The sequence below is a fragment of the Pristiophorus japonicus genome, chromosome 11 (assembly GCF_044704955.1).
Source record: "Pristiophorus japonicus isolate sPriJap1 chromosome 11, sPriJap1.hap1, whole genome shotgun sequence".
Lineage (NCBI taxonomy): Eukaryota > Metazoa > Chordata > Chondrichthyes > Pristiophoridae > Pristiophorus > Pristiophorus japonicus.
Genome location: NC_091987.1, coordinates 74,080,562 through 74,224,740, shown reverse-complemented (window position 1 = coordinate 74,224,740; position 144,179 = coordinate 74,080,562). Strand labels below are relative to the sequence as shown.

The window sequence follows — 144,179 nt, the reverse complement described above, 5'->3', positions numbered from 1 at the left end:
TAATACAAATACAGGATCATTGACTTCAATCTCGCGTGACACATATGCGCTATCATGGTATGCACTTTGTTGAAGCTGCCTGCTCTCTACCTGTTCATGTAGATCAGGGTGAACTAACGAGAGCCTTGTCTTAAATTCTCTTTTCATGAGCAGTTCAGCAGGTGGGATCCCAGTGAGTGAGTGTGGTCTCGTGCATTAGCTAAGCAGGACTCGGGATAGGCAAGTCTGCAGTGAGCCTTCAGTTACCCTCTTCTAGCCTTACTTGATGGTTTGCACTGCTCTCTCTGCCTGACCATTGGACGCTGGTTTAAACGGGGCAGATGTGACATGTTTGATCCCGTTACGGGTCATGAATTCTTCGAACTCAGCACTGGTAAAACATGGCCTGTTGTCGCTCACCAGGACATCGGGTAAGCCGTGTGTGGCAAACATGGCCCGCAGGCTTTCAGTGGTGGCAGCGGACATGCTAGCCGACATTACCTCACATCCAATCCACTTGAAGTACACGTCTACAACTACAAGGAACATTTTACCCAAGAACGGGCCTGCATAGTCGACGTGTACTCTAGACCACGATTTGGAGGGCCAAGACCATAAACTTAGTGGCGCCTCCCTGGGTACATTGCTTAACTGCGAGCATGTATTACATCTATGAACGCAGGACTCTAAGTCCGCATCGATACCGGGCCACCACACGTGGGATCTGGCTATCGCTTTCATCATTACGATGCCTGGGTGGGTACTGTGGACGTCATTGATGAAGGTGTCTCTGCCCTTTTTGGGGACCACTACTCGATTGCCCCACAGAAGGCAGTCTGCCTGTATAGACACTTCATCTTTGCGCCGCTGGAACGGCTTTATCTCTTCCTGCATTTCCACTGGGACACTGGACCAGCTCTCGTGAAGCACACAGCTTTTGATGAGAGATAATAAGGAGTCCTGGCTTGTTCAGGTTTTGATCTGCCGGGCAGTGACGGGTGATTGCTCACTCTCAAATGCTTCCATAACCACGGCTAGATCTGCGGGTTGCACTATTTCCACCCCCGTGGTGGGCAATGGCAGCCTACTGAGAGCATCGGCGCAGTTTTCTGTGCCTGGCCTATGGCGGATGGCGTAGTTGTATGCGGACAACATGAGCGCCCATCTCTGGATGTGGGCCAATGCATTGGTATTTATCCCTTTACTCTCTGAAAACAATGATATAAGTGGCTTTTGGTCAGTTTCCAATTCGAATTTTAGCCCAAACAGGTATTGATGCATTTTCTTTACCCCATAGACACATGCTAACGCTTCTTTTTCAATCATGCTGTCGGGTCTCTCGGCCTTAGACAGACTCCTGGATGCATAAGCAACCGGTTGCAGTTTCCCGAAATCATTAGCTTGTTGCAATGCACACCCAATGCTATATGACGACGCATCACATGCTAGTACCAAACGCTTACATGGATCATACAACAGAAGCAATTTGTTTGAGCATAACAATTTTTTCGCTTTTACAAAGGCATTTTCTTGGCTTTTGCCCCAAACCAATTTTCCCCCTTTTCGTAGTAAGACATGCAGTGGTTCTAGCAGGGTGCTGAGACCCGGTAAGAAGTTACCAAAGTAGTTCAAGAGTCCCAGAAACGACCGCAGCTCCGTCACATTCTGTGGCCTTGGTGCGTTCTTGATTGCCTCCGTCTTTGCGTTGGTGGGCCTGATGCCGTCCGCCGCAGTCCTCCTTCCCAGGAACTTCACTTCAGGCGCCAGGAAAACACATTTCGAGTGTTTTAACCTGTGCCCCACGCGGTTGTGTTGACTGAGAACCTCCTCCAGGTTCTGCAGGTGCTCGACTGTGTTCCGACCTGTGACCAAGATGTCGTCCTGGAAGACCACGGTGTGCGGGACCGACTTCATTAAACTTTCCATGTTTCTATGGAATATCGCCGCCACTGATCGGATTCCAAACGGGCATCTGTTATAAACAAAAAGACCTTTGTGCATGTTGATGCAGGTGAGGGCCTTCGATAATTCCTCCAGTTCCTGCGTCATGTAGGCTGAAGTCAGATCCAGCTTCGTGAACGACTTTCCTCCCGCCAGCATTGCAAAGAGGTCGTCGGCTTTTGGTAGTGTGTATTGGTCCTGCAGGGAGAAACGATTGATAGTTACTTTGTAATCGCCACAGATTCTGACAGTGCCGTCTCCATTGAGGACTGGGACAATAGGACAGGCCCACTCGCTGAACTCGATCGGTGAAATGATGCCCTCTTGTTGCAGCCGGTCTAGCTCGATCTCTACCCTTTCTTTCATCATGTACGGTACTGCTCTCGCCTTGTGATGGATGGGTCGCGCCCCCGGAATTAGGTGGATCTGCAATTTTGCTCCTTGGAATTTCCCGATGCCTGGTTTGAACAGCAAAGGAAATTTGTTTAAGACCTGGGCACACGAAGTGTCGTCAGCGGGCGATAACGCTTGGACGTCGTCACAGTTCCAGCGTATCTTTCCCAGCCAGCTCCTGCCGAGCAGCGTGTGACCATCGCCCGGTACCACCCAGAGTGGTAGCTTGTGCACTGCTCCATCGTAGGAGACCTTTACGGTAGCACTGCCGATTACAGGAATCAGTTCTTTGGTGTAAGTTCTTAGTCTTGTGCGAACTGGAGTTAAGACTGGCCATGAGGCCTTGTTGCACTACAACCTTTTGAAAGTCCTTTTGCCCGTGACCAGCTCCATTGACACCGGGAGTCCATTTAGTTCAACATTCAGCATTATCGGGGGACAATTCATGGTGAATGTGTGCACCCCCATGTAACTCTGCCTCCTCTATATGAGGCTCTGGTTCGTCGTGATCCTCCGTGGATCTGTCCTCCTCTGCAACGTGGTGGTTTTCAGGTTTAACAGGCTTAGCAGCTTGCCTGCACACTCGTTGGAGGTGTCCCATTGTTCCACAGCCCTTGCAAATGTATCCTTTGAATCGGCATGAATGGAAATGATGATCACCCCCGCAGCGCCAACAAGGTGTTAATGGCCTTGCATTCATCACTCTTGATGGTGGACTCTGAGACATCTGCGGACGCGTAGCTGCAGGTCTGTGTGACCTGCCCTGTACATTACGATTCGAAAACAACATCACTTTGTTCACAGTACTTGTAGCAGCACTTGTGTGCTGAGAGAGTTGCTTAGTATTGTCACTGGTGGCAATGAACACCTGGGCTATTGCTGTGGCCTTACTCAAGGTTGGGGTCTCTACAGTCAAAAGCTTGCAAAGTATGGTTTCAAAGCCAGGTACGTAAAAGTCTCTGAGCATGTGCTCCAAATGTCCTTCAAATTCACAATGTCCTGCAAGGTGTCTCAGCTCGGCGACGTAACTCGCCACTTCCTGGCCTTCAGACCTTTTGTAGTTGTAGAACCGGTACCTTGCCATCAGAACACTTTCCTTCGGGTTCAAATGCTCTTGGACCGGTGTGCACAAATCGTCGCACGATTTCTCTGTGGGTTTCGCTGGAGTGAGCAAATTCTTCATGAGGCCATACGTTGGTGCCCCACAGACGGTGAGGAGGATCGCTCTATGTTTGGCAGCGCTCTCTTCCCCATCTAGCTCATTGGCCACGAAGTATTGGTTGAGTCGCTCCACAAAAGTTTCCCAATCATCTCCCTCTGAAAATTTCTCCAGGATGCCCACTGTTCTCTGCATCTTTGGGTTCGCTATCTGTATCCCTTCACCAGTTGTTGTGTATGAAGAAAGAATCAGACTGAACACGGAGCTAAAAGTAAAGTGCGAACTTAGTCTTTTATTGCAGGTCTCCAGAGAGCCTCTCCAACCTGTGAAGCCTTCTTAAATATCTGTGCTCCCAAGGGATTATGGGATCCCTTGGGACTCCGGGGAATGTACAGAGTGAATACAAGTCCACATAGAAACATAGAAACATAGAAAATAGGTGCAGGAGTAGGCCATTCGGCCCTTTGAGCCTGCACCGCCATTCAATGAGTTCATAGCTGAACATGCAACTTCAGTACCCCATTCCTGCTTTCTCGCCATACCCCTTGATCCCCCTAGTAGTAAGGACTACATTTAACTCCTATATATAACACTAACCTGTTGTGTTTCATGGACAAGTACCCCCAGGTCCCGCTGTACTGCAGCACTTTGCAATCTTTCTCCATTTAAATAATAACTTACTCTGTGATTTTCTCTGCCAAAGTGCATGACCTCACACTTTCCAATATTATACTCCATCTGCCAAATTCTTCCCCACTCACTTAGCATGTCTATGTCCTCCTGCAACCTCTTTATGTCCTCCTCACACATTGCCCTTCCTCCCATCTTTGTATCGTCAGCAAACTTGTCTACGTTATACTCATTCCTCTCTTCCAAGTCGTTAATGTAGATTGTAAATAGTCGGGCTCCCAGCACAACATAAGAAGTGGTTAGGGGAGGGGAATGATTGATCATGCTCGGGCTAAAGTAGGGTGTTGCAGCCATGCAGATGATAAGAAAGATGCAAAAGGGTTGTCTTACCTTGGGCTGCCTGGTGTAGTCATTACATTTCTTCCTTAATTGCAGCCATTGGAACAGTGTTGGTAACATTTATTTGCTATTCCACTTCTCTCCATTACTGCTGACTCGTTTTTCTGAGCACGCATTGCCCATCGGAGAGGAAGAGGACCTCCTTCCTACTCTATGAGCACCTCCATAACTGCATCAGATAATCTGGGGCCCTTGGATGAAGTTATGCTTTCTGCTGCTTCAGAAAATTGCTTTCCACTATCCACCATTGAAAAGTACACTTCCCCTTTATGAGTGCCTTTAAATAGTGGCCATATTTCCCACTTTCATAATTGGTTAGGTGCTTATTAGGAGCATGATTAGCACTGGCAACTTGATAATACATTTTAATGAGACCTGAACATGAAAATGGCTTACGCCTCAAACTGACTGCATTAGGTGGGCAGAGTGGACACCTCACCTACCACTACTCATTGTATACATCATAGGCAGTCCCTCGGAATCGACTCATAGCATGAGTTCTTAGGTGGCTGTACAGTCCAATACGAGAACCACAGTCTTTGTCACTGGTGGGGCAGATAGACGTTGAAGGAAAGGGTAGGTGGGACTGGTTTGCCGCACGCTCTTTCCGCAGCCTGCGCTTGATTTCTGCATGCTCTCGGCGATGAGACTCAAGGAGTTCAGTGCCTTCCCGAATGCACTCCCTCCACTTAGGGCGGTCTTTGGCCAGGGACGCCAAGGTGTCAGTGGGGATGTTGCACTTTATCAGGGAGGCTTTGAGGGTGTCCTAGTAACGTTTTCGCTGCCCAACTTTGGCTCGTTTGCCGTGAAGGAGTTCCGAGTAGAGTGCTTGCTTTGGGAGTCTCGTGTCTGACATGTGAACTATGTGGCCTGCCCAGTGGAGCTGATCAAGTGTGGTCAGTGCTTCAATGCTGGGGACATTGGCTTGGTCGAGGATGCTAATGTTGGTGTGTCTGTCCTCCCAGGGGATTTACAGGATCTTGCGGAGACATCGTTGATGGTATTGCTCCAGCGACTTGAGGTGTCTACTGTATATGGACCATGTTTCTGAGCCATATAGGAGGGCGGGTATTACTACAGCCTTGTAGACCATGAGCTTGGTGGCAGTTTTGGGGGCCTGGTCTTCAAACACTCTTTTCCTCAGGCAACCGAAGGCTGCACTGGCGCACTGAAGGCGGTGTTGGATCTCGTCATCAATGCCTGCTCCTTATGAACATCAACCCAAAGTCTTTGTTTTTTTCAAAAAGTATCACATCTGTGCTTTGTTGACAGTTAGAAAACGTAAGTGTTAATTGCTTACACCTATGAAATAGATAGCCACAGACAGACAAGTCGAGAGAGAATGGCACACATACTGTTTTTTCTCATTCAATTTGATTTATTTTACAAAAGTAACTAAGTTTAATTTTGACAGCAAACAGTGCCTCTTTGAGGGAAATAGATAGCAAGGGAGGAGAGGAGGGAAATAGTTTGAAGGTGAGATGACCTCTGGGGAGTGAGTGGGAATGGCAGATAGTGGAGCTTCTCTAAAACATATTAATGAGGCTGATCATATGAATTCATTGGAAGACAATGTCTGGAGAGTTGGATGTACACAAAGCCTTACGCCACAAATTTACACCAAGTATTCACCAAAGTAGCAAACACTGGCCAGTGAGTGTTGGCAAGCTTTTCAGCTGGAGAGGGTATTACAGCCAAGCCCGATCCAGTTCTCACCGAACATCCACAAACATGCACTTTCCAGCAAGAATTATTAGATACAAAGTTGGGTGCAGAATTTTGGCTGATTTTACCCCACCTCATGACTGAGACCAATTGCAATGCCCCATCTGCTGGTCCAAGTAACACAACGCAAAATTATGGGCTCAATTTTCCCCAACGCCGTTTTTTTGTGTATTGCAAGAGTCACGCCCGTTTTCTTTGGCCCCGACTACTCCAAAAAATAACTTGCAAGTTTCCCCGTTCTAACTTTTGAAATTGGCGCCGCGCAGCCTGTCCTTTAGCTTGGGCGGGGAGGGGGATGGGGGCGGGTGGGTAGAGCCTAATGTCGGCGCCGAAAAAACGATGTCCCCTGCCCCTGCGAAAAAAAAATTAAGTTTTTTACGTGACTGCTTTAGGCGCGCATGCCCAGTACAGCTCCCAGTCCGCATTCAGCCAATTTTAAAGAGCCAGTTGTGTGCGAGAACTTTAATTCTCAGTGGAAAAATCAGAGCTGCATATGCAACGCGGATTAAGGACCAAGGATTTCTCACAGGACAAAGTGGAGGCCCTGGTTACTGTAATTGAGGCCAGATGGCATGAACTGGACACCAGCAGAGGTCACATAAAAGTTTCACCAAAAGAAATGAAGAAACGCTGGAACCAACTTTCACAAGATTACTGCGCAATGGTGATCACCCCGAGGTCTGGAGGCCCATGCAAAAAGAAGTGGCAGGACCTTGGTCAAGTAGTTAGTGTAAGTAATATTTTCAGTTATTCACTGGAATTGCAATTGTAAATGTGACCATCTGTATATGTCTCACCCAGCAGAAAGACACCCTCTCTAAAAAGTTATATTTTCATCTTTGCAGAGGAAGGTGGCACACAACGAAAGGGAAAGAACTCGAACAGGAGGAGGCCCGGCAAATCTGCACCCACTGACACCCTTGGAAGACAGGATCGCTACTTTGATGGGTCCTGCCTGGAGAAAAGCAACCACCACTGCACAAGCTGGGCCCACGCTCGAGGGAGAAGGTAAGTTCTACAAATTCCACAGTCTGGCTTTCCTAAATGTTAAGTACTGTGCGGGCTAGCCATGCTTCGGTTCATGGGGATGTCTCCGTCAGCTACTCTTTGGTTGATGCAATGTGCTATCATTCTTCGTGGTTCTTCAAATGAGCCTGCTGCCTGCGCTGTGTGAGCCGACTCATGCCACCCACCCTGCCCCCTCCTCTGCTGCTAACCAGTTGTCTGTTCTGTTATATTTTGCAGAACTTGAGGCCAACCCTGACGAGGCTGAAGCCGATGCAGAAGAAGATTCAGACACAGGCGAGCCTGAAGAGGAGAGCATGGGGGTGAGGGGGAGAGGAAGGATGAAGCCCCCACTCTTGTACTCACTCTGGAGGAGGTGCAGGGGTGCCGCCCATTGAGGTGCCAACCCCTTTTCTGAATGGTACGAATGTTGGGACATTCCATGGTTTCTCACAGTCCAAGGCTGGGGGTTCCAACGGGGTGCAGCAAGACACACCCAGAGCCCCAACGCCCGAGGCTGCGGTTCCCACTGGGATGCAGTGAGGAACACCCAGGGCCCCACTGTCCGAGGCTGCGGGTCCCAGTGGGATTCAGCGAGCCACACCCAGGATGAGGAGGGGAAGGAGAGCTCGACAGTGCTCTCCTGAGGTGCAGGATCTATCAGATATGGTTCAGATAATGGTAATGAATGTGGAGAGCATTGACCTTATGCGATCACTCCTGGTCACCATCAGAGGGGTGGGTGATAAGTATTGGAACTGTCAGGAGAAATAACAACACTCTCACAAGAAATGGGGACACTGTCCGGGCGCATGAGCTGATACACAGGTGGTGCACATGAGAGAGGGAATGTTGCAATAGCTGAGACACTGTTGGTGAACATGAGGGAGGTAATGTTGCAGGTAGTTGAGACACTGTCAGGGCACATTACGAAGGGAATGTCGGAATTAGCTGCTGCAATAACGGAACGTACCCAGACCCTGCGGCCATTCACAGAATCAACTGCCACTCCCACTCCAATCCCCAGACCAGTCTCTGAAAAGGCCCAAGCCGGGACTTCCACATTACCACCTGCCCACACCCCCCATCAAGAAGTGCGCATTACCTGAGATATTCGAAAGAATACACTTGGTACCAACCCGAGAAACGCTGTGCCACCGCCTGCAGGCAGAGGTGGAGTCACCAAGACCTAGCGCAGCGGGCGGTCTTAGAATAAGGTGGAGGAGAGATGGGTACAGCCTTTCTTTGCTGCTGCTGTTGTTACTGTTGTAACTGTTCTCAAATTAAAAGTTTTTTGTAAGTGATGTAATTTTACAAGTTTAAAAGTTTGTAAGTGATCGTAAAGTTTGTAAGTGATCTTAACTGAAAACTTTAAAGTTTGATATAGGTGCAGCACCTAAAATCCGGAACCCTCGGGACCGAGGCTGTTCTGGATTCCGGGTTTTTCCGGATTTTTGATTATTTTCTGACGTCACGACCCCAGGTTCGGGTATTTCTGGATTTCGGAATGTCAGAAAACGGCGGGGGTGGAGGATTCCCACCAAAGAACTGTTCAGGCCGTCCAGCCCCGCCAAGGAGGTTGTCGGGCGGACCACACTGAGGATGTCATCGTCGGGTGGGGCCCTGCCGAGGATGTTGTCGGGCTGGCCGGCCCCGCGGAGGAGGTGTTTGGGCGGGCCGGCGAGGAGGCCCCGAGGTAAGGACGGCGAGGCGAGGCCGGAGGTTGGGTAGCGGCGAGGTCCTGAGGTCGACAGGGTCGTCTGGTCTGGAATCCGGAACATTCCGGATTCTGGAACTCCGGATTCCCGACGCTGCACCTGTACAAGAATATTTTTATTAAAGTTAAGTTAAGTACAAACGAGTGTTTGTTAAACTTTTGATTAAAATATATTTGAAATTATAACTTATTATTTTCATTATTTGTTCCATTATTAACACAACTTTTTGAAATAAACAAGAATTATTTCCATTATTTGTTCCATTAACACAACACAACATTACAGAACAGGTCCAAACAGTAAACATGGTCCATTTGGAATAGTTGCCGCTGAGCCTTCAGGCAGCAAAGCGTTCACTGATGAACTGCTGGCGCAAGGCCCGAGCAATTGTTAATGGGGCTCGATGGCCCGCCCTCCTCCGCCGTCATGCTCCGGGTTCAGGTAGATGCATGGCTTCCTCATCCTCATCCTCCTCCTCTTTCTCCTCCTCCTCCTCATCACCTGCATGTTCCTCCTCATCATTAGCCACTCTCACCTCAGGTGGGTAATCTACTACCAGCTGCTGCTGCCTCATGATGGCTAAGTTATGCAGCACGCAGCACACAACAGTGAACTGACCGACAATCTCAGGGGAGTATTGCAAGTAGCCTTCGGAATGGTCCAGGTATTGGAAACGCTGCTTCAAGATGCCAATAGTCCTCTCTATTATGCTGCACATCGCAATGTGCGACACGTTGTATTCCCACTCAGCTTCCGTCCGGGTTACGCGTAGGGGCATCATGAGCCAGGTGGCGAGGCCGTACCCTTTGTTTCCCAGCAGCCAGCTCTGCCCTTCTGGCAGATATAGCGCTCTCGCATAGGATGAATGCATCATGGGTGCTCCCAAGATATCTCGCAGCAACTGCCATGATGCGATGCATGTCGTCACTGATGAACTGCACATTCACGGAGTGGAAGCCTTTTCTGTTCCTGTACATCTCAGAATCCTCCAAAGGTGCTCGCAAGGCAATGTGGGTACAATCAATGCAGCCCTGTACTCCCCCAGGAATCCTGGAGAAGCCCATAGCCCTGTCATGCATTGCCTGGGTGGTCATGGGGAACTTTATGTAGTCATTCCTCTGGGCATATAGTGCAGCAGTCACCTGTCGAATGCAGATATGTGTTGCATGTTGAGAAATGGCGCATACATCCCCAGTTGTGGCCTGGAATGATCCAGATGCATAAAACGAAAGTGCAGCTGTAACCTTTACTTCAACTGACAAAGCAGCCCTCCTGATGCTTCTAGGGTGCAGATCTGCTTTTGCTAACTCACAGATCTCGGTTACAACGTCTTTGCAGAAACGCAGCCTTCTCACACAGTCTGCATCACTCAGGTGCAGGTATGAACGCCTGTTTCGATATATCCGATGTGCATAAGACCTCCTGCCCATCATCCTCCTTGCTCTGAGGTTCCTCATGCGATGATATCTAATCAATCATTTTCTCCACAGCACCATCATGCAGGAGGCTTGCACGAGGTATGACATTGTCAATATTGCCCCCATAATTAAATTGTAGCTTTGCAAGAAGCTCAAAACAGCAGGACAAAGGACTTAAACCTCTTTCCTCTCTCTCTCTCCCGAAGGTCAACGCCCCGGTATGGACCACACTCAGGTCTGCACATGCGTAATAAGCTTGCTTAGAACGGGAAGCTCAGCATTCAATGAAGACATTTGGGGCAACAAAATCTAATGCAATTCTTTAATGTTTGATTCTTTTCAAAGCACCATGCCACCACCGACCGAATGTCTCCTCACCGGACTCGAGGGTCGGCCGGCAGAATCGCTCCCTCGCCCGGACACCGGACCCCGGGCTTCATTTGAAGCTGCTGTATGTCGATGAGTTCTCATCCCTTCAATTCGGCTTCCCCCCCCCACCCTCCCTCCGGGCTTCTTTTGAAGCCGAGTCCCGATCCCCTGTGTCCAAGCGATGGAGCAATTCTGCCGGCTGACGCGCCGACCCTCGAGCCCGGAGAGGAGACGTTCGATGGTAGCGTGGTACTTTGAAAAAAATCTAAAATTAAAGAATTGGAGTAGACTTAGTATGGTGAATTAGTCATGGGGAACATGGAGATGTCAGAAACTCTGAACAAATATTTTGTATCAGTCTTTACGGTAGAGGACACAAATAATATTCCAATAGTGGATAGTCAAGGGGCTATGGGGGAGAGGAACTTAACACAATCACAATCACTAAGGAGGTGGTACTCAGCAAGATAATGGGATTAAAGGTGGATAAATCCCTTGGACCCAATGGCTTCCATCCTAGGGACTTAAGAGAAGTGGATGCATTGGTTGTAATTTACCAAAATTCCTTGGATTCTGGGGAGGTCCCAGCAGATTGGAAAACTGCAAATGTAACGCACCTATTTAAAAAATGAGGCAGACAAAAAGCAGGAAACTATAGACCAGTTAGCCTAACATCTGTGGTTGGGAAGATGTTGGAGTCCATTATTAAAGAAGCAGTAGCAGGACATTTGGAAAAGCAAAATTCGGTCAGGCAGAGTCAGCATGGATTTATGAAGGGGAAGTCATGTTTGACAAATTTGCTGGAATTCTTTGAGGATGTAATGAACAGGGTGGATAAAGGGGAACCAGTGGATGTGGTGTATTTGGACTTCCAGAAGGCATTTGACAAGGTGCCACATAAAAGGTTACTGCACAAGATAAAAGTTCACGGGGTTGGGGGTAATATATTAGCATGGATAGAGGATTGACTAACGAACAGAAAACAGAGAGTAGGGATAAATGGTTCATTCTTAGGTTTGCAATCAGTAACCAGTGGGGTGCCGCAGGGATCAGTGCTGGGACCCCAACTATTTACAATCTATGTTAATGACTTGGAAGAAGGGACTGAGTGTAACGTAGCCAAGTTTGCCGACAATACAAAGATGGAGGAAAAGCAATGTGTGAGGAGAACACAAAAGATCTGCAAAAGGATAGGTTCAGGCTAAGTGAGTGGGCAAAAATTTGGCAGATGGAGTATAATGTTGGAAAGTGTGAGATCATACACTTTCGCAGAAAAAAAATCAAAGAGCAAGTTATTATTTAAATGGAGAAAGATTGCAAAGTGCTGCAGTATAGTGGGACCTGGGGGTACTTGTGCATGAAACACAAAAGGTTAGTATGCAGGTACAGCAAGTGATCAGGAAGGCCAATGGAATCTTGGCCTTTATTGCAAAGGGGATGGAGTATAAAAGCAGAGAAGTCTTGCTACAGTTGTATAAGGTATTGGTGAGACCACAACTGGAATACTGCGTGCAGTTTTGGTTTCCATATTTACAAAAGGATATACTTGCTTTGGAGGCAGTTCAGAGAAGGTTCACTAGGTTGATTCCGGTGATGAGGGGGTTGACTTATGAGGAAAGTATTGTGTTCCTAACACAGATGAGACTGCACACTGGGAGGTTAAAGTAACAGTGACCACAGTCTTTATTAAGACACTGCAGAGTGAAGAACAGGCCTTAGGGGCCAGCTTATATACAGTGCTCCCAAGGAATGCTGGGATCCCTTGGGACTTCAGGGGATGCACTCCCTGGTGGCGGAACATGAGAGTGCATGCTTTACAGATAAACAACATCACTCCCCCGCCCAAAGTCAAAGTGGAAACAATTTACAAGGTGAGGTGGTCGGGAGCCTTTCTTTCCCTGGTGGACCGCCTCGGTACAAATGTCTGTTCTGGTGTGTTGGCTGTGCCCTCGCTGGGCTGGCGTGTTGTTGGCCCTGCAGGGCTGCTGGGTGAGCCTGGCTTTGCTGGGCTGTTGGGCGTGATGGGTTCGATTTCCTGGTCCGGGGTGGTGTTGTTGATCCTTTGGGTGTGTGTTGTGGGCTCGAAAAAGGTGGTGTCTGCTGTGGGTTGTTCAGGGCAGTATGTGAACCGCAGCCTCGTTTGGTCCAGGTGCTTTCTGCAAATTTGTCCATTGTCTAGTTTGACTACAAACACCCTACTCCCTTCTTTAGCTATCACCGTGCCCGCGATCCACTTTGGACCATGTCCATAGTTTAGCACATACACAGGGTCATTCAGATCAATTTCCCGTGACACAGTGGCACAACCATCGTTTACATTTTGTTGCTGCCGCCTGCTCTCTACCTGATCATGCAGGTTGGGGTGAACAAGCGAGAATCTGCTTTTAAGTGTCCTTTTCATGAGTAGCTCAGCCGGGGGCGCCCCTGTGAGCGAGTGGGGTCTTGTGCGGTAGTTGAGCAGTACTTGGGACAGGCGGGTTTGGAGTGAGCCTTTTGTGACTCGCTTAAGGCTCTGTTTGATTGTTTGTACTGCCCGCTCTGCCTGCCCATTGGAGGCTGGTTTAAACGGGGCCGAAGTGACATGTTTAATCCCATTGCGGGTCATGAATTCTTTAAATTCAGCACTGGTGAAACATGGCCCGTTGTCACTGACCAGTATGTCAGGCAGGCCGTGGGTGGCAAACATGGTTCTCAGGCTTTCAATAGTGGTGATGGCAGTGCTTCCCGATATTATTTCACATTCAATCTGTAATGTATGTAGCACTCAAATCACTGACTCCACACGGTCTCATGTTGTAGTGATTGCTGTGACCTTAGTCTTTTATTGTGCAACTCCAGAGTGACTCTCAGGTGTGGTGGGCAGCCTTTTATACTCTGTCTTGCAGGTACTTTCAGGTCTCCCACAACAGCGCCCTCTGTGGTGCACCATTGTACTTATACATTTAATGTACCTGGACAATACATAACATCTCACTCCCCCCCCGCCCCCCCCACCCCCCCCCAGTTCCAAAAGCCATTGATGGTAACCTCGGCCTTGCTCGTCTTGGTTGGTTTGTGAGTGTGAGTCCATGATCATCCACTTCCCTCTTCCACCCCATGTAGAGATTATGCTTGTGATCCGGTGCAAGCATGTGGTATTAGCAGTCCTTACATGTGTGGTGTCCCTGCACCTTACTACAAATTCACACGAGGCATGTACTACAGACACAGTCACTACGTGACCTTAACCTTTATTCCCAGGACCAAGGAGTGCTGACCCTGGGTGGGACCTCCCCTTTTATACCTGGAAACCCAGGTGAGGAGTGTCTCCCACAAGTTCACTCCCTGTGGTCAGGGTGTGCATTTCTAGGGTATAAGTACCGTGTACAGGAGTTGCATGAAGGTTACAGTTACATGAAGAGTACCATTGCATGATGGTTACATGCATGACATCACCTCCCCCCTTACATCTTTTTGTGTCAAAGGTTAAGTCTTTCAGGTGGTCGACGCTCTCTCGTGGGGCGCCGCAGTTGTGGCTCTGGTGGCTGAGCCTTGGCATGCGTCTCTGTCACCTGAAGTGATTCCGGCCTGTCCGGGCTGGCCGCAGGGACTGTGCATGCTGTGGACTGTCCTTGTTGCTCGTCCACTGGCAGTGGTGTGTGTGACATCTCATGCTCTTCTTCAGGTCCTCCGTGTCTATGCTGAACCTTTTCTTTACTTGGTCCAAGTGTTTGCGGCATATCTGCCCATTGTTTAGTCTGACCACTATGACCCTATTCCCTTCTTTGCCAATTACTGTGCCCTCAAGCCACTTGTGTCCCAAAGCATGGTTAAGATCAAATACCGGGTCATCCATTTCTATACACCTCCCCCTTGAGTTTCGATCATGGAACTCGGTTTGGGACTGGCGCTTGCCCTCAACAATGTCTGCCAGGTCAGGGTGAATGAGGGACAGACGCGTTTTAAGCTTGCGTTTCTTGAGGAGTTCCGCTGGCGGGACTCTCGTGAGCGAGTGCGGGCGGGACCTGTAGGCCAGCAGGAGGCGCGATAGGCGGTACTGAAGGGAGGGTCCTTGGATGCGTAGCATGCCCTGTTTTATGACTTGGACCGCGCGTTCTGCCTGGCCATTGGAAGCCGGCTTGAACGGCGCTGTCCGGACGTGTTTGATACCATTGCCCGACATAAACTCCTGGAACTCATGGCTGGTGAAACACGGGCCATTCTCGTTTACCAGGATGTCCGGCAAGCCATGGGTCGCGAAAACTGTATGCAGACTCTCCGCGGTAATGGATGTCGTGCACGAGTTTAATATGATGCACTCGATCCATTTCGAGTATGCATCGACAACGATCAGGAACATTTTCCCAATGAACGGGCCCGCATAGTCTACTGAATACGTGACCATGGCCTGGTGGGCCAGGGCCACGGGCCGAGTGGGGCCTCCCTGGGGGCATTGCCCAGCTGGGCACACATCGTGCACCTGTGAACACAGTGTTCCAGGTCTGAGTCAATCCCTGGCCACCATACATGTGACCGGGCAATGGCCTTCATTAACATGATGCCGGGGTGCTCGCTGTGGAGTTCCCTGATGAATGCTTCCCTGCCTTTCTGGGGCATGACTACCCGGCTGCCCCATAGCAGGCAGTCGGCTTGGATAGAGAGCTCATCCATCCGTCTCTGAAACGGTCTGACCTCCTCGGGGCACGCCCTGTGTGCAGGCGCCCAAGCCTCAGTCAGAACACATTTCTTTATCATGGATAGGAGGGGGTCTCTGTTGGTCCAGAGTTTGATTTGGCGGGCTGTGATGGGGGAGCCTGCGGTGTCAAAAGCTTCAACGGCCATGACCATCTCAGCGCTCTGCTCTGACGCCCCCTCGGTGGTGGCCAGTGGGAGCCTGCTGAGCGTGTCAGCGCAATTTTCGGTGCCTGGCCGGTGCCGTATGGTGTAGTCATACGCAGTCAGTGTGAGAGCCCATCGCTGTATGCGAGCTGACGCATTGGCATTGACAGCCTTGCTGTCGGACAACAGGGATGTTAGCGACTTGTGGTCCGTTTCTAGCTCAAACCGTCTACCAAAAAGGTACTGGTGCATCTTTTTCACACCGTAAACACAAGCGAGTGCTTCCTTTTCGACCATGCCGTATCCACGCTCTGCCTGGGAGAATGACCTGGAGGCATAAGCCACCAGTTGTAGTCGGCTGTCATCATTACCCTGCTGCAACACACACCCAACCCTGTAGGATGATGCATCACACGTTAAAACCAGTTTTTTACAGGGGTCATACAAAGTCAACAGCTTGTTAGAACACAGCAGGTTCTTCGCCTTATTGAAAGTCCGTTCTTGACCGTCCCCCCAAGGCCATTCACAGCCTTTACGCAGGAGCATGTGTAACAGCTCCAACAACGTGCTTAAGTTCGGCAGAAAGTTCCCGAAATAGTTCAAAAGTCCCAGGAATGATCACAACTCTGATGTATTGCCGGGCCTGGGCGCCCGGCGGATCGCCTCCGTTTTTGATTCAGTGGGCCGGATCCCGTCTGCAGCAACCCTCCTGCCCAAAAACTCGACCTCTGGGGCAAAAAACACACACTTGGCCTTTTTCAGCCGCAAGCCTACCCGGTCCAGTCGGCGTAGCACCTCCTCCAGGTTGTGGAGGTGCTCCTCGGTGTCTCGATCCATTATAAGGATGTTGTCTTGGAATACGATCGTTCCAGGGATGGATTTGAGCAAGCTTTCCATGTTCCTCTGAAAGATAGCTGCCGCCGAACGAATGCCAAACGGACACCTGTTGTAGATAAATAGCCCCTTGTGCGTCGTGATGGTGGTCAGAAGCTTGGATTCTTCAGCCGGTTCCTGAGTCATGTAGACCGAAGTGAGGTCCAGCTTCATGAACAGCTTGCCACCTGCCAGTGTGGCAAAAAGGTCCTCCGCTCTCGGGAGCGGGTATTGGTCTTGCAGCAACACTCGGTGGATGGTTGCTTTGTAGTCGCCACAAATCTTGACCGAGCCGTGTGCTTTAAGGACAGGAACGATGGGATTTGCCCAATCGCTGAATTCAACAGCCGAAATTATGCCCTCTCTGAGCAGCCTGTCCAATTCACTTTCAATTTTCTCACGCATCACATACGGCACCGCTCTGGCTTTGTGGTGCACTGGTCTGGCATCCAGAGTGATGCGTATCACTACTTTAGTGCCCTTGAACGTTCCGACACTGGGTTAAAACAGTGACCCGAATTTTTGTAGGACCTGTGAGCATGAACTTCACTCCACAGATGAAATGGCGTGCACATACCCCCATTTCCAATTCATCTCGGCTAGCCAACTCCTCCCCAAGAGCGCAGGGCCATTCCCCGGGACGATCCAGAGTGACAGCCTGTTCTGTGATCCATTATGTGTTACCCCCAAGTTTGCACTGCCTAGCACTGGGTTGATCTCTTTGGTGTACGTCCGTAGCTGCTTGTCAATGCGTTCCAGTTTGGGCCTGCTAGCTCTGTGTGGCCATAGTCTCTCAAATTGTTGGGCGCTCATAAGTGACTGGCTAGCTCCCGTATCCAGCTCCATGCGCACCAGGATGCCATTCAATAAAACGTTCATCATCATGGGTGGCGTTCTAGTGTATGAGCTGTGGACGTCAGCCACATGAACCCGCTGAACTTCAGCATCCATGGCTTTGCCCCAGGCATCATCCTGCATTGCATACCCCTCGTCTGGTTCCTCTGTCTCGCAGATTAGCCTCGCTACAGCCTTTTTGCACATCCTGGCCAAGTGTCCACTGACGTTACAAATCCAACAGGTATATTGCTGAAACCTGCAGCTTTTCGCAGTATGTCTACCCCCGCACCTCCAGCATTGGCTGAGATTGTTGTTAACAAAAGGATTGTTACCAGGCATTCCTCTCTGATTGCCCATTTGGTTGTTTCTAAACACTCTGATGGTGGGTGTTAATGGTCCCATCGCGGGATGCGTTGTTCCTCGTGATGGCGTGAATTGCCGATCCCCTTTCCATTATCCCTGTTGCGGGCCCACCCTAGAGTTTGTTGCTGCCTGAGCAGTTTCGAAATGCCCTTGTCTGCCTGCGGGGTCCCGAGCCGCGTTCACCATGTTAACTCCCTGGTCTAGCGCCACGTTGGGACCAGGGCTGCGTGCGTAAATTAGCTTGGTCTCCTCTTCCCCTGCCATGAAGGTCTGAGCTATCAACGCCGCCCCTTCTAAAGTCAAGTCCTTGGTCTCTATGAGCTTCCTGAAAATCCCGGCATGATTAATGTCCTCAATGAAAAAATACCTTAACATCTCTCCCTTGCAGGCGTCTGTGAACTTACAGAAACTGGCCAAGTGCCACAGGTCCACAATGAAGTCCGAGATGGTTTGTCCCTCCCAACGCTGGTGTGTGTAGAACCGGTGCCGGGCCATGTATACGCTACTTGCCGGTTTGAGATGCTCACTAATCAGCTGGCTGAGCTCTTTGAAGGACTTGTCCACTGGCTTTTGGGGTGCGAGCAGGTCTTTCATCAGCACATACATCTGTGGTCCGCAGCTGGTCAGTAGATGCGCCCTCCGCTTGTTAGCCGCTGTGCTCCCAGCCAGTCCTTCGTGACAGAGCTCTGCTGGAGTCTCTCCACGAAGTTGTCCCAGTCCTCACCCACACAGTAACGTTCCTCTGTGCTACCGGTGGCCATCCTCGTGGTTCGGTGATTCCCGTTTCTCATCGCCAAATGTGGTGTCCCTGCACCTTACTATAAATTCACACGAGGCATGTACGACAGACACAGTCACTACGTGACCTTAACCTTTATTCCCAGGACCAAGGAGTGCTGACCCTGAGTAGGACCTCCCCTTTTATACCTGGAAACCCAGGTGAGGAGTGTCTCCCACAAGTTCACCCCCTGTGGTCAGGGTGTGCATTTCTAGGGTATAAATACAGTGTACAGGAGTTGCATGAAGGTTACAGTTACATGAAGAGTACCATTGCATGATGGTTACATACATGACAACATGGGTGATGAAGTACACAAGTATAATCTCCAACAGAAAGCAGGTATACATCGACAGTACATTTGTATGTATGATATGTGGTACAGATGTTATGTCAAAAGGTTGCAGGTGCACTATACAGTTATTTAATCCCAGTTCCACTGGGTGAGGTATGGTGGCAGTACACTGCCCCTTTTTGCCTGAGGTGATGGCTGTGCTGAGACAGGGTATCGCAACTAGTGCGTTGCCAGTGTTAACAGTAATCGCCTTAGCAGCTCATCTGCAGCTGCTGAACCATTGCATGAATCACATAAATTCGGAAATCACATTGGCCCCTTAGGCATGTTAGTCATGGACCCATTAACCCTTTTACTTGTACCTCGTGGTATTAACTCTTTTCATAAATCATTCATATCCATCATTTTAAACACAGTAACCATTCAGCATCAAAATATCAACTCTTATCCTAAATCACTACATCATATAAATCACGTTATACATTTAGACTCGCTCTTGCCTTACAAAAGTCTTTTTGTGGGGACCGCCAACGGTGTAAGGCCCTTTTAAGGCTCCCGGGTGCATTTCCCTTTTAAGACACCATCTTCCCACGAGGCTTCCCTTGGGTGCCGCCATTTTAGTTGTTCTGCTTGCTTTTGTTCTTTGCAGCAACGAGGCTCGCCACCATCTTGAGCTCGCTGGTCTGACGTTTTGCTGCAGTTGAGAAGGGATAGAGGGGATAAAGAGGAGAGAAAAAAAAAAGAAAAACGGCCAAGAACGAGTCGCGGACCTGACTGATACTGCAGCCGCTGGAACAGCTCCTCCTGCCGCCACCGCTCAAACCAAGGCTCCCAGCAAGAAGAGGAATGTGATGAATGGCCCCCTGAAGCAGATCAAGGGCACGTGCGCCTCGGACTCCTTCAAAATCACTATGACGTATCCCCAGGGGAAAGAAGGTGAAGAAGCCAGCAACCAAGAAAGCAGCAGCCAAGAAATCTCCAGCGACGAAAGCAGCAGCCAAGAACGATTCGATCAGTCATAGTTCCTGTGGCCTCCATAACTGCCGTAACTGCTGCTGTATCCACCGCTCTGGCTCTTATGCCCACCCGAGTAGCTGTCGTGTTCTCCCAAGTTATGCCGGCTGCCTCCGTAGCCTCCTCTGCCGCCATGGCCTCCTCTGCCGCTGTTGTCCCAGTAACTGCCGCCTTTCCTGCGGCCGCCGTAGCTGCCACCACCACTGTCCGACTTTTTCTCCGCACGGCCCCCCCGATTTGTCGGCCGTCGATGGGTTTGCCGTTCAACGCCTGCTCTTCCAGGGTCTGCTCGTCTGTGTGTGGCTTCTTTCTCCTCCAGTTCGGGCAGCGCTGCTCTTTGGGAACCCTGGGGACAGTGGTCTGTGGAGGAATGAAGTCTTCCCAGCTCTCACGGACCGTCCCCATCCATCTCCTGCCTAGTAGCGTCGGCCCATCGCCTGCAATGACCCACAAAGGTAAACCGTGCGTCTCGCCCCCGTGAGATACCTGCACATCCGCTCTGCCAAGAACAGGTATCAGTTCCTTGGTGTAGGTACGCAGCTTTGCCATGACCGGGACCAGCTTGGGTCGTGCAGCTTGGTTGACCCACAGTTTATCAAAAGTTCTCTGACTCATCAATGACGGACCTGATCCAGTATCTACTTCCATACTCACTGGGACTCCATTAATCTTGACCTCCATAATCACTAGAGCCGAATCGTCGGTACACATATACAGTCCAGGCATCTTCCTCTGCCTGCTCCTCGCTGGATAGTAGATCATCCACCATCTCCTCAGCCACACGGTAAGTCAGGTTTCTTTTGCACATACGCTGAAGGTGGCCTTTCGTGTGGCAGGTATTGCACGTATACTCCGCAAACCTGCACCGGTGAGCCCCATGGCTTCCTCCGCAGCGCCAGCATGGTGCTGCTTGATTAGCCTCCCTCAGCGGACTCTGAGTTCCAGGACGCTGCAGTCCATGCTCTCTGCCCCGGGCAGAACCACATTCTGCAGTTTTGTCCATGGCGGGTGCTATCCTGTGGACAGTGCCTGCCGGGTTTGAGACTATGTGGATCATTTGCTTGGTGCTGAAAGTCGAGGTCATGTATGCCCTGCTGATGGTGATGGCTTGCTGCAGGCTGATTGTAGGTTCAGTGGATAGCAGTTTGTGAAGGAGACCCTCATGGCCAATCCCCATAACAAAAATGTCCCGCAACGCCTCGTCAAGGTGTGTGCCAAAATCACACGCGCAGCGAGTCTCCTGAGGTCCGTAGCATATTTGGTGACATCCTGGCCCTTAAGTCTGCAGTGGTGGTAGAATTTGTGCTGGGCCGTGAGGATGCTCTCCTTCGCTTTCAGTTGGTCACGAATGAGTGCGATCAGTTCCTCATATGACTTGTTCCTGGCACTCTCGGGTGCCAGCAAATCCCTGACGAGACAGTAAACCTCATCGCCACAACTGGAAAGCAATATCACCTTACGCTTCTCTCAGTGCGTCCGTGTTCCCCGTCAGGTCGTTTGCTGTGAAGTAGTACTCGAGCCTTTCCGTGAAGGCCTCCCAATCATTGCTCACCGTAAAATCCTTTAATGGGCCCAGAGTAGCCATGGTTGCGTAAAGTTCATCCGTGTCCTTGTCGCCAATGTAATGTATGTAGCACTCAAATCATTGACTCCACACGGTCTCGTGTTATAGTAACTGCTGTGACCTTAGTCCTTTATTGTGCAACTCCAGAGTGCCTCTCAGGTATGGTGGGCAGCCTCTTATACTCTGTCTTGCAGGTACTTTCAGGTCTCCCACCACAGCGCCCTCTGTGGCACACCATTGTACTTATACATTTAATGTACCTGGACAATACATAACACAATCCATTTTGAAAAAGCATCCACCACCACCAGGAACATTTTACCGAGAAACAGGCCTGCATCGTCGACATGGATCCTCGACCATGGTCTGGAGGGCCAGGACCACAAACTTAGTGGTGCCTCTCTGGACGCGTTGCTCAACTGAGCACACATGCTGCATTGCCGTACGCAGGACTCTAAGTCAGAGTCGATACCGGGCCACCACACATGGGATCTGGCTATCGCTTTCATCATTACTGTACCCGGGTGTGTGCTGTGGAGATCCAAGATGAACGTCTCCCTGCCCTTTTTGGGTAGCACTATGCGGTTACCCCACAACAGGCAGTCTGCCTGAATGGATAGCTTGTCCTTTCGCCGCTGGAATGGCTTGATTAGCTCTTGCATTTCAACCGGGTTGCTGGCCCAGCTCCCATGCAGTACATAGTTTTTTACTAGGGACAGCAGAGGATCTTGGCTGGTCCAAATCCTAATCTGGCGGGCCGTGACAGATGATTTATCATTTTCCAATGCTTCCATGACTATCAACAAGTCTGCGGGCTGCGCCACCATCAATAAGTTTGCAGGCTGCGTCATTTCCATCCCCGTGGTGGGCAATGGTAGCCGACTGAGAGCATCCGCACATTTCTCGGTGCCTGGCCTGTGGCGGATGGTATAGTTATATGCTGATAGCGCGAGTGGCCACCTTTGTATGCGGGCTGAGGCATTAGTATTTATCCCCTTGTTTTCAGCGATCAGGGATATGAGGGGTTTGTGATCGGTTTCCAGCTCAAATTTGAGGCCAAACAGGTACTGATGCATTTTCTTTACCCTGAACACACACGCTAATGCCTCTTTTTGAATCACGCTGTAGGCCCCCTCGACCTGGAGGCATAGACGATAGGTTGCAACTTCCCTGCAACGTTAGCTTGTTGTAATACACACCCGACTCCGTACGACGACGCATCACATGCTAGCACAAGTCTTTTACAGGGGTTATACAATACAAGCAGCTTGTTGGAGCATAAGATGTTTCTGGCTTTCTCAAAAGCAATTACTTGTTTTTTTCCCCATACCAAGTTCTCACCTTTACGCAATAACACATGTAGCGGCTCAAAGAGGGTGCTTAACCCCAGTAGGAAGTTACCAAAATAGTTGAGGAGTACCAGGAACGAACGCAGCTCCGTGACATTCTGTGGCCTGGGCGCGTTCCTGATAGCCTCTGTTTTGGCGTCTGTGGGCCGAATGCCATCCGCCGCAATCTTTCTCCCCAAAAACTCCACTTCTGTTGCCATGAGAACGCATTTCGACCTCTTCAGCCGCAGCCCTACGCGATCCAGTCACTGGAGGACCTCCTCCAGGTTTTGTAGGTGCTCGACGGTGTCCCGACCTGTGACTAATATGTCGTCCTGAAAAACCACCGTGCGTGTTACCGACTTGAGTAGGCTCTCCATGTTTCTCTGGAAGATCGCTGCAGCCGACTGAATTCCAAATGGGCATCTGTTGTAGATGAACAATCCCTTGTGCGTGTTGATGCAGGTGAGGCCCTTCGAAGACTCCTCAGCTCCTGTGTCATATAGGCCGAAGTCAGGTCGAGCTTGGTGAACATCTTGCCTCCTGCCAGCATCGCAAATAGGTCATCTGCCTTTGGTAGCGGCTATTGGTCCTGTAGCGAGAAACGATTAATAGTTACTTTATAATTGCCGCAAATCCTGATCATGCCATCACTTTTGAGTACTGGAACAATCGGGTTGGCCCACTCGCTGAATTCCACTGGGGAGATGATGCCCTCGCGTTGCAGCCTGTCCAGCTCGATTTCCACTCTCTCCCTCATCATGTGAGGTACCGCTCGCGCCTTGTGGTGAATGGGTCGTGCCTCTGGGACCAAGTGGATTCGCACCTTCGCCCCGGAAAAGTTTCCAATGCCTGGCTCAAAAAGGGAAGGTAATTTGTTAAGAACCTGGGTACATGAGGCCTCATCGACATGTGATAGCGCTCGGATGTCATCCCAGTTCCAGAGGATTTTGCCCAGCCAGCTCCTTCCAAGCAGTGTGGAGCCATCGCCCGGGACAATCCAGAGTGGCAGTTCGTGCACCATGCCCTCGTAGGTGACCTTGACCATGGTGCTGCCCAGGACAGTGATACGCTCTTTGGTGTACATTCTCAGTTTCGTGTGGATGGGGCTCAGGGCAGGTCTGAATGCCTTGTTGCACCACAGTCTCTCAAACATCTTTTTACTGATGATGGATTGGCTAGCACCAGTGTCCAGTTCCATGGCTATGGGTAAGCCATTGAATTTTACATTTAGCATTATAGGTGGACATTTCGTCGAAAATGTGTGCACCCCGTGTACTTCAGCATCTGCCTCCTCTCTCTGAGGCTCGAAATTGCTTTGATCCACCATGGACCGATCTTTCTCTGCCACGTGGTGGTTAGCAGGTTTTGCAGAGCTTGCAGCTCGTCTGCAAGCTTGTTGGAGGTGCCCCATTGTTCCACAGCTCTTGCAAACATACCCTTTGAAGTGGCATGAATAGGCTGAATGGAAGCCTCCACAACGCCAACATGGTGTGAATTGCCTTGCATTCATCCTTTGTTGCGGACTCTGAGTCATCTGGTTCAGCTGAGGCCTGCTGGCAGTTGCAGACTTGTGGTTTCTGCCCTGTACATTTCTGCTCGCACACACAGTTCCAGTTAATTTATGAATAGTTGTGTGCTGAGAAATTTGTTTGGTGTTATCATTGGTGGACCTAAACGCCTGTGCTATCGCAATGGCCTTACTGAGGGTCGGTGTCTCTGCAGTCAAAAGTTTTCGTCGGATGGTCTCGTGGCCAATGCCCAGTACAAAAAAGTCTCTGAGCATTTGCTCCAGGTAGCCATCAAACTCACATTGTCCTGCAAGTCGCCTTAGCTTGGCGATGGAGCTTGCCACTTCCTGATCAGATCGCTGGCACATGTAGAACTGATACCTCACCATCAGCACGCTCTCATTCGGGTTAAGATGCTCCTGAACCAGTGTACACAGCTCCTCATATGACGTATCTATGGGTTTCACCGGAGCCAGAAGGTTCTTCATGAGGCTGTAGGTCGGTGCCCCACAGACTTTTTGCAGCGCTTCCTTCTCCGTCCAGCTCGTTGGCTACAAAGTACTGGTCTAGCTGTTCGACATAGGCTTCCCAGTCCTCACCCTCTGAGAACTTCTCCAGGATGCCTACAGTTTGCCGCACCTTTGGGATGGATTCATATACTCGTCGCCAGTTATTGTGTTCCGAACACAGATGAGACTGCACACAGGGAGGTTAAAGTAGCAGTGACCTCAGTCTTTATTAAGACATTCCAGAGTGAGGAACAGGCCTTAGAGGCCGGCTTATATACAGTGCTCCCAAGGGATGCTGGGATCCCTTTGGACTTCAGGGGATGCACTCCATTGTGGTGGAAATGGGAGTGCATGCTTTCAGATACACAACAGAAAGGTTGAGTCGGTTAGGCATCTACTCATTGGAATTCAGAAGAATGAGAGGTGATCTTATTGAAATGTAAAAGATTATGAGGGGGCTTGACAAGGTGGATGCAGAGAGAGGTCCAAGGTCCTAGATCACTCCAACCTCTGTCATTGAGCTGCAGTATGCGGACGATGCCTGCGTCTGTGCACATTCAGAGGCTGAACTCCAGGATATAGTCAATGTATTCACTGAGGCATATGAAAGTATGGGCCTTACGCATAATATCCGTAAGACAAAGGTCCTTCCCCAGCCTGTCATCGCCGCACAGCACTGCCCTCCAATTATCAAGATCCATGGCGTGGCTGTGGACAACGTGGACCATTTCCCATATCTCGGGAACCTTTTATCAACAAAGACAGACATTGATGTGGAGATTCAGCATTGCCTCCAGTGCGCCAGCGCAGCCTTCGGCCACCTGCGGAAAAGAGTGTTTGAAGACCAGGCTCTCAAATCTACCACCAAACTCATGGTCTACAGGGCTGTAGTAATACCCGCCCTCCTGTATGGGTCTGAGGCATGGATGATGTACAGAAGGCACCTCAAGTCGCTGGATATATATCACCAACGATGTCTCCGCAAGATCCTGCAAATCTCCTGGGAGGATAGGTGCACCAACATCAGTGTCCTTGACCAGGCTAACATCCCCAGTATTGAAGCACTGACCACACTCGATCAGCTTCGCTGGGCAGGCCACATAGTTCGCATGCCAGATACGGGACTCCCTAAGCAAATGCTTTATGCGGAGCTCCTTCATGGTAAACGAGCCAAAGGAGGACAGCGCAAATGTTATAAGGACACCCTCAAAGCCTCCGTGGTAAAGTGCGACATCACCAGTGATACCTGGGAGACCCTGGCTGCAGACCGCCCGAGGTGGAGAAAGTCCATCCGGGATGGCGTTGAGCTCTTTGAGTCTCGATGCAAGGAGCATGAAGAGGCCAGGCGCAGGCAGTGGAAGGAGCGCGCGGCTAACCAGCCCTACCGACCCCTGTAACAGAATCTGTGGCTCTCATATTGGACTGTTCAGTAATCAAAGAACTTACTTTGGGAGTGGAAGCAAGTCCTCCTCGATTCCAAGGGACTGCTGATGATGATGATGAATGCAGGGAGGATGTTTCCATTGATAGGGGAGACGAGAACTAGAAGGCTTAATCTTAGAATAAGGAGCTGCCCATTTAAAATTGAGATGAGGAGAAATTTCTTCTCTCAGAGGGTTGTGGATCTGTGGAATTCGCTGCTTCAGAGATCTGTGGAAGCTGTAATATTGAATAAATGTAACACAGAAATCGACAGTTTCTTAAACGATAAAGAGTTTAAGGAGTTATGGGGAGCGGGCAGGGAAGTGGACCTGAGTCCATAATAGGATAAGCCCTGATCGTATTAAATGGCGGCGCAGGCTCAAGGGGCCGTATGGCCTACTCCTGTTCCTATTTCTTATGTTCTTATATTCTTATGAACACAAACAATAAAATGTTCGAATAAAATAAAGCATGTGAAAACACAATAATGGATTCTCAGAATTAAAAATTGGTCAAATACTTTACAAGTTCTATCCAAATTCATTACCAATAATTCCCAAAAATCTAAATCTTCATAAGCTACAGAATTGTGGAAACATAGAAACATAGAAACATAGAAAATAGGTGCAGGAGTAGGCCATTCGGCCCTTCGAGCCTGTACCACCATTCAATGAGTTCATGGCTGAACATGCAATTTCAGTACCCCATTCCTGCTTTCTCGCCATACTCCTTGATTCCCTTAGTAGTAAGGACTGCATCTAACTCCTTTTTGAATATATTTAGTGAATTGGCCTCAACAACTTTCTGTGGTGGAGAATTCCACAGGTTCACCACTCTCTGGGTGAAGAAGTTTCTCCTCATCTCGGTCCTAAATGGCTTACCCCTTATCCTTAGACTGTGACCCCTGGTTCTGGACTTCCTCAACATTGGCAACATTCTTCCTGCATCTAACCTGTCTAACCCCGTCAGAATTTTAAACGTTTCTATGAGGTCCCCTCTCATTCTTCTGAACTCCAGTGAATACAAGCCCAGTTGATCCAGCCTTTCTTGATATGTCAGTGCCGCCATCCCGGGGAATCAGTCTGGTGAACCTTCGCTGCACTCCCTCAATAGCAAGAATGTCCTTCCTCAAGTTGGGAGACCAAAACTCTACACAATACTCCAGGTGTGGCCTCACCAAGGCCCTGTACAACTGGAGTAACACCTCCCTGCCCCTGTACTCAAATCTCCTCGCTATGAAGGCCAACATGCCATTTGCTTTCTTAACCATCTGCTGTACCTGTATGCCAATCTTCAATGACTGATGTACCATGACACCCAGGTCTTGTTGCACCTCCCCTTTTCCTAATCTGTCACCTTTCAGTTATTGTCTGTCTCTCTGTTTTTACCACCAAAGTGGACAACCTCACATTTATCCACATTATACTTCATCTGCCATGCATTTGCCCACTCACCTAACCTATCCAAGTCACTCTGCAGCCTCATAGCATCCTCCTCGCAGCTCACACTGCCACCCAACTTAGTGTCATCCGCAAATTTGGAGATACTACATTTAATCCCCTCGTCTAAATCATTAATGTACAATGTAAACAGCTGGGGCCCCAGCACAGAACCTTGCGGTATCCCACTAGTCACTGGCTGCCATTCTGAAAAGTACCCATTTACTCCTATTCTTTGCTTCCTGTCTGCCAACCAGTTCTCAATCCACGTCAGCACACTATCCCCAATCCTATGTGCTTTAACTTTGCACGTTAATCTCTTGTGTGGGACCTTGTCGAAAGCCTTCTGAAAGTCCAAATACACCACATCAACTGGTTCTCCCTTGTCCACTCTACTGGAAACATCCTCAAAAAATTCCAGAAGATTTGTCAAGCATGATTTCCCTTTCACAAATCCATGCTGACTTGGACCTATCATGTCACCTCTTTCCAAATGCGCTGCTATGACATCCTTAATAATTGATTCCATCATTTTACCCACCACCGATGTCAGGCCGACCGGTCTATAATCCCCGTTTTCTCTCTCCCTCCTTTTTTAAAAAGTGGGGTTACATTGGCTACCCTCCACTCCATAGGAACTGATCCAGAGTCTATGGAATGTTGGAAAATGACTGTCAATGCATCCACTATTTCCAAAGCCACCTCCTTAAGTACTCTGGGATGCAGACCATCAGGCCCTGGGGATTTATCGACCTGCAATCCCATCAATTTCCCCAACACAATTTCCCGACTAATAAGGATTTCCCTCAGTTCCTCCTTCTTACTGGACCCTCTGACCCCTTTTATATCTGGAAGGTTGTTTGTGTCTTCCTTAGTGAATACCGAACCAAAGTACTTGTTCAATTGGTCTCCCATTTCTTTGTTCCCCGTTATGACTTCCCCTGATTCTGACTGCAGGGGATCTACGTTTGTCTTTATTAGCCTTTTTCTCTTTGCATATCTATAGAAGCTTTTGCAGTCCGTTTTAATGTTCCCTGCATCTTCCTCTCATACTCTATTTTCCCTGCCCTAATCAAACACTTTGTCCACCTCTGCTGAGTTCTAAATTTCTCCCAGTCCCCAGGTTCGCTGCTATTTCTGGCCAATTTGTATGCCACTTCCTTGGCTTTAATACTATCCCTGATTTCCCTTGATAGCCACGGTTGAGCCACCTTCCCTTTTTTATTTTTACGCCAGACAGGAATGTACAATTGTTGTAGTTCAGCCATGCGGTCTCTAAATGTCTGCCATTGCCCATCCACTGTCAACCCCTTAAGTATCCTAGCCAATTCATGCCTCATACCTTCAAAGTTACCCTTCTTTAAGTTCTGGACCATGATCTCTGAATTAACTGTTTCATTCTCCATCCTAATGTAGAATTCCAGCATATTATGGTCACTCTTCCCCGAGGGGCCTCACACAACGAGATTGCGAATTAATCCTCTCTCATTACACAACACCCAGTCTAAGATGGCCTCCCCCTAGTTGGTTCCTCGACATATTGGTCTAGAAAACCATCCCTTATGCACTCCAGGAAATCCTCCTCCACCATATTGTTTCCAGTTTGGTTAACCCAATCTATATGCATATTAAAGTCACCCATGATAACTGCTGCACCTTTATTGCATGCACCCCTAATTTCCCAGTTGGATGCCCTCCCCAACATCGCTACTACTGTTTGGAGGTCTGTACACAACTTCCACTAGCGTTTTCTGCCCTTTGGTATTCCATAGTTCCACCCATACCGATTCCACATCATCCAAGCTAATGTCTTTCCTTACAATTGCATTAATTTCCTCTTTAACCAGCAACACCACCCCGCCTCCTTTTCCTTTCTGTCTATCCTTCCTAAATGTTGAATACCCTTGGATGTTGAGTTCCCAGCCTTGGTCACCCTGGAGCCATGTCTCCGTGATGCCAACCACATCGTATCCATTAACTGCTATCTGCACAGTTAATTCGTCCACCTTATTCCGAATACTCCTCGCATTGAGGCACAGAGCCTTCAGGCTTGTCTATTTAACACACTTTGACCCTTTAGAATATTGCTGTAAAGTGGCCCTTTTTGTTTTTTGCCTTGGGTTTCTCTGCCCTCCACTTTTACTCTTCTCCTTTCTGTCTTTTGTTTCTGTCTCCATTTTGTTTCCCTCTGTCTCCCTGCATTGGTTCCCATCCCCCTGCCATATTAGTTTAACTCCTCCCCAACAGCACTAGCAAACACTCCCCCTAGGACATTGGTTCCGGTCCTGCCCGGGTGCAGACCATCCGATTTGTACTGGTCCCACCTCCCCCAGAACCGGTTCCAATGTCCCAGGAATTTGAATCCCTCCCTGCTGCACCACTGCTCAAGCCACATATTCATCTGAGCTATCCTGCGATTCCTACTCTGACTAGCACTTGGCACTGGTAGCAATCCTGAGATTACTACTTTTGAGGCCCTACTTTTAAATTTAACGCCTATCTCCCTAAATTCGTTTCGTAGGACCTCATCCCATTTTTTACTTATGTCGTTGGCACCTATATGCACCACGACAACTGTCTGTTCACCCTCCCTTTTCAGAATGTCCTGCACCCGCTCCGAGACATCCTTGACCCTTGCACCAGGGAGGCAACATACCATCCTGGAGTCTCAGTTGCGGCCGCAGAAACGCCTATCTATTCCCCTTACAATTGAATCCCCTATCACTATTGTTCTCCCACTCTTTTTCCTGCCCTCATGTGCAGCAGAGCCCACCACGGTGCCCTGAACCCGGCTGCTGCTCCTCTCCCCTGATGAGTCATCCCCCTGAACAGTACCCAAAGTGGTATATCTGTTTTGCAGGGGGATGACCGCAGGGGACCCCCTGCACTACCTTCCTTGCACTGCTCTTCCTGTTGGTCTTCCATTCTCTGTCTGGCTGTACCCTTTACCTGCAGTAAGACCAACTCACTAAATGTGCTATTCACATCATTCTCAGCATCGTGCATGCTCCAGAGTGAATCCACCTTCAGCTCCAGTTCCACAATGCAGTTCATCAGGAGCTGCAGGCAGATACACTTCCCGCACATGTAGTTGTCAGGGACACTGGAGGCGTCCCTGATTTCCCACATGGTACAGGAGGAGCATAACACGTGTCTGAGCTCTCCTGCTATGGCTTAACCCCTAGATTAACTTAATTTGGCAACAACAATGCTAAAGGTTACCTATTGAAATAGAAAAGAAAAATAAAAGCTACTTACCAATCACCAGCCAATCACTTACCCCTTTGGCTGTGACGTCACCGTTCGATTTCTTTCTACTTTTTTTTTGCATTCTGTCCCCGCTGCAGCTGCACCAGCACGCCTCTCCAACGCACTCCCCGAACTGCCGGTCTCACTGGCCTTTATAGGCCTCTCGATTCTCTGCCACCGGAACTCCCGCCTCTCTGAACTCCAAACTCCGAACACAAGAGCCATCTTATTTTTGGGTAATACTTGTACTTTTAAGGAAGGTCTTCTGCTTCTTTTTATGTTCTTTATTTCAACATTTCAGAAAATGTGAAGTATTCACCCATCATGATTCACATGCATGCTATTGTGATTTTGTATTTAAACAGCTTGTGGACCTAGCACGGCACAGTGCATTAGTGTCTTTTATGCTTGTGTATTATGTGGTTATGGCTACTTGTTGAATGTGTTATCACACTGCACTCATGTTGCATCCGCAACATTGTAATTATGTTGTGTACGCATAAATAACTGACAAACTAAGCCAAAAGAAAATTAACTTAACTTAACAGTGCTTTTATACAACCCAAAATGGAGTTTCAAACCAGCATGAACCAGCATGAGTACAGCAACTGTGAATAGCTCCCGCAGGGTTCTAATGTCCGTCCAGTGAGCTGCAACAAATAAATAAAGTATGAACACCACATCATTCCCCCCTTTTTAAAATCACAGTCTATGTACAGACAAAGTCATTGAGATAGCCAGGTCATGTTCTGATACGCTGAGACCGGTGTGGAGCTTGCAGTGTTTGATCGAGGTTTTTTAGCTGGGAAACAGAATGGTGCCTCTGTCCCATCCTGCTGCTCTGTTGGCCTGTGAATTGGGATCAGTCTACGAGCATTCCATCGAGTTCCATCATTGAGCTCGTAGGTGTGAGGGCTGAACTTTCACCCGATCTGTTTTGGAGGCGGAAGTGATGATGTGAGCTTATGATTACGCTTTTGGCGCTTAACTCTGATGCAATCTCCATTCTTCAGTTGGGGCTTTTGAGCATGTCGTTTTGTGTCACTGTACGACTTCGCTTTTCGTTGGCGTTCCGAAATCTGGGATGCAAGTGTGGTTATCTTCCCACTAGATTTGGCTGGGTGTTGGAGAATGTCCAGTAGCCAGCAAAGATTCCGCACAATAAGGAGCTCAGTGGGTGTCTCCCCCGTTAGCGAGTGCTTTGTCGAACAGTATGTGTGGAGAATGGTTTGAACCGCTTCATCGAATGTTTGTCCTGCTGTGAGGTTGGCTTTCAAACCCTCTTTGATGACGAGGTTAAAATGCTCAACACCTCCATTGCTTTGAGGATTGTACCGAGTAGTAAGGCAATGTTCGCCAGCATGCTGAGTGAGGATATCCGTGAACTGGTCGGACACAAACTGTGGTCCATTGTCAGTGATTATGACCTCTGGGAGGCTCCACTTCATGAACATACGCTGCAGAATAGTGACGATCGTTGATGAGGTCACTGAACTTATAGTGATTTCGGGCCATTTGGAATGCAGTTCATGTACAAAAACAAGGAAACGCTGGTTCTATGGAGCTGCATCAACTGGATTGAAGATATCCAGCTGAAGTTGTTGCCATGGTCTTTATGGCCATGGAATGGGCTTCATTGGCGCTGGTCAGATGTTTGTGGCCTTTTCACTCAGATTGTATGCTTTGCATTGCGAGACAAACTCCTCAATGCGAGTGTCAATCCCAGGCCACCATACTGAATCGCGACATCTCTGCTTCATGCAGACAATGCCAGGGTGTCCATCGTGTGCCAATGGGAGAATGCGCTGTTGAAGTGATTTGGGAATTACTGCTCTATCACCATGAGCTAGGCAGCCATCGTTACAAATGGAAAATTCATCGCTCAGTCTGCTCTTCCGGAATTTGCTTCGGCCACTCAGTCTGGAGGAAGTGGCACATGTGCTGGAGCATAGCATCACTCTGTGATTCGATTTTGAGTTTGTCACAGGAGACAAGGTTTCTGATGGACTGAGTGATGATCGACGTGACATATGTGTCGTCATCTGTGAACAATTCAGCACCAGAGTCCGAAACAGTTGTTGAGCGGCTGAGCATGTCAGCTACGTGGTTGCAACTGCCAACGATATACTGTATATCAAAGTTATACTGATGAAGACGATCTGACCATCGACTAATTTATAGTCGTCTGTGCCCAGATCCAGTTGTAGCAAGTAGCATAGTTAGTGCTTAGTGATCCGTATGGAGGGTAAATTTCCTGCCATAGAGGTAGATGTGCCAGCATTCACATGCGTAGATGCAAGCGAATGCTTCGCGTTTCCGTGTAGAGTATTCACATTCTGCAGACAAGAGCATGCAAGAGGCAAAGGTGACTGGGCATTCCAGGCCGTCAATCCATTGTGAGAGCACAGCACCCATGGTGGTGCCTGATGCATCCGTGGTGACGTACGTAGTGACATTTGGTTCAAAGTGCATGAGGATAGGAGGGAATGTGATTTTCTTCTTAAGCGTTGTGAATGCCTGAGCCTGGGAATCTGTCCATTCCCAAGGGACATCCTTGTGCAGCAACTTACGAAGTGGTTCGACAATGTGTGCGTAGTGTGGGACGAACTTCAGATAGAAGCTGCAAGTGCCGAGGAATTATGAAAATTCTTTGACGTTGGTAGCCTCCTGCATTCGTTGGATCGCATCAATGTTGTCAAGCATCGGCTTGATACCTTGTGCTGTGACAGCAGCAGAGAGTGGGATTCGTGAGTTTGGTAAGTGGGTGAGTTTTAAGGGTTATTCTCTTTAAACCATTTAGAGGCTGGAGTAAATTGTTAGTGGCAATTGCCAGTAGCTTCTAAGTAAGTAGCAGTTTAATTTAAAGGGGAAAAGTTAAACAGTTGGGAATCTTTCAGGTTTAGGCAGAGAAAAACAAGGTAACTCTCCAGTAGGAGGCAATTAGCAGCTAGTTAAAACGAGTTCTGTAAACAACTGACCAATAGTGAGTCATCTGACCTAGATACAGTTTAAAAACAGGCAGCTCGTGCAGAGCACAGAGTGTAGCAGCAGAGAGTACGATTCGTGAGTTTGGTAAGTGGGTGAGTTTGGGCAAGTGGGGGTGGCAGGTGTTGTTTTGTCTTGTTTTTCCTACCAGTGCTGATACTAGAGCAGCTGATAAGGAGTGCGAGAGTAGGAGACAGAGGCCCAGAGACCGGCCCAGAGACCAGCCCAACCAGCTGCAGACAAAGATAGAGGGGTGCGAAATCGAGAGGTGATGTCACAGCCAAGCTGGTAAGTGGTTGGCTGTTCGACTGGTAAGTATAATTCTCTTTTAGACTGACTTTTAGATTGGTTTAATTGGCAGTAAACTACTAAGCAGCTGTTTGGTGTTTAAGTAAGTTTTAGTAAGTAAATTAATTTAAGGGTTAAGTCATGGCAGGAGAGCTTGGACCCATGTCATGCTCCTCCTGTGCTATGTGGGAAATCAGGGACACTACGATGTGTGCGGGAAGTGTGTCTAGCTGCAGCTCCTGACAGACCGCATGACGGCACTGGAGTTGCAGATGGACTCACTCTGGAGCATGCACGATGCTGAGAATGTTGTGGATAGCACATTTAGTGAGTTGGTCACACCGCAGGGATAGTGAATGGGTGACCAAGAGACAAGGCAAGAGCAGGAAGGTAGTGCAGGAATCCCCTGCGGTCATCTCCCTCCAAAACAGATATACCATTTTGGATACTGTTGGGGGAGATGACTTACCAGTGGAAGGCACCAGCAGCCAGGTTCATGGCACCATGGGTGGCTCTGCTGCACAGAAGGGCTGGAAAAAGAGTGGGAGAGCTATAGTGATAGGGGACTCTATTGTAAGGGGAATAGATAGGAGTTTCTGCAGCCACAACCGAGACTCCAGGATGGTATGTTGCCTCCCTGGTGCAAGAGTCAAGAATGTCTCAGAGCAGCTGCAGAGCATTCTGGAGAGGGAGGGTGAGCAGCCAGTTGTCGTGGTACATGTAGTTATCAACGATATAGATAAGAAGCGGGAAGAGGTCCTACAAGTTGAATTTAGGGAGCTAGGAGTTAAATTAAAAAGTAGGACCTCAAAGGTAGTAATCTCTGGATTGCTACCAGTGCCACGTGCTAATCAGAGTAGAGGGAGCAGGATAGTTAGAAAAAATACGTGGTTTGAGCAGTGGTGCAAGAGGGAGGGATTCAAATTCCTGGGACATTGGAACCAGTTCTGGGGGAAGTGAGTCCTGTACAAAAGGGACGGTCTGCACTTGGGCAGGACTGGAACTGATGTCCTGGGGGTAACATTTGCTAATGCAGTTCGGGAGTGTTTAAACTAATATGGCAGGGAGATGGGAACCTATGCAGCGAGACAGGGCAAAGTAATATGGAGTCGGAAACAGATGGTAGAAAGGTAAAAAGCAATAGTGGAAGGCCAAGTAAACAAAGGCAAGAAACAAAATGGGGCACACGACATCATAATTCTAAAAGGACAAAGGGTGTTAAAAAAACAAGCCTGAAGGCTTTGTGTCTTAATGCAAGGAGTATCCGTAATAAGGTGGATGAATTAACTGTGCAAATAGATGTTAACAGATATGATGTGATTGGGATTACAGAGACGTGACTCCAGGATGATCAGGGCTGGAAACTCAACATCCAAGGGTATTCAACATTCAGGAAGAATAGAATAAAAGGAAAAGGAGGTGGGGTAGCATTGCTGGTTAAAGAGGAGATTAATGCAATAGTTAGGAAGGACGTTAGCTTGGATGATGTGGAATCTATATGGGTCGAGCTGCAGAACACCAAAGGGCAAAAAACATTAGTGGGAGTTGTGTACAGACCTCCAAACAGTAGTAGTGATGTTGGGGAGGGCATCAAACAGGAAATTAGGGGTGCATGCAATAAAGGTGCAGCAGTTATCATGGGTGACTTTAATATGCATATAGATTGGGCTAACCAAACTGGAAGCAATACGGTGGAGGAGGATTTCCTGGAGTACATAAGGGATGGTTTTCTAGACCAATATGTCGAGGAACCAACTAGAGGGGAGGCCATCTTAGACTGGGTGTTGCGTAATGAGAGAGGATTAATTAGCAATCTCATTGTGTGAGGCCCCTTGGGGAAGAGTGACCATAATATGGTGGAATTCTGCATTAGGATGGAGAATGAAGCAGTTCATTCAGAGACCGTGGTCCAGAACTTAAAGAAGGGTAACTTTGAAGGTATGAGGCGTGAATTGGCTAGGATAGATTGGCGAATGATACTTAAGGGATTTACTGTGGATGGGCAATGGCAGACATTTAGAGACCGCATGGATGAACTACAACAATTGTACATCCCTGTCTGGCGTAAAAATAAAAAAGGGAAGATGGCTCAACCGTGGCGATCAAGGGAAATCAGGGATAGTATTAAAGCTAAGGAAGTGGCATACAAATTGGCCAGAAATAGCAGCGAACCCGGGGACTGGGAGAAATTTAGAACTCAGCAGAGGAGGACAAAGGGTTTGATTCGGGCAGGGAAAATAGAATACGAGAGGAAGCTTGCAGGGAACATTAAGATGCAAAAGCTTCGAAAGATATGCAAAGAGAAAAAAGTTAGTAAACACAAACGTAGGTCCCCTGCAGTCAGAATCAGGGGAAGTCATAACGGGGAACAAAGAAATGGCAGACCAATTGAACAAGTACTTTGGTTCGGTATTCACTAAGGAGGACACAAACAACCTTCCGGATATAAAAGGGGTCAGAGGGTGTAGTAAGAAGGAGGAACTGAGGGAAATCCTTATTAGTCGGGAAATTGTGGGGGAAATTGATGGGATTGAAGGCCGATAAATCCCCATGGCCTGATGGTCTGCATCCCAGAGTACTTAAGGAGGTGGCTTTGGAAATAGCGGATGCATTGACAGCCATTTTCCAACATTCCATAGACTCTGGATCAGTTCCTATGGAGTGGAGGGTAGCCAATGTAACCCCACTTTTTAAAAAAGGAGGGAGAGAGAAAACAGGGAATTATAGACCGGTCAGCCTGACATTGGTAGTGGGTAAAATGATGGAATCAATTATTAAGGATGTCATAGCAGCACATTTGGAAAGAGGTGACATGATAGGTCCAAGTCAGCATGGATTTGTGAAAGGGAAATCATGCTTGACAAATCTTCTGGAATTTTTTGAGGATGTTTCCAGTAGAGTGGACAAGGGAGAACCAGTTGATGTGGTGTATTTGGACTTTCAGAAGGCTTTCGACAAGGTCCCACACAAGAGATTAATGTGCAAAGTTAAAGCACATGGGATTGGGGGTAGTATCCTGACGTGGATTGAGAACTGGTTGGCAGACAGGAAGCAAAGAGTAGGAGTAAATGAGTACTTTTCAGAATGGCAGCCAATGACTAGTGGGGTGCCGCAAGGTTCTGTGCTGGGGCCCCAGCTGTTTACATTGTACATTAATGATTTAGACGAGGAGATTAAATGTAGTATCTCCAAATTTGCGGATGACACTAAGTTGGGTGGCAGTGTGAGCTGCGAGGAGGATACTATGAGGCTGCAGAGTGACTTGGATAGGTTAGGTGAGTGGGCAAATGCATGGCAGATGAAGTATAATGAGGATAAATGTGAGGTTATCCAATTTGGTTGTAAAAACATAGAGACAGACTATTATCTGAATGGTGACAGATTAGGAAAAGGGGAGGTGCAACGAGACCTGGGTGTCATGGTACATCAGTCATTGAAGGTTGGCATGAAGGTACAGCAGGCGGTTAAGAAAGCAAATGGCATGTTGGCCTTCATAGCGAGGGGATTTGAGTACAGGGGCAGGGAGGTGTTACTACAGTTGTACAAGGCCTTGGTGAGGCCACACCTGGAGTATTGTGTACAGTTTTGGTCTCCTAACTTGAGGAAGGACATTCTTGCTATTGAGGGAGTGCAGCGAAGGTTCACCAGACTGATTCCCGGGATGGCGGGACTGTCATATCAAGAAAGATTGGATCAACTGGGCTTGTATTCACTGGAGTTCAGAAGAAAGAGAGGGGATCTCATAGAAACGTTTAAAATTCTGACGGGTTTAGATAGGTTAGATGCAGGAAGAATGTTGCCAATGTTGGGGAAGTCCAGAACCAGGGGTCACAGTCTAAGGATAAGGGGTAAGCCATTTAGGACCGAGATGAGGAGAAACTTCTTCACCCAGAGAGTGGTGAATCTGTGGAATTCTCTACCACAGAAAGTTGTTGAGGCCAATTCACTAAATATATTCAAAAAGGAGTTAGATGTAGTCCTTACTACTAGGAGGAATCAAGGGGTATGGCGAGAAAGCAGGAATGGGATACTGAAGTTGCATGTTCAGCCATGAACTCATTGAATGGCGGTGCAGGCATGAAGGGCCGAATGGCCTACTCCTGCACCTATTTTCTATGTTTCTATAGCCCAGAAAGTTTATTTCTCCAGCAGCAAATGTATACTTATCAGCATTAAGTGCAATGTTATGTGTAACAAGTCTAGCCATAACTGCGTGAAGTCGCTGGTCATGTTCTTCCATTGTCCATCCATGGACGACGATATCGTCAAGCAGAGTGAGGGCTCCCTCTTTGCCTGCTAACATAGTAGTGACAATCTTCTGAAATGCACTTGGTGCAGAAGATAGTCCGTAGGGCATGTGTCAATACTGATACAGACCATTATGCAGTTTGCTGTCCTCCACTAGGGGTATTTGCAGATAACTGCGGCGCATATCGAGTTTCATAAAGACTATTGAGCCGTGGAATTCTGAAGACAGTTCATTGATGGTAGGAAGAGAGTACTTGTTGGGGATGATGGTCTTGTTGACCTCTTTCAGGTCGATGCATAGGCAGATCTTCCTATTTTTATGCTAAACAATGAATAAGTTCGAGATCCAGGATGAGGAGTCGATACACTCAATGATTCCCTGAGATTCGAGTCACATTAATTCTGCGGATCCTTGGGCGCGAACCGCGAATGGGAGACGGTGAAGTCGCTGCGTAACCGGTTTGACGGAAGGGTCAACGCGGGGATGATGGCAGAATTTTGTTGTCACTCCAAACCCTGTGAAGATTGAGGGACACTGCTTGTCAAAGTCCACCATATACACAGGTGTGCCAGTTGGTTTGTAAACTTTGAACCCAAGATTGTCAAAAAGGTCAACACCCTTGAGGCTTCATCCCTTCATGACATGAAAGGAAAAGTTCTCCAATGTTGTATCCTTGTAGTATATCAGGACAGATATGACCCCAAGTACCTCAATTTTGTAGTCAGAGTACGCATGTAGAATGGAAGTTGCCGGTTGCAGTTGACACTGTGTGAAGTGGGTTTTGTACACAGCCTCGCTCAATATTGTCACTTTGGCTCCAAGGTCAATGAGGAGGAAGCAGGGAGTGCCGTCAATGTTTATATCAGTCCTTGAATTTGCCCGAACCAATGTGTGAAATGTCACTAATGGTGTAAATCATACTGGGGTTATCACTATCGGGGTTGTCCACGTGTCGAATATGCTGCGATGAGCGTCAGACATTAGCAAAATGATTCATTTTACCACATGCAGAGTATTTCTTCCCACATGCAGGGCAGATAGGAGTCTGTACTGAGTGTGATTTGTCCCCACAGTTAAAGCAGTGGAAGTTAGGCCTGCGATTTGTATTGGGTGGCTTATTACTAGCCCTGAGTCTCTGCTGTGATTTCCACCTTGCACATGGGCTGTAGCTGCAGTCTGCTGCACAGGGGGAGCAGGGGAGCAGGGGAGCTGATCGTTTTGAATCGGAAAGTGCTGATTCGATTTGGATGGCCAAATTAGTTGCTTTGTCTGATGTCAATTTGTCATCCTCCATTAGCAAGCATTCCCAAATGCGGGGATTGTTGTTTTCTTAATAATTTGATCCCTGATCATTTCCTCTTTGAGTGCTCCAAAGTTACACGTAGCAGCCAGTTCAGTTAATGAAATGATGTACTGTTTGATTAGTTCACCGTTCCCTTGCCCCCTTTGACGGAATTGTTATCTCTCCATCACGATACTTTTCTTTGGCCCAAAATAGTTCTCTACCGTTTTGTCGTAGGACTCCGTGTCTTCGATTTGGCCAAAGATGCATTGGCCTTCGTTGCCGAGGCAGTGGATAAGTATTGCACGGCGGTGAGCTGGTGTTATGTTGTTGTAGTCTAACTCACTCGCAGTGATGTATGTAGAAAAACTCTTTATCCAACTCGCCCACGGAATTGGAGGATCCCCAGGTGTGCAGAGGAAAGGCGGGGGTGCGGGGGGGGGGCGGATAGGGAGGTTAATTTGAATCATCCTCGTCGCCAAATTATGTTGTGTGTGTAGTATGTAGACAAACTGAGCCAGGAGAAAAGTAACTTAACTTAACTGTGCTTTTACACAACCCAAAATGGAATCTCAAACCGGCATTAACCAGCATGAGTACAGCAAATGTGAATAGCTCCCGCAGGATCCTAATGCCCGTCAAGTGAGCTGTAACAAATAAATAGAGTATGAACACAACATAGAACTATATTGCAGCCAGAAAGGCCATCATTTACAGAAATTTTACAGCAAAGGTGCACTGAATATACAAATTAATTTACCACCTGATCAGGTTTAAAACTTGTGGTACAACAATGATTGCTGCTGGCAGCTGTGGATCTTCTATCTAATTTACTAAATTTTATTACTGAATTTTATTTCATGCGTGCCATGGCAAAATTATGTTTGCTTTGAATTTGGTGGTACAATACACATATCCTACAATATATTCTGCTGCTCCTTCAAATTTGACATGCTCCATTAAGTTTGCAGTACATTGCTGCAGATGGGGTAGAGACCATATTAATGCCCCTGGGGTTCTGTCACAGAAAATCTCGTGTTTTTTTAGATGGTGCACTTGTTGTGGCTACAGTGAGGCCTTTGAGCAGAGAATAAGTAACAAATAGAGATTTTTATCAAGCTTATGCATCAGGGGCTCCAAATGGCCTGAGTGCCTCTTAAAAAAAAAAAAGCACCGGTATTATTTCTGCTCTATCTCATCTTCATCCTGGGGGAAAATAGCCTTTGTATGCCAGGTGAAACCATTTCCAGTCTAAGCCTGTGATGAAATTCTACCCCAAAATACATTTTCTCATGATATTAATATTTATTCGAATAAAATGATCAGAGTTTCACTGCCAAGTAAAATAGCAATTGTATGGCATCACTGCACTAAAACCTCAGCTCAATATTGTTATTTTCTTGTATCTCAATGAAATACAGCTTATATCACTGATCTACATCCTGGAATATCATTCCAGATTAAGTTTCCAGTATGCCTGTCGCTCTGATTTATCCATGAACCCTATCAACTTTTCTTCGAGTTTGTACTTATGGGTATAACTTTTGTCTTTTGGGTAGAAAACTACTTAATCTGTTCCCCTAGATTAACACAGCCATTCTAAATGGTGGCTAGTAGTGATTTTCTTACCAGTAAATTGATGTAAAACAAATTCATTCGTGGGAATGGCAGAAAATCAGTTAATCAAGAAGCAGCTGTATTAATGCTGCTTTCACAGTTCACAATCACCTGATTTTGTCACTTGTCTGCATATGGATTGATATCCATAGCAATGGAACATGGTGTGGATAAGTTGCCTCAAGCAGTCATGGCTGACTTCAACTCGCTTGGCAAATGCATAGAGGCAACCATAAACAATGGATTCAGAGAACTATCTTACAGCTGTTCACTGTTCTTTGCACAGAAAAATCAGAGGATCTTAAAAGGACACTCCGTCCAGTAGTGGCATGTATGCAGACATACAGCAGTTACGTGCCATTACATAGGCTTGCACAGATGCTGTATCCAAAAGCACTTTAGATTTTGTACTAACAATGATGATTCCCAGTCAGAGTACGCAGGGAGGTCCTCTTCCCTTCCGATGGGTGGAAGAGACCTCCCCAGGAGACCAAGACAGTTTAGTTGCAGATTGCAGAAGAGGTCACAAGCAGGGATGTAGTCAGGAGGACCTGGGTGCATTAGATCTCATTAGATCAGGAAACGTTGGTACAAAAGCACCTATGAACCCATAGAGGTTCAAAAAAAGGGTCCACTGGGAATGATGTAGGTACATCAGAGGAAGTTGCAGATAGAGGCAACAGGTTTTATGAATTCTATGCTGGACAGCTACCTGAGAAGATACCCACTACTTCTACTCCCTCATGTTGGGGAACACTTGGGAATAAAAATCAGGAGAAGCAACACAAAGAACTGTATGGCCGGAATTATGCCTACCTGGGCGGGTCTGGTGCGGGCGGTGTCCATGCTGCTGGCTCCATCCCACTGTTGAAAATGAACTTACCTTAATAGGGCCTATTAAGCCTGCCCAGCGTGTTATCCGGCCCAATTAAATGGAGTGGGTCTGGTGATGTCAGCCAGGATCCTGAAAGGGGCCATGGCCACATTAGATATGACGTTTAATCTAACATTGTGCTGTCAGTGCATTACAGCATTGAGGTGCTGCAAACACTGACAATCACTGCCCAGAGGCAGAGGTCTGCACCCAGGTCCTTCGATGACTCCCTCCATATGCTTATGGCGGGAGTCAGAGCATGCAGGGAGGTTCTCTTCCCTTCCGATGGGCTGAAGCGACCTCCCCAGAAGACCAATACGGCCTGGTTGCAGGCTCGAGGGGCCAAATGGCGTACTCCTGCTTCTATTTCTTATGTTCTTATGTAGGTCACAAGAGGGATGTCGTCAGGTGCATTAGATCTCATTAGATCAGGAAATGTTAGTACAAAGCCACAATCAATTGCATCCCGCTGTGCCTCTCAACCCATCCCCATCACTCTGCCTTCCCCACTCAACTCCTGCACATCCTTACTCACACCAACTTACCTTGCACCTTCACCCATCCCTCCCTATCTGCATTATCACATCCCCATCTCACTAACCATCCCTCATCCTAGTGCAACCATACAACTAACAACACACAAGGGTAGCCACTTGGGTGTTTTATCCGATATTTATGTGAAGTTTCTGTTAATGCAGTGTCAAACATAAAAATCTTTATTTTCAATACTTTCCAGCCTGGACAGATTTGTGTGCATCTTTGGAAATGAGTTGCAGTGAATGGTGACACATAACAGTACCCCCCAGCAATGGTGATGAGTGTGAAAGGAATGGCTGGGTCATTGTAGGGATGCTTTATGGTGCTGGTGTGGGGTGGTGTCAACCTGGCGCTTCATGCGGCAGCCAGGGTGTACAGCAGAAAGTTAACTAAATCTGGCCATGGTGAGGCCATCCCTGGCCTTCCGGGCAGCAATGTGGTCAGGTGCTGATGTCCTCTGTCATGGGCAGCATCAGGTGATTGTGGAGAAGGTTGATGTTGTTGTTGGTGCTGCTGGTGTGCCTGCACTGCTGGCGTTGTGGCTGATCGTGGTACAATTCTGAGGACCAAGGTGAGACAGTATAAACGGCACCCATGTTGATGGAATAGATGTCAAGTGAAGAAAAGATAACAGAAGCATTCTGTCAATGGTGAGAGAGTTATTGCAATGAGGTGACACAGGATTGAGACTTTGCTGGAAACACTTGCAGCCTGCAGAATCTGTGCTGGAAATGGACTGAGCAACAGCTTCTGCCTGAGGAAAGTGATCATCTGTCAGGTGGAAGCTTTTACTGTACATTTGATTCTGCCAAGTAATCAGCTAGAGCAATTGGCACGGAACTCCCGCCTCAGGTTGACAGACATGGTTCCCGAGCTGCGTGAATTCCGTGGCCATGCATGGAAAATTTAGAAAGTAAATTTAAAAAAGCCTCTTAACTCCTACTTACCGAGATCCCATTATTATGAATGAGAAAATACTTTACCTGGATTGGCTGCCCAGTGCCACGTGACTCCAGCTTCAGCTCTACGTCTGTCCTGACGTGTACGATGCGCAGGGAGAGGAGGCCTCAGGACCGGGATCTCTGGTGGGCACAGCAGCAAAAGTTAAGTATGCATCTTTTCTCTAGAATTAAGTCGAACGCCCGCCGGAAGAAGGAACTGGGATTTCAGGGCCATTTAGTCCCTTATTTGTCGGTAGTGAAATTTTTATTTTTCAACTTTTTGGGAGGAATCTCCTTCCTGCTTCTCCTCGTGGACTCTTAGGGGTCGAAATTCGGTATCGCCCCGTTTGGTGGTTGTAACCGAGGCGAGGCGGGACTTCCTGTGTGGATGTCCCACTCCGGCTATGAAATTGGGTGTACTGCCTCCGAGAGGAAGTGGAGCATAATGTCGGGTGCTCCACTTCCTTTTGGGGGCGGGACCAGGGCAGTAAGCAGGTGAATTTTCCGGCGCTAAGCGGCCTCTCTGCTGGTGTGAGCACTGGGCTCTCCCCTTCTGTTAAAGGGGGGACACACTGTGAGCTCTGCAGTGGGGAGAGGAGGCTCCACTACGCCACTTGGGATGCGGGGTACTGAGGCTGCAGCTCGGCACAGAAGCGAAGTGCTGGGCTGCACCATCGCGGCATGGACCCCGCGAAATAGACCACGAAAGGCCGGACTGGTAAGTCGGCTGGAAATAAAATGGTGCGGCAATAGTGCTGATTATGTCCTGCAACAGCTTTTCCACATATCTGTGCTGGGAGGAGTCACCATGATATATTGTATTCTTCAGGATTTGCAAAGGATGTTGTGTATGTTCCCAGGCCTGCAGTTTGAACTGGTTTCCAATGGAATTACTCGGAGACTAGAACAAAGTAGCAGTATTAATGGACGGGGATGGAGGTGGGATGGTGGTTTTGCATGGATGTTGCTCTTTCCATATCGCAGCAACAAATTAAGGTAAGATAAATGCACCTAGTACATGGGATGGAGTCCAGCGCACTGAGATTTGGCATATACATTGAAGCAGTTCTGTGCAATATAAGGTAGGCCATAAACTTTTTGGATATACTAGGGAGGATGGAATCACATTTTATACAGCAGAAATGGTGGCAGAATAAGATATAATTTGCATTAGATAGAAGGAAATTTCACTAGAGAGAATGTTCAGTGAATGCGATGGATATTTCTTTTGCAAAAAAAGACATCTGAGCTAAGATTCTGAAGAAGCTTAGTGGGCAAAAACATCTGTTTTTTGACTGCTATGCTAAATGGTTGTCAATTTCCAGTTTTTTCACATATATTATAAATTTCAAACATGTTAAAGGTGTTAGAATGCAGCTGATATGATTTGCATAATCTGTGCCTTGGCTTAGTGCTGCAAATTCTCTGGGAATCTATTTATAAAGCAAAAAAGACCAAAAATTCTCTGAAAAATTGAATTAAAACGTTTTTTTCCTTTTCTGATTTTAATTCATTATGGGTAACATAAAAGGGAATCCACAAATCTTTTATAAAGATATAAATAGTAAAAGGGTCGTCAGAGGAAAGATGGGGCCGATTCGGGACTGTAAAGGAAATCTTCTAGTGGAAGCAGAGGGCATGGCTGAGATAGTAAATGAGTACTTTGCACCTGTCTTCACTAAAGATTAGATTAGGATGCTGCCAATGTCACTATAAAGGAAGAGGTAATAGAGAAATTGAATAAGATAAGAATAGATAAATTGTAGGTACTTAAAAGGTTGGCAGTGCTTTAAGTAGAAAAGCCACTCAAAAAGTCTGGATGAGATGCATCCTAGGTTGCTGAGGGAAGTAAGGGTGGAGATAGCAGAGGCTCTGACCACAATCTTCCATGATATGGGAGGGATGTCAGAGGACTGGAGGATTGCAAATATTACACGCCTGTTCAAAAAAGGGGAGAGGGGTAAACACAGCGACTACAGGCCAGACAGCCTAACGTCGGTGGCAGAGGAATTTTTTGAAACAATAATCCAAGACAAAATAAATTGCCACTTGGAAAAATATGGGTTAATAAATAGAAAGAGAGATAGATAGAAAGAATTGGATTTATATAGCGCCTTTCATGGGCTCAGGAAGTCCCAAAGCACATTCGCATTACAACAATGACTACACTCCAACAAGCATTTCATTGGCTGTAAAGTGCTTTGGGACGTCCAGTAGTCGTTAAAGGCACTAAATAAATGTAAGTCTTCTTAATACAGGCAATGAAGTACTTTTGAAGAGCAATCACTGTTGTAATGTTGGAAATGACAGCCAGCATAGATTTGTTAAAGGCAAATCATGTTTGATTAATGTGATTGAGTTCGTTGATGAAGAAACGGAGAGGGTTAATGAAGGTAGTATGGTTGATGTTGAGTATATGGACTTTCAAAAGACGTTTGATAAAGTACTGCATTATAGACTTATTAGCAAAATTGAAGCCCACGGGATTAAAGGGATAGTGGCAGCATGGATAGGAAATTGGCTAAGGGACAGAAAGCAGAGAGTAGTGGTGAATGGTTGTTTGTCAGACTGTAGGAAGAGTACAGTGGTATCCCCCAGGGGTCGCTATAAGGACCATTGCTCTTTTTGATACATTAATGACCTGGACTTGGGTATACAGGGTATAATTTCAAAGTTTGCAGATGACACGAAACTTGGAAATGTAGTAAACAGTGAGGTGGATAGTAACAGACTTCAGGAGATCATAGACAGACTGGTGAAATGGGCTCACATACAGCAGATGAAATTTAACACAGTTAAGTATTAAGTGATGCATCTTGGTATGAAGAATGAGTAGAGGCAATATAAGCTAAATGGTACAATTTTAAAGAGGGCGCAGGGCCAGAGAGATCTTGAGATGTATGTACATAAATATTTGAATGTAGCAGGACAAGTTGAGAAGGTTGTTAAAAAAAACACATAGGATCCTTGGCATTATTAACAGGTATAAAGTACAAAAGCAAGGAAGTTATGCTAAACCATTTTAAATCACAAGCTAGGTCCCAGCTGGAGCATTGTATGCAATTCTGGGCATCACATTTTAGGATTGATGTCAAGACCTTAGAGAAGGTGCAGAGGAGATTTACTAGAAAGGTACCAGGGATGCGGGACTTCGGTTACATGGAGAGACTAGAGAAACTGGAATTTTTCTCCTTTAGAGTACCATTCACATGCTCAGTCCCAAGCACTTCACAACTAATTAAGTACTTTTGAACTATCATCACTGTTGTAATGTGGGAGGTGTTTTTTTTAAGGTTAAGATTAAAGCACATACAAACAGAATAGAGTGCACTTTATTTGCATTTGGCTGCCTTTGATTTTATCAGCCAGTACCACCTGAGTTCTGATCACACCAAAACTCAGCAGTAACTGCGTTAAAAAAATCTCGGTTCTGCATAATATTAGTGTCAGCACTCAGCTGAAAAGTGATAAAAACCCAGAAAAAGAAAACAAACGAGCTCAAGTGACAAGTAATCACAGGAATTGGATTTGTGACCTTATAGTTGGAAGCTTTTGTTAAGTGCTCAGATGCTCTAACTGATGTAATAGTTCCTTAATGATTTTTGGAGGATCTGTTAAGATGACAAACTGAGCTGAATTTAATCTCCCTCGTGTTTAGATGACATCTTCTTACTGACACATGGATTGGACAGTATTCCATTATCATCCAGCAGAAGAGGAGCTTGACTTGAAATATGGCTGTTTACATCAGCAAAAATGGGATCCATTTGCTTTAAAGCTGTTTTGAATCATTTCATTTCTGGAGATACCAAAATATCATAAAACCAGTTCTCTTGTTAAAAAAATGTCATGTGAAACCTTTAACAAGATAATACATTTTTAACAAACTTCACATGCTGTAAATACATTGTTGATGACATTTTGCAATGTAACAATTACATTTGAAACCTGTCAGTTAATTCTTTTGAGAAAACCTACACCCTGTGTCAGGGGAAAGTATAAAAATATTTTTCTTCAGACTGCAAATGTCATTACTGCAGACAATTTTGATATCAGCATAACCTTCTAGAACTATTTAACTCAATGTAATGCTGGAGAAAGTAAACCACCTGTCATTGTTACAACTATCTCCAGCTGCATAGTATAGCTATGCCACCCAATGTATATTTGTAAAAAGACTGGGCTGGTTTTGCTCCCATTGGCAGATTAGCAGTGGAACAGCAATACCAACCCCCCAATGTGAATCCAGCATGAACTTGCTACAGTTTCCTCCCAGGGCCCTCATTTGTTTCAGCGTGGCTTAGCAGCTGGAGCATCATTCCTGATGGGTTAACCATTGCTGCGAGGGGCAAGCACAGTTCTGGTGCTGTCTTTAAAAGGTTGAGGCCAGTTAAAAGGGCCTCATCACTTTTCTTCAGGAATAGCTGAAGCAGCAGCAGGGGACAGCAGCAGCTGGAATGGCTCCCAGATTCTTGGACAGATCCCTGGAGAATGAATGTATTGGCAGAAGTCAGGTACAGAAGAGCAAGATTGCTAGGCAGTGAGTGCAGAGTGCCACAGAATAGGGTGGAGCAGATTGTCTGGAAAGAAGTGACACAGTAGACCAGTGCTACCTTCATCACCCCAAGAATTGTCGTGCAATGCCAGATGAGGATCAGTGACCTCACAAAGATAGCCAAGGTAAGTCTTCCCATTCTTGCCAATATATATCCTTTATCACTCAGACAGCCTGAAATCACCTGCTCACTCATCATACTCTTTCTCTTTCAGCAACTGGGTGTCAGGGGAACTCACTTCTGCAAAGGGCCATCTCTGGAATGACTCATGCACCTTCTTTATCCAAATCATAGGCAGTCCCTCGGAATCAAGGAAGACTTGCTTCCACTCTTGAAGTGAGTTCTTTGGTGGTTGAACAGTCCAATACGAGAGTCACAGACTCTGTCACAGGTGGGACAGATAGTTGTTGAGGGAAGGGGTGGGTGGGACTGGTTTGCCGCACGCTCTTTCCGCTGTTCTAATCACTCTTCTAACTCACATAGTCTGCCACAAGGGATGCAGCAAGTCTTCAAGGGCTTTTGATTTAAAGGGACCAAGCACTTCCACGTCTCATCATTATGGGATGCATGCACTAATGTGGAGGAAAGGTTCTATGTCAGTCACAAGCATTTAACATTGTATTCTCATCCTCCACAGGAAAAGGTGGCCTGCAACCCGCGCTAATGAAATATAACCGTTGGTGGAGCAGCAGTGTTGAAAGCCTTGAACACAGATGAAGAGGATGTGCTGCAAATTGTGGGCAAGTAGACAGAAGGACCCATGGGAGAGGCTGAGGTGGAAGATGAGGTGCTAATAGAGGTTAGTTAAAGCTGGGAAATACACATGACTTTATGTGCCTTCTTATAACAATTGTAATGGCCTTGTACTCAGCAATTATTTCTTCAAAGTGTCTGTCACTGTATATGCAGCTAACAATCTCTTTTGTGTTTTGCATCACAGGCGGTGCCTTGCAGGAAAAGGTCAGACATGATGATGACTACCCAGGCATATCCACTGGGAAATTAGTTGCTGGAACCACAGCCTCCACATTTCATCACCAATTGTGCCATGAACTGTTACTTGTACAAGCACCAACACAGCTACACCCACTTGAAGGGAAGTAGTTATTAAGTTAAAAAGGGCTGTCACTGGGTCAAACACTGAGCACTATTGAGAACGAGGACTAGAGCAGTAGGAAGGTAGATTTTCATTACTCCGTGGTGGGTGGACAAATGACTACATTTGGATAAGGAGCCTGTGGACCCAAATTTTAGGAGCCCAGTCTTCAAACATCCTGTGATTATGAAGCATCAGTTTCATGTGCAGGCATTGGAGCTGGTTTCCATGCATATAGAAACATAGAAACATAGAAAGTAGGAGAAGTAATAGCCATTCGGCCCTTCGAGCCTGCACCACCATTCAATATGATCATGGCTGATCCTCTATCTCAACACCATATTCCCGCTTCTTCCCCATACCCCTTGATGCCTTTTGTGTCTAGGGATCTATCTCTCTCTTTAAATATATTCAGTGACTTGGCTTCCACAGCCTTCTGTGGTGGAGAAATCCACAGATTCACCAACCTCTGAGTGAAGAAATTTCTCATCTCAGTGCTAAATTTCCTACCCGTATTCTGAGACTGTGACCCCTTGTTCTAGACTTCCCAGCCAGAATTTTATACGTTTCAATGAGATCCCCTCTCATTCTTCTAAACTCTAGTGAATACAGGCCTATTCGACCCAATCTCTCGTCATACGACAGTCCTGCCATCCCAGGAATCAGTTTGGTGAACCTTCGCTGCACTCCGTCTATTGCATGTATATCCTTTTTTAGGTAAGGAGACCAAAACTGCACACAATACTCCAGGTGCGGTCTCACCAAGGCCCTATTTATCTGTAGTAAGACATCCTTGCTCCTGTACTCAAATCCTCTTGCAATGACAGCCAACATACCATTTGCCTTCCTAACTGCTTGCTGCACCTGCATGTTTGCTTTCAATGATTGGTGTACAAGGACTCCCAGGTCCCTTTGTACATCGACATTTCCGAAGCTAGCACTATTTAAATAATACTTTGTCTTTATGTTTTTTCTACCAAAGTGGATAACTTCACATTTGTCCATGTTACACTGCATTGCCATGTGTTTGCCCACTCACTCAACCTATCTAAATTGCCTTGCAGCGTCTTTGCATCCTCCTCACAACTCACAATCAGTATGGTTGAGATGATGGACAAATGGGAGGAGTCCATGACCCACATCAGCGACACATTGTGGGAAATTTCCCACGACCTGCAGATTGCCTGAAAATTGTACAGCGTATATAATGGGCGGGTGATTCACAGTGCCAAGTTTACTACCCACGGTGAAAGTTAAAATCTCTCACCTTGTATTACTGATTATTGCCTGTCGGATTTAAGGTTGTAAAATACATGATTGTAGCAGGTCCATGAAGTGAATATATGAATCAGGTGAATTAAATTTAATAAGAAAGAGCTGAAATTGCGATTGACACAACGTTGTGCTAACCAGAAGTTACAGGAACTCCAAGAATTGTTAACACGCTGAAAAAAGCAATAGTTAACAAGTTAGGTCACTGGTAGATTGTAATGAAGAAATCAATGTACAAGTTGAGCTACTCCTGAAGAAAGATTGATTATATCAGCTTCTAAAATAAATGACATGTTAGAAATAGCCTGAGGTGTGCAGGAATGGAGAAATGCAACAGTGTCAGAAATTATATTTTGAGCCATAGATGTTAACCCAGATCGAGGGTATGTTGGCAGAATGCACAATGTGTAACACATACAGAATATCAATATGCAAGCTAACCATTAGAATCTCAGGAAGTACAAAGGAGATCATGGCAGGAGAGCTCGGACACGTGTTATGCTCCACCTGTACTATGTGGGAACTCAGGGACGCTTCCGGTGTCCCTGACGACTACGTGTGTGGGAAGTGCATCCGCCTGCAGCTCCTGAAGGACCGCATTGCGGCACTGGAGCTGCGGGTGGATTCATTCTGGAGCATGCACGATGCTGAGAATGACGTGAATAGCACATTTAGCAAGTTGGTCTCACCGCAGGTAAACGGTACACAGCCAGATAGTAAATGGGTGACCAACAGGAAGAGCAGTGCAAGGAAGATAGTGCAGGAGTCCCCTGTGGTCATCCCCCTGCAAAACAGATATACCGCTTTGGGTACTGTTGGAGGGGATGACTCTTCAGGGGAAGACAGCAGCAGCCAAGTTCATGACACCGTGGGTGGCTCTGCTGCACAGGAGGGCAGGATAAAGAGTGGGAGAGCGATAATGATAAGGGATTCAATTGTAAGGGGAATAGATAGGCATTTCTGCAGCCGCAACCGAGACTCCAGGATGGTATGTTGCCTCCCTGGTGCAGGGGTCAAGGTTGTCTCGGAGCGGGTGCAGGACATTCTGAAAAGGGAGGGTGAATAGCCAGTTGTCGTGGTGCATATAGGTACCAACGATATAGGTAAAAAAATGGGATGAGGTCCTACAAGAAGAATTTAAGGAGCTTGGAGCCAAATTAAAAAGTAGGACCTCAAAAGTAGTAATCTCAAGATTGCTACCAGTGCCACATGCTAGTCAGAGTAGGAATCATAGGATAGCTCAGATGAATGCATGGCTTAAGGAGTGGTGCAGAAGGGAGGGATTCAAATTCCTGGGACATTGGAACCGGTTCTGGGGTAGGTGGGACCAGTACAAACCGGACGGTCTGCACCTGGGCAGGACCGGAACCAATGTCCTAGGGGGAGTGTTTGCTAGTGCTGTTGGGGAGGAGTTAAACTAATATGGCAGGGGGATGGGAACCTATGCAGGGAGGCAGAGGGAAATAAAAGGGAGACAGAGGCAAAAGATAGGAGAATAGTAAAAGTGGAGGGCAGAGAAACCCAAGGCAAAAAATAAAAAGGGCCACATTACAGCAAAATTCTAAAGGGTCAAAGTGTGTTCAAAAGACAAGCCTGAAGGCTCTGTGCCTCAATGTGAGGAGTATTCGGAATAAGGTGGACAAATTAACTGCACAGATAGCAGTTAATGGATATGATGTAATTGGCATCACAGAGACATGGCTCCAGGATGACCAAGACTGGGAACTCAACATCCAGGGGTATTCAACATTTAGGAAGGATCAACAGAAAGGAAAAGGAGGCGGGGTGGCGTTACTGGTTAAAGAGGAAATTAATGCAATAGTAAGGAAGGACGTTGGCTTGGATGATGTGGAATTGGTATGGGTGGAGCTACCGATGGTGGGAGTTGTGTACAGACCACCAAACAGTAGTAGTGAGGTTGGGGACAGCATCAAACAAGAAATAAGGGATGTATGCAATAAAGGTACAGCAGTTATCATGGGCGACTTTAATTTACATATAGATTGGGCTAACCAAACTGGTAGCAATGCGGTGGAGGAGGATTTCCTGGAGTGTATTAGGGATGGTTTTCTTGACCAAAATATTGAGCAACCAACTAGAGAGCTGGCCATCCTAGACTGGGTGATGTGTAATGAGAAGGGACTAATTAGCAATCTTGTTGTGCAAGGCCCCTTGGGGAAAAGTGACCATAATATGGTAGAATTCTTTATTAAGATGGAGAGTGACACAGTTAATTCAGAAACTAGGGTCCTGAACTTGAGGAAAGCTAACTTCGACGGCATGAGGCGTGAATTGGCTAGAATAGACTGGCAAATGATACTTAAAGGGTTAACGGTGGATAGGCAATGGCAAACATTTATAGATCACATGGATGAACTTCAACACTTGTACATCCCTGTCTGGAGTAATAATAAAACAGTGAAGGTGGCTCAACCGTGGCTAACAAGGGAAATTAAGGATAGTGTTAGATCCAAAGAAGAGGCCTATAAATTGGCCAAAAAAAGCAGCAAACCTGAGGGCTGGGAGAAATTTAGAATTCAGCAGAGGAGGACAAATGGTTTGATTGGGAGGGGGAAAATAGAGTACGAGCGGAAGCTTGCCGGGAGCATAAAAACTGACTGCAAAATCTTCTATAGATATGTGAAGAGAAAAAGATTAGTGAAGACAAACATAGGTCCCTTGCAGTCAGACTCAGGTGAATTTATAATGGGAAACAAAGAAATGGCAGACCAATTGAACAAATACTTTGGTTCTGTCTTCACGAAGGAAGACACAAATAACCAGAGAAGTTAAAGATAGTATTTGATCAAAGGAAGTGGCTTATAATGTTGCCAAAAAGAGCAGTAAGCCTGAGGATAGGGAGGATTTTAGAATTCAGTAAAGGAGAATCAAGAAATTGATAGAGAGGAGAAATAGAATATGAGAGTAAACTAGCGCGAGACATGAAAACAGACTGTAAAAGCTTCTATAGATATGTAAAAAGAAAAAGATTAGCAAAAGTAAATGTGGGTCTGCTACAGGCTGAGACAGGAGAAATTATAATGGGGAATGAGAAAATGGCAGAGAAATTAAACAAATACTTTGTGTCTGTCTTCACGGAAGAAGACACGAAAAACCTCTTGGAAATACTAGAGTACCAAGGGTCTAGTGGGAATGAGGAACTGAAAGAAATTAGTATTCGTAAAAAAATATTACTGGAGAAATTAATGGGACTAAAAGCTGATAAATTCCCTCGACCTGATGACCTACATCCCAGGGTTTTGAAAGAGGTGGCTATAGAGATCGTGGATGCATTGGTTGGCATCTTCCAAAATTCCAGAGATTCTTGAACGGTTCCCACAGATTGGAAGGTAGCTAATGTAACCCCGCTATTTAAGAAAGGAGGGAGAGTGAAAATGGGGAACTACAGACCAGTTAGCCTGACATCAATAGTTGGGAAAATGCTATTATTATCTAATACTAATAGAATCTATTATTAAGGACGTGGTAACAGGGCACTTAGAAAAGAATAATAGGATTGGGCAGAGTCAAAATGGATATATGAAAGGGCAATCACGTTTGACAAATCGTTTAGAGTTTTTTGACAATGCGAGCCTGGAGCAGCTGGAGGGAGTTTCAAAAAAAGCTGCTCCATGACAACGGAGGCAGCTCAAGCCTGGAGCAGCTGGAGTGAGTTTCAAAAAAAGCTGCTCCCTGACAATGGAGGCAGCTCAAGCCTGGAGCCTCAACTGACCTCTCAAGGGGACAAAATGAGAAATAAAAAGTAATGACATTAGGACATCACATGGGTGGAGGACAGTGATTGGTTCTTCCATATTAATTGAATCAATGGACAGGGAATTAATTTTAAAGAAAGCTTAAAAAAAAAACTATTTAATTTGCTTCAATTGCTGATTTTCTAATTTTAAACTTAATTTATAATTCTTGTATATATTTAATTTTGTTAAATTCGAATTCATCTTTATTATACTGATTTTACTATTGTTTACTATTATATTATTTACAATGTAATTTGAATTTCATTTTTTAAGTTTTTTCGCCTGTGTCTGTGCGCATTTTGGCTGCCGCTTCAGATCCATGCCTTTTACCTCATTTACACTTCCATCTCCTGCTTTTTCTCTCTTTCCTTCCCTTGTCAATATCTAACCTGCTGTAAGACTGTTGTGAAGCGCCTTGGGATGTTTTACTATGTTAAAGATGCTATATAAATAAAAGTTATTATGTTCTGTAGAGTTTAGAAGAATGAGAGGTGATCTCATTGAAACATTCAAAATTCTTACAGGGCTTGACAGGGTGGATGTTTCCTCTTGCTGAGAAGTCTAGAACCTGGGGTCACAGTCTCAGAATAAGGGATCGGCCATATAGGACTGAGATGAGGAGAAACTTGTTCACTCTGAGGGTTGTGAATCTTTGGAATTCTCTACCCCAGAGGGCTGTGGAGGCTCAGTCTTTGAGTATATTCAAGACAGAGATCGATAGGTTTTTAGATATTAAGGGAATCAAGAGATATGGGGATAGTGCAGGAAAGTGTTGAGATAGATCAGCCATGATCTTATTGAATGGCAGAGCAGACTCGAGGGGCCGAATGACCTACTCCTGCTCCTAATTCTTATGTTCTTATGTTATGTTCTTATGAACGCCCGATTTCCCAAATTGCTTTTAGGCATTTAACTCACCACCTGGAGTAAACACTGACAGGGAGAGCTGGTGTGCAGCACCAGGAAGCCGGCTGCAGGGACGTTATTTAAAGGGATCATCAGTAATTGCTCGCACCTATCAGGTTAGTTCAGTTTCAGTGGTTTTTTGTTAGTTTCAGCTACTGCAACGGTTTCATTGAGTAATTTGAAGGTTCTTTTGTATCGGTAGCTACATTTATTTTTCAAAGATTCATGGGAACTGTAATGGCATGCCACCTCGCTCGCCAGGGTTTACAGTAGGTTTTAGGCAGCGAGAAAGACAGGAACATGTGCGCAGAGGGACGAGGATGGTGAGGAAGAAGATGAGGAGGAAGAAGACAAGGAACAGGAGGGAGGAGGAACCGGACAATTAGGCTTCCGGATGGGCTGTCCGTGATGTGCTGTGCCACTTCCCTCCACATAGTACAGCAGACTTATGGCGAGGGCCTCCTGCCAGTTGGTGGGTACAGGACTGCCCACCTTCTCTCCAGTGCTAAAACCAATGCCTCCAAAGCTTCATGGGAAAACCTGCGAGCTCTCTCCCTGAGGTGGTGATTTGTCATGAGGATTTGTAAATAAGTGCTCCTTCTCCTTGTCCTTCTTCTTATGGTTGTTGAGGCAGCTACAAAGCCAACAATGCTGAGAATGAGGTGCTGCAGCATCAATGAACCTCCCCTTTAAGTAGTGAAAAAAGCCTATGGCAATCAAGAGTTGCAATTAGATTGCACCCGATATTGGTCTAGCCTTTAATTGTAACGCCAATGAGATTGGATTTTTAGCCTTGATTTAAAACTCTAATCATTTTATTGAACAGTGAGGACGAATTTTGCATGTAGTCTAGAGTATTTTCGCCTGGCACTGATACACCAGCTTTTGTCCTAATACTGCCCATGCCTTGGCTATAACGAATTTCTAGCCCACGTTTACTATTTTGCAATTTTAATCTACTTCACACATATTGGACGTCACTCTGCAGTCTATCACTCAGCAACAGTAAATCTGATCCAAATTAGAGAAAGTCTAAGTTAAAAACCAACAAAAAATAGCTATGAAAAAGTGAATAATTGACACTACGTCATTCGGTAAGATTCATATCTATCTTCTGTCATAGAAACATAGAAACATAGAAAATAGCAGCAGGAGTAGGCCATTCGGCCCTTTGAGCCTGCACCACCATTCAATAACATCATGGCTGATCATTCACCTCAGTACCCCTTTCCTGCTTTCTCTCCATACCCATCGATCCCTTTAGCCGTAAGGGCCATATCTAACTCCCTCTTGAATATATCCAATGAACTGGCATCAACAACTCTCTGCGGCAGGGAATTCGAAAGGTTAACAACACTTTGAGTGAAGAAGTTTCTCCTCATCTCAGTCCTAAATGGCCTACCCCTTATCCTAAGATTGTGTCCCCTGGTTCTGGACTTCCCCAACATCGGGAACATTCTTCCCGCATCTAACCTGACCCGTCAGAATCTTATATGTTTCTATGAGATCCCCTCTCATCCTTCTAAACTCCAGTGTATAAAAGCCCAGTTGATCCAGTCTCTCATCATACGTCAGTCCAGCCATCCCGGGAATCAGTCTGGCGAACCTTCGCTACACTCCCTCAATAGCAAGAACGTCCTTCCTCAGATTAGGAGACCAAAACTGAACACAATATTCCAGGTGAGGCCTCACCAAGGCCCTGTACAATTGCATTAAGACCTCCCTGCTCCTATACTCAAATCCCCTAGCTATGAAGGCCAACATGCCATTTGCCTTCTTCACTGCCTACTGTACCTGCATGTCAACTTTCAATGACTGATGAACCATGACACCCAAGTCTCGTTGCACCTCCCCTTTTCCTAATCTGCCACCATTCAGATAATATTCTGCCTTCGTGTTATTGCCTCCAAAGTGGATAACCTCACATTTATCCACATTATACTGCATCTGCCATGCATTTGCCCACTCAACTAACCTGTCCAAATCACCCTGCAGCCTCTGAGCATCATCCTCACAGCTCACACCGCCACCCAGTTTAGTGTCATCTGCAAACTTGGAGATATTACATTCAATTTCTTCATCCAAATCATTAATGTATATTGTAAAGAGCTGGGGCCCCAGCATTGAGCCCTGCGGCACTCCACTAGTCACTGCCTCCCATTCCAAAAAGGACCCGTTTATCCTGACTCTCTGCTTCCTGTCTGCCGACCAATTCTCTATCCACGCCAGTACATTACCCCCAATACCATGTGCTTTAATTTTGCACACTAATCTCTTGTGTAGGACCTTGTCAAAAGCCTTTTGAAAGTCCAAATACACCACACCCACTGGTTCTCCCTTGTCCACTCTACTAGTCACATCCTCAAAAAATTCTAGAAGATTTGTCAAGCATGATTTCCCTTTCATAAATCCATGCTGACTTAGACCGATCCTGTCACTGCTTTCCAAATGCGCTGCTATTTCATCCTTAATAATTGATTCCAACATTTTCCCCACTACTGATGTCAGGCTAACCGGTCTATAATTACCCATTTTCTCTCTCCCTCCTTTTTTTAAAAGTGGTGTTACATTAGCTACCCTCCAGTCCATAGGAACTGATCCCGAGTTGATAGACTGTTGGAAAATGATCACCAATGCATCCACTATTTCTAGGGCTACTTCCTTAAGTATTCTAGGATGCAGACAATCAGGCCCCGTGGATTTATCGACCTTCAATCCCATCAATTTCCCAACACAATTTCCCGCCTAATAAGGATATCCTTCAGTTCCTCCTTCTCTCTAGATCCTCGGTCCCCTAGTAAAAAGGAATGGAATGGAATGGAATGGATCACTTTTCCTGTGGGGTTCTTGTGCCTTAAAGGAATGTATGTTTGTTGTAAATTATGTATTAATTCTTTAAATGCTATCCATTACCATCATACCTTTTAATGTAGGTTCCCAATCTACCTTAGCCAACTCTCCCATCATACCTACATTTTTTTTCCTTTGTTTAGATTTAAAACCTTAGTTTTGGATTTAACTAAATCCATTTCAAAATTAATGTAAAATTCTATCATATTATGGTCACTCTTCCCTAAGGGCCCCTTTACTACAAGGTTATTAATTAACCCTTTCTCATTGCACAATACTACATCTAAAATAATCCGTTCTCTAGTTGCTTCCTCAACATACTGATCTAGAAAACCATCTTGTATACAATCCATGAATTTGTCCTCCACAATATTATTGCAAATTTGGTTTGCCCAATGTATATGTAGATTAAAGGCTCCCATGATTATTGTTACCTTTTTACATGCACCTCTAATTTCCTGATTTGTAATGTTTACTGCCCCTTGCTATTTCTTAGCTCCACCCAAACTGATTCTACTTCTTAATTTTCCGAGCTAAGACCCTTTCTCGTTACTGTCTTTATCCGATCCTTTATTATCAGGGCTACCCCTCCTCCTTTTCCACTTTGCCTATCTCTTCTAAAAGTTAAGTATCCTGGAATATTTAGTTCCAACTGCGGTCACTTTGCAACCATGTCCCGTAATGGCTATTAGATCAAATCTATTAATTTCTATCTGCGCTATTAATTCATCTATTTTGTTGCGAATGCGTCACACATTCAGATATAGTGCCTTTAGCTTTGCCTTTTATCTATTTTTCCCTTATGTCACCTTAGTCAGTAATGCCCTGTTACCAGTTACAGGAGAGGGGATCTCATAGAAACATATAAGATTCTGACAGGATGGGACAGGTTAGATGTGGGAAGAATGTTCCCGATGTTGGGGAAGTCCAGAAAGTGGGTCCCTTTCTGACCCACTCTGCTTATTTTTACCCAAAACTCTGCTCTGCTCTAGAGCCTTGACATTTCTCATGCTGCTTTTAAATTTACTCTTTTCCGAATCCTCCCAACCCCCCTTCATTAGTTTAAAGTCCTATCTACTGCCCTAGTTATTTGATTCGCCAGGACACTGTTTCCAGCCCGGTTCAAGTGGAACCCGTCCCAATGGAACAGCTCCCACTTTCCCCAGTACTGGTGCCAGTGCCTCACAAAGCAAAACCCCTGCCTCCCACACCACTCATTGAACCACGCATTTAACCTTCTAATCTGCTTATCCCTATGCCAATTGGCGTGTGGCTCAGGTAACAATTAAGGTTCTGCTTTTTAATTTGGACCCCAACTCCTCAAACTCTCTCAGCAGAACCTCATTCCTAGTTCTACCTATGCATTGCTTCCTATGTGGACCACGACAACTGGATCCTCCCACTCTAAGTTCTTCTGCAGCTGCGAGGAGATGTCTTTAACCCTGGCACTGGGCACGCAATACAACCTTCGAAGCTCCCGGTCGCAGCTGCAGAGAACAGTATCTATCCCTCTGACTATACTGTCCCCTACCACAACTACATTCTCTTTCACTCCCCACACTTGAATGGCCTCCTACATCCATTCTGCAGGCATTTCCCTCATCCACACAGGCAGCAAAAACCTTATACTTGTAAGATAAGGGCAAAAACTGAGGCTCCTCTAGCACTGCACCTGGGGTCCCCTTACCTACCTGAGTTGCAGTCACACCCTCCTGTCCCTTACCACTAACTAGACCTGCACCTCTACCTAACCTAAGGGGTGTGACTGCCTTCTGGATCAAAGTGTCCAGGTAACTCTCCCCCTCCCCGATGCCCAGCAATGTCTACACCTCCGACTCCAGCTCAACAACTCTGAGCTGAAGTTCCTCAAGATGCAGGCACTTACTGCAAACGTGGTTGTCCGAGATCACAATGCTCTCCACAAACTTTCACATGCTGCAGTTGTGGAACACCACCTGCACTGCCATCCCTATATGATCTTGTTCTATTTGATTAAATGTAATTACATTTGTATTTAAGTAACTTAGTTTACAGTTTAGTTCCTTGAGTTCTTAGTTGATCTGGATTAAGTAATGGGTAATGAAATTAAATATCTGCTGTAACACACAGCACTACAAATAGTGTGGGCAAAAAGCTGTAACTCCTTACCCAATACTTACCAGAAATTCCCACTCTTTCCAAATTCCAAAATAAACCACTCCCTTTAAGACCGCTCTGTGCAGACCACTCTGTGCTCTGAAGAACTGTTGATTTTTAGGTGCCGAAATTCATTGCCGCCTAAAATGGGTCGCACCTGCCGCATTTGTTGTGTTTTCGCCACCGCGGTGGATGAAGTGGTCTCTTGTGCGAAATTCAGCTCTTTGGCATTTTTTTTCGAGCGGAGAGGAAGTCGGTCACAATGGGGGCGGAAGTGGGGTGGAGAACGAAAAAAAAATCATGAGAGGGGCGTAAGTGGAGGCGGGACAGAGTCTCCGCCGCTGTCAGTCATCAGCGTAGTGCTGATGATGTCATATCGCTTGTGCATCACCACGTCTCTTCCCTTCACATAAAGGGGAGAACCGCTACAAGCTCTGCGATTATTTTAGTTGGTCCACTGGGCCACCAGGGAGAGTTTTGCCAGGCCAGAGGCCTGGCGCCCAAGAGGGGGTGCCAGGCTACCTGTTGGTGGCCCACCCGAACCCACGGGCACGATTGTTGGGCCGACCTGGCAGTCGGTCGCCAAAAAAAATTAAATGGCGGCCACAGCAGTGCGTCCTCCCCTTTAATTGCTGCCGCACAGCCATGTCGCAAACTCTGCAAACAGTGCACCGACAAAAAAAATTGTCGGGGCACTGATCGGCGGCCCGAAGATTTTCTCATCTTAATTTTGCTTGCGGTGCGGGAGATCGGCGGTGCACGCTTTGATGACGCATTTAGAAAGGATCGGCAGCAGCGGGGCAGAAGTGGGGACCACTGGAAAAAGCACCAGGGAGAATTTTGCGAGTGGTGGCCATTCAACAGAAAATCGGTGACCACTTGACTCTGCCACATGACCGCTGCCTTCCAATGGTAAGAGGCCTTATCGGGAGGCTGAATTTCGTCCCCTTAAGAGCTACACACAATTTACAAGTGTTGGCTCAGCTCCCCTATTCCTTGTGATGAACACCTATTCAAGACTAACACTTACAACTGACTGACAGTTAACTGCCACAGGCAGGCAACTTCTGTTAACTACAATTTTAAAGTTCTAGGTTTAAATCAAATGTTAAACTAAATTTCACTTTTTACAGCTTCTACTTAGCCAATACATACCAGAAATTCCCACTTTTTCCCAATTACCAAATAAACCACGCTGCTTACGTCTACTCCCTCTCTGTGCAGACCACCGACATCATGATCTCGCCGGCGTTGAGGTCCCTGGCAGCACTACGGGGGTCCCGATATGGTGTGCGGCACTGGATTGGCCTCCCCCTGTCGGTACTGGTCTCAACCATCTACTGCCGCTAACGGGCGGTGCTAAAGGGACCTATTTTTCCCCCATTGATCAGTAAGTGAGGAGTTGGTTTACAAAAAAACCCACTCCTGTACTGATAAAAATTCCATGGCACCATTTGAGGAAGAGCAGGGTGTTCGCCTGGCTTTGTGGTCAACATTCCTCCCTCAACCTACACTACCAAAAGCAGTTGTTTATTTCATGGTTGTTTGTGGGATCTTACTGTGCACATAATGGCTGCCACATTTGCCAACATAACTACAGTCACTGTCTACGCTTCATTGTATGTGACGTGATAGAGGGGGTTCTGAGAGATGTGATAAGACATCTATAAATGCGAGTTTCTCTTCTTTTTTTAATAGCCAACTACAACACCATATCTGAAGACTTCAAATTGACAGGCGTGCAGAATAGAACGGTCATAATAAGTATTACAATTTGCTGAGCATAATATAGCTGATGAAATCATGATAGCGATGAACTTAAAATGTTTGCTGAGGAATATCAATTTGAACATATTACTTCAAGCCTAAATTTTCCGAAGCCAAATGAAATGCTTGAAAAGGCAGTGCAGATAGCTAAAAGATAACTCAGTCAAAAGTGATGGAAGGAATCTACATCTAAGATTATGGGGCCGATTTTCAGCAAGACCTCCACCCGCCCAAGTGCCACCCAAAGTGCAGCCGATGGCCCCGAGGTACTGGACGGTACTTTGGGCGGGATATTCATGAAGAAGGTCCCTTGAAGGTTGGCGGGTGGCAAATGGAAGACGTACACTGCCAATCTGGGCGGCTGGTCACATTCTTGGCGGCAGAGGCGCTTGCTGCCCAAGTGCCGCCGAGGATGGAGTCGGGTCCACGGAGGGTCGAAGACCTGAAAAAAAAACCAACAGCAAAAAATTTTAAAAAGTATCCAAAGACCTTCAGGGGACCCCGTACTGGTAAGTTGCTGTTGAAAAAAAGTATTGAAATGTTCACTGACCTTTTTTTCAGGTTGTTCATACTCATCGTCATGGACAGACCAGCCTCCAGTCAGTGGTCCACCCCTGTTCTGCCGCCGAGTCCCGCCGACTCTGGTCCACAGGAATCTGGGAGCTTGGCGGGCGGGAGCTCGGTTGCGCCACTCGTCAGCGGACGGTTCCCGGCGGCTCTCCCCTCCCGCCTGCTCCAGGTCACCCCGAAAGTGGCACTGGGCAGATCTGCAGGAGGAATGTTGGCGACAGTGGGCGGCAGTCGCCAGCAACGGGCGGTGAGATGCTGAAAGTCGGCCCCTATGAAACTATCACAACACAACCACGAATCTCATTCGATCATTAACTCAAATGAGCAGGTGTACAAAAATATTACTGTTAAAACCAGGATTGGTTTGCAATGTTAGTCAGACAGCAGGGATTGATTGACAGGTAGTCAAATCACTTGCCTGTAATGAAGGAAGGAGATTCTGTAAGAATCACAATGAAGTAAGAAATTGGGGAAACCAACTACACCAAAAGGACAAGTAGCTCCGAGGTCCTACTTAGTGAAATTGTTTAAGAAAACATAAAAGATGAAATCTCATTATGAGAATAGAGAAATAATTTGACAACTAGAGACTGAAGTATATATATACATATAAAAACACAACTCAGAAAAATAAAAGAGTAGGTATGATTTTATAAGGATGAAGAAAAAAATAACAAATCCAAAGACAACACATTTATTTGCCAACAGGCACAAGAAACCAGATATAATTGTAGATCTGCAAAAAAAATTTGTTACTACTTAGTGCTTAAATTATGATAAAGTCAAATAGACTGAGATATCAAGTATTACATTTTTGTTACGAATGAACAGATAGACAGTGAAGTTCTGTTTTGTAAAGCCAAATTATTGTTACAAAGTCAAGTTCAGGACTAATGTCAGGAAGCACTTCTTTATACAGTGAGCTTATCTGGAATAAACATAAGAACATCAGAACATAAGAATTAGGAACAGGAGTAGGCCATCTAGCCCCTCGAGCCTGCTCCGCCATTCAACAAGATCATGGCTGATCTGGCCGTGGACTCAGCTCCACTTACCCGCCCGCTCCCCGTAACCCTTAATTCCCTGATTGGTTAAAAATCTATCTATCTGTGATTTGAATACATTCAATGAGCTAGCCTCAACTGCTTCCTTGGGCAGAGAATTCCACAGATTCACAACTCTCTGGGAGAAGAAATTTCTTCTCAACTCGGTTTTAAATTGGCTCCCCCGTATTTTGAGGCTGTGCCCCCTAGTTCTAGTCTCCCTGACCAGTGGAAACAACCTCTCTGCCTCTATCTTGTCTATCCCTTTCATTATTTTAAATGTTTCTATAAGATCACCCCTCATCCTTCTGAACTCCAACGAGTAAAGACCCAGTCTACTCAATCTATCATCATAAGGTAACCCCCTCATCTCCGGAATCAGCCGAGTGAATCGTCTCTGTACCCCCTCCAAAGCTAGTATATCCTTCCTTAAGTAAGGTGACCAAAACTGCACGCAGTACTCCAGGTGCGGCCTCACCAATACCCTATACAGTTGCAGTAGGACCTCCCTGCTTTTGTACTCCATCCCTCTCGCAATGAAGGCCAACATTCCATTCGCCTTCCTGATTACCTGCTGCACCTGCAAACTAACTTTTTGGGATTCATGCACAAGGACCCCCAGGTCCCTCTGCACCGCAGCATGTTGTAATTTCTCCCCATTCAAATAATATTCCCTTTTACTGTTTTTTTTTTCCCAAGGTGGATGACCTCACACTTTCCGACATTGTATTCCATCTGCCAAACCTTAGCCCATTCGCTTAACCTATCCAAATCTCTTTGCAGCCTCTCTGTGTCCTCTACACAACCCGTGTTCCCACTAACCTTTGTGTCATCTGCAAATTTTGTTACACTACACTCTGTCCCCTCTTCCAGGTCATCTATGTATATTGTACAGTTGTGGTCCCAGCACCGATCCCCGGGGCACACCAATTTCCAACCCAAAAAGGACCCATTTATCCCGACTCTCTGCTTTCTGTTAGCCAGCCAATTCTCTATCCATGCTAATACATTTCCTCTGACTCCGCGTACCTCTATCTTCTGCAGTAACCTTTTGTGTGGCACCTTATCGAATGCCTTTTGGAAATCTAAATACACCACATCCATCGGTACACCTCTATCCACCATGCTCGTTATATCCTCAAAGAATTCCAGTAAATTAGTTAAACATGATTTTCCCTTCATGAATCCATGTTGCGTCTGCTTGATTGCACTATTCCTTTCCAGATGTCCCACTATTTCTTCCTTAATGATAGCTTGAAGCATTTCCCCACTACAGATGTTAAACTAACTGGCCTATAGTTACCTGCCTTTTGTCTGCCCCCTTTTTTTAAACAGAGGCATTACATTAGCTGCTTTCCAATCCGCTGGCACCTCCCCAGAGTCCAGAGAATTTTGGTAGATTATGACGAATGCATCTGCTATAACTTCTGCCATCTCTTTTAATACCCTGGGATGCATTTCATCAGGACCAGGGGACTTGTCTACCTTGAGTCCCATTAGCCTGTCCAGCACTACTCCCCTAGTGATAGTGATTGTCTCAAGGTCCTCCCTTCCCACATTCCTGTGACCAGCAATTTTTGGCATGGTTTTTGTGTCTTCCACTGTGAAGACCGAAGCAAAATAATTGTTTAAGATCTCAACCATTTCCACATTTCCCATTATTAAATCCCCCTTCTCATCTTCTACGGGACCAACATTTACTTTAGTCACTATTTTCCATTTCATATATCTGTAAAAGCTTTTACTATCTGTTTTTATGTTTTGCGCAAGTTTACTTTCGTAATCTAGCTTTCCTTTCTTTATTGCTTTCTTAGTCATTCTTTGCTGTCATTTAAAATTTTCCCAATCTTTTAGTTTCCCACTAACCTTGGCCACCTTATACGCATTGGTTTTTAATTTGATACTCTCCTTTATTTCCTTGGTTATCTACGGCTGGTTATCCCTTCTCTTACCGCCCTTCTTTTTCACTGGAATATATTTTTGTTGAGCACTATGAAAGAGCTCCTTAAAAGTTCTCCACTGTTCCTCAATTGTGCCACCGTTTAGTCTGTGTTTCCAGTCTACTTTAGCCCTCATCCCACTGTAGTCCCCTTTGTTTAAGCATAGTACACTCGTTTGAGACACTACTTCCTCCCCCTCAAGCTGTATTACAAACTCAACCATACTGTGATCACTCATTCCGAGAGGATCTTTTACGAGGAGATCGTTTATTATTCCTGTCTCATTACACAGGACCAGATCTAAGATTGCTTGCTCCCTTGTAGGTTCTGTAACATACTGTTCTAAGAAACAATCCCGTATGCATTCTGTGAATTCCTCCTCAAGGCTATCCCGTGCGATTTTATTTGACCAATCGATATGTAGGTTAAAATCCCCCATGATTACTGCCGTTTCTTTTTCACATGCCTCCATTATTCCCTTGATTATTGCCCGCCCCACCATGAAGTTATTATTTGGGGGCCTATAAATTACGCCCACCAGTGATTTTTTTCCCCTTACTATCTCTAATCTCCACCCACAATGATTCAACATTTTGTTCATTCGGGCCAATATCGTCTCTCACAACTGCCCTGATATCTTCCTTTATTAACAGAGCTACCCCACCTCCTTTCCCTTCTTGTCTATCTTTCCGAATTGTCAGATACCCCTGTATGTTTAATTCCCAGTCTTGGCCACCCTGCAACCACGTTTCTGTAATGGCCACCAAATCATACCCATTTGTAATGATTTGTGCCGTCAACTCATTTACTTTATTTCGAATGCTGTGTGCGTTTAGGGCGAGTGTTTTAATCCTAGTTTTTAAACCATGATTTTTAGTTTTGACCCCTCTTGCAGCCCCTTTATATTCATAAATATTGTCCCTTCCGATCACCTTGTGATTTACACTTACCCCAGTGCTACTCTGCTCTGTTGCCTCCTGCCTTTTGCATTCTTTCTTGGGATCCTGTTCATCTGAGCTATCACCCATTTTAACTAGCTCAGAGCCCTCTCCTGTGTTCCGAATACTCCTTGCATTGAGGCACCAAGCTTTCATGCTTGCCTTTTTATTACACTTTGACGCTTTAGAATTTTGCTGTACAGTGGCCCTTTTTGTGCCACTGTACAGCAAAATTCTAAAAGGACAAAGGGTGTTAAAAGAACAAGCCTGAAGGCTTTATGTCTTAATGCAAGGAGTATCCGCAATAAAGTGGATGAATTAACTGTGCAAATAGATGTTAACAAATATGATGTGATTGGGATTACGGAGACGTGGCTCCAGGATGATCAGGGCTGGGAACTCAACATCCAGGGGTATTCAACATTCAGGAAAGATAGAATAAAAGGAAAAGGAGGTGGGGTAGCATTGCTGGTTAAGGAGCAAATTAAGGCAATAGTTCGGAAGGACATTAGCTTGGATGATGTGGAATCTATATGGGTAGAGCTGCAGAATACCAAAGGACAAAAAACGTTAGTGGGAGTTGTGTACAGACCTCCAAACAGTAGTAGTGATGTTGGGGAGGGCATCAAACATGAAATTAGGGGTGCGTGCAATAAAGGTGCAACAGTTATAATGGGTGACTTTAATATGCACATAGATTGGGTTAACCAAACTGGAAGCAATACGGTAGAGGAGGATTTCCTGGAGTGCATAAGGGATGGTTTTTTAGACCAATATGTCGAGGAACCAACTAGGGGGGAGGCCATCTTAGACTGGGTGTTGTGCAATGAGAGAGGATTAATTAGCAATCTCGTTGTGCGAGGCCCCTTGGGGAAGAGTGACCATAATATGGTGGAATTCTGCATTAGGATGGAGAATGAAACAGTTAATTCAGAGACCATGGTCCAGAACTTAAAGAAGGGTAAATTTGAAGGTATGAGGCGTGAATTGGCTGGATAGATTGGCGAATGATACTGAAGGGGTTGACTGTGGATGGGCAATGGCAGACATTTAGAGACCGCATGGATGAACTACAACAATTGTACATTCCTGTCTGGCGTAAAAATAAAAAAGGGAAGGTGGCTCAACCGTGGCTATCAAGGGAAATCAGGGATAGCATTAAAGCCAAGGAAGTGGCATACAAATTGGCCAGAAATAGCAGAGAACCTGGGGACTGGGAGAAATTTAGAACTCAGCAGAGGAGGACAAAGGGTTTGATTAGGGCAGGGAAAATGGAGTACGAGAAGAAGCTTGCAGGGAACATTAAGACGGATTGCAAAAGTTTCTATAGATATGTAAAGAGAAAAAGGTTAGTAAAGACAAACGTAGGTCCCCTGCAGTCAGAATCAGGGGAAGTCATAACGGGGAACAAAGAAATGGCGGACCAATTGAACAAGTACTTTGGTTCGGTATTCACTGAGGAGGACACAAACAACCTTCCGGATATAAAAGGGGTCGGAGGGTCTAGTAAGGAGGAGGAACTGAGGGAAATCCTTATTAGTCGGGAAATTGTGTTGGGGAAATTGATGGGATTGAAGGCCGATAAATCCCCAGGGCCTGATGGACTGCATCCCAGAGTACTTAAGGAGGTGGCCTTGGAAATAGTGGATGCATTGACAGTCATTTTCCAACATTCCATTGACTCTGGATCAGTTCCTATGGAGTGGAGGGTAGCCAATGTAACCCCACTTTTTAAAAAAGGAGGGAGAGAGAAAACAGGGAATTACAGACCGGTCAGCCTGACATCGGTAGTGGGTAAAATGATGGAATCAATTATTAAGGATGTCATCGCAGTGTATTTGGAAAGAGGTAATATGATAGGTCCAAGTCAGCATGGATTTGTGAAAGGGAAATCATGCTTGACAAATCTTCTGGAATTTTTTGAGGATGTTTCCAGTACAGTGGACAAGGGAGAACCAGTTGATGTGGTATATTTGGACTTTCAGAAGGCTTTCGACAAGGTCCCACACAAGAGATTAATGTGCAAAGTTAAAGCACATGGGATTGGGGGTAGTGTGCTGACATGGATTGAGAACTGGTTGTCAGACAGGAAGCAAAGAGTAGGAGTAAATGGGGACTTTTCAGAATGGCAGGCAGTGACTAGTGGGGTACCGCAAGGTTCTGTGCTGGGGCCCCAGCTGTTTACACTGTACATTAATGATTTAGACGAGGGGATTAAATGTAGTATCTCCAAATTTGCGGATGACACTAAGTTGGGTGGCAGCGTGAGCTGCAAGGAGGATTCTATGAGGCTGCAGAGCGACTTGGATAGGTTAGGTAAGTGGGCAAATGCATGGCAGATGAAGTATAATGTGGATAAATGTGAGGTTATCCACTTTGGTGGTAAAAACAGAGAGACAGACTATTATCTGAATGGTGACAGATTAGGAAAAGGGCAGGTGCAAAGAGACCTGGGTGTCATGGTACATCAGTCATTGAAGGTTGGCATGCAGGTACAGCAGGCGGTTAAGAAAGCAAATGGCATGTTGGCCTTCATAGCGAGGGGATTTGAGTACAAGGGCAGGGAGGTGTTGCTACAATTGTACAGGGCCTTGGTGAGGCCACACCTGGAGTATTGTGTACAATTTTGGTCTCCTAACCTGAGGAAGCACATTCTTGCTATTGAGGGAGTGCAGCGAAGGTTCACCAGACTGATTCCCGGGATGGCGGGACTGACCTATCAAGAAAGACTGGATCAACTGGGCTTGTATTCACTGGAGTTCAGAAGAATGAGAGGGGACCTCATAGAAATGTTTAAAATTCTGACGGGGTTAGACAGGTTAGATGCAGGAAGAATGTTCCCAATGTTGGGGAAGTCCAGAACCAGGGGACACAGTCTAAGGATAAGGGGGAAGCCATTTAGGACCGAGATGAGGAGGAATTTCTTCACCCAGAGAGTGGTGAACCTGTGGAATTCTCTACCACAGAAAGTTGTTGAGGCCAATTCACTAAATATATTCAAAAAGGAGTTAGATGAAGTCCTTACTACTAGGGGAATCAAGGGGTATGGTGAGAAAGCAGGAATGGGGTACTGAAGTTGCATGTTCAGCCATGAACTCATTGAATGGCGGTGCAGGCTAGAAGGGCTGAATGGCCTACTCCTGCACCTATTTTCTATGTTTCTATGTTTTTGCCTTGGGTTTCTCTGCCCTCCACTTTTACGCATCTTTTTGTTTCCCTCTATCTCCCTGCATTGGTTCCCATCTCCCTGCCATATTAGTTTAACTCCTCCCCAACAGCACTAGCAAACACTCCCCCTCGGACATTAGTTCCGGTCCTGCCTAGGTGCAGACCGTCCGATTTGTACTGGTCCCACCTCCACCAGAACCGGTTCCAATGCTCCAGGAATTTGAATCCCTCCCTGCTGCACCACTGCTCAAGCCACGTATTCATCTGAGCTATCCTGTGATTCCTACTCTGACTAGCATGTGGCACTGGTAGCAATCCTGAGATTACTACTTTTGAGGTCCTACGTTTTAATTTAGCTCCTAGCTCCTTAAATTCGTCTCGTAGGACCTCATCCCTTTTTTTTACCTATATCGTTGGTACCAATGTGCACCACGACAACTGGCTGTTCACCCTCCCTTTTCAGAATGTCCTGCACCCGCTCCGAGACATCCTTGACCCTTGCACCAGGGAGGCAACATACCATCCTGGAGTCTCAGTTGCGGCCGCAGAAACGCCTGTCTATTCCCCTTACAATTGAATCCCCTATCCCCTATCACTATTGCTCTCCCACTCTTTCTCCTGCCCTCCTGTGCAGGGTGTTTTCTGGGTAAGTTGTCGAAGCACCTTCTAAGGAGCAGTTAGATGCAGTGGTGGGAAATGTAAGTTTCGGTGAGCTCATCGGCTTGATGGCTTCCTTTGTATGTGAATTTTTTTTTGATCTTTGTAACATTTGAAAGAAAAGGAAATGGAATGTGATGTAGTCTTGCAGAGTAGTGTGCTAGTGAGATCCAGCTGGGTTAGGTTTTATTCCAAGTAGCATGCTGTACAGTGAGCATTGTAATAAAGCTGGATTGAAAAAGAAACAGATGGAGTCTCGCTGCTCGTCAATATTACGCGGCTATGACGTAACTTATTATACCCACTGTGCACAGCTGCACTTGTGGCAAAACTTGGCTACTTCCCAGGAATACAAAGGAGTTTATTTACCAGTGGCTGTGCTGCAAAGAATAATAATCAGGTTACGAAACTGCAGCACTGTCTATCTGAAGAGATAAACTCATGATTCGTCAGCTAATATTTTACAGCTCTAATATTGGATCACTTTTTATTGTCTCGGATTTTGGGGTGGGTATGACAGTGTACTCTCAGAGTACGCTGTCATACTGCCTTTGAAATCCAGTTTAAGTTTGAAATTTTCTTGCATGCGCTAAATCCCTAATTTGCGGTCAGTCAACATATGCGTTGACAGGCCATCCGCGCTGTCTCCGAAAACCTTCGGGCTATTTGCAACATGGAATTATGGACAGAAATATTATGGTTGGTGGAAGCAGGCACAGGTCCTGTTTCCACAGCATATGGGGATTCCAGAAATGAAAAAAATACTTTGTTTAATTAAATGACATCCAGGAATATGAAAGCTTTAATGAGAAGCAATCCTAATGTATGTTAAAGCTGCAGGTTTATTTAAAGTAATGTTTAAATGTCATAACTTTCTGCACAGTGCACAGTATTTGTTTAGAAGTGGGAATTATGAGCAATGAATTGGATTCCCACGGTAAAAGCTAGATCTGTTTCTATTTTAAAGGTAATGAAGTAATGTAGTAATTGAAATGAATGAAAGACAATCTGTTTTCTGATTGGAGGACCAAGCCCACGTGATCCCAGGTACGCTTCCGCACAGGCTGAGTCCCTGGGATCCGTGGGCTGTTACACTGCCTTCCTATTCACAGGGTCAAAGCATGAGTTTATGCAGGAGGGCCGCCACCAGATAGGTGCTTATTCTTTTTGCAGCTCGGCGGTGTACTCGGGAGATATGCCGCCGATCGCAATTTTTGGCCCATTGTTTCTCAAAAAAGTCCTCGTAGGGATAAACCTGTGAGAAACACATATATTTAAAGCAAAAATATGACTGTTTTTCTTACTTTTATCATTTTCATGCAATAATACATTGCTTATTCACTAATGATAAAATCATTCATGCAGATTCCTTCCATCACTTTTGACTTTCAGTTATCTTTTAGCTGTGTGCACTGCCTTTTCAGGCATTTCATTTGGCTTTGGGAACTTTAGGCTTGAAGTAACATATTCAGCCATTCTTGTTTTATACAGGTCAGATTTACACATTGGAGGAGACTTTCGAATCAGGTGTTGAGCGTGCATAATATAAATGGATTAGTGTTTGTTTAGAGACTGATCACCAGTGGTGTGCCACAGGGATTGGTGTTGAGACCGTTGCTCTTTATTATTTTTAATCATAATCGAGATGTAGGTGTTTGGGGCACGATCTATTCCAACGCACTCCTGGCTGGACTCGAATTTTCTACCCTGAATAAACTTAAGGTCATTCAAAACTTGCACCAAGTCCAGCTCACCCATCACCCCTGTGCTCGCTGATCTACATTGACACCCGGTTAAGCAACGCCTTGATTTTAAAATTTTCATCTTTGTTTTCAAATCCATCCATGGCCTTCCCCCTCCAGCCCAAAAACTCTCCGATATCTGTGTTCCTACAATTCTGCCCTCTTGATCATCCCCGATTTTAATTGCTCCATTGGCGGCGGCGCCTTCAGCTGCCAAGGCCCTAAGCTCTGGCTAGTCCCTCCCTGAACCTCTTGACCTCTCTTTCCTACTTTAAGATGCTCCATAAAATCTACCTGTTTGACCAAGCTTTTGGTCATCTACTCTAATATGTCCTTATGTGGCTCAATGGCAAATTTTGATAACGTACCTGTGAAGCACCCTGGGACATTTTACTACATTAAAGATGTAAGATAAATGCAAGTTGTTGTTGTCGATCTGCAAATTTGCAGGAGTTACTAAGATCTGTGAGAGTGTTAGGACTGTGGACAATGCTCGACTGTTTCAGGCAGATCTGGATGTGTTAAGATTAGGTTCATGACTGGCAAATGGTGTTTAATTTGGAAAAGTACATGTGGGCAAGGCGAATGCTCAACGTGCAAACAGCCTTCAGGGTAAACCATTAATGAAGGTAACGAAAGAAAGATATCTTGACATTCTTGTGTATAGATCTCTAAAGGTTCATGAGCAATGCCGTGAAATAATAGTTAGAGCGGATAGAGTGTTGGGGAGCAATCATAGGACAATTGACTATAAGATGAGACGTAGTATTTTGTTCTTGGTCAGGCCTCAGTTGGAATACTGTATGCAGTTTTGGTCTCATCACAAGGTGGGTGACTTTGATGCTTTGGAAAGGGTGCAGGAGAGCTGCTAGACTAATTCCCAGTTTAAAGCATCTTAGTTAACAAAATAAGCTAAAAGAGCTAGGACTGTACATTTTAGAGAAATGTAGACCTAGGGGTGATCTGATCGAGGTTTATAAGATGATGAAGGGAATAGATTTTGTAAGAGTTGAAAGTTTGTTCTAATTGAATAGGTTAGGTAGGACCAGGCGTCACAATTTGAAGTTGTATAAGACCAGACCTTGGTTGGATGTCAGGAGGTGGTTCTTTTCCCAGAGAATAGACTACCTCTGGAATGTCGGCTCATGTGGCGGATGCTGATTCGCTGAATTCCTTCAAACGTGAGCTGAACTTGTTTTTGGCTGGGGTAGAGATCACCTCTTACAAAAGGTACACAAGGAATGATCATGGCCAAAGTGATCCCCTGGACTAGTTTCAATCGCCTAAGGAGGTCGGAGGTGAATTTTACCGATTTTTTTTCCCGCAAATTTGCCGGGATTTTTATGTTTTTTCGTCCCTCCTGGGAGATCACATGGATTTTAGTGGGGTAGAGTGTGTATATTGTGATACAAAAGGGCCGGAATTTTAATCGGGAGATGGGTTGGGAATGGGAGGTCTAGAAGCGGTCGTGAACCCCGGGAGAACGGATTACCCGCAGGCCCTTCCGAATTTAACAACAGAACCTGATTTCCATTTGAAAACTCTGTTTCCCACCCGCAGCCAACAAAAGATGGAGAGGCTAGCCGGTTGGGGGCAGGTAGGCCTGCGGTACTAGGCCGCAGAGAGGAAGGAGCGAGGGGGGCGGGAGGGTAGAGAACATAGGGGGCCAAAGGAGGATCGGGAGAGGGGCGGGGCAAGAGAGCAAATTGGGACCGGAGGAGGTTTGGGGGTGGGGGGAGGGGGAGAACATCGGGGGCCAGCATCGAGGCATCGTGGGGGTGGTTGGGGGAGGCCGGAAAGGCGATCTGAGGCTTCGTGGGGGGGGATTGGAGGCCTTGTGGGTGGGATCGGAGGCCTCATGGGGGCTCTCCAATCGCGGGGACTGGGTTAGGCAGGGTAGCTGGATACAGGAGGTAAGTGTAAAGGCCTTCCATTAGCTGTCGTGTTTTCTGAGGACTGCGAAACTCGACCAGCCACAGTTAAATTTGTAATGGTGGTTAAATCTGAGGCATGCCAGCCTCATTGTAATATTTAAATGAACGACCCCCTCCTGGGAGCGGGCTGGCTGCCCACCCCCCCGGTGTTGAAACTGGAAGTGGGCAGGTTGGAGGTGGGTTTGGGTTGGGATTCCCTCTTTTAACCTCCCACCCGACCCCAACCCAACAGTTTTTTGGGGGTTAAAATTGCCCCCCACCCCACAAGGTATCACAGTTGTGTGGGACAGGCTCGAGGGTCATTTCTTGTCCGTCATTGTTCGAATATCTGTTGGGGGTGGGGAGTAAGTACTGGCCGGGCGAGAACTGGCCAACAGAGGGCCAGGAGATTTTTGTGCTGCTGCAGTCCCCAGGGAACATGAAAACAAAATTGGGAGAGGCCTCCAGTGGTCCCTTTAATCCTGGTAAGGTCTCACAGTGTCTGGAGAAAGTAAGACTGGCATGTGCCGTGCATATGACATCTATTACACAGAATTTCAGCACAGAGACAGACCATTCGACCCATTTATGCCGGTGCTTGTGCTGCACATAAGCCACATCCCACCCTTATTCATCTAACCCTATCAGCATAAACTTTCTTTCTCCCTCATGCACATATCTAGCTTCCCCTTAAATGCATCGATCCTATTCATCTCAACAACTCCATGTGATAGCAAGTTCCATATTCTAACCACTCTCAAGGTAAAGAAGTTTCTCCTGAATTTCTTACTGGATTTATTATTATCTTGTATTTATGACTCCTAGTTTTACATAAGAACATAAGAAATAGGAACAGGAGTAGGCCATATGGCCCCTCGAGCCATTAAATAAGATCATGGCTCATCTGATCATGGACTCAGCTCCACTTCCCCGCCCGTTCCCCATAACCCCTTATTGTTTAAGAAACTGTCTATTTCTGTCTTAAATTTATTCCATGTCCCAGCTTCCACAGCTCGCTGAGGCAGCAAATTCTACAGAATTACAACCCTCTGAGAGAAGAAATTTCTCCTCATCTCTGTTTTAAATGGGCGGCCTCTTATTCTAAGATCATGCCCTCTAGTTCTAGTCTCCCCCATCAGTGGAAACATTCTCTCTGCATCCACCTTGTCAAGCCCCCTCATAATCTTATATGTTTTGATAAGATCACCTCTCATTCTTTTGAATTCCAATGAGTAGAGGCCCAACCTACTCAACCTTTCCTCATAAGTCAACCCCTTCATCCCCAGAATCAACCTAGTGAACCTTCTCTGAACTGCCTACAAAGCAAGTATATCCTTTCGTAAATATGGAAACCAAAACTGCATGCAGTATTCCAGGTGTGGTCTCACCAATACCTTATATAGCTGTAGCAAGACTTCCCTGCTTTTATACTCCATCCCCTTTGCAATAAAGGTCAAGATACCATTGGCCTTCCTGATCACTTGCTGTATCTGCATACTATCTGTTGTGTCTTGAATAAAAATTCAGACCAGATACTGCAAGCTCAAAGTAAGGTGTGACCGTAGTCCTTTATTACAGATCTCAGAGTGCCTCTCCAGCCTGTGAGGCCTCCTTATATACAGGTGCTCCCAAGGGATTGTGGGATCCCTTGGGACTCCAGGGGATAAGCCCTCTGGTGGTTAGACATGGTATTTACAGGGTTACATACATAACACTCCCCCCACCCCCCCCCCCCCCCAAAGTCAACAGTATAACTATTTACAAGGTGAGTCGATCAGGGGCCTTTCTTTCCCTGGTTGATCGTCTCGGTGCAAATGTTGGTTTTGGTGAGTCGTTTGTTGGGCCCTCGTTGAGCTCCTGCACAGCTGGCCTTGCTGGGCTGTTGCGGGTGATGGGTTCTGCTTCGTGGTCAACCGCTGGTTCGGTTGCCACTTGTATATGTGTTGGAGGGTTGAAAAAGATGGAGTCTGTTGTGGGTTGTTCTGGATAGTCCGTAAATCTGAGTTTGGTTTGGTTTGGTTTGGTTTCCTGCAGGTGAGTCCATTTGAGAGTTTGACCACAAACACCCTACTCCCCTCTTTAGCCAAAACAGTGCCAGGAAGCCATTTGGGACCTTGTCCATAGTTCAACACAAATGCAGGATCATTTATCTCAATTTCGCGTGATACATTTGCACGATCATGATATGTATTCTGTTGAAGCCGCTTGCTCTCTACCTGTTCACGTAGGTCAGGGTGGACTAATAAGAGCCTTGTCTTAAGTGCCCCTTTCATGAGCAGTTCAGCGGGAGGGACCCCAGTGAGCGAGTGGGGTCTTGTGTGGTAACTGAGCAGGACTCGGGATAAGTGAGTCTTCAGTTACCCTTTTCAAGCTCTGTTTGATTGTTTGAACTGCTCGTTCTGCCTGACCGTTGAACGCTGGTTTAAACGGGGCAGATGTGACATGTTTGATCCCATTGTGGGTCATGAACTCCTTGAACTTGGCACTGATAAAACACGGCCCATTGTCACTTACAAGGACATCAGGCAGGCCGTGCGTGGCAAACATGCCCGTAGGCATTCAATGGTGGCAGCAGACATGCTTGCCGACATTATCACACGTTCAATCCATTTGGAGTACGCATCTACAACCACTAAGAACATTTTTCCCAAGAATAGGCCTGCATAGTCGACATGGACCCTGGACCAGGGTTTGGAAGGCCAGGACCATAAACTTAGTGGTGCCTCCCTGGGTGCATTGCTTAACTGTGAACATGTATTACATTTGTGCACGCAGGACTCTAAGTCTGCATCGATACTGGGCCACCACACTTGGGATCTGGCTATCGCTTTCATCATTACGATGCCTGGGTGGGTGCTGTGGAGATCGCTAATGAAAGTGTCCCTGCCCTTTTTTGACACCACTACCCGATTACCCCATAGGAAGCAGTCTGCCTGTATAGACATTTCATCTTTGCGCTGCTGGTACGGCTTTATTTCTTCCTGCATCTCTAACGGGACACTAGACCAACTCCCGTGGAGCACACAGTTTTTTACGAAGGACTGTAAGGGGTCCTGGCTCGTCCAGGTTCTAATCTGTCGGGCGGTAACAGGTGATTGTTCAATCTCGAATGCTTCCATTACGATAACTAAATCTGCAGGCTGTGCCATCTCCAGCCCTGTGGTGGGCAATGGCAGCCTGCTGAGAACATCGGCACAGTTTTCTGTGCCTGGCCTGTGGCAGATGGCGTAGTTGTATGCGGACAACGTGAGTGCCCATCTCTGGATACGGGCCGACGCATTCGTATTTATCCCCTTGCTTTCTGAAAAGAGGGATATAAGCGGCTTATGGTCGGTTTCCAATTCAAATTTGAGCCCGAACAGATATTGATGCATTTTCTTTAACCCGTAAACACACGTTAACGCTTCTTTTTCGATCATACTATAGGCTCTCTCGGCCTTAGACAGATTTCTGGATGCATCAGCAACCGGTTGCAATTTTCCAAATTTATTAGCTTGTTGCAATACACACCCGACGCCATATGACGACGCATCACATGCTAGTACCAAACGTTTACATGGATCGTACAACACAAGTAATTTGTTTGAATATAATAGCTTCCTAACTTTCTCAAAGGCATTTTCTTGGCTTTTACCCCATACCCATTCATCTCCTTTACTCAGTAAAGAGTGCAAGGGTTCTAACAATGTGCTAAGATCCGATATGAAGTGACCAAAATAGTTCAGGAGTCCTAGAAACGACCGCAGCTCCGTCACATTCTGTGGTCTCGGTGCGTTCTTGATTACCTCCGTCTTCGAATCGGTGGGCCTGATGCCATCCGCCGCGATTCTTCTCCCCAGGAACTCCACTTCAGGCACCAGGATTACGCACTTCGAACATTTTAGCCTGAGCCCCACATGATTAAGCCGACTAAGAACCTCCTCCAGGTTTTGCAGGTTGTCGACGGTGTCCCGAACTGTAACCAAGATGTCGTCCTGGAAGACCACAGTGCGCGGAACCGACTTCATCAAGCTTTCCTTGTTCCTCTGGAATATCGCCGCCGATTGGATCTCAAATGGACATCTGTTGTAAATAAAGAGACCTTTGTGCGTGTTTATGCAGGTGAGGCCTTTTGATGATTCCTCCAGCTCCTGCGTCATGTAGGCCGAGGTCAAGTCCAGCTTCATGAACGTTTTCCCTCCCACCAGCGTCGCAAATAAGTTGTTTGCCTTTGGTAGCGGGTATTGATCCTGCAGTGAGAAACGATTGATAGTTACTTTGTAATCACCACAGATTCTGACGGTGCCGTCTCCCTTGATGACTGGAACAATTGGACTGGCCCACTCATTGAATTCGATCGGCGAAATGATGCCCTCTCGTTGCAGCCTGTCCAGCTCAATCTCCTCCCTCTCTCTCATCATGTAAGGTACCGCTCTCGCTTTGTGATGGATGGGTCGCGCCCCCGGAATCAAATGGATCAGCACATTTGCTTCTTGGAATTTCCTGATGCCTGGTTCGAACAGCGAGGGGAACTTGTTTAGGACCTGCGCACATGAGGTGTCGTTGATGGACGAAAGTGCTTGGACGTTGTCCCAGTTCCAGCATAACTTTCCCAGTCAGCTCCTGCCGAACAGCATGAGGCCATCGCCCGGTACCACCCAGAGTGGTAACTCATGCACCGCTCCATCATAAGAGACCTTTACGGTAGCACCGCCGATTACGGGAATCAATTCCTTTGTATACGTTCTCAGTTTAGTACGAATGGGAGTCAGGACTGGCCTTGTGGCCTGGCTGCACCACTTGTACAAAGTCTTTTTGCTCATTATGGACTGGCTTGCGTCTGTGTCCAGCTCCATGGACACCGGGAGTCCATTTAATTCAACCTTCAGCATTATCGGGGGACACTTTGTGGCAAATGTGTGCACCCTATATACTTCTGCCTCCTCGATCTGAGGCTCTGGTTCGTCGTGATCCACCGTGGATCTGTCTTCCTCTGCAACATGGTGGTTTGCAGGATTAGCAGGGTTTGCAGCTCACCTGCACATACGTTGGAGGTGTCCCATTGTTCCACAGCCCTTGCAAATGTATGCTTTGAAGCAGCATGAATGGAAACAATGATCACCCCTGAAGCACCAACAATGTGTTCATGGCCTTGTATTCACCCCCGTTGATGGTGGACTCTGAGTCATTTGTGGACGTGCAGCTGCAGGTGTGTAAGACCTGCCCTGTACATTTCGATTCGAAAACAACATTACTTTGTTCAAAGTACTTGCAGCAACAGTCGTGTGCTGAGAAATGTGTTAGGTATTGTCACTGGTGGCGATAAACACCTGGGCTATCACTATGGTTTTACTCAAGGTTGGGATCTCTACAATCAAAAGTTTGCAAAGTATTACTTCATGGCCAATGCCTAGTACAAAGAAGTCCCTGAGCATGTGCTCCAAGTGTCCTTCAAATTCACAATGTACTGCAAGGCGCCTTAGCTCAGCGACGTAGCTCGCCACTTCCTGGCCTTCAGACATCTTGTATGTGTAGAACAGATACCTCGCCATCAGAATGCTTTCCTTCGGGTTTAGATGCTCCCAGACCAGTGTGCACAACTCATCGTATGACTTGTCTGTGGGTTTCGCTGGAGCGAGCAGATTTTTCATGAGGCCATACGTTGGTGCCCCGCAAACGGTGAGGAGGATCGCCCTTTGTTTGGTAGCATTCGCTTCTCCTTCCAGCTCGTTGGCCACGAAGTATTGGTCGAGTCGCTCCACGAAGGTTTCCAATCATCTCTCTCCGAAAATTTTTCCAGGATGCCCACGGTTCTCTGCATTGTTGCGGTGGGGTTCGTCATTTGTATCTCATTGCCAGTTGTTATGTCTTGAATAACGTCAGTCTAGATACTGTGAGCTCAAAGTAAGGTGTGACCGTGGTCCTTTATTACAGATCTCAGAGTGCCTCTCCAGCCTGTGAGGCCTCCTTATATACAGGTGTTCCCAAGGGATTGTGGGATCACTTGGGACTCCAGGGGATAAGCCCTTTGGTGGTTAGATATAGTATTTACAGGTTTACATACATAACACTATCCTTTTGTGTTTCATGCACAAGTACCCCCAGGTCCAGCTGTACCGTGGCACTTTGCAATCTTTCTCCATTTAAATAATAACTTGCTCTTTGATTTTTTTCTGTCAAAGTGCATGACCTCACACTTTCTGACATTATACTCCATCTGCCAAATTTTTGCCCACTCACTTAGCCTGTCTATGTCCTTTTGCAGATTTTTTGTGTCCTCCTCACACCTTGCTTTTCCTCCCATTTTTGTATCGTCAGCATACTTGGCTACGTTACACTCAGTCCCTTTTTCCAAGTCGTTCATATAGATTGTAAATAGTTGGGGTCCCAGCACTGATCCCTGTGGCACCCCACTCGTTACTGATTGCCAACCAGAGAATGACTCCCCCACAAGTGGAAATAAACATACTCCACCCATTCCTTCTTGAAAGTTGCAATCAGGTCTTGCAACAGTCACAGAACCCCAATTTGCCTAGTTAAATTGCTTCCCATGTTTTGTGTGATAATAGTGGGTCAATAACCAGAGGTCATAGATTTATAATAATTGGCAAAAGATCTGGAGGGGAAATGTTTGCCACAAGGATCAGTGCTGGGACCCCAACCTTTTACAATCTATATTAACGACTTGGAAGAAGGGACTGAGTCTAACGTAGCCAAGTTTGCTGCACGACAAGCCAAATGGCCTCCTTATATGCCGTAAGCTTCTATGATTCTATGAATACAAATGCCCATTTAAAAGTTTGTCTGAAAGTTGGTTCAGGTGGATGGATCTTTCCTAGAATCTCAACTGCCATGTACCTGTTTTGCAGCCATAAATGGCCGTCCCCTGTGTTTTTCCCACATTCTGGTTACGAGATTCTTAATATACCTATTTTTGATTGTTTTATAATTTGAATTAAAGATTCTGTTTATTTCAGACTTGGTCTCGCTGGAATTGGTGAGCAAGAATGTCATCTGTCACAAAACATAAACATACAGAATCTGCTAATAAACTGTCATATAAGCAAATTATATAGCCAAATGAGTTCAATTTTTCCATCAATTCACTTTCCTCTTTTCCTGAAGACAGCGATTTATACTGGGGTATGATTCTATCAGTATTTACCAGTATTACACTCAAATAACCATTCTTGATGTGTGAACCCACACAGTAGCCACGATCTCGTCAACCATGGCTAGACCGGGAGGCTGGGGTTGATGGCGGGTGGTGAAGCTGCTCCTCACTTCAGCCCACTCTGTGAAGAATCGTCTGTTGGTGGGGCTTGTGAAGGCTGCCCTGTGAGGTTCCCGGCCAATTTGATGATGCATCATCAGCCGGTTTCCTTAAAGGGACCATGGCCACATTGATTGGACAGTTGTGCTGTCAGTGTTCTGCAGCATTGAGGTGCTGCAAACACTGACATACACTGTACAAAGGCGCACGACTGCACCCAGGCTCCCATGACTCCCTCCAGATGCATATGGAGGGAGACACAGCACACGGGGAGGTTCTCTTCCCTTCCAATGGGTGGAAGAGATCTCCCCAGGAAACCAAGGCAGCCTGGTTACACATTGCACAGGAGGCACAAGCAGGGATGTCGTCAGGAGGACCAGGCTGCAGTGGCGCAAACCTTTCACTGATCTCAGTTGATCACAAAATATTACTGCAAAGCCACACTCAACCTCATCCTGTCGTGACACTCATCACATCCCCGTCACTCCTCCCTACCCTACTCCTGCACATCCTTACTCACACCAACTTACCTTGCACCTCCACCCATCCGTCTCTATCTACATTATCACATCCTCATCTCACTAGCCACACCTCACACTCCCTCATCCTTGTCCAATCATACCAACTAACAACACACAAGGGTAGGCACTTGGGTCTTTTAGCTAATGTTTATGTAGCGTTTCTGCTAATGTGTTCTCAAACATTGAAATCTTTACTTTGAAGATTTTGAACAGGGTTGCCTTATGATGCTGGTGTGGAATGGTACCAACCTGGTGCATCATATGGCAGCCAGGGTGTACAGCATCAAATGAAGTAAATGTCGTCATGGTGAGGCCATTTCTGGTGTCCCGGGCAGCAATGTGGTCATGTGCTGGTGCCCTGTGTCCTGTGCAACATCAGGTGATTGTGGAGAAGTTTGGTGGTGATGCTGGTGTGTTTCGTGATGTTGGTGTTGGGGCTGATCGTGGTAGGATTCTGAGGACCAACGTGAGATTTGCTCAAGGGCACCAATGCTGCTGGAATAGATGGCAGCTGAAGTTGAGATGACAGAAGCGATCTGTCAATGGGGAGAGAGGTTGCTCCAAGGAGATGACAGTGCATAGAGTGTTCACTGCAAACACTTCCAAACTGCAAACAGCTCAAAAGTGTCTTCCAAATCCTGAAAGCTTCAGCCTCTGAGATTGGAAAGTGAACAGTGGTGAAATGGTAGCTTTTATATCATTTCTGCAGTTGTCAACTCGTCAAAGTAAAGGAGAGTCATTGAGAACTCGACACACTTACCTGGCGTGAAGGCCAAGTGACAGGAAGCTGCTGAAAAACTTGGAACAATGGTAAGTAGCTGGTAAAATTCTTTTAAAATACCTCTAAACTACTTCTCAATAATGATTGGCTGTCATGTTGCTTGGTGACAGGTCTGTGAACTACATACTTTGGAAACTGACAAGGAGGTGGGTTCAGAGTGGGATCCCGCCCCGCTGTCCATCATGGTCATTTTGACAGCGGGCCCATCTCCAAACCCACACTCGCAGGGTTGGTAAGATTCCGGCCAGTGTGTACAGCCTTAATGTGGAGGGTGTCCCAGCTGAGCTCAATCTTGCCCTCACATCATGTCCACATACACATTCTGAAGTTTCGAAGATCATGAGAGGCCTTGTGCCGTATCCAGTAAGCTAAGTACAGCAACAAGGTTTTCTATTAGATCCTTAAGCAATGATATATTACCAATATTGTGTGTGTAGAGTTGCACTCCAGTTTGTAGGGATTGAGAGCTCGCTAACGGGAGCAGACTTTGGTACAGAGAATGAGAGAGATGTCTAGTTAGAGCCTAAAAGCATAACAGCAATTCACCAGCTTGCAAATAACATGCATTTCTACATCAGTCCCATTCTTCATTGGTTCTTTCTCTCCATTCTTGCAAAATCTGATCCTTTGTATCTCATTGTGTATCATAATTACTCCATAGACCATCTCCTTAGCGACACCAAAACGTCTATTTCTTTCCTTTTCAAACTCATTTTCGATTGTAAGAGTTCAAGCAATGGCTATTGGCAAGTTCTTCTTTCTTAAAATGTCTGATCGGTTGATAAGTAACTTAAAGTATTGTTAATATATTGGCAAGAAAACTTTACTGATTTGGAAACATTTTTATTGAACACCTGCAGACCTGAGAACATAGCATTTGGCACTCTGGAAGAATTGCTCAAATCTGACAGGTGATAAGAACTGGAAATGATTCGACAGATTAAGATGTGTATTTTTAGTATTAAACTTGGAACTTATTAAGAGTTTCTCATTAAGAATTATCTATTAAATTATTCATGACTTTAAAAAGTTGTTTGAATATTAAATTGGAGACTGATTAATGATTTGCCAAATATAATATGTATTGAGAACTATTAAATTATTGAATATGCTAAAATAGTGTGCCTATAATATTAAAGAATCAATTAAAGTTATCTGTAATATTTAAACTCCTTTGAGCTAGTTTCCCCAATGAATTTATCAGTACTAATTATTTAAACAAACATCAGAAAAAAGATCAATGAAAATGAGCAGAAATGGATGTTAAAGTTAATTATTTGGAAGTATTCGGGGCTCAATTTTTCCCAAACCCATTTTCTGGCGTATTGCCAGAGTTACGCCCTTTTTTCTAGGCCAGAAATGCACCAGAAATATTTTGCCAAAGTTTCCCCGATGTATAATTCGAATTTGGCGGCGCGCAGCGTGTCATGTTTGTAACCTTCACATAACTGTAACCAATATGTAACAACACGGTACACTGTATACAACTGTGAAATACACACCTTGACCACAGGGGGTGAACTTGTGGGAGACACTCTTCACCTGGTCAGCCAGGTACTTAAAGGGAGGTTCCACGCAGGCTCAGCACTCCTTGTCCTGGGAATAAAGGTGCAGGTCATGTAGTGACCTTGTCTGCAGTATATGCCTCGTGTGATTTTATAGTACAGTGCAGAGACACCACATTTGGCGACAGGAAACGGGAATCAATGACTCACGAGAATGGCCACCAGTAGCACAGATGAAAGATACTGTGTTGGTGAGGACTGGGGCAATTTCGTTGAGAGGCTCCAGCAGAGCTTTGTCACGAAGGACTGGCTGGGAGAGGCAGCAGCCGACAAGCGAAGGGCGCACCTACTGACCAGCTGTGGACCTAAGACGTACGCGCTGATGAAAGACCTGCTCGCACCTGAGAAGCCGGTGGACAAAACCTTTGAGGAGCTCAGTAAACTGATCGGTGAGCACCTCAAACCAGCAAGCAGTATACACATAGCCCGACACCGATTCTATTCACACAGACGTCGGGAGGGACAAAGCATACCGGACTTCGTTGTAGACCTTTGGCGTTTGGCCAGCCTCTGTAAGTTCACAGATGCCTGCAGTGGGGAGATGTTAAGGGATTTCTTCATTGAGGGCATTGGTCATGCTGGGATTTTCAGGAAGCTTATTGAGACCAAGGACTTGACTTTGGAGAGGGCAGCTTTGATAGCTCAGACCTTCATGGCAGGGGAAGAGGAGACCAAGATAATTTACATGAGCAGCCCTGGTTTCAACGTGGCGATGAACCAGGGAATTAATGTTGTAAAAGCGATACAGAACCCCGCAGGCAGGCAAGGGCAATTCGACACCGCCCAGGCAGGCAAGGGCAATTCGACACCGCCCAGGCAGCAACAGATTCCAGGGTGGGACAGCAACAGAGACAATGGCAGGAGGATCGGCAATTCACACCATCACGACGCACAAGGGGCTATTTGTATACAACAGGTGTCTGTTTGGCATTCGTTCAGCGGCCGCTATCTTCCAGAGGAACACGGAAAGCTTGCTTAAATCCATTCCTGGCACAATCGTATTCCAAGATGATATCCTAATCACGGGTCGAGACACCGAGGAACACCTCCACAACCTGGAGGAGATGCTACGCCGACTGGACCGAGTAGGCTTATGACTAAAGACACTCAAGTGTGTGTTTTTGGCCCCAGAGGTCGAGTTTTTGGGCAGGAGGGTTGCCGCAGATGGGATCCGGACTACCGAATCCAAAATGGAGGCGATCCGTCGTGCGCCCTGGCCCGGCAACACATCAGAGTTGCGGTTATTCCTGGGACTCTTACACTACTTCGGGAACTTTCTGCTGAACTTAAGTACATTGTTGGAGCCACTACACGTGCTCTTGCGTTAGGGTTGCGAATGGTTTTTGGTGGACTGTCAAGAACGGGCTTTCAATCGGGCACGGAACCTGCTTTGTTCTAATAAGCTGTTGACCTTGTACGACCCCTGTAAGAAACTGGTTTTAACATGTGATGCATCATCCTATGGGGTTGGGTGTGTGTTGCAGCAGAGTAATGATGAGGGCCAACTTCAACCTGTGGCTTATGCCTCCAGGTCGCTCTCCCAGGCAGAACGGGGATATGGGATGGTTGAAAAGGAAGCACTCGCATATGTCGATGGGGTAAAAAAGATGCACCAGTACCTTTTTGGCAGAAGGTTTGAGTTAGAAACGGACCTCAAGCAGTTAACAGCCCTGCTGTCCGACAGCAAGGCTGTCAATGCCAATGCATCAGCTCGCATACAGCGATGGGCTCTCATGCTGGCTGCGTATGATTACACCATACGGCACTGGCCAGGCACCGAAAATTGCGTTGATGTGCTCAGCAGGCTCCCACTGACGACCACCGAGGGGGCGTCGGAGCAAAGCGCGGAGATGGTCGTGGCCGTTGAGGCTTTCGACACCGCAGGCTCCCCCATCACAGCCCGCCAGATCAAAATCTGGACCAACAGAGATTCCTGGTATCAGTGGTAAAGAAATGTGTCCTAACTGGGGATTGGGCGCCCGCACACAGAGCGTGCCCTGAGGAGGTCAGACCGTTTCACAGACGGATGGACGAGCTCTCCATCCAAGCCGACTGCCTACTATGGGGCAGCCGGGTAGTCATGCCCAGAAAGGAAGGGAAGCTTTCATCAGGGAACTCCACAGCGAGCACCCAGGCATCGTGCTAATGAAGGCCATTGCCCGGTCACATGTATGGTGGCCAGGAATTGATTCTGACCTGGAACACTGTGTTCACAGGTGCACGACCTGTGCTCAGCTGGGAAATGCCCCTGGGGTGGCCCCCCTCAGCCGTTGGCCCTGGCCCACCAAGCCATGGTCACGCATTCACGTAGACTACGCGGGCCCGTTTATGAGAAAAATGTTCCTGATTGTTGGTCAATGCATACTCGAAATGGATCGAGTGCATCATATTGAATTCGTGCATGACATCCACCACTGTGGAGAGTCTGCGCACGATATTTGTGACCTATGGCTTGCCAGACATCCTGGTTAGCGACAATGGCCTGTGCTTTCCTAGCTATGAATTTCAGGAGTTTGTCGGGTAATGGTATCAAACAAGTCAGGACAGCGCCGTTCAAGTCGGCTTCCAATGGCCAGGCGGAACGTGCGGTTCAAATCATAAAACAGGGCAAGCTCCGGGTTCAAGGACCCTCTCTTCAGTAGCGCCTATCGCGCCTCCTGATGGCCTATAGGTCCCGCCGGCATTTGCTCACGGGAGTCTCGCCCGCAGAACTACTCATGAAATGCACGCTTAAAACGCGGCTGTCCCTCATTCATCCTGCTCTGTCGGACATTGTTGAGGGCAAGCGACAGTCCCAAATCGAGTGCCATGATCGCAACTCAGTGGGGAGATAGAAACGTAGAAAGTAGGTGCAGGAGTAGGCCATTCAGCCCCTCGAGCCTGCACCGCCATTCAATGAGTTCATGGCTGAACATGCAACTTCAGTACCCCATTCCTGCTTTCTCGTCATACCCCTTGATCCCCCTAGTAGTAAGGACCTCATCTAACTCCTTTTTGAATATATTTAGTGAATTGGCCTCAACAACTTTCTGTGGTAGAGAATTCCACAGGTTCACCACTCTCTGGGTGAAGAAGTTTCTCCTCATCTCGGTCCTAAATGGCTTACCCCTTATCCTTAGACTGTGACCACTGGTTCTGGACTTCCCCAACATTGGGAACATTCTTCCTGCATCTAACCTGTCTAAACTTGTCAGAATTTTAAACGTTTCTATGAGATCCCCTCTCATTCTTCTGAACTCCAGTGAATACAAGCCCAGTTGATCCAGTCTTTCTTGATATGTCAGCCCCGCCATCCCGGAAATCAGTCTGGTGAATCTTCGCTGCACTCCCTCAATAGCAAGAGTGTCCTTCCTCAAGTTAGGAGACCAAAACTCTACACAATACTCCAGGTGTGGCCTCACCAAGGCTCTGTACAACTGCAGTAACACCTCCCTGCCCCTGTACTTAAATCCCCTCACTATGAAGGCCAACATGCCATTTGCCTTCTTAACCGCCTGCTGTACCTGCATGCCAACCTTCAATGACTGATGTACCATGACACCAAGGTCTCGTTGCACCTCCCCTTTTCCGAATCTGTCACCATTCAGATAATAGTCTGTCTCTCTGTTTTTACAACCAAAGTGGATAACCTCACATTTATCCACATTATACTTCATCTGCCATGCATTTGCCCACTCACCTAACCTATCCAAGTCACTCTGCAGCCTCATAGCATCCTCCTCGCATCTCACACTGCCACCCAACTTAGTGTTATCCGCAAATTTGGAAATACTACATTTAATCCCCTCGTCTAAATCATTAATGTACAGTGTAAACAGCTGGGGCCCCAGCACAGAACCTTGCGGTACCCCACGAGTCACTGCCTGCCATTCCGAAAAGTACCCATTTACTCCAACTCTTTGCTTCCTGTCTGTCAACCAGTTCTCAATTCACGTCAGCACACTACCCCCAATCCCATGTGCTTTAACTTTGCACATTAATCTCTTGTGTGGGACCTTGTCGAAAGCCTTCTGAAAGTCCAAATACACCACATCAACTGGCTCTCCCTTGTCCACTCTACTGGAAACATCCTCAAAAAATTCCAGAAGATTTGTCAAGCATGATTTCCCTTTCACAAATCCATGCTGACTTGGACCTATCATATCATCTCTTTCCAAATGCGCTGCTATGACATCCTTAATAATTGATTCCATCATTTTACCCACTACCGATGTCAGGCTGACCGGTCTATAATTCCCTGTTTTCTCTCTCCCTCCTTTTTTAAAAAGTGGGGTTACATTGGCTACTCTCCACTCCATAGGAACTGATCATGAGTCTATGGAATGTTGGAAGATGACTGTCAATGCATCCGCTATTTCCAAGACCACCTCTTTAAGTACTCTGGGATGCAGACTATCAGGCCCTGGGTATTTATTGGCCTTCAATCCCATCAATTTCCCCAACACAATTTCTCGACTGATAAGGATTTCCCTCAGTTCCTCCTTCTTAGTAGACCCTCTGACCCCTTTTATATCCGGAAGGTTGTTTGTGTCCTCCTTAGTGAATACCGAACCAAAGTACTTGTTCAATTGGACTGCCATTTCTTTGTTCCCAGTTATGACTTCCCCTGATTCTGACTGCAGGGGACCTACGTTTGTCTTTACTAACCTTTTTCTATTTACATATCTATAGAAGCTTTTGCAGTCTGTCTTAATGTTCCCTGCAAGCTTCCGCTCGTACTCTATTTTCCCTGCCCTAATCAAACCCTTTGTCCTCCTCTGCTGAGTTCTAAATTTCTCCCAGTCCCCTGGTTCGCTGCCATTTCTGGCCAATTTGTATGCCACTTCCTTGGCTTTAATATTATCCCTGATTTCCCTTGATAGCCACGGTTGAGCCACCTTCCCTTTTTTATTTTTATGCCAGACAGGGATGTACAATTGTTGTAGTTCATCCATGCGGTCTCTAAATGTCTGCCATTGCCCATCCACTGTCAACCCCTTAAGTATCATTCGCCAATCTATCCTAGCCAATTCATGCCTCATACCTTCAAAGTTACCCTTCTTTAAGTTTGGGACCATGGTCTCTGAATTAACTGTTTCCTTCTCCATCCTAATATAGAATTCCACCATATTATGGTCACTCTTCCCCAAGCGGCCTCGCACAATGAGGTTACTAATTAATCCTCTCTCATTACACAACACCCAGTCTAAGATGGCCTCCCCCCTAATTGGTTCCTTGACATATTGGTCTAGAAAACCATCCCTTATGCACTCCAGGAAATCCTCCTCCACCGTATTGTTTCCAGTTTGGTTAGCCCAATCTATATGCATATTAAAGTCACCCATGATAACTGCTGCACCTTTATTGCATGCACCTTTAATTTCCTGTTTGATGCCCTCCCCAACATCACTACTACTGTTTGAAGGTCTGTACACAATTCCCACTAGTGTTTTCTGCCCTTTGGTATTCCGCAGCTCCACCCATACCGATTCCACATCATCCAAGCTAATGTCCTTCCATACAATTGCATTAATTTCCTCTTTAACCAGCAACGCCACCCTGCCTCCTTTTCCTTTCTGTCTATCCTTCCTAAATGTTGAATACCCTTGGATGTTGAGTTCCCAGCCTTGGTCACCCTGGAGCCATGTCTCCGTGATGCCAACCACATCGTATCCGTTAACTGTTATCTGCACAGTTAATTTGTCCACCTCATTCCGAATACTCCTCGTATTGAGGCACAGAGCCTTCAGGCTTGCCTTTTTAATACACTTTGACCCTTTAGAATTTTGCTGTAAAGTGGCCCTTTTTGTTTTTTGCCTTGGGTTTCTCTGCCCTCCACTTTTACTCATCTTTCTGTCTTTTGCTTCTGTCTCCATTTTGTTTCCCCCTGTCTCCCTGCATTGGTTTCCATCCCCCTGCCATATTAGTTTAACTCCTCCCCAACAGCACTAGCAAACACTCCCCCTAGGACATTGGTTCCGGTCCTGCCCAGGTGCAGACCATCCGGTTTGTACTGGTCCCACCTCCCCCAGAACCGGTTCCAATGCCCCAGGAATTTGAATCCCTCCCTGCTGCACTACTGCTCAAGCCACGTGTTCATCTGAGCTATCCTGCGATTCCTACTCTGACTAGCACGTGGCACTGGTAGCGACCCCGAGATTACTACTTTTGAGGTCCTACTTTTTAATTTAGCTCCAAGCTCCTTAAATTCGTCTCGTAGGACCTCATCCCGTTTTTTTACTTATATCGTTGGTACCAATGTACACCACGACAACTGGCTGTTCACCCTCCCTTTTCAGAATGTCCTGCACCCGCTCCGAGACATCCTTGACCCTTGCACCAGGGAGGCAACATACCATCCTGGAGTCTCGGTTGTGGCCGCAGAAACACCTATCTATTCCCCTTACAATTGAATCCCCTATCACTATCGCTCTCCCACTCTTTTTCCTGCCCTCCTGTGCAGCAGAGCCAGCCACGGTACCTTGAACATGTCTGCTGCTGCCCTTCCCTGGTGAGTCATCCCCCCCAACAGTACTCAAAGCGGTGTATCTGTTTTGCAGGGGGATGACCGCAGGGGACCCCTGCACTATCTTCTTTGCACTGCTCTTCCTGTTGGTCTTCCATTCCCTATCTGGCTGTGGACCCTTCACCTGCGGTAAGACCAACTCGCTACACGTGCTAATCACGTCATTCTCAGCATCTTGGATGCTCCAGAGTGAATCCACCCTCAGCTCCAATTCCGCAACGCGGTCCATCAGGAGCTGGAGGTGGATACACTTCCCGCACATGTAGTCGTCAGGGACATCGGAAGTGTCCCTGAGTTCCCACATGGTGCAGTAGGAGCATATCACTTGTCCGAGCTCTCTTGCCATGACTTAACCTTAATTTGGCGACAACAATGTTAACAGGTTACTTACTGATATATAAAAGAAAAAGAAAAGCTACTCACCAATCACTTACCCCTTTGGCTGTGACGTCACCTTTTGATTTCTTTCTACTTCTTTTTTGCTTTTTCTCCCGGCTGGAGCTGCACAAGCCACGCCTCTCCAACTCACGCTGCTCCCGCCTCTCACCGACTGCCACCGCCTCAGGAACACCCGCTGGGCCTTTATAGGCCTCTCCAACTCACGCTGCTCCCGCCTCTCACCGACTGCCACCGCCTCAGGAACACCCGCTGGGCCTTTATAGGCCTCTCCAACTCACGCTGCTCCCGCCTCTCACCGACTGCCACCGCCTCAGGAACACCCGCTGGGCCTTTATAGGTCTCACCAACACTGCTCCCGCCTCTCGCCGACTGCCACCGCCTCAGGAACACCCGCTGGGCCTTTATTGGTCTCACCAACTCACGCTGCTCCCGCCTCTCGCCGACTGCCACCGCCTCAGGAACACCCGCTGGGCCTTTATAGGCCTCACTCACGCTGCTCCCGCCTCTCACCGACTGCCACCGCCTCAGGAACACCCGCTGGGCCTTTATAGGTCTCTCCAACTCATGCTGCTGCCGCCTCTCGCCGACTGCCACCGCCTCAGGAACACCCGCTGGGCCTTTATAGGCCTCTCCAACTCACGCTGCTCCCGCCTCTCACCGACTGCCGATGCATAGAAATCAATGACCCTGTATTCGTTTTCAATCACGCATTGGGACCCAAGTAGCTTGAGGGCACTGTAATAGGCAAAGAGGGGAATAGGGTCATAGTGGTCAGACTAAACAATGGGCAGATATACTGCAAACATCTGGACCAGGTAAAGAAAAGGTTCAGCATGGACACTGAGGAACCTGAAGACCATGGGATGTCAACCACACCACTACCAGTGAATGAGCAACAAGGACATTCAACAGCATGCACGTCCCTGCGGCCAGCCCGGACAGGCCAGAACCAACTCAGGCGACAGAGACGCATGCCATGGCTCAACCACCAGAGCCACAACTGCAGCACTCCACGAGAAAGCGTCGACCGCCTGAAAGACTCATTCTTTGACCCAAAGACATTAGCGGGGAGGTGATGTCATGTTTATAACCTTCACATAACTGTAACCAATATGTAACAACACTGTACACTGTATACACCTGTGAAATAGACACCTTGACCACAGGGGGTGAACCTGTGGGAGACAGTCCTCACCTGGTCAGCCAGGTACTTAAAAGGGAGGTTCTACGCAGGCTCAGCACTCCTTGGTCCTGGGAATAAAGATGCAGGTCATGTACTGACCTTGCCTGCAGCATATGTCTCGTGTGACTTTATAGTACAGTGCAGAGACACCACACAGCGTGTCCAGTCACCTCGTGGGGTATAGCCTGCTGTCTGCGCCAAAAAATGAAGACGTACCTTCTGCGCATGTGCGGGAAAAAAAGTTCTGTTTTTGCTGTCGTTCCAACGGACGCGCATGCTCAGTGCAGCTCGAATTTGGCAATCGGCCATTTTTAAAAAGCCAATTGTTTGTGTGAGAAGGGGTGCTGTGTGAGAGCATTGGGAAAATCGCAACTGCAGCAATACAAGATGCAACGCGGTGCAAGGACCAAGAATTTCTTACAGGAAGAAGTGGAGGCACTAGTTACTGTGATTGAGAATAGATGGTAGAATATGGTAGAATTCTTTATTAAGATGGAGAGTGACACAGTTAATTCAGAGACTAGGGTCCTGAACTTAAGGAAAAGTAACTTCGATGGTATGAGACGTGAATTGGCTACTTAGAGTTGACGGTGGATAGTCAATGGCAAACATTTAAAGATCACATGGATGATCTTCAACAGTTGTACATCATTGTCTGCAGTAAAAATAAAACAGGGAAGGTGGCTCAACCATGGCTAACAAGGGAAATTAAGGATAGTGTTAAATCCAAGGAAGAGGCATATAAATTGGCCAGAAAAAGCAGCAAACCTGAGGACTGGGAGAATTTTGTAATATAGCAGAGAAGGACAAAGGGTTTAATTCGGAGGTGGAAAATAAAGTATGAGAGGATGCTTGCTGGGAACATAAAAAACTGACTGCAAAAGCATCTATAGATATGTGAAGAGAAAAAGATTAGTGAAAACAAACGTAGGTTCCTTGCAGTCAGATTCAGGTGAATTTATAATGGGGAACAAAGAAATGGCGGACCAGTTAAAGAAATACTTTGGTTTTGTCTTCACGTAGGAAGACACAAATAACCTTCCGGAAATACTAGGGGACCGAGGATCCACTGAGAAGGAGGAACTGAAGGAAATCCTTATTAGGCGGGAAATTGTGTTAGGGAAATTGATGGGATTGAAGGCCGATAAATCACCAGGGCCTGACAGTCTGCATCCCAGAGTACTTAAGGAAGTAGCCCTAGAAATTGGTGGTAAAAACAGAGAGACAGACTATTATCTGAATGGTGACAGATTAGGAAAAGGGGAGGTGCAAAGAGACCTGGGTGTCATGGTACATCAGTCATTGAAGGTTGGCATGCAGGTGCAGCAGGCGGTTAAGAAAGCAAATGGCATGTTGGCCTTCATAGCAAGGGGATTTGAGTACAGGGGCAGGGAGGTGTTGCTACAGTTGTACAGGGCATTGGTGAGGCCACACCTGGAGTATTGTGTACAGTTTTGGTCTCCTAACCTGAGGAAGGACATTCTTGCTATTGAGGGAGTGCAGCGAAGGTTCACCAGACTGATTCCCGGGATGGCGGGACTGACCTATCAAGAAAGACTGGATCAACTGGGCTTGTATTCACTGGAGTTCAGAAGAATGAGAGGGGACCTCATAGAAACATATAAAATTCTGACGGGGTTAGACAGGTTAGATGCAGGAAGAATGTTCCCAATGTTGGGGAAGTCCAGAACCAGGGGTCACAGTCTAAGGATAAGGGGTAAGCCATTAAGGACCGAGATGCGGAGGAACTTCTTCACCCAGAGAGTGGTGAACCTGTGGAATTCTCTACCACAGAAAGTTGTTGAGGCCAATTCACTAAATATATTCAAAAAGGAGTTAGATGAGGTCCTTACTGCTAGGGGGATCAAGGGGTATGGCGAGAAAGCAGGAATGGGGTACTGAAGTTGAATGTTCAGCCATGAACTCATTGAATGGCGGTGCAGGCTAGAAGGGCCGAATGGCCTACTCCTGCACCTATTTTCTATGTTTCTATGTTTCTATGGATGCATTGGTGATCATTTTCCAACAGTCTATCGACTCTGGATCAGTTCCTATGGACTGGAGGGTAGCTAATGTAACACCACTTTTTAAGAAAGGAGGGAGAGAGAAAACGAGTAATTATAGACCGGTTAGCCTGACATCGATAGTGGGGAAAATATTGGAATCAATTATTAAAGATGTAATGGCAGCACATTTGGAAAGCAGTGACGGAATCGGTCCAAGTTAGCATGGATTTATGAAAAGGAAATCCTGCTTGACAAATCTTCTAGAATTTTTTGAGATGTAACTGGTAGAGTGGACAAGGGAGAACCAGTGGATGTGGTGTATTTGGACTTTCAAAAGGCTTTTGACAAGGTCCCACACAAGAGATTGGTGTGAAAAATTAAAGCACATGGTATTGGGGGTAGTGTACTGATGTGGATAGATAGCTGGTTGGCAGACAGGAAGCAGAGAGTCGGGATAAACGGGTCCTTTTCAGAATGGCAGGCAGTGACTAGTGTGGTGCCGCAGGGCTCAGTGCTGGGACTCAGTGATTTGAATGAGGGAATTGAGTGTAATATCTCCAAGTTTGCAGATGACACTAAGCTGGATGGCAGTGTGAGCTGTGAGGAGGACGCTAAAAGGCTGCAGGGTGACTTGGACAGGTTAGGTGAGTGGGGAAACTTGTGGCAGATGCAGTATAATGTGGATAAATGTGAGGTTATCCACTTTTGTGGCAAAAACACGAAGGCAGAATATTTTCTGAATGGCGGCAGATTAGGAAAAGGGGAGGTGCAACGAGACCTGGGTGTCCTGGTACATCAGTAATTGAAAGTTGGCATGCAGGTACAGCAGGCGGTGAAGAAGGTAAATGGTATGTTGGCCTTCATAGCTTGGGGATTTGAGTATAGGAGCAGGGAGGTCTTCCTGCAGTTGTACAGGGCCTTAGTGAGGCCTCACCTGGAGTACTGTGTTCAGTTTTGGTCTCCTAATCTGAGGAAGGACGTTCTTGCTATTGAGGGAGTGCAGCGAAGGTTCACCAGACTGATTCCCGGGATGGCAGGACTGACATATGAGGAGAGACTGGATCGACTGGGCCTGTATTCACTGGAGTTTAGAAGGATGAGAGGGTATCTCATAAACATATAAAATTCTGACGGGACTGGACAGGTTAGATGCAGGAAGAATGTTCCCGATGTTGGGGAAGTCCAGAACCAGGGGACATAATCTAAGGATAAAGGGTAAGCCATTTAGGACTGAGATGAGGAGAAACTTCTTCACACACGGAGTTGTTAACCTGTGGAATTCCCTACAGCAGAGAGTTGTTGATGCCAGTTCATTGGATATATTCAAGAGGGAGTTAGATATGGCGCTTATGGCTAAAGGGACCAAGGGGTATGGAGAGAAAGCGGGAAAGGGGTACTGAGGTGAATGATCAGCCATGATCTTATTGAATGGTGGTGCAGGCTTGAAGGGCCGAATGGCCTACTCCTGCACCTATTTTCTATGTTTCTATGGCAGGAGCTGGATACCAGCAGATGTCACATAAAGGTTCCACCCAAAGAAATGAAGAAATGCTGGAACCAAGTTGCAGAAGATTACTGCGCAGTGGTGACCACCATGAGATCTGGAGGCCAGTGTAAAAAGAAATGGCAGGACCTTGGTCAAGTAGTTAGTGTAAGTAATATTTTCATTTATTTAATGGAATTGCAATTGCAATTGTAAATGTGACCAGCTGTATATGTCCCACCCAGCAGAAAGACACCCTCTCTAAAAAGTTGCATTTCAACTTTGCAGAGGAAGGTGGCACATAATAAAAGGGAAAGAACTCGAACAGGAGGAGCCCGGCAAATCTGCATCCACTGACACCCTTGGAAGAGAGGGTCGCTGTTTTGATGGGTTCTGCCTGGAAAAAAGCAATCGGTACTGTACAAGCTGGGCCCACACTTGAGGGAGAGGGTAAGTCCTGCAAATTCATCGTGGCCCTTCAAATTAGCCTGCTGCCTGGCCTGCGATGTGTGAGCCTACTCATGCCACCCACCCTGCCCCCTCCTCTGCTGCTAACCATTTTACTTTTCTGTTATATTTTGCAGAATTTGAGGCCAACCCTGACGGTGCAGAAGAAGATTCAGATGCGGATGAGCCTGAAGAGAAGAGCATCTTCCAATCCATCCATGGTGGAGAGGGTGACGGGGAGGGGATGGAGCTGGATGAAGCTCCCACTGTTGCACTGACTTTGGAGGAGGTGCTTCTATTGGAGGCGACTGCTCCTTCCGTGACTAGTGGTTTGAGTGTTGGTGGGACATTCCATAGTTTCACACCTTCCGAGGTTGCGGGTCCCAGTGGTGTGGTGCAGCGAGGGACACCCAGGGCCTCACCTTCCGAGGGTGCCGGTCCCAGTGGTGTGGTGCAGCGAGGCACACCCAGGGCCTCACCTTCCGCGGTTGCGGGGCCCAGTGTTGGGGTACGAGCCAAACCCATGGGGAGGAGGGGCAGGAGAGCTCGACCACGTTCTCCTGAGGTGCAGGATCTAACAGATGTGGTTCAGATGATGTCATTGAGTGCGGAGAGCGTTGACCTTAGCCAATCATTCCTGGACGCCATCAGTGGGGTGAGTAATGAGGTAACGGTACTGTCCGGAGAAGTAGCAGCAATGAAACGAGAAATGGGAACGATATCCGGGACCATCAGTGAGGGAATAGTGGCCATGAGGGAGGGAATGTCAGAGTAGTGCAACTATGTTACTGACCATGAGGGAGGGAATGTCAGAGATGGTGCAAACCAGGTCACTGACCATGAGGGAGGGAATGTCGCAGGGAGTTGGGACAATTTTGCTCAACATAAGGGAGGGAATGTTGCAGGTCGTTGAGACACTGTCAGGGTGCATGAGGGACGGCATGTTGGAGTTAGTTGCTGCAATAAGGGAACACGCCCAGACCCCGCGTCCATTGACAGAATCAACTGTCACTCCCATTCCAATCCCCACACTAGTCTCTGAAGGGCCCTCCAACTTGCTGCCTGACGCTGATGCCCCGCACCCTCAAGAGGTGAGCAGTACTCAAGATGTTAGAAAGAATAAGCTTGGTGCCAAGCCCAGAAACACTGCGCCACCACCTGTGGGCAGGGGTGGAGAGTCCAAGACCAAGCGCAGCGGGCGGTCTTAGAATAAGGGGGAGGAGAGATGGGTGCAGCCTTTCTTTGCTGTTGTTATTATTATTGTTACTGTTGTAACTGTTCTCAAATTAAAAGTTTTTTGTAAGTTATGTAAATTTACAAGTTTATAAGTGATCTTAAAGTTTTTAAGTGATCTTAAAGAGTGGTATTAAAGTAAAGTTTGATATAAGATTAATTTTATTAAAGTTAAGTTCATTGTAAACTTTTGAATAAAATATATTTTACATTAAAACTGAATCATGTTCCATTAACGCAACACAACATTACGGAACAGCTCCAAACAGTAAACATGTCCATGTGGAATAGTTGTCGCTGAGCCGTTAGGCATCAGGAAAGCGTTCGTGGATGAGCTGCTGGCGCAAGGCTCGAGCAATCGTTAAAGGGGTACGATGGCCCGCCCTCCTCCACCGTCGTGCTCCGGCCTCAGGCACTTGCATGGTTTCCTCATCCTCATTGTCCTCTTCCTCCTCCTCCTCCTTCGCCTCCTGCTCATCACCTGCATCTTCCACCTCATTATCATCAGCCACTCTCACCGCAGGTGGGTCTTCCACTACCAGGTGTTGCTGCCTCATGATGGCTAAGTTATGCAGCATGCAGCACACAACAGTGAACAGACCGACAATCTCAGGGGAACACAGCAAGTAGCCTCCGCAATGGTCCAGGCATCAGAAACGCTGTTTCAAGATGCCAAAGGTCCTCTCAATGATGCTACACATCGCAATGTGCGACAAGTTGTATTGACGGTCAGCTTCCGTCCGTGTTACGCAAAGGGGCGTCATGAGCCAGGTGGCGAGGCCATACCCTTTGTCTCCCAGTAGTCAGCTGTGCCCTTCTGGCTGCTGCTGAAACATGGCAGATATAACACTGTCGCGAAGGATGAATGCACCATGGGTGCTGCCAGGATATCTTGCATCAACTGACATGATATGATGCATGTCGTCACACACGAGTTGCACATTAATGGAGTGGAAGCTTTTTCTGTTCCTGTACATCTCAGAATCCTTCAAAGCTGCTCGCAAGGCGTTGTGGGTACAACCAATGCAGCCCTGTATCTTTGGGAAGCCAGCAATCCTTGAGAACCCAGCAATCCTTGAGAACCCCACAGCCCTGTCATGGATTGCTTGGGCGGTCATTGGGAACTTGATGAAGTCATTCCTACACACTTACAGTGCAGCTGTGACCTGGCAAATGGAGACATGTGTTGCATGTTGAGAGATGGTGCACACATCCCCAGTTGTAGCTTGAAACGATCCGGAGGCATAGAATGAAAGTACAGCTGACAAAGCAGCCCTCTTGATGCTTCTAGGTTGCAGGTCTGCTTTGACCAACTCACACATCTCACTTACAACTTATTTGTGGAAACGCAGCCTTATGACACATTCTGCATCATTCAGGTGGAGGTATGAACACCTGTGTCAATATACCCGAGGTGGGTAGGGCCTCCTGCCCAGCACCCTCCAGGTCTGTATGAATGGACCACACCCAAAGGTCTTGTGACTTCTCTTCCCCCACCTCACCTTGAGTCTTGTGACTTCTCTCTCTCAGTCCCCCTGCCCGGGCTCCAAGCCTCCCGATCGGCACCTTGCTCTCTCTCTCTCTCTCTCTCCTCCCCCTCCCTCCCACATGGCTTGTTTTATAGCTGAACCCCGAGTCGCCGTGTCCGGGCGTGAGGCCGATTCTGCCGGCCAAACATACGACCCTCCAGCCCTGCTTCAAGACGTTTGCTGGTGGCGTGTGAGTGAGTAAAAAAATGAGAAAACTTCTGAAATCCAACAAATTTACACTTCTACGTTGACAGGTTAAAAAAAAGTTGAACTTTATTATTGATTTTGACAGTGTTCTTGACTCCCTCTAAAATCTTCGATTTAAAAACAATGGCGTCTTTCAGCGCAGATTTGTGAATGTGCGCTGGTTTTCTTAACTCACCAGAAGGTTTTTCGGGAGTGGCCAGATACGCTAATAAAAATGCTAACAACAAGAATTCCTCTTTATAATAATCAAATGATATGTGATTATTGTTTGATTGTTGTGGTTCATCATTCGAATCATTTCCAAGATGCAGGCAGTTTTTTTATTGTTGTCTTATCATGAATGAAAAATGTGTTTAAAAAAACAAATTACAGTTTCTGCTTTCAATTTTCGAGTGCTGCTGAAGCATGTACTCAGAGTGTTGGCAATTTCTATGCCTGGCAGATAGTGGATGTAGGTTCTGAAATTGTTGCTGGGTGGGAGGGTCCAAAGTGGGAAGATTCCCTGCAGGGAACATGAATTTGGGGTGATCCAGGGCCGTTATCCCAAGTTTGGCTTGGGAGCTGAAGGGCGAGTCATCCACCCTTGCTCCTACCTCAGCAGGAAACTTTAGGGAAATTCCAGTCAGTATGCCCTTTCAATGCCCAGTGGAAGCCACACCTGCTGAGAGCAAGCATAGGTTGCACCGTACATATATACGCACATATGAAACGACAGACAGGAAAAGACCAGCTGGCCCTCTAAGTTTATCCCAAACAATCATAATGCAACCAATCATCAGGACTCCCAGTGTATCCTCCCATTTGTAGTCATGTAATCCAAGAGAGGCAAAACAAAAGATGTTATATTAGGCTAATTCAGGGAATGTGATCTGGGAACTGCTTCTCCGACCCGCAAAGACAATCAAAACAAGTTCCAGATTACAATGACCATGAAGTACATACCCTATGCTGCACCTACCTTTTGTATGCAGTGACTTTAGTCACAGCAGGGAACTCCTCCAATTCCTTTTAAGACTGTTGCAGCAAACCACATTCACCAGATTATTTACAGAATTTGATTTTGTAAAACGTTTAGTTTCACAGTTTGCATATTAGGTGGTTCCATTTTTTTTCTGTCATTGGTAGCTTTGATTGTTTAATTGTTTTACTATCAGGAGTTCAACTTATGAGGAAACATTGAGGATTTTAAAAAAAACAAGTGGGCTAGATTTTCAATCTTCTGCCGCTCCTGTGAGTGCTCCGGCGGGGAGTGGGGGTGGGGGGGAGAGGCGGCATTGGTGGCGGTAAGCACTTCCAGGCGGGTGGCCAGTTTCCAGCGCCCCACTGGGACATTTGGTGCCGGTTTTGAGGGGGTGTGGAGCATCACCGCCCGGAAGTGGCGAACCGGTGTGCAACGCCCCGGGTTGCGACACTGGCTCGATTTTGGATAGCGCCCGACCCATAGCACTCCATAGAGCGCCCTGGTAGGAACACCTGTGGAATCTGACGTTGCACTCTGAAGTGGTTGCAGTGAGGTAAGTCGAGTCGACCTGAGATAAGTGTGATTGACATTTTTCTGCATTTTATGTTGTGCTGGTGTGCTTTATTTATTGGGAATGTTTTTGGTGGTTTTTTTCAGAATTTCCCCCCCCCCCCGAGGCCTCTCATAGGTCGCTCTGAGGCCGGCTGTTTAGCTCGGGATTTTTAGCCGGCCTAGTGCCCTAAAAGAGATGTGCAATGTTTCCCTTAGCGCTCTGTTGCAAACTCAGGGCCCAGCTGATGAATTTTGCGGCGGCAGACACAAACCATTTGCCAGCGCAAAATTTACCGCTCCACCTGGATTAATACCGCAAAAGAGGTGCAACCGAATTTCCACCCCCAGACTGCCTGGGGGGAAAACTCAGGGTCTTTGTGCCTCCCATTAGTGCCCGGGGGGGGGGCGCAATAGCTTTTTGCACGGGCGTGGCACTGCTAATGATTCACGCGAAATTCAGTGGGAGTTTAGCGGCGGCAGTAACTGGTAGCGCCTCGTCCCACTGCACCGGCAGTGACAGCGTCATCACTGAGTGTAGCGACCCATTTTTGCCCCGGAGCGAAAATTCAGCTTCAGGGGCGTGTATCGGGCTGAAGGCCGCGAAATATAGAGGGGAGGTGGCGATTTGAAAAAAAGATTGGCCGACTTATCGGTCGCAGCCTGCTGGATGTTGAATCATGGGGTCTGTGCCGCGATCTTTCAGCCCGGCACTCCGATTGTGTTCCGGGCTGATGCCACAGCAGCCTGCTCCCCGGTGGTCCAGTAATGGACCCGTTTCTCCCCCGCAGATTCAGCAGCTTGGCCCGCCCCTTTGATGAAGAGGAGAGCCCTGTCTATGTGGTAGCGCTACGTGTCCCACCGCCTAGTGTTGCACCCCTCAGTAATCCCTGCCGCCCCACTAGCACCCCACAGACCAAGTGCAGCACGATATTTTGCGCTCCACTAGCTCTCGGGGGCGGTAACCCAAATTTAGTTTGCAGGGCTGGACATCCGCGCCTGGCACAAGAAATCCCGCCTCACAGCAGTTACCGCCCCCAAACGGGGCACTACACTATTCCCCCACCCCCCATCCCCACACCACCGAAGTGATTGAATTGAAGTTTTCAAGATTATGGAGGAACTAATTTTGTGTTCTGGAGTGAGTCTTAACCCATAAGCTTTTGACTCAGAGGCAAGATGTTACCTCTAAGACAAGCTGGCACATCAAGTGCTAGGACTAAGAAATAAAATCAAATGGAACTTTTTGACCCAAAGAGTAATACAAGTTACTATAATAAAGGTAATTGAAGCAGACAGTTCAAAGAGACCGAATGGGATATATTTTAACTTTCACCACTGAGCAGAAAATGGGCAGTAGCCTATTGGCCATCCATTATACTCCTGCCTGATTTTCTTTTCCATTGAAGTCACTTTACTACTCGGCAGTGAAAGTTTAAATCTCTCCCACTTAGATGTATTTCTGGAATGAGAAGGGATTGAGAGATAAGGTGAGAAGGTGAGTAGGTTGTCCATGAAAAGGGTCAGGTTTGTTAGAAACATAGGGTTAGATTTTACACTTTTGTGCAGATCGCCCAAAAATGGGAGTTATTTCCGGCGTGGGCGGTAAAATGGGTTTTCAGATCGCCGGCTTCTCGCCCATTTTCAAACCACCTAGGCTCCATTTTTGAAATTGGCCGTTACCACGAGCGATATGAAATGGGCATTAGCGTTAAATCTCTCTGACCTTCTGCCATAAAGTGTCGCCATCCTTAGCAACAGCATGGCAATGCTCGATTCCCGCGATTCAGGAGGTCAAGGATGTTGTGTATGCAATAACTCAATAGACTGAATACTGTAAACTCCGAACAGGTACAAACATGGCTCTACTTTATTAGGGCCCAAAATGATTACATTACAAGATGGCTGGCTTTTTATACCTGGGCCGCATACATGTGCGCCCAGCCCAATGACCTCTGACAGTGGTGCCACCTGGTGGCTAGTAAAACCAAGCATACATACATGACAAAGGGTCATCATGACATGCACAGAAGAGGAGACAGATAGAGGAGGAGCTGAGAGGGACTGAAAGCATGTGTGGCTGTGGTGTGTGCTTCTTTGGTTGTTGTGGGAGGCACGAGGGAGATTCACCAGCAGCAAAAAGCCTACTAAGCACCAAGAACATAGTTGGCACCGAGTTTTTGTCCAACAAATAAGATATAACATGGAAGGGATGGAGGAGGCCCTGGAGCTGATAGCCAGGAACACTGGTGGCAGAGGGCGCCCAGTGGTCCCAGAGCGCGATACTGCACCCCAAGGTGCCGCACCCCCATTGCCAATGACACATGAGAGCCAGCAGCAACATCTTGCTTCTGGCTCGGAGCACTTTCCCACCTCGGGACCGTCCTCTCCCGTATCCGTCCAAGTAGCAGTTCGGCCATCACCCCCCCGCAATGAAGCATCGCCTGAGGAGCTCCTCGGCCAGGCAGCTTGGAGCCAGGAGGGGAAGGGGAAACATAGAAAATAGGTGCAGGAGTAGGCCATTCGGCCCTTCGAGCCTGCACCACCATTCAATGTGATCATGGCTGAAGGGGTAGAGGTGGGGAGGAGAAGCGGGGGGGGGGGGGGGGGGGGAGGGTTGGTTTGTACAGAAATACTGTTGATTTCAGACAAATGTTCGGTTTAAATGTTTTTTATTTAACACTACCTTGTTGCTCATTGGCTCAGATAGCTGCACCGTTACACACTGGTGATTCCTTAAACATCAAAGGGTATAATTACACTTAACTTCAATCAACTTAAACTTTAACTGTCACCAAGGTGATGCCCACCATTGATGTCTGACCTGCACACCCAGCAGTGTGTCAGCCTTGTAAATACCACCAATGTTCTTTCAAGCAAAGCGCTCATTGATGAGGCTCTTGCAGTTATCATGCCACCATGGGCCCTTTCATGCGGTCTACAACGGGGGTGGGGGCATGGCTTCAGCGTCAACCTGATTGTCTGGGCCGATGTCAGCGTCCGCCTCCTTGTCCTCCTCTTCCTTGCTGTGGTGAGGTGGACTGTCATACTCTTCAGGCATTTCTTGTCCCCTCCTGATCGACAAGTTGTGCAGCATGGAGCACACCACTACGAATTGAGCTACCTGCTCAGGGTGGTATTGGAGCTCGCCTCCTGAGTGGTCCAGACATCTAAAGTGCTGCTTAAGCACTCCAATGGTTTTCTCCACGATACTGTGAGTCACTCTGTAGCTCTCATTGTATCGCCTCTCGGCCTCGATGTGGGTGTCACGCAGCGGGGTCATCAGCCAGGTGGTGAGGCCATATCCTTTGTCCCCAAGCATCCAGCATTGACCTTGTGGCTCATTGTTAAACAAGTCAGATACAGTGCTCTCACGCAGGATGTGTGCATCATGGATACTGGCCAGAAATTTAGCATTCACTGCCAGTATAATTTGCTGGTGGTGGACAACCAGCTGGACATTCAGGGAGTGGAATCCCTTGCGGTTCCTGAAAACCTCCACATCCTGAAAAGGTGCCCACATCGCAATGTGTGTACAGTCTATTGCTCCCTGCACCTTGGGGAAGTTTACAATTCTGGAGAATCTTAGAGCCCTCTCAGTCTGTGCCTCCCTGGTCATAGAGAAGCTGATCAAGTCCCTCCTGCGTGTGTACAGGGCTTCAGTGACCTGTCTAATGCAGCAATGTGTGCCATGCTGAGACAGACTGCAAATGTCGCCAGCTGAGGCCTGAAAAGAACCCGACGCGAAGAGCGACAATGCCGCGGTGACTTTGACCTTGATGGACAGTGCAGTACTGATGGTGCTGGCAGGCTGCAGATCTCCCCTTATCAGCTGGCATACCTCAGTGATAACCCCTTTGTGGAAGCGCAGTTTCCGAAGGCAGGTGGTGTCGGGCAAGTCGAGGTAAGACCGCTTGTCCTTTTACTTGCGGGGGGTGTAACATCAGGTCCTCCTCATCAGTCTGGCATGTCTTACATTGGGCACATAATGCTGTGGAGCGTACCTTCGGCCATCTCGAGTCTGCAGCATGTAATTGGTCATCAGGAGTGGGTGAGAAAAGACAGGCCCCATTGCAATAGCTCTCTGTTTTCCACTGATTGATCACAAACAATGAATGTCCCGACGAAGACACCTATTCAATTCCAATCATTCACAGTATGATAAAGATGTTTGTACAGATGTTCACATCACCTCCAAAGACCTCCAGAGTACATCCAAACTCCCCCGAGGTTGAAGTAGAGCAGCCATTTAAAGGATGCGACATGTGATGTAGAACATGGTGCCCATAACACTGTGATTAGTTCCATTTTTTCCGGGCGTTTTTTTGGGCAAGCAATATTGTGGGCGATATGTGGTGAAGTGACGCTGGGCGATCTCCTGGCCGTTAGTTTCAGCAAATGTGATCTTTACGACAAAAAAAAGTGGCCGGTCGGTATTATTGAATCTCAGCGTTAATTCCGTGCGGAAACTAACGGTGGGCAATATTTTGGGCGTTGATTTCGCCCATTCTGATGATTCCACTCAAAAAAAAGTGGGTGGGTGGTATTATTTTTTTCCGGCGTTACGCACATGGGGAAAGTAACGCTGGGCGATAAGTTTCCGAAAAATGCCCGTCAGTTTCCATTTTGTGGCTAAATGGGCGATATATGGACGTTATGCATAATTTCAGCGTTAAAATGGACATTAAGTGGGCATTAAGCAGGCAAAAAAAGTGCAAAATCTAGCCCATAGAAACATAGAAAAAAGGAGCAGTAGTAGGCCATTCAGCCTTTTGAATCTGCACCGCCATTCAATATGATAATGGCTGATCCTCTATCTCAAAACCATATTCCCGCTTTCTCCCCATATCCCTTGATGCCTTTTGTTTCTAGAAATCTATCTATCTCCCTCTTAAATATATTCAGTGACTTGGCCTCCACAGCCTTCTGTGATAGAGAATTCCACAGGTTCACCATCCTCTGAGTGAAAAAATTTCTCCTTATCTCGGTCCTAAATTTCCTACCCCGTATCCTGAGACTGTGACCCCTTGTTCTAGACTTCCCAGCCAGGGGAGACACCATCCCCGCATCCAGTCTATCCAACCCTGTCAGAATTTTATCCGGTTCAATGAGATCCCCTCTCATTCTTCTAAACTCTAGTGAATACAGGCCTAGTCGACCCAATCTCTCCTCATACGACAGTTCTGCCATCCCAGGAATCAGTCTGGTGAACCTTTGCTGCATTCCCTCTATGGCAAGTATATCCTTTCTTAGGTAAGGAGACCAAAACTGCACACAATACTCCAGGTGCAGTCTCACCAAGGCCCTGTATAACTGTGTTGAGACATCCTTGCTCCTGTACTCAAATCCTTTTGCAATGAAGGCCAACATACCATTTGTCTTTCTAACTGCTTGCTGCACCTGCATGTTTGCTTTCAATGAATGGTGTACAAGAATACCCAGGTCCCTCTGTACATCGACACTTCCCAAGCTATCACCATTTAAATTATATTTTGTCCTTATATTTTTCCTACCAAAGTGGATAACTTCACATTTATCCACTTTATATTGCATCTGCCATGTGTTTTCACACTCACGCAACCTATCTACATCGCTTTGCAGCGTCTTTGCATCCTCCTCACAACTCACAATCCTACCTAGTTTTGTGTCGTCAGCAAACTTGGAAATATTACATTTGGTTCCCTCATCTAAATCATTTATATATATTGTGAAGCCTAATGGCTTTTTCCTGTTCCTAAAAATCTTGCCTTGGTTAGGATGTTTTAGGATTTATGAATAGGATTAATAAGGCATCTGCACATAATTCAATTTGTGGTATATTGCTTTTGTCGGCTATGTTTGTCTGCAACAGGTTTTTCTTTTAGGGTAGAGTAAGGTTGAGAAAGTTTTGTATTTGTTTTATCAGATTTCTATGGTGCCTAAGTCTGGCTAGGTTTTTGTTTGGCATTCTGTTGTATATCCTTCTAATAAAATTACTTGTGTCTGTCATGTACATCAAGTCTATTGTCTGTATCAAGACCATTAAGCTGTCAGGTTCGTTGACTATGTCGATTCAGTCAGCTAATTTATTTTCTTCCTCACTTGTTAAGTATTTAAGCCTTAATCTTTCTGGCCTTTCTAATTTTTTACTTATGTTATTCACTAATCACAGTACACCAAACTGTTTTTCTCTCATTTCAATTTTCTCCCCAATTTGATTTTACCAATAAAACTTCTACACAATTATATCCTACTAAAACATATTCAAGCAGAAAACAATTCTACAAGATACATTTGTCATAAACTCCATCAGTAAATCCTTAAAAATAAAATTGATCACATAAAATAAAACACAGCCTTACGCCACATCTGGGACTCCAGTTCATCCTCCCTTCCTCGCTCACCCCCATCCACACTGCCCCCAGTAAACAACCAGGAAAAACTTGGATTCAGTTTGCTCATTGGCATACCTGAGACTACAATTTCCAAAGCCACTGTGACTTTCTTTAATAGAGGAATTCTGATGAGCCATCTCATGGTAAATACCCCCAAATATGTGCAGGAGTTTCAGGACAACAATTCCCAGGAGCAGTCCTAACAAAAGTGGGTAGGACAAGCGGATGGGGCGAGTGGGTGGGCGACTGGCTAGGGCAAGCGAGTGGGGCAAGCAGGTGGGGTGAGTGGGTGGAGCATGTGGGTGGGGTGAGTGGGTGGGGCGAGTGGATGACAGTGGATGGGGTGAGTGGGTGGGGCGAGCGGGTGGGGCGAGCGGGCGAGGCGAGTGGGTGGGGCGTGTGGGTGGGATGAGCAGATGGGGCGAGTGGGTGGGGCATGTGGGTGGGGTGAGTGGGTGGGGCGAGCGGATGACAGTGGATGGGGTGAGTGGGTGGGGCGAGCGGGCGAGGCGAGTGGGTGGGGCGAGCGGGCGAGGTGAGCGGGTGGGGCGAGCGGATGACAGTGGATGGGGTGAGTGGGTGGGGCGAGCCGGCCACCTGCCCGACATGTTCAGTCTGAGGCCCGGATCATTTTGACAGTGCCTTCAACTGAATCTCATTGGTGGGCTGACCAAGTGATTACAGCGGTGAGAGACAGCCCCCCCCGCCCTCCCTCCTCCAATTAGGGGATGGGATTTCCGCAGGCCCGCCATTTATTTGAAGCATGTATTCACCTGCTAAAGCAAGGTGTCATTCAACTCAGCTGAAATAATTTTGGTGGCACTGAGAGTTGCAGAATATCTCAGGCAAGAGCACGTCGGTTCCCTGACAGTGATGGAGCTGCTTATAGAGCAGAGGGGGGCATGGAAGGAGATAAGAGGAAGATACCCAAACAAACACTACAGCAGGTCTGGAGAGAGATGGCAGACATTGTGAACGCCTGCATAATCACGCCAGGGCGTGGATTCAGTTCCGAAAGTGCTTCAACAACCTGAGCAGAATAGCAAAGGTGAACATGATGTCTTTGTAACTCTATTTCCCTGCGTGACACCTGGCCGCAACATTTTCGACCCCCAGCACTCCAGATATTTCCCTCCCTGCGCCGCATGTTTCTCCACCAATCATAAGGGGACACTACAAACTTTCCTTCTCATTTAAATGACACCGTCACCTGTTGCTTGCTGCTCTCCCAACAGGCACTAACAGCATTCTGCTTTTACCTGGTAGCAATTGTTACACATTGCACTTCGCTGCTGACTGCTTTGTCATTGCACATCGCAGCCACTGTCCTATTTGAGCATCTCCCCATCCTGCTCACAACTTACTGCTTCTCCCTGTTAGCAAGATCACTCTATGAAGATGGTCCACGCATATGCACAACCCTTTTCAGTCGCCACTCACTAATTCTCTCCTCTTTCTTGCCAGCTCGGGTTACAGACAGTCATTATGGAGCCATGTGTGCAGGAGGGAGGGCCTTGTCCCCTAGCAGCCATCCTCTGATGCTCTGAGCTGGTTACCTGCGTGCAGTCAATGATAGCCTGCACTCGTGGGAAGTCTGCTATTGCAGCAAAGCCCACAGCCCTTTCTTGCTGACTGCTGCTATCCATGGGAAATGTCATTGGGCTGATCAATGGAAGCATTCGTGACCCGCTTGATGCAGATATGGACTGCATTTTGACATATGTGAGTAATGTCACCTGTTACAGCCTGGAATGAGCCAAAGCAAAAAAATTTTAAACGTAATGGTCACTTTCACTGACGCACGCAATGCATGACCACCTGTGAGAGTGTGTTGCAGGTCTTGTTGTAAGATGCTGCACAAGTCTGTTACAGCCTCTCCGGAGAAGCATAGCCAGTTCACACACTGCTCCTTAGAAAATTGCAGCTAAATGACTAAGCCTATAGACCCTGTGGGTTGGGCGAACAGCCCCTCTCATGTGATCTTCTGAGTGCTCAACTGCAGCTCCTTATGGTTCCCCAGCCTGCTGCTGCTGCTATTTTCCTGTTGCTTTCTTCCTCCAACTCTAGGATGACACCTGTAATGTATGCGCCTGTGAGTATGCTCACAGAGTTGTTAGAGCTGTTGCGTCTAGAGGAGTCCGTGTTCTACGTTTTTATTGAATGTGCACAAGGTTGCAGTCCCACTTCCAATATTTGAAGGGGCTGCTCCTCAAATTCTGGTTGCACTTCAGTCCCATGCTCCTGATCTTTGGTCACCTTGTGCGGAGAGGAGCGGGTAGGTCTGAGGGCCTCCTTGTAGGACTGCTCTTGGGCACGGCCAAGGGTGCCATCAGCCGGTCCAGGTCGAGGGGGTCGTTCAGCCTGACTGCCTGCCTCTCTTCCGCGCCTACATCCGGGCCAGGGTGTCCTTAGAGATGGAGCACGCGGTGTCCACTGGTACGCTCGCGGCCTTCCGTGAGAGGTGGGCGCCGGAGGGACTGGAGTGCATCATCACCCCCGGCAACCAAATTTTAATTTGATTTTACATGTTTTAAAGTTTAATTTGTTTTAATTGCCGGGTTTTTAGTGTCCCTCTCCTCTTTTATAGGGGGCACTTGTAAAATATATAATTTTAATGCCCCCCAAAAAATTTTTAAAAACACAAAAAACCCCCCCAAAAAATATAAAAAAAGAGGGCAGTTAAAAGTGTCTGGAGTGTCCCCCAGATCGGGGGGGGCATTTGATCTGATGTTTATTTTGTTCCCCCAAAAGAGTTGTTAGAGCTGTTGCGTCTAGAGGAGTCCGTGTTCTACGTTTTTATTGAATGTGCACGGTTGCAGCCCCACTTCCAATATTTGAAGGGGCTGCTCCTCAAATTCTGGTTGCACTTCAGTCCCATGCTCCTGATCTTTGGGCACCCTGTGCGGAGGGGAGCGGGCAGGTCAGAAGCCCTCCTCGTAGGACTGCTCCTGGGCGCGGCCAAGGGGACCATCAGCTGGTCCAGGCAGCAGGCGGTCGAGGGGGTCGTTCAGCCCGACTGCCTGCTGCTCTTCCGCAGTCACATCCGAGCCAGGGTGTCCCTGGAGATGGAGCACACGGTGTCCACCGGTATGCTCGCGGCCTTCCACGAGAGGTGGGCATTGGAGGGACTGGAGTGCATCATCACCCCCGGCAACCAAATTTTATTTTGATTTTAATGTCTAAAGTTTAATTTGTTTAAGTTGTCGGTTTTAGTGCCCCTCCCTCCCTTTTAGCCAGGAGGCACTTGTATAATTTGTGGTTTTGTGCCCCCCAAAAAACCAAAATAAAACAAGGGGGAACTTGAAAAGATTTTGGACTGTGCCCCCCCCATTTAATCAGGAGGCACTTGATTAAAGTATACAACTAAAATAGTTGTAGAGTTGTTGCATTGTGAGTGGTTTAGCCAGTCACGTGATGTTCACAAGACTCCATAAAACCCCAGCCAGTTGGGTTCAGGGGATCCACGATGAGGCAGGTGGTTGTGAGCTTGGTGGATGAACTGGTAATGTGTAGTGTGATTGTTAAACCATTGCTAATAAACCAACTAGTTCTTAATAGCAATGTGTTGCTATGAATTCTAAGCAAAGAACCCATGAAGCAAATGCATTACAACAACTATCTTGTGCTTCTTGAGGATTTAGAAGCAGTATAAATGTGCAGTGAAGCAATATCCAACAAAGACTTCTGTGGAAATCCTGCCAATGTAATTACAAACCATTATGTCTGAATAAACATTTAAATTGTTTTGTGGTAATAACTAGCTGCTTTATTTTCCAGACCCTCTGGAATATTCCGTCAAAGAATAACAACAACCATACATTGCTTACTCCCTCAGAGGGCCATCTAGTGTTAAGTACCATACATGTCACTTTCCCCCCTCAGAAATACAAGATGGAAACAATTGTTTCCAAGAATGATCCTGGTTAACAGCTTAAAAAAACATTAAGCAAAGAAATTCAGCAGCCGCATCTTATAATAATATTTTAAAAACCCATAGCACTCTTAACTATATATCCAAACGATTTTGAAGTTTTCTTGACCTTTGTGAATATCTCAGAGAGTAGGATTTACAACGGGTAAACTGGGGCAAAAAATAGGAGCAGTAGATGGTAAGTTCTTGGGCTCAGTTTCATCACTGTCAGGGTTCACAACGTTCTTCAGAAAACCTTTCTGGAGAGTCTGCACGGATTCAGGAGAACAAACAATGTCCTGGGTAGGAGTTGGTTTGTTACCCATGGGAATAGGCAAAACATCAGAAGCTTTCTGAGGAGCTGTAACAGCTGTTTTCATAGTATCAATTGTCAACTCATGAACCTGCTTTATTAACTGTTGAAACATCTGTGATTTGAATTTGTTCAGGATGCTTCTCACTGTTTCTGTGTATTTTGGATTTCAATGTCATCGGGAACTCTTTCTTGATTGCATTGTGACTGTCTTCCAAAATATGCATAGGATGGTGTGATGAAAGGCTTGCCCAGTCACTGTGATCAATTTTATCAATTATGCCGTCACTCTCCATGACATCTAAATCTACTGATATCTTTTCCTTTAGAACATAAGGGGTGAAATTCCCCTTATGTGCACCTCCCATTAGTGCCTCCGGGGGGCGATAGTGGGCATGAAAGGGTTTTCGCCCGGGGGTTTGGGGGGGGGGGGGGGGGGCTGTCACTACCGGTTCCTGCTAAATTGCGCATGCATCCTTCGTCTCCGCTGATCACATAATCGCCATGTGCGGTGACCCTTTAACTCCCAGCGGCGGCCCGTTTCTTTCCCGCAGTGGAAATTGGGCAGCGCCCTGTGAGGCTGCCAAGGGCAATGTCGGCACTACCCTCGCGGAATGCGAGCTATGCTGCACTTTGCTCGCGGGTGGTGAAATTTAAAGGGGAGGGCCATTTTGCACTGCCCTCCAATGTAATTGTCCAGCCTTGGTGTCGATTTTCGCGGGGTTCATGCCGCGATCGTGCAGCCCGGCACTCCGTTTCGGTGCCGGGCTGTGACCACAGCACCCCGCATCCCTGGTGGCCTAGTGTAGGCCTCTGAAAACCCTGCAGAGCTCACAGCTTTCCCTCCCCTTTAACGGAAGCGGAGGGCCCTTGGGGCGAAGAGGCCGTGTAGTGCTCCAACTTTCACCCGGGTAGCGCCCCCGAGCCGGCCCTGACAGGAAGTGGAGCACCTGACATTGCGCACCACTTCCTCTTGGGGGCGGTAAGCCTATTTTCGATTCTGGGGCGGGACTTCCAGCCTCGCAAATGTTACTGCCCCCAAACAGGATGATACGCAATTTCGGCCCCCAGGACATTTTTTTTTTTATATTCGTTCCGTGGTGTGGGTGTTGCTTGCAAGGTCAGCATTTATTACCCATCCCTAATTGCCCTTGAGAAGATGGTGGTGAGCTGCCTTCTTGAACCACTGCAGTCCGTGAGGTGAAGGTACTCCCATAGTGCTGCTAGGGAGGGAATTCCTTGATTTTGACCCAGCGACGATGAAGGAACGGCAGTGGAAAGTGTGTGACTTGGAGGGGAATGTGGAGGTGATGGTGTTCCCATGTGCCTGCTGCCCTTGTCCTTCGAGGTGGTCATGATCGTGGGTTTGGGAGGTGCTGCCGAAGAAGCCTTGGCGAGTTGCTACACTGTATCTTGTAGATGGTATACACTGGAGCCACGGTGCGCTGGTGGTGGAGGGAATGCATGTTGAAGGTGATGGATGGGATGCCAATCAAGCGGGCTGCTTTGTCCTGAATGGTGTCGAGCTTCTTGAGTGTTGTTGGAGTTGCACTCATCTAGGCAAATGGAGAGTATTCCATCACACTCCTGACTTGTGCCTTGTAGATGGTGGAAAGGCTTTGGGGAGTCAGGAGGTGAGACACTCGCCGCTAAATACCCAGGCTCTGGCCTGCTCTTGTTGCCACGGGAGTTATGTGGCTGGTCCAGTTAAGTTTCTGGTCAATGGTGACTCCCAGGATGTTGATGGTGAGGGATTTGGCGATGGTAATGTTTTTGAATATCAAGGGGAGATTGTTAGACTCTCACTTGTTGGAAATGGTCATTGCCTGGCACTTATTATTTGCCACTTATTCGCCTAAGCCTGAATGTTGTTCATGTCTTGCTGCATGCGGGCATGGACTGCCTCATTTTCTGAGAAGTGCGAATGGAACTGAACACTGTGCAATCATCAGCGAACATGCACAAAATCTCGCATTCAATTTCCTCTCGGGGGCGGGACCAGTGCGCTATTTTCCAGCGCTTTGCGTAGCGGCGCATAGCGCTGGTGGGAACACAGAACCCTCCCCTTCCATTAAAGGGGCTGGCACACTGGGGACTCTGTATTAGGGAGAAGGGGCCACCATTAGACTACGAGGGAATGGGGTGCTGTGGCAGCTGCCTGACACAGAAGCAGAGTGCTGGGCTACAACATCGCAGCACGGACCCCGCGATATGAAGATTTGAAGGCCGTGAGCGATAAATCGGCCATTGTTACAATTTTCAGCACTGCACCTCAAAGAATCACCTCCCCTTTAATTTTCCACCTGCGAGTGGCCTAAAGCATTGAGATGCTGCAAACACTGACAAGCACTGCACAAAGGCGCACGGCTGCACCCAGGCATTCCCATGATTCCCTCCAGATGCTTATGGAGGGAATCACAGCACGCAGGGAGGTTCTCTTCCCTTCCTATGGGTGGAAGAGACTTCCCCAGGACACCAAAACAGCCTGGTTACACATTGTACAGGAGGGCACAAGCAGGGATGTCATCAGGAGGACCAGGCTGCAGTGGCACAAACCTTTCAATGATCTCAGTGAATCTTGAAATGTTACTGCAAAGCTACACTTGACCTCATCCTGCTGTGCCACTCATCAAATCCCCATCACTCTGCCTTCCCTACTCGATCCCTGCATATCCTTACTCACACCAACTTACCTTGCACCTCCACCCATCCCTCTATCTACATTATCACATCCCCATCTCACTAGCCACCCCTCACACTCACCCTCATCCTTGTCCAATCATACCAACTAACAACACACAAGGCTAGGCACTTACCGGTAGGTGTTTTCACCAATGCTGACGTAAAGTTTCTGCTAACGTTGTTGTCAAACATTAAAATCTATATTTTCAACACTTTGCCTTCTTGGAGAGATCTGTGTGCACCTTTGGAAGTGGTTTAGTGAGTTGTAGTGAATGGTGAGACATAACAGTAACCCCCCCTCCAATGGTAATGACATAAAGGTAGCCCCCCCCCCCCCCAATGGTGATGAATGTGAAAGGAATGGCTTGGGCATTGCAGGAATACTTTATGGTCTTGGTGTGGGGTGGTGCCAACCTGGCGCATCATGTGGCAGCCAAGTTATACAGCGTCAGGTGAAATAAATCTGGCCATGGTGAGGCGATCCCTGGCATTCCGGGCAGCAATGTGGTCAGGTGCTGATGCCCTGCGTCCTGTGCAGCATCAGGTGATTGCAGAGAAAGCTGGTGTTGTTGGTGATGCTGGTGTGCCTAGTGATGTTGGTGTTGAGGCTGATGGTAGTGGGATTCTGAGGACCAAGGTGAGATTTTTTTCAAGGGCAGTGATGCTGATGGAATAAATGGCAGGTGAAGTTGAGATGACAGAAGCGATCTGTCAATGGTGAGAGAGGTTGGTTCGGGGAGGTGACATTGGATAGAGTGTTCACGGCAAACCTGCATAAAGCTGAAAGTGTATTCCAAATCTTGAAGGCATCAGCTTCTTTGATTGGAAATTGAACAGCTGTGAAATGGTAGCTTTTATATCACTTCTGTAGCTGTCAACTAGTGAAACCAATACTGAGTTGTTGAGAACCAGACACACGTAGCTGGCGTGATACCTGAGAGTCATGAACCTTGCAAATAACTTGGGAAAATCATTTGGACCTGGTAAAATGCTGCTGTCTTAACTAGCACAATTGCCTGATACATCACTTAGTGCCAGGTCTGCAAACCGCAGCCAGACCTGGCACTTTGGATATTCACATGGAGGCGGGTTCAGAGCGGACTTCGGCCCCTTGTCAATCACCGCCATTTTGACAGCGGGCCTACCGCCAAACTAGCACTCGCAGGGCTGGGAAGATTCTGGCCGATATCTCTGTCAATTTTTATCCTGTTCCTGTTTTACATTATCGTACAAAATAAAAAACCTTCTCCGTGGAGGCTGTCAGTTCTTCGGCTATATTCTCTTTGTTTCCTTTGTCCATTTGTTTCAAGGTGAATTGCTTTGCATTGAGACAATCTTTAATTTTATTTTGAGGGTTGGCTGTGTTGTGATGGACCTTTCATATCTGTATTTTAAATATCTTTCATTGGAGGAATGTGGCTTCATACATAGTGACATCTTTCCTTTTCGTTTTATTTTACTGATGAGCTTACTGTCTGAGTTAGGTTTGGTTTATCTCTTGTACTGATATTTTTGCATTGGCCGCGATTTCCCCTACCTGGACGGGTTGGTAGTGGACCCCGAGCCCATTGCTGCCTTCATCCTGCTGTAAAAAAATATTTTTTTTATCATAATAGGGCTTGTTGAGCCCATCCTGCGTGTTACCCGGCTGAATGAAAAGGTGGGGGTCTGGTGACGTCAGTGCTGACACGTTTGGTGCCGGTATATTTAAAGGGGCCATGACCCCATTTGATCTCACCTCTGATTTGGACAGTTTGGAGTACTGATAGTGCTTGTTTGTGCGCAAGGTGACTTCTCAGCGGCAGAGGGCTGCTCTTCACTTCTGCGATGATTCCCTCCATGTGCTTGTGGAGGGAGTCAGAGCACGCAGAGAGGCTCTCTTCCCTGCCAGTGGGCAGAGAGACCGTCCCAGGAGACAGGGGCAGCCTGGCTGCAGATAGCGCAAGAGGTGAGGAGCAGGTCAGAGGTGATGTGGACCAGGGTGCAGTGCCGCAAGTGCTTCAATGAGCTTCTAAGATCAGGAAAAGTGAGTACAAAGCCACACTTATCTTCATGCCGCTGTGCCTTTCATCACATCCTCATCACTCTGCCTTCTCAACCCTACTCCTGCAAATCCATACTCACACCAACATCCCTTGCACCTTCACCCCTCCCTCTCTCTATCTACATTATCACACCCCATCTTACTAAGCAACCCTCACACTGACCCTCATCCTAATTCAATCATATCAACTAACAACACAAGGAGGCTATTTGGCATTTCCAGCCCATTCCATCATAGACTCCCTCTAAAGATCTAGCCCATCCATTCCTTATACTCATTCCATCAGTCTCACTCAACCTTCTCATCTTTCCCTACTTGCAGGAAAAGATAGCCCACAACATGAGGGAGAGGGAGAGAACGGGAGACGGCCCTCAATCGATGGCAATACTGACCAGTGCAGAGGAAGGTAAATGAGCATCTATGGAGGATACAAACTAGAGGCTCATAGACATACTTTCTAGGAGGGATATCAGTGCAGATGTGGATCCTCATTGCCTCACTGATGTGCAGCAAGGTGCTCTCCAGCTCCTTGCCAGCAGAGATGTGCGGGTGGTCCATGAGAGGGATGATGGTGGGCGTGGACATAGAAACATAGAAACATAGAAAATAGGTGCAGGAGTAGGCCATTCGGCCCTTCGAGCCTGCAATAAGATATGGCTGATCATTCCCTCAGTACCCCTTTCCTGCTTTCTCTCCATACCCCTTAATCCCCTTAGCTTTAAGGGCCATATCTAACTCCCTCTTGAATATATCCAATGAACTGGCATCAACAACTCTCTGCGGCAGGGAATTCAACAGGTTAACAACTCTCTGAGTGAAGAAGTTTCTCTTCATCTCAGTCCAAAATGGCCTACCCCTTATCCTAAGACTGTGTCCCCTGGTTCTGGACTTCCCCAACATCGGGAACATTCTACCCGAATCTAACCTGTCCCATCCCGTCCCGTTAGAAACTTATATGTTTCTATGAGATCCCCTCTCATCCTTCTAAACTCCAATGTATAAAGGCCCAGTTGATCCAGTCTCTCCTCATATGGGGGTCCTGCCATCCCGGGAATCAGTCTGGTGAACCTTCGCTGCACTCCTTCAATAGCAAGAACGTCCTTCCTCAGATTAGGAGAAGAAAACTGAACACAATATTCCAGGTGAGGTCTCACCAAGGCCCTGTACAACTGCAGTAAGACCTCCCTGCTCCTATACTCAAATCCCCTAGCTATGAAGGCCAACATGCCATTTGCCGCCTTCACCGCCTGCTGGACCTGCATGCCAACTTTCAATGACTGATGAACCATGACACCCAGGTCTCGTTGCACTTCCCCTTTTCCTAATCTGCCGCCATTCAGATAATAGTCTGCCTTTGCATTTTTGCCCCCAAAATGGATAACCTCACATTTATCCACTACTGCATCTGCCATGCATTTGCCCACTCACCTAACCTGTCCAAGTCACCCTGCAGCCCCCTCACAGCTCACACTGCCACCCAGTTTAGTATCATCTGCAAACTTGGAGATATTACACTCAATTCCTTCATCCAAATCATTGATGTATATTGTAAGGAGCTGGGGTCCCAGCACTGAACCCTGCGGCACTCCACTAGTCACTGCCTGCCATTCTGAAAAGGACCCGTTTATCCCAACTCTCTGCTAACCAGTTCTCTATCCACATCAGTATATTACCCCCAATACCATGTGCTTTGATTTTGCACACCAATCTCTTGTTGGGACCTTGTCAAAAGCCTTTTGAAAGTCCAAATACACCACATCCACTGGTTCTCCCTTGTCCACTCTACTAGTTACATCCTCAAAAAATTCCAGAAGATTTGTCAAGCATGATTTCCCCTTCATAAATCCATGCTGACTTGGACCGATCCTGTCACTGCTTTCCAAATGCACTGCTACTTAATCCTTAATAATTGATTCCAACATTTTCCCCATTACTGATGTCAGGCTAACCGGTCTATAATTACCCGCTTTCTCTCTCCCTCCCTTTTTAAAAAGTGGTGTTACATTAGCTACCCTCCAGTCCATAGCAACTGATCCAGAGGCGATAGACTGTTGGAAAATGATCACCAATGCATCCACTATTTCTAGGGCCACTTCCTTAAGTACTCTGGGATGCAGACTGTCAGGCCCCGGGGATTTATCGGCCTTCAATCCCATCAATTTCCCTAACACAATTTCCCGCCGAATAAGGATATCCTTCAGTTCCTCCTTCTCACTAGACGCTCGGTCCCCTCGTACTTCCGAAAGGTTATTTGTGTCTTCCTTCGTGAAGACAAAACCATAGTATTTGTTCAATTGGTCTGCCATTTCTTTGTTCCTCATTATAAATTCACCTGAATCCGACTGCAAAGGCCCTACATTTGTCTTCACCAATTGTTTTCTCTTCACATATTTATAGAAGCTTTTGCAGTCAGTTTTTATGTTCCCGGCAAGCTTCTTCTCGTACTCTATTTTCCCCCTCTTATTTAAACCCTTTGTCCTCCTCTGCTGAATTCTAAATTTCTCCCAGTTCTCAGGTTTGTTGCTTTTTCTGGCCAATTTATATGCCTCTTCGTTGGATTTAACACTATCCTTAATTTCCCTTGTTAGCCACGGTTGAGCCACCTTCCCCATTTTATTTTTACTCCAGACAGGGATGTACAAGTGCTGAAGTTCATCCATGTAATCTTTAAATGTTTGCCATTGCTTATCCACCGTCAACCCTTTAAGTATCATTTGCCAGTCTATTCTAGCCAATTCATGCCTCAAACCATCGAAGTTACCCTTCCTTAAGTTCAGGACCCTAGTTTCTGAATTAACTGTGTCACTCTCCATCTTAACAAAGAATTCTATCATATTATGATCACTCTTCCCCAAGGGGCCTCGCACAACTAGATTGCTAATTAGTCCTTTCTCATTACACATCACCCAGTCTAGGATGGCCAGCTCCCTAGTTGGTTCCTCGACATATTGGTCTAGAAAACCATCCCTAATACACTCCAGGAAATCCTCCTCCATCGCATTGCTACAGTTTGGTTAGCCTAATCAATATGTAAATTAAAGTCACCCATGATAACAGCTGTACCTTTATTGCATGCATTCCTAATTTCTTGTTTGATGCTGTCCCCAACCTTACTACTAATGTTTGGTGGTCTGTACACAACTCCCACTAGCGTTTTCTGCCCCTTGGTATTCCGTAGCTCCGCCCATACCGATTCCACATCATCCAAGCTAATGTCCTTCCTTACTATTGCATTCATTTTCTCTTTAACCAGCAATGCCACCCCGCCTTCTTTTCCTTTCTGTCCATCCTTCCTAAATGTTGAATACCCCTGGATGTTGAGTTCCCAGCCTTGGTCACCCTGGAGCCATGTCTCCGTGATGCCAATTACATCATACCCGTTAACTGCTATCTGCGCAGTTAATTCGTCAACCTTATTCCGAATACTCCTCACATTGAGGCACAGAGCCTTCAGGCTTGTCTTTCTAACACACTTTGCCTTTTTAGAATGTTGGTGTAATGTGGCCCTTTTTGCTTTTTGCTTTGGGTTTCTCTGCCCTCCAATTTTACTTTTCTTCCTTCTATCTATTGCATCTGCCCCCTTTCTACTTCCCTCTGTCTCCCTGCATAGGTTCCCATCCCCCTGCCATATTAGTTTAACTCCTCCCCAACAGCACAAGTGGGGACTTCTCTCCAAGTGCTCACACTTCTCCCCCCGCCCCACCCCCCAACCAACCCATCGGCCAGAGCCCCAGAAGCCTCCCATCAGCCATGGCCGAGTCTGCCCCTGCACAGTTGCAGGAGGAGCAGACTTTGGCTGGGCCATCAGAGGCTCCAAAACCCAGAGGACGACTGCCAAAGGGGTCGGAGCAGGCACAGCAGGGAGGTAAGGAGGCTGCCTCTACCTCTGCTGAAGCTACAGGGGTAGCACAATGTAGAAGCACACAAAAGCGAAAGAAGCCACACAAGAAGAGTCACAAGGGTAGTCACTAGGGTGTTTTCTTAAATGCATTTTTCAATTTTACATTCAATTCATTTCTTGTGTTAAATTATTTACTTTGAAAACTTTGCAGTCCGTGATAAATATGCATGCACAATTTGAAGTGGCAGAGTGAACAGTCAGAGCTGATTTAAGCTCCAGCAATTTTGGTAACAGTGAAAAGAATGGATTGGTCATTGTAGGGATGCTTTATGGTGTTGCTGTGGTGTGATGGCAATGCATGTATCAGCCACATGGCTGTGCTGTGTAAAGTTAACTAAATCTGGACATGATGAGGCCATTCCTGGCCTCACGGGCAGCACTGTGGTCATGTAATGGTGGCATTTCAACCATCGGCTTCTCCAGGTCTTCATCCTCGTCTTCCACCTCATGCTGCTCCTCCTCCTCCTCCTCTAAAGAGACTGTGCGCTCCAAGCCTTTTTCCTTATGCAGCGCTAATCCTTGCTGCTGCACTCTGTTGTGCAGTGTGCAGCAGACCACGATTCTGGAGACATTGGCTGGTGTGTACTGAAGGGATTCTCCAGATTTGTCCAGGCGTCTGAAGTGTATTTTGAGCAACACTATTGTCTGCGCTATGACTTCTGGTAGAGATGTGGCTTTCATTATAATGTTCCTCAGCCTCATTTGTTGGCCTCTTCAAAGGTACCAAGAGCCATGTATTCAATCGTTGGTCTCATCTCCGAGCAGCCAGGCGGTAAGTCTGTTTGGAGGTGTGTTGAGCTAAGAAACGGTGGACTGAAATAGTCATGGCAGCTGCCAGAGAACTTGGCGCACACATGCATGATGATCTTCCTATGGTTGCAGATGAGCTGCACATTGAGGGATTGGAAGTCCTTGTGGTTGACAAAGACTGCTGGGTTCTGATGGGGTGCCCTGATGGCCACATGTGTGGAGTCGATGTCGCCCTGCACCCTTGGGAACCCAGCCAGACCTGCAAAGTCAAGCGCCGCTCAGTAACATTGGCTTTATCAATGGAAAAGTTGATATAATTGGAGGACTTATCAAAGAGGGCAGCGGTGACCTGTGTGATGCATCTGTGGGCAGCCGACTGTGAGATGCCACAAATGTCTGCTGCAGATCCCTGGAAGGAGCCTGAGACGAAGAAGTTGAGGGTGGTGGTGACTTTGACAGCTACTGGTAAGGGGTGTCCACCGTTCCTCTGGGCAGCAGGTCTTGCTCCAGCAAGCTATAAATGTCTGCAAAGACCTGGCGCAATAACCTGAGCCTCACTTGTCAGTTCTGCTCAGTCATGTTGAGGAAGCACATCCTCTGCCTGTATACCCTATAATGGGGTATCGCCTCCGGCGCAGTCCAGCCTGCGTTGATGCCCTCTGCCCTGTGCCGCATCAGGTGGTTGAGGAGAAGGTTGATGTTCTTGTTGTTGGTGCTGCTGGTGTGCCTGCTTCTGCTGGTGTTATGGCTGAACGTCGTCACATTCTGTGGACCAAGGTGAGACAGTATAAACCATACCCATTCTGATGTAATAGATGGCAGGTGAACTTGAGATCTGCCAATGGTGAGAGAGTTTGTTCCAATGAGGTGACAGTGGATAGAGTTTTCTCCAAACACTTGCAACCTGCATAAAGCTCCAAATACAGTAAGCAACAGCTTCTGTGCTTGCAAAGTGAACAACTGGGAGATGGGAGCTTTTACAGCACATTTGCAGCTGTCAAGTAATGAGATGATTCAATGGCCATTCAACTCCCGCCCTGCTTACCTGATGTGATCCCCGAGCTGCGTGGACCCTGTGGGCGACCTTGCTGTGATGGCGAGCACAAAATAGTTCTTAATGGTTTGTTAACAAGATCATAATGACCTGAATTGCCTCCCCTGCCGCTGTGTGTCGGGTCTGCTCTGTGTTGACAGACCCAACATTTGGAAAAGGTGAGTGGCAGTGGGTTGACAGTGGGCCCCAAACGCCTGTCAAAAAAAACATTTTCTCACCCGACCCACCATCGAACATGCCCGCTGACCCCCCCCGGAAAATTCCTCTCAATGTTTCTGTTACCTTTCAGTACTATTTATAGAAATTATTTTAAGATGGGGGATTACGTTTTTCTTCCCGTTCATTTGCTCTGAATTTATGAGACTTTCACTGTACTTCTCTCTTTGTAAGTTATATTTTGGGTTTTGTTATTGTGAGTTTTGAAGTTTGTGTATTTCAGTCGTGTTTTGTAAGTGAATGGATTATTTTTTGAGAGTTTCCTTTGTGTGCAGGGATGCCTTGAGCTTTTAAAGTGAGGCAAGATTTCATAAGTACTGAACATTGGCATCCCTTCAGTGGCCTTACAATAGTGTCTTAACGAGCTTTTTACAGGAAACCATACAGATTATAAAGTCATTACATGCTTTGCATCATAGCAGAGCCAAATATCATTGCTTTTCTCATTTGAATGCTAGCTGCACAGACATAACACAGAGGTAGGTATCTTGGGTTGGCTTTGGTTTATGTCAAAGATATCCTGTAGTGCTAACCCGAGCTTAGCATTACAACTTCCAGACTGGACTAACGAAAGACTTTGAATTACTGTGCTCAGAAGCTCATGGAGATATGTTGCACAAAGGAAGAGCCTGCAGTAAAAATAACTAGGCCTAGAAATTCGGATGTGTAGAGCCCATTGTTTGGGTGCTATGGGTGCCAAATTGGGACCTAAATGGTGCCGAGCAGCACACGCACACGTCTGGTGCAGGCTGCACCGGATGCCGTCTTGGTGAGGGCGGTACGGCAGCCATTAGGAGCGTGTACTAGAAGTACGGTAAATTGGCAGGTCGTGACGTCAATCAATGTGCAACGCTGGTTTGACACCAGCGCTGCCATTTTCACCATCATTGCTGGTCTTAATTAACCTTGCACAGCTGAACATGTGTTCAGCAGCAGGAAGGACCCCCCCCCCCAGCAGCGTTATTTAAGGGGATTGTCAACAACTTTCAGGTAACTTGCTTTTTGATTTCGACTGGCTCTGTGTCAGTTTGTGGAACTGTTTGGAGCTTCGTAGAGTTATTTAAAGTTGGTGAGGTGACAGGGAGTGGTGATGCAAGTGGAGAAGGCCTTGGTTCTGACTTCAAGGGTTCTGCTCAGACCACTTGCTCCCAGTCTAGTTGTCATCATCCTTGGCTTGCAGCATGACAGGGAGATGGAGCAGAGGCAGCAAAGAAGTGGTCAAGCTGCTCGCAGAGGGAGTAGAAGAGGGGGAGCAAGGCTCTGAGCAGGTGGCCTTACCCACCAAGGGTCTTCCAAGAGCAATTCTCTTACCTCAACCTGAGCCAGGAGCAGTGTATGAGCCGTCTGCACTTTACAAAGGAGGTGCTCACAGAACTCTGCCACCTCTTGCAACCAGACCTGCAGCCTCACACCAGGGCAACGACAGCACTGCCAGTGGCTGTGAAGGTGATCATGGCCCTGAATTTCTTTGCATCGAGATCCTTCCAGGCGGAAGCGGGCGACATCTGGAACCCCTCGCAGTTAGCTATCCACTGCTGCATAAGAGAGGGACAGATGCTCTTCATGTCAGGAGAGGGGACTTCATTGTCTTCTGTCTGACCAGAGAGAAGTAGACAAAGTGTACACGTGGCTTTGTCGGGATAGCGGACTTCCCCTTGATGCAGGGCGCCATCAACTGCATGCATGTTGCTTTGTGGGACCGTATATAAATGCTGAGATGTACCACAACCACAAAAGCTCAACACGCTGCATGTACAGTTGGTGTGTGACCATGCTCAGCACATCATGGTGTTGAATGCCTAGTGTCCTGGCAGCAGTCATGATGCTGTTATTCTGCGCCAGTCCGTTGCTCCCTCAGACTCGAAGCCATCAAGATAAACCAGAGCGTGGCTACTGGGAAACAAGGACTATCTTTTGACCACCTGGCTCATGACTACACTCCTCAACCCAACCACACGTGGGCAGCATGCGTACGACGAGAGCCATGCTGCCACACAAAACATCATAAGGCAGACCATTAAACAACACTTCCATTGCCTGGACCAACCCCTTCCCAGAATCTAAGCCTAGATAATGGAAACCCTTCTAACTAAACCCCTCTCTCGGTTTGGTCAGAACCCACATTTGGATGCCTCCTCACACACACACGTGTTAGCCTGCGTCTTGGACACTTGCAGTTCCTCAGCAGCGGTCTTGGAGATTTCCAGAGGTGTATGCTGGATATAATTACCAGTCCTTGTCATTGATTCATGCGGTCCCAAGTCTAAAGACAAAACCGTGCCTAACAGAGGCATGCGATGAGGCTTAGAGAGTTACGTTCAGGCGGTGAAGTGAGGCACTTACTTCGGGCGTTCCTGGAGAGTTGACGGACGCGTAGCCACAAGGGGAACCCCATTCCAGATGGTAGAGAAAAAGTAAGCCACTGAATCCCCCAAAGTTCAGCATCTTTATATCCCATATAATACACAAAATTGGCTGGGTGATTCCTGGTTATCATGGTCGCAGAGAAGCTAGTTGGTTTTCCTAGTGACGTCTCGAAGTGCTAACTGTTTATTGAGTTCTTGACCGCTCCTTCATTGAAAGAGTCCAGAGGTGTTACATTTGGCCTGCAAACCTCATTGTCCATCCAGACATACCAGCTCCATGATGATGATGATACCTGCCCCATGGACAAAAGGTGTTTTTCCACAAATCACACAAAGTACGAAATAAAAAGGTCTTTGCCTTTCATGACATCAGCGTTGAGACTGGTCCCTTGGCAACCCAAAAGACAGAAAGCTCCTGCTATATTGCACAGAAACTAAAAATCAGTCCTTTTTTAAAGTCCAAGGGCTGCAACTTCCACTTTTTTTGCCTGCTTAACACCCATTTTACCGCTGAAATGACGTCTAACGCCAAGAATCGCCCATTTTGGCACAAAATGGAAACTGACGGGCTTTTTTAGGAGACTTATCACCGAGCATTATTTTCCCAATGGGCTTAATGCCGAGAAAAAATATTACCTCCCGCCCACTCTTTTTGGGTGGAAGCAGCAGAATGGGCGAAATCAACACCCATAATATCGCCCAGCGCTACATTCCGCACGGAATTAATGCCGAGATTCAATATTAACGCCCGCCCTCTTTTTTTTGTCGTGAAGAGCATATTTACCCAAACTAACGGCCATGGAGATCGTCCATCGTTAATTTCACCACCTCGCACACATATCGCCCAGAATATCGCCCGCTCAAAAAAACGGCCACAAAAAGTGGAACTAACAGGGATGAACGCTAGCGGTGTGGCAGGCATTTGTTAAATCCCACTCTTGCATGAAGAGCTGATATCGGAAAGATTTGCTTAAAAGAGCGCTGATGTGAGTGACAACGCTGACACACTGCTGTGTTTGTGCAGCTCAGACATCAATGGTGCCCATCACCTTGGTGCCAGTTAAAGTTTACGTTGATTGATGTTAAGTTGTATTTAACCCTTTCATGGTAAGAAATCACCAGAGTGTAACGGTCCAACTACCAGTTATCTGAGACAATGTGCAACAAGGTTGTTATATATGTAAACTTGTATTTACTTTGTAGAGCCATCAGAGGGCTCATCCCTTGGAGTCCCAAGGAATCCCATAATTCCTTGGGAGCACAGGTATTTAAGGAGGCCTCACAGGTTGGCGAGGCACTCTGGAGACCTGCAATAAAAAACTAAGGTCACACTTTACTTTAAGCTCACAGTGTTCAGTCTGACTCTTTCTCCATACATAACAACTGGCGACGAGATACAGATAGTGAACCCAAAGATGCAGAGAACAGTGGGCATCCTGGAGAAATTCTGGGAGGGAGATGATTGAGAAACTTTCGTGGAGCAACTCGACCAATACTTCATGGCCAATGAGCTAGATGGGGAAGAGAACGCTGCCAAACGAAGGGCAATCCTCTTCACCATCTGTGGGGCACCAACGTATGGCCTCATGAAGAATCTGCTCACTCCAGCGAAACCCACGGAGAAATCATACGATGATTTGTGCACATTGGTCCGAGAGCATTTGAACACGAAGGAAAGCGTTCTGATGGCGAGGTACCGGTTCTACACCTACAAAAGGTCTGAAGGCCAGGAAGTGGTGAGTTATGTCATCGAGCTAAGACTCCTTGCAGGACATTGCGAATTTGAAGGACATTTGGAGCACATGCTCAGAGACTTTTTCGTACTTGGCATTGGCCACGAAACCATACTTTGCAAATTTTTGACTGTAGAGACCCCAACCTTGAGTGAGGCCATAGCGATAGCTCAGGTGTTCATTGCCACCAGTGACAATACTAAGCAAATCTCTCAGCACACAAGTGCTGCTACAAGTACCGTGAACAAAGTGATGTTGTTTTTGAATCGCAACGTACAGGGCAGGTCACACTTGCCTGCAGCTGCATGTTCGCAGATGTCTCAGAGTCCACCATCAAGGGTGATGAATGCAAGGCCATTAACACCTTGTTGGCGCTGCGGGGGTGATCATCGTTTCCATTCATGCCGATTCAAAGGGTACCTTTGCAAGGGCTGTGGAACAATGGGACACCTCCAACAAGTGTGCAGGCGAGCTGCAAATCCTGTTAAACCTGCAAACCATGTTGCAGAGGAGGACAGATCCACGGAGGATCACGATGAACCAGAGCCTCAGACCGAGGAGGCAGAGATACATGGGGTGCACACATTCACCATGAATTGTCCCCTGATAATGCTGAATGTTGAACTAAGTGGATTCCTGGTGTCAATGGAGCTGGACACGGGAGCGAGCCAGTCCATCATGGGCTAAAAGACTTTAGAAAGATTGTGGTGCAACAAGGCCTCAAGGCCAGTCTTAACTCCAATTCATCTGAAATGAAGAACTTACCGTAAAGGTCTTATACGATGGAGCGGTGCACAAGCTACCACTCTGGGTGGTAGAGGGTGATGGTCCCACGCTGCTCGGCAGGAGCTGGCTGGGAAAGATACGCTGGAACTGGGATGACGTCCGAGCACTATCACCAGCTGACGACACTTCGTGTGCCCAGGTCTTAAACAAGTTCCCTTCGCTGTTCGAACCAGGCATTGGGAAATTCCAAGGAGCAAAAATAAAGATCCACCTAATTCCGGGGGCACGACCCATCCATCACAAGGCGAGAGCAGGACTATACATAATGAGAGAAAGGGTAGAGATCGAGCTAGATCGGCTGCAACGAGAGGGCATCATTTTACCGACCGAGTGGGCCAGCCCAATCGTTCCTGTCCTCAAGGGAGAGGGCACTGTCAGAATCTATGGCGATTACAAAGTAACTATCAATCGTTTCTCCCTGCAGGACTAATATCCACTACCAAAGGCCGATGACCTCTTTGCAACGGTGGCAGGAGGAAAGATGTTCACAAAGCTGGATTTGACTTTGGTCTACATGACGCAGAAACTGGAGGAATCATCAAAGGGTCTCACCTGCATCAACACGCACAAAGGTCTTTTTATTTATAACAGATGCCCGTTTGGAATTTGATCAGTGGCTGCGATATTCCAGAGAAACCGAAAGCTTACTGAAGTTGATCCCGCACACCAAGGTCTTCCAGGATGACACCTTGGTCACAGGTCGGAACCCAGTCGAGCATCTGCAGAACCTGGAGGAGGTTCTTAGTCAACTCAACTGCGTGTGGCTCAGGTTAAAACTCTCGAAGTGTGTTTTCCTGGCACCTGAAGTGGAATTCTTGGGAAGGAGGATTGCGGTGGACGGCATCAGGCCCACCAACGCGAAGACGGAGGCAATCGAGAACGCACTGAGGCCACAAAACGTGACGGAGCTGCGGTCGTTTCTGGGACTCCTTAACTACTTTGGTAACTTCTTACCAGGTCTCAGCACACTGTTAAAACCAATGCATGTCTTACTACGAAAAGGGGACGAATGGGTTTGGGGCAAAAGCCAAGAAAATGCCTTCGTAAAAGTGAGAAAATTGTTATGCTCAAACAAATTGCTTGTGTTGTATGATCCATGTAAGCATTTGGTACTAGCATGTGATGCATTGTCATATGGCGTTGGGTGCAACAAGCTAATGATTTCAGGAAACTGCAGCCGGTTGCTCATGCATCTAGGAGTCTGTCTAAGGCTGAGAGAGCCTACAGCATGATTGAGAAAGAAGCGTTAGCATCTGTCTATGGGGTAAAGAAAATGCATCAATACCTGTTGGGGCTAAAATTTGAATTGGAAACTGACCATAAGCCACACATATCCCTGTTTTCCGAGAGTAAAGGGATAAATACCAACGCATCGGCCCGCATCCAGAGATGGGCGCTCATGTTGTCCGCATACAACTATGCCATACGCCACAGGCAGTATCGATGCTCTCAGTAGGCTGCCATTGCCCACCACGGGGGTGGAAATGGCGCAGCCCGCAGATTTAGCCATGGTTATGGAAGCATTTGAGAATTAGCAATCACCCATCACTGCCCTGGGTGATCAAAACCTGGACAAGCCAGGATCCCTTATTGTCCCTAGTCAAAAACTGTGTGCTTCACGGGAGCTGCTCTAGTGTCCGAGTGGAAATGCAGGAAGAGATAAAGCCATTCCAGCGACACAAAGATGAAATGTCGATACAGGTAGACTGCCTTCTGTGGGGCAATCGAGTAGTGATTCCCATGAAGGGCAGAGAACCTTCATCAATGACCTCCACAGTACCCACCCAGGCATCGCAATGACGAAAGCGATAGCCAGATCCCGCGTGTGATGGCCCGGTATCGATGCGGACTGAGAGTTCTGTGTTCACAGATGTAATACATACTCGCAGTTAAGCAATGTACCCAGGGAGGCACCGCTAAGTTTATGGTCTTGGCCCCCCAAACCGTAGTCTAGGGTACACGTCGACTATGCAGGCCTGTTCTTGGGTAAAATGTTCCTCGTGGTTGTAGACACGTACTCCAAGTGGATTGAATGTGAGATATGTTGGCTAGCATGTCCGCTGCCACCACTGAAAGCCTGAGGGCCATGTTTGCTATACACGGCTTACCCAATGTCCTGGTGAGCGACAACGTGCCATGTTTTACCAGTGCTGAGTTCAAAGAATTCATGACCCATAATGGGATCAAAGATGTCACATCTGCCCTGTTTAAGCCAGTGTCCAATGGTCAGGCAGAGAGAGCAGTGCAAACCATCAAGCAAGGCTTGAAGAGGGTAACTGAAGGCCCACTGCATACTCGCCTATCCTGAGACCTGCTTAGCTACCGCATGAGACCCCACTCGCTCACTGGGATCCCACCTGCTGAACTGCTCATGAAAAGAGCACTCACGACAAAGCTCTCGTCAGTTCACACTGATCTACATGAAACATAGAAACATAGAAAATAGGTGCAGGAATAGGCCATTCGGCCCTTCGAGCCTGCACCACCATTCAATAAGATCATGGCTGATCATTCACCTCAGTACCTCTTTCCTGCTTTCTCTCCATACCCCTTGATCCCTTTAGCCATAAGGGCCATATCTAACTCCTTCTTGAATATATCCAAGACTGTGTCCCCTAGTTCTGGACTTCCCCAACATCGGGAATATTCTTCCTGCATCTAACCTGTCCAGTCCTGTCAGAATTTTATATGTTTCTATGAGATCCCCTTTCATCCTTCTAAACTCCAGTGAATAATGGCCCAGTCGATCCAGTCTCTCCTCATATGTCAGTCCAGCCATCACGGGAATCAGTCTGGTGAACCTTCGCTGCACTCCCTCAATAGCAAGAACATCCCTCCTCAGATTAGGAGACCAAAACTGAACACAATATTCCAGGTGAGGCCTCACCAAGGTCCTGTACAACTGCAGTAAGACCTCCCTGCTCCTATACTCAAAACCCCAACATACCATTTGCCTTCTTCACCGCCTGCTGTACCTGCATGCCAACTTTCAATGACTAATGTAACATGACTGCAAGGGACCTACATTTGTCTTCAGTAATCTTTTTCTCTTCGTATATCTATAGAATCTTGTGCAGTCAGTTTTTATGTTCCCGGCAAGCTTCCTCTCATACTCTATTTTCCCCCTCCTAACTAAACCCTTTGTCCTCCTCTGCTGGATTCTAAATTTCTCCCAGTCCTCACGTTTGCTGCTTTTTCTGGCCAATTTATATGCCTATTCCTTGGATTTAACACTATCCTTAATTTCCCTTGTTCGTCACGGTTGAGCCACCTTCCCCGTTTTATTTTTACTCCAGACAGGGATGTACAATTGTTGAAGTTCGTCCATATGATCTTTAAATGTTTGCCATTGCCTATTCACTGTCAACCCTCTAAGTATCATTTGCCAGTCTATTCTAGCCAATTCACGTCTCATACCATCGAAGTTACCTTTCCTTAAATTCAGGACCTTAGTCTCTGAATTAACTGTGTCACTCTCCATCTTAATAAAGAATTCTACCATATTATGGTCACTCTTCCACAAGGGTCCTCACACAGGTAGAGAGCAGGCGGCTTCAACAAAGTACATACCATAATAGCGCAAATGTGTCACGCAAGATTGAAGTCAATGATCCTGTATTTGCATTGAATTATGGACAAGGTCCCAAGTGGCTTCCCGGCACTATCGTGGCCAAAGAGGGGAGCAGGGTGTTTCGGGTCAAACTTTCAAATGGACTCATTCACCGGAAACACTTAAAGCAAATCAAACTCAGATTGACGGACTGTCCTGAGCAACCCACCTTGGACCCTAGCTTTTTTGATCCCCCAACATACACACTAGTGGCAACCAGCACCACGGTTGACCACGAAGCAGAACCCATCATCCACAGCAGCCCAGCAGGACCCAACACACCAGGCAGCCCAGCAAGGCCAGCTGCACAGTAGCCCAGCTAGGGCCCAAGAAATGGTTCAACAATACCAGTTTTCACACTAAGACAATCAACCAGGGCAAGAAGGGCCCTAGATTGACTCACATTGTAAATAGTTACACTATTGACTTTAGGGGGAGTGTTGTTATATATGTAAATTTGTATTTACTCTGTGCAGCCACCAGAGGGCTCATCCCCTGGAGTCCCAAGGGATCCCATAATCCCTTGTGAGCACAGGTAATTAAGGAGGCCTCACAGGTTGGAGAGGCACTCTGGAGACCTGCAATAAAAGACTACGGTCACACTTTACTTTGAGCTCACAGTGTTCAGTCTGACTCTTTCTCCATATATAACAAAGGTTATGTTCAATAACAAAAGTTTAATTTCAACATTGGTCTGAAATCATAAGTATCACAGCCAATAACACCCAACCTCCGCCCACATCCCACTTTTTCCACCATTGACATAAATCACATGTTCAACATGTCCAGCAACACAGAATACAAAGTCAAAGCAGGAGGGTGGTCTCCTCCCCCATACATTGCAACAAATTGCATACACCCAGATGGAGATATAACACAGCCATCACCTGCGCACATGCACCTCACTTTCCTTCCCCCCTCTCCTTCTCCCCACCTCTTCCCCATCCCCTCCTCGCTCCACGATGGCTGGCCGAGGAGCTCCTCAGGCGGTGCCTCATTGGGGGGATGAAGGCAGATGCATTGGTTGCATGGGTACGGGAGCAGGGGCTGCCGAGGGGGCAACATTCTCTGATGCAGAAGCAGGATCTTGGTCCTTGCTCTCATTGGTGACCAGCACATCGAAGCATTGGGGGGCATATCCCGATACCTGGCCACCATGACCGAGTTCATTCCGCGCATGGCGGAGTCTCTGGATGCGATAGCCTGATGCATCAGGCCTTAAATACCTTGTCAGACTGGACACCGTGAGCTCAAAGTAAAGTGTGACCTTAGTCTTTTATTGCAGGTCTCCAGAGTGCCTCTCCAACCTGTGAGGCCTCCTTAAATACCTTGTCGTTAGCAGTGGTGGTATGGAACCTAAGGGTGGAGTTTCGCAGCCGGGGTCTACTGGGAGGCCTGTGGCAGCAGTGTTCCTGGCTATCGCATCCAGGGACTCCGCCATGCGTGGACTGAACTCGGTCATCGTGGCCAGGTATTGGGATATGCCCCCCAATGCTTCGATGAGCTGGTCACCAATGGCTACAGATCTCCTGGACAACTGTACCATCTCTCCGCTGTCATGTTGTGCTCATGGAACAGACCTGCCGCGTTCACGAGGCCTCCGCGGGGTCGGCGCCGTCCTGGGGACAAATGGGATGCCCTGTGGAGAGGTGCTTGTGGCCGGCACCTCCAGAGTGGAGGCAGGAATGACCAGAGCACCACTAGATGGCCTTGGTGTAGAATGGCTTCTGGAGTGTGGCGATGCAGGTTCTTCAAAATCCGCGCCCTCATCCGTCGAGACCAGACCCAACGGATTGACGGGCGACAATCGGAGCTACTCGGCACCAGATGTAGTAGGATCGTCCGCCGACTCCTGCCCCATGGCCCCACCTTCTGGCCTCTGTAGTCTTGCCTGGGGCTGCGCTGCTGTCTGAGCTGCAAGACACAAATGAGGTTATTAGAGGAGAAGGGGGTCCTAGGGTGACTAAGTGAGTCCAGTGCTACACACAGCATGTGCACGACAAAAGCACCACTGCTCTCAAAATCATCGCAGACATCACACTTCGTGACCATCAAGACATTGTGCATAGCAATGATTATTATTAGGCCAGCATTATTTCTTTGACACTTTTAGAAATCATCTATCATATATGATTGTTCGGATATGAGTTGGTGTGGCATCTATTGACTTTACATCACGCAACAGAGTAAACTTTACTCACGTGGCATCACTTCAGGGTCTGCAGATGCGTCCGTGGCTGTCCAGGGGTGCTTCCCCATGAGTGCAAGCACTCACTCCTCCATCTCAGTGATGTCACTGGGGACTGGTGACCCCAGCTTCTTCTGTAAAAGGTGACAGGACGACATGGCATGAGATCATTGCATGCTATCATTGCTAGGTACTGTCACAGACACTGATACAACACATAAGCGTCAGGTGTAATCATGATTATTATGATTATTATCATTCTTTACCTAAAGACGTACACCGTGACCGCAGGCTTTCAGTAAAACATTCCTGGTAAAAGTGCAAGCCCTCACATCTGCTGATAGTCACTCATGACTGTTACAAATCAAATTATATAAATACATAAGTACATGTAAATCAATTTAATACTTACTCTTGCTGATCCCACAAGGTCATTCCATCGTTTGTGGCATTGGTTGCCCTCATGCACCTCGTTGGTCGCCGACAAGACCACCTCTGCTATCTCGGTCCATGTCCTCTGGTAGGCCTTTGGGGTGGGCTTCCCACGTCCTCTCTGTGTCAAATCACCCCAGCGTGACTCGACCTCCTGCAGGAGGGAGGCATTTGCCTCATCCGAGAACCTCCCGGCTATTTTGCGGCCTCCTATGTGCTCCTCTCCCAGCTCACTGCTCTCTCCTGTGTCAGTCTCCACAGCGTACTGTGATACCTCCCTCCATTATCGGGCAAATTCGGTCAAATATGTGGCTGGTAACAGCTAATTTTTGTTTGCCTATTTGCTGTGAAGCTCTAAAGTCTCCTTCCTCCCAAAGCAGCCACAACACACCCAGCCACGCCTTCAGTCCCTCTGAGCTCCCTCTCTCTCTGTCTCCTCTTCTGCGCATGTCATGATGACCCTTGACCTCTTGAATCATGGGAATCGAGCGTTGCCATGCCGTTGCTAAGGACGGCCACACTTTACGGCAGAAGGTCAAAAAAAATTTAATGCTACCGCCCATTTGATATCGCTCGCGGTAAAGCCCATTTTCAAAAACGTAAACTAAGTGTTTTGAGAATGGACGCGAAGCTGACGATCTGAAAACCCTATTTTACTGCCCACGCCGGAAATAACGCCCATTTTTGGGCAATAAGCTCAAAAGTGGAGGTTCTAGCCGCAAATGTCCAAACTCCATTTTGAAACGCAGCCTATGTGCGTCTCCATTTTAAAAGGGTACAGATGCACTTTAGAAATCCAAAAATCCTTCCGGCCCATACATACACTGATGTTGGCACCGGCCAAATCCTACACTGTTTCTCTCCACAGATGTTGCCTGACCCGCTGAGATTTCCAGTATTTTCTGTTCTTATTTCAGATTCCAGCTTCCGCAGTATTTTGCTTTTGTACTATACTAGCCGTGCTACTTTAAAAGGTGTGGTTATTTAAATCATTTGCTGGGAACAGTAGAACTCTCGACACCTGGGAAGAAACAACAATGAATTTCTGAATATAGCTTTACTGTTTGTTGCCTGAAGAGATTAGTGTATCACTGGTTATCTTTCTAACCTTTTTAATGAAAAGATGAAAGAAAACGTTACAGAAAGTAATCCTGGCTGATGTGGTGGCACTAACATTCAGTCCTCAGAGGGACAAATGTAAGTGTGAACTTCCATTCTGCTCAGTTTCCATTCTAAGCTGCATAACGAGGGGGAATAAAACATCAGAGAGCAGAACCCACTATATGTGATGGTTCATGCATCCTCGCAGCCACCCAACTGGAGCATTGGCAAAGTTTTGAAAGCAGTCTGTCCACCCATGCACTCAGCAACAGAAGTTTTGGTTTAAGCTATCTGAAAAACAGGGGTAACCTGCCTGGCAAAAATGACCAATAAGAAAGATAAATTAAAGCTGGTAATCCCAACTCTCTACATGCTTAGAAACATAGGAGTGTACGAGACTAACGCAGTTCATCTGGCTGGTCGCATTGGGCCAGCCTATTACGCAGCCCTGCCGCTGCACACTTGCTGGAGTTATGGCAGAAGTGCACCAAAAGGGTTGTGAATTTTCAACTCCATTAAACCTAAACTGTCTTTTCACCCTATTGTCCTCTAAGTTTGAAACTATGCCTTCTTTTAATTTTTGAGAACAACAAAATAACACTCCAGGTAAAAAGTAACCGTGCATAAAAGAACCCTAGGATCCAAATTGTATTTTATATAAACTGCAAGGGAGCAATTTTGATCTCTCTATTGCCCCATTTTTCAGCAGGGACAGAGCGGTACTGAGACCAAATTTGTTTTGAAAAATCTTAATGCTGATTTCCCGCCTGAGGCTCACTCGCTATCAGTCTCCAGTCCCGAGCGGGCCTTGCTTTAGGCAGTCAGTGCTCTTGCTGGAATAAGGTGGGAGTCTCATTATACCATGCAGATCAGAGTCTTAACATATTGTTCGGATCTTGTTACAATTTTGGTGTAGGAAAGTGTGCCTCCCGCTCAATGCTAGCCAGAAACAGCATCTCTTAAAGGAAACACTCCAGCAATGCTGAAAAGTTTGATAAATAGTTATTTTGGAGCTTTAATACTCCTGTGAAACGCCTTGGGACCTCTTACTATATTAAAGGCGCTGTGATTTAGTGGGTAGCACTCTCGCCTCTGAGTCAGAAGGTTATGGATTCAAGCCCCATTCCAGGGACTTGAACATAAAAATCTAGGCTGACATTCCAGTGCAGTGCTGAGGGAGTGGTTCATTGTCGGAGGTGCCATCTTTTGGATGAGACTTCTGCTCTCTCAGGTGGATGTAAAAGATCCCATGGCACTATTTTGAAGAAGAGCAGGGGAGTTATCCCTGGTGTCCTGGCCAATATTTATCCCTCAATCAACATAACAAAAGTAGATTATCTGTTATTATCACATTAATGTGGGAGCTTGCTGTGCGCAAATTGGCTGCTGCATTTCCTACATTACAACAGTGACTACACTTCATTGGCTGTAAAGCGCTTTGAGACGCCCAGTGGATCGTTTCTTTCTTTCTTTCTTTCTTTCTTTCTTTCTTTCTTTCTTTCTTTCTTTCTTTCTTTCTTTCTTTCTTTCTTTCTTTCTTTCTTTCTTTCTTTCTTTCTTTCTTTCTTTCTTTCTTTCTTTTCTTTCTTTCTTTCTTTCTTTCTTTCTTTCTTTCTTTCTTTCTTTCTTTCTTTCTTTCTTTCTTTCTTTCTTTCTTCCTCCTTCCTTCCTTCCTTTCTTTCTTTCTTTCTTTCTTTCTTTCTTTCTTTCTTTCTTTCTTTCTTTCTTTCTTTCTTTCTTTCTTTCTTTCTTTCTTTCTTTCTTTCTTTCTTTCTTTCTTTCTTTCTTTCTTTCTTTCTTTCTTTCTTTCTTTCTTTCTTTCTTTCTTTCTTCCTTTCTTTCTTCCTTTCTATATAAATATTAGTTGTTGTTGTTTTTTCTAGTAATAGGATGAACACAATTGCACTTCCCTGACAATCCTCCAAAACTTCAATTTTGATGTCCGCTGCCACGCTCTCCCCACTCCCCACCCCTCCCCACCATCCAATTGGCCCAACCCTTCCCTTTAATGCACTGCTGCCAGCTCTGCTCCATGGATGGGTGTCAGATCATCCTCACCTTCTAAATGGCTTGAATTGCAATGGCAGCTTGTGACTTTAATGCAAATGAAGCCCAACCATCAAAGTGCTTTGTGATTCTTGCTGGCGACATCGGTCTGATGTTCCAATCGCTTTGCCCAGTGTCCGCCCGATGTATGCTACACAGCAAAAACGCCCCCTACAGTTTCCCAAAATCGAAGAAAAACAGAGCACTCTACCTCTGTGCCATCAATTGAGTAAGTTCAGCCAACTGTGAAAGAAATAAGGTATCTGGGAATTCAAAAAAAAATCCTAATTTATTTCAAAAATTACCTGAAAATGCCCTGCACATTCAGGGAAAATGTCATTCCTGATCTAGTCAAAGATTATAAAGCCCGTGGGTACAGTAAACATGAACAATGCTAATAAAATGCTATCCCAGGTGTAGCATACCAAAACAACGTCTATAAAATAGATAACTGATTCTTCAGACATGAAAAGTAATTGATGAATTGAATGGCATAAATCAGACCGGGATGCAATTTTACAGAAGTATAGAAACTCAGACTTATAACCATTTTTATTGCCACACGATAAAGCTTTGCTGCAGAAAAACTGAGAAATTTGATTTCAATATGGGTAATTGAAAAAAATGGTATCTAAACTGATAAATTTTGAACAGGATCAGTTATTTAAACCGGGAGACAGGCTAGCATTGCTTATCTGCATGTAAAGCTATCTGAAAATGTGAGAGCATTGATTATAGAGTTTATCTAACTTGGCTGACATAAAGTTATTAGTGATACCACACAGCTTTAAATGACGCTGTCGGAACCTCAAACAGCTGCCATGTAGGCTCCGGGCACCACCATGGAGAGACAAGTATCCACCTTGGACAGATTGGTGGACCAAATAGATAGGGTCTTTCAAGGTCTCATGTCTCCTGCAGTCTGCTCTCAGCAGGTCGGTGACAATGATGAGTTCTAACCTCACAGGAGTGGCAGAGGCGCTATGGGAGCAGTAGGTGTTGCCCTATTTCAGGATGCCAGCACGTCATCTTCACCACTACATCAAGGAATACCTTGTCAGCTGGACCAGACTTCCCTGACAGCAGCCAAGGTGGAGCAGTCTGCAGCCTGGCCCTCCCAGGCTCGAGCGCCCAGGTGTTGGCTGCCACAAGCATCTCAAAGGTCACAACATGAGCAGCAGCAGCTTTGTTGAGGTCTCGAGGGGGGACACCTTGTAGGCATAGAGTTAGGATACCTGATATATAAAAAAGGTACTATGAATTGACACTAAGGTGAGAAATGAATTGAAGACAGTTATTGTACTGGGAATTAAATTCATCATCTTAATTGCATTCGGCACTTTGGCCTTGATATGCATGTACTTTTGGGATCACTAGCCACTAGATGACATCACTGTTGGAGGCCATTGGGCTGCATGCACGTGTGTGCAGCCCAAGTATAAAAGGCCAGCCAATTTGTATATTAGTCACTTTGGGCCTTAGTGGAGCAGAGCCTAGGTCATACTTCTTGGAGTTAAACAGTACTCAGTCTAACAGTTATTGCATATACAACAGGCCTGCACTGTGATTTTATAGCAGCTTCTCTGCACTGTTGGTATATGTCATTGATATAGAAGGTGACTGAGAACATAAGAATTAGGAACAGGAGTAGGCCATCTAGCCCCTCGAGCCTGCTCTGCCACTCAACAAGATCATGACTGATCTGACGGTGGACTCAGTTCCACTTACCCGCCTGCACCCCATAACCATTAAGTCCCTTTTAGGTTAAAAATCTATCTATCTGTGATTTGAATACATTCAATGAGCTAGCCTCAACTGCTTCCTTGGGCAGAGAATTCCACAGATTCACAACCCTCTGGGAGAAGAAATTCCTTCTCAACTCGGTTTTAAATTGGCTCCCCCATATTTTGAGGCTGTGCCCCCTAGTTCTAGTCTCCCCGACCAGTGGAAACAACCTCTCTGCCTCTATCTTGTCTATCCCTTTCATTATTTTAAATGTTTCTATAAGATCACCCCTCATCCTTCTGAACTCCAACGAGTAAAGACCCAGTCTACTCAATCTATCATCATAAGGTAACCCCCTCATCTCTGGAATCAGCCTAGTGAATCGTCTCTGTACCCCCTCCAAAGCTAGTATATCCTTCCTTAAGTAAGGTGACCAAAACTGTACGCAGTACTCCTGGTGCGGCCTCACCAATACCCTGTACAGTTGCAGCAGGACCTCCATGCTTTTGTACTCCATCCCTCTCGCAATGAAGGCCAACATTCCATTCGCCTTCCTGATTACCTGCTGCACCTGCAAACTAACTTTTTGGGATTCATGCATAAGGACCCCCAGGTCCCTCTGCACCGCAGCATCTTGTAATTTCTCCCCATTCAAATAATATTCCCTTTTACTGTTTTTTTTCCGACATTATATTCCATTTGCCAAACCTTAGCCCATTCGCTTAACCTATCTAAATCTCTTTGCAGCCTCTCTGTGTCCTCTACACAACCCTATTTCCCACTAATCTTTGTGTCATCTGCAAATTTTGTTACAGTACACTCTGTCCCCTCTTCCAGATCATCTATGTATATTGTAAACAGTTGTGGTCCCAGCACTGATCCCTGTGGCACACCACTAACCACCGATTGCCAACCTGAAAAGAACCCATTTATCCTGACTCTCTGCTTTCTGTTAGCCAGCCAATTCTCTATCCATGATAATACATTTCCTCTGACTCCGCGTACCTTTATCTTCTGCAGTAACCTTTAGTGTGACACCTTATCGAATGCCTTTTGGAAATCTAAATACACCACATCCATTGGTACACCTCTATCCACCATGCTCGTTATATCCTCAAAGAATTCCAGTAAATTAGTTAAACATGATTTCCCCTTCATGAATCCATGTTGCGTCTACTTGATTGCACTATTCCTATCTAGATGTCCCGCTATTTCTTCCTTAATGATAGTTTCAAGCATTTTCCCCACTACAGATGTTAAACTAACCGGCCTATAGTTACCTGCCTTTTGTCTGCCCCCTTTTTTAAACAGAGGCATTACATTAGCTGCTTTCCAATCCGCTGGTACCTCCCCAGAGTCCAGAGAATTTTGGTAGATTATAACGAATGCATCTGCTATAACTTCCGCCATCTCTTTTAATACCCTGGGATGCATTTCATCAGGACATGGGGACTTGTCTACCTTGAGATCCATTAGCCTGTCCAGCACTACCCCCCTAGTGATAGTGTTTATCTCAAGGTCCTCCCTTCCCACATTCCCGTGACCAGCAATTTTTGGCATGGTTTTTGTGTCTTCCACTGTGAAGACCGAAGCAAAATAATTGTTTAAGGTCTCAGCCATTTCCACATTTCCCATTATTAAATCCCCCTTCTCATCTTCTAAGGGACCAACATTTACTTTAGTCACTCTTTTCCGTTTTATATATCTGAAAAGCTTTTACTATCTGTTTTTATGTTTTGCGTAAGTTTACTTTCGTAATCTAACTTTCCTTTCTTTATTGCTTTCTTAGTCATTCTTTGCTGTAATTTAAAATTTTCCCAATCTTCTAGTTTCCCACTAATCTTGGCCACCTTATACGCATTGGTTTTTAATTTGATACTCTCCTTTATTTCCTTGGTTATCCACGGCTGGTTATCCCTTCTCTTACCGCCCTTCTTTTTCACTGGAATATATTTTTGTTGAGTACTATGAAAGAGCTCTTTAAAAGTCCTCCACTGTTCCTCAATTGTGCCACCGTTTAGTCTGTGTTTCCAGTCTACTTCAGCCAACTCTGCCCTCATCCCACTGTAGTCCCCTTTGTTTAAGCATAGTACGCTCGTTTGAGACACTACTTCTTCACCCTCAATCTGTATTACAAATTCAACTATGCTGTGATCACTCATTCCGAGAGGATCTTTTACTAGGAGATCGTTTACTATTCCTGTCTCATTACACAGGACCAGATCTAAGATAGCTTGCTCCTTTGTAGGTTCTGTAACATACTGTTCTAAGAAACAATCCCGTATGCATTCTATGAATTCCTCCTCAAGGCTACCCCGTGCGATTTGATTTGACCAATCGATATGTAGGTTAAAATCCCCCATGATTACTGCCGTTCCTTTTTCACATGCCTCCATATTATTCCCTTGATTATTGTCTGCCCCACCGTGAAGATATTATTTGGGGGCCTATAAACTATGCCCACCAGTGACTTTTTCCCCTTACTATCTGTAATCTCCCCCCACAATGATTCAACATTTTGTTCATTGGAGCCAATATCGTCTCTCACAACTGCCCTGATATCATCCTTTATTAACAGAGCTACCCCATCTCCTTTCCCTTCTTGTCTATCTTTCCGAATTGCCAGATACCTCTGTATGTTTAATTCCCAGTCTTGGCCACCCTGCAACCGCGTTTCAGTAATGGCCACCAAATCATACCCATTTGTAATGATTTGTGCCGTCAACTCATTTACTTTGTTTTGAATGCTGCGTGCGTTTAGGTAAAGTGTTTTAATACTAGTTTTTAAACCATGCTTTTTAGTTTTGACCCCTCCTGCAGTCCCTTTATATTCATACATATTGTCCCTTCCTATCACCTTGTTGTTTACACTTATCCCAGTGCTACTCTGCTCTGTTGCCTCCTGCCTTTTGCATCCTTTCTTGGGGTTCTGTTCATCTGAGCTCTCACCCACTCTAACTAGCTCAGAGCCCTCTCCTGGGTTTCCATCCCCCTGCCAAGCTAGTTTAAAGCCCTCCCTACCTTACTATCAAAACTACCTGCGAGAACATTGGTCTCTTCTCTGTTGAGGTGTAACCTGTCCAGCTTGTACAGGTCCCACCTACCCCAGAAGCGGTCCCAATTGTTCAGGAAACTAAAGCCCTCCCTCCTACACAAATGCCCCAGCCACATATTTATCTGACTAGCCTTCCTATTTCTACCCTCACTAGTACGTGGCACTGGCAGTAATCCCAAGATTACCACCTTTGAGGTCCTGGCTTTCAATCTTCTCCTAGCTCCCTAAACTCAGCTTTCAGGACCTCACCCCTCTTTCTACCTATGTCGTTGGTACCAATGTGGACCACAACCACTGGCTGTTCCCCTTCCCTCCCCAGAATGCCCTGCAGTTGCTCAGTGACATCATTGACCCTTGCACCAGGGAGGCAACACACCATCCTGATGTCACTTTTGCTGCCGCAGAAGCGCCTATCTGCTCCCCTAACTATTGAATCTCCTATCACTATAGCCCTTCCCGTCTTCTTCCTCCTCCCCTGTGCAGCTGAGCCACCCACGGTGCTGTGGACTTGGCCCTGGCTGCACTCCCCAGAGGCATCACCGCCCTCGCCAGTAGTCAGAATAGAGTACCGGTTGGAGAGTGGGATAGCCTCAGGGGACTCCTGCACTACCTGCCTCGCCATACTCTTGTGTGCGACGGTCACCCATTCCCTATCCTCCTGTACCGTTTTAATCTGTGGGGTGACCAACACCTGAAACGAGCTATCCACGTACCTCTCGTTCTCTCGGATGCTCCTCAGTGCCTCGAGTCCTTGCTCAAGCTCCGAGACTGAATGGTTTCAATGTCCTTTATTACAGGATGAAAGGGTGTGGTGAAGGATGCAAAAAGGACCATTAATGCAGTGGGGGTTTGTGTAAGTTTTCAGGGCAGAGGAATAAGCAGGTCACTGGAATTACTGAGCAATTAATTCATCCCTCACATCTCTTGCTGCAAGGCATTGAGGTGGCCCTCCTTCTCCTGCTGCCTTCGTACCTTCACCCTGGCCTTCTTCATCCAATGAGAGCTGCTGCTGCTGTGCCTCCTTCAATTTCAGGCCTCTCTAAAAGGAAAAGTTGTGCACAGGACGAAGATGCAAGAGGTTTTTCGTGGACCATATGTAGGGAGCCCTCAGCACTGGCGAGACACCTGAACCTCTGTTTCAACAGCTCTACGGTGTACTCATCAATCACTCTGGTGGTCCCATGGATTTGATTAAACCTGTATTGTTCCGGCGTGGTGGGGTTGCAGAGGGCTTATTCCTTGTCCCTCACCTGCCATCCTATCACATTGGTGGAAGGATCGAATATTGGGAGAATGGTTGAGTGTCACAGGTGACAGCTGCCTGGGAACTGAGCACAATGTTGCACACTACGGTTTCTGTGATCGGAGACGAGGTACACATTAACTGAGTTCCGACACAAGAATGCTGCTGGCTGGTGTTCCAGTGCCCTGATGGCAATGTGTGCAGTCAGTGACTCCCCAGACACGATGGAAGCCAGCCACTGCTGCAAATCCCCGAGCTCGCTCCTGTTAACTGGTAATGGGCATAAGGTGCTGTGCTGCTCATCCCTGGTGAACAGGGCATCGATGACCTGCTTAATGCAGCTGTGTACTGCAGACTTGTTGTGGAAGATGTCCCCTATAGCAAACTGGAAAGAGCCAATGGCAAAGAAGTTAAGGCAAAGCATGGCCTCCTGACACAACAGGTAGTGGAGGAAGTTGCCAGGCCTGTCTGCCTGGAGAAGCGCAGCCTCCTCATGCCCTGTTCTTCATAGAGGTTCAAGAAATTGACTCTTGGCCTGTACACCCCTGTGCCGTGTATGGCCTCCTTCGAGCATCCCCTCACCTGCTTGTAATAGACCCAACTACTACTCGTGCTGGTTGCAGAGGCTCTTCTTCCTCCAACTTTTCCTCCATTCAAATGAAACGGGCGATAAGAACATCCATGATAAGCAAATCGAGCTGATTGGGGGTTTTCTTCTCTTCCTTGCCTAGCAGTACGTGCGGTAACCCATTTCTTCCACTGCCTTTGCTTCCAGCAGATCATCCTCATGGTTGTTCCTATAGCGAAGTACCCAGACACATCATTAGCTTGACCGGGGGCGGGGGGACTGCCTAGATGCTAAGGGGGTGGGGTGGGATCATTACTCTTCTCCCATTGAGATTCGGGTACCCCACTGGATGTGAACCCAGTATTCAGAGGCCAGTGCACTGGTCTCCTGCTCGCCGGGGCTATCTGTATTGTGGCTTGAGTTCATAAGGTTCTGACTCAGAGGCGGGAATGCTACCACTGAGCCAATGCTCACTCACTTATTGAGGATAAGTAAGGGAATTAATGTTAGAAAAAAGCGATCAGGAAACTAGAAACTCTCCTGGCAATCCAAACAACACAATGGCATAAAGATCCTGTGATCCAATTACCCTCTTATCCAAGTAATGGTGTGTGTTTTCTTTCATATTGATTCGGAGAAGCTCAGGTCCAATTTCTATCTCTGTCAGCACAAAGGCAAACGGTATATATACGACTGAGGCACATGTGTGCAGCGATTGTACTTTGATACTTCGTGCAGTATTCACTATTAATAACATTACCTGGAATTTACCCAAGGGTTCTCCTGATCTCCCACTGTAACATCAGCAGAAACCCCGGGAGAATCAACATACATTGTAAAAACAGCCATTTATTCCACTTCTTCAAGATTTCCGCCAATCTTCCACTGAAGTTATGGCGTGAGATTGGGAGAACCCTGTGAAAAGCCTTCCCCCATGTGTCTTATGTAAACAACTGCTGTGTGTGGTTCTGTTCCTTTTGTGCCTATCTTCACTGTCTGCCTAAGGATGTAGAGCGCCCCCTTCAGGTAAACATCCCTTGCTTTCATTTAGTGGTGCGATTTATTTCAGGCAGTGTGATAGCTATATTGTGCTACATATTGCTTGCAAGCCTGTTTTCCCCTAAGTTTCTTCACATGAGTGGAAGAGTTTTGTAGACAAATTTTAAGTGTGTTTGTGGGTTTGCTACAAGAGAAAATCTTCCTACATAGTAAGTTCCTGATTTTAGGTAAATGGTCATGGATCAGGGCCAAGCAGAGATCTGGCAGCTCTCAAAGGGTAGGAAGTTAAAATAAGAGATTTAGCCATTCTACAATGACAACAACTGCATTTACAGTGCTTTTATTACAGAAGAGCATCCCAGAGTGTTTCACAGACACAAATTCACACATAAATGGACACTAGGCCTAAGGAGAGATTAGTAGGGGGGGTCATAAAGCTTGGTCAAAGAGGTCGGTTTTCAGGAAGGTCTTAAAGGAGGAGATGCGGATGGGTTTAGGGAGGGAATTCTAGGTTTAGGGCATGAGGCCTAATTGCTCCCAGAGTGCATGGACAGAGACTTGTGAGTATTTACTTGATCATCCTTTTAACCCAGCAAATATTGTGTGGTGTGGTGGCACCTTAAGAGAGGGGCAAGAATACA

General features: G+C 46.8%; 1 long non-coding RNA gene across 1 annotated transcript; it reads right to left on the bottom strand.

The window, feature by feature from the left end:
* Positions 1-40,139: 40,139 nt before the first annotated feature.
* LOC139275765 (uncharacterized) lies at positions 40,140-115,319 on the bottom strand. Its single transcript, XR_011595753.1, has 3 exons — positions 115,259-115,319; positions 43,552-43,650; positions 40,140-40,187 (listed from the first exon to the last, which is right to left on the bottom strand). It is a non-coding gene; the product is annotated as an uncharacterized lncRNA (long non-coding RNA).
* Between the last annotated feature and the right edge of the window lie 28,860 nt (positions 115,320-144,179).